This window comes from Salmo trutta, chromosome 12 (assembly GCF_901001165.1).
Source record: "Salmo trutta chromosome 12, fSalTru1.1, whole genome shotgun sequence".
NCBI lineage: Eukaryota > Metazoa > Chordata > Actinopteri > Salmoniformes > Salmonidae > Salmo > Salmo trutta.
The window spans coordinates 26,002,274-26,125,105 of NC_042968.1; the positions used below are offsets into that span (position 1 = coordinate 26,002,274).

At 43.4% G+C, this 122,832-nt stretch overlaps 4 protein-coding genes and 1 long non-coding RNA gene across 11 annotated transcripts in view; 4 read left to right on the forward strand and 1 right to left on the reverse strand.

The window, feature by feature from the left end:
- The window catches only part of LOC115203257 (switch-associated protein 70), a 33,564-nt gene extending 22,322 nt beyond the window's left edge, over positions 1–11,242 (forward strand). For both annotated transcript variants that reach the window (XM_029767793.1, XM_029767794.1), the window contains 5 exons: positions 5,224–5,331; positions 5,680–5,846; positions 9,344–9,542; positions 10,012–10,108; positions 10,286–11,242. In XM_029767793.1, the coding sequence (XP_029623653.1) occupies positions 5,224–5,331; positions 5,680–5,846; positions 9,344–9,542; positions 10,012–10,108; positions 10,286–10,404 (690 nt within the window). In that variant the 3' untranslated portion in view covers positions 10,405–11,242. The remainder of the gene's footprint in view (positions 1–5,223; positions 5,332–5,679; positions 5,847–9,343; positions 9,543–10,011; positions 10,109–10,285) is intronic.
- Positions 11,243–23,935: 12,693 nt separating this feature from the next.
- On the forward strand, positions 23,936–37,297 carry LOC115203258 (collagen and calcium-binding EGF domain-containing protein 1). Its single transcript, XM_029767795.1, has 11 exons — positions 23,936–24,284; positions 25,442–25,522; positions 34,290–34,342; positions 34,692–34,823; positions 35,035–35,172; positions 35,432–35,565; positions 35,774–35,894; positions 36,056–36,195; positions 36,370–36,405; positions 36,632–36,667; positions 36,876–37,297. Exons 1-11 carry the CDS (start codon positions 24,169–24,171, stop codon positions 37,062–37,064), a joined length of 1,176 nt encoding a protein of 391 aa, XP_029623655.1. The 5' UTR covers positions 23,936–24,168; the 3' UTR covers positions 37,065–37,297.
- A 30,197-nt stretch (positions 37,298–67,494) lies between these two features.
- LOC115203259 (uncharacterized) lies at positions 67,495–84,540 on the reverse strand. 5 transcript variants are annotated; one of them, XR_003880133.1, is made up of 7 exons: positions 84,399–84,535; positions 82,291–82,413; positions 78,441–78,512; positions 78,238–78,303; positions 77,071–77,189; positions 69,329–69,348; positions 67,495–67,533 (listed from the first exon to the last, which is right to left on the reverse strand). It is a non-coding gene; the product is annotated as an uncharacterized LOC115203259 (long non-coding RNA). The 5 variants fall into 5 exon arrangements; XR_003880136.1 differs by lacking the exon at positions 67,495–67,533 and adding an exon at positions 78,739–78,825 and having other exon boundaries at positions 68,486–69,348; positions 84,399–84,540; XR_003880135.1 differs by lacking the exon at positions 67,495–67,533 and adding an exon at positions 78,739–78,796 and having other exon boundaries at positions 68,486–69,348; positions 84,399–84,539.
- A 1,910-nt stretch (positions 84,541–86,450) lies between these two features.
- LOC115203260 (cytochrome P450 1A1) lies at positions 86,451–90,497 on the forward strand. Its single transcript, XM_029767796.1, has 7 exons — positions 86,451–86,592; positions 87,099–87,971; positions 88,063–88,189; positions 88,305–88,394; positions 88,590–88,713; positions 88,915–89,001; positions 89,148–90,497. Exons 2-7 carry the CDS (start codon positions 87,132–87,134, stop codon positions 89,446–89,448), a joined length of 1,569 nt encoding a protein of 522 aa, XP_029623656.1. The 5' UTR covers positions 86,451–86,592; positions 87,099–87,131; the 3' UTR covers positions 89,449–90,497.
- A 398-nt stretch (positions 90,498–90,895) lies between these two features.
- LOC115203261 (enhancer of mRNA-decapping protein 3) lies at positions 90,896–118,213 on the forward strand. Of its 2 annotated transcripts, XM_029767798.1 has the most exons (7): positions 90,896–91,030; positions 91,570–91,744; positions 91,992–92,185; positions 99,749–100,111; positions 108,562–108,715; positions 116,305–116,522; positions 117,770–118,213. In XM_029767798.1, exons 2-7 carry the CDS (start codon positions 91,581–91,583, stop codon positions 118,102–118,104), a joined length of 1,428 nt encoding a protein of 475 aa, XP_029623658.1. In that variant the 5' UTR covers positions 90,896–91,030; positions 91,570–91,580; the 3' UTR covers positions 118,105–118,213. The 2 variants fall into 2 exon arrangements, with proteins under 2 accessions (XP_029623658.1, XP_029623659.1); XM_029767799.1 differs by lacking the exons at positions 90,896–91,030; positions 91,992–92,185 and having other exon boundaries at positions 91,579–91,744.
- The last annotated feature ends 4,619 nt before the right edge of the window (positions 118,214–122,832 follow it).

Sequence of the window (122,832 nt, forward strand, 5' to 3'; positions counted from 1 at the left end):
CTTTGACCTCAGAATGTTTTTGCAGAGGTCAAAGCAGAGGTGGACAAAGGCGTGATCTGAATGTGCTATGGGTTCCGATTGTACACGTGGCTGAATTTATTAAACTCTTTGGGATAAAAATGTTATCTATACGGGAGTAGGTGTTATGGACATTAGACTAGTATGTATAGGCCATAGATGAGCTATTAGTCTCTCTCCAGATATCTATCAGTCCCATCTCTTTAGTAAGAGAGTTCAACATCTTTGCAGATCTAGGATTTGTAGTGGGGACTTGAGATGATTTGTCTAAGGTTGGGATGAGGGTACAATTAAAATCTCCAGCCACCACGCCAAAGGAAACACAATGCTCATTGAACAGGGTTATCATTTTTGACATGAAAGCAGGAGTATCTGTGTTAGGGGCGTATATGTTTAAGATGGTAATTGGTTGCCCATACAGTGACCCAGATATCAAAATAAATCTCCCGTCTGGATCAGATACGTTTTTGTCAATTATGAATGGAACATTGTTATGGATAAGTATGGCTGTACCTCTACTGTTTGATTTGAAAGATGAGAAATACACCTGTCCCACCCAAGCTCTGCGGAGTTGAGCATGTTCAGCATCACAGAGGTGTGTCTCTTGTAATAGCGCAATGTCTGCTTTTTCCTTTTTTAGAGCACATAGTATCTTTTTCCGTTTTATTGCATGACCTAGACCCTGGCAGTTCCATGTCAATAGATTTAAGGTACTAGTCATCGTCATCGAACAGTAATCGAACTTTAGTGCAAGTCATCTCTGGGTAAAGGTGGATAATAGTTACAGCTGCGTTCACATAAAAGGAAAATAAATGGTGTACATAAAATAACAATCTCTGAACATCCCAGCCGAGTTCCCAAACAACTGGACATATCCCGTTGGATCTATTACACCCACCCCCGCTCAGTCTCAATTCTGTGTTCCGAAAAAACAACAAACCGGGAACCGTTAGCAATGCACAACGTCTCCCCAGCAAAGAAACCCTCATCCTGTCCGCCCCGCGTTGAGTAAATGACAACGTAGCCCCCGTCCAGGCTACATTAAAAGAGGGAGAAAATAAAATCAATAGCCCAGCCTACATTTACCTCCCCCAAGGGACATAGGGAACCACAAGTAATAATAGCACAAAAAAAGGGAAATAAAAGTAGGCTGAAACGTTAGTAGGCCTAGGTTAGGCTATATAGCCTATCCCTCTCAGCTAAAGGAAAATAGATATAGATTAGACGGCTATAATGACATTTAGCGGGGCGGGTGGGTCTTTGGATGGCGGCTATATGTTGTCTTACCTCCTTTAGTAATAACAGTATTCGCATTTAGTCATTGGTCCATTTCTCATTGACCAGGATTGTCTTTCAAAAAACGTTTTGCCTCTTCGGGAGTATTGAAGTGTCGCAGGGCTCCTTGGTGAAGAATCCTGAGCTCGTTTGGGTATTTGAATCCTCTAAAGATGCCTCGGTCAATGGAGTATTTCTTCACCTTGTCAAACTCTCGCCACTTTCGGCGTATTCCAGTTGACAGGTCCTGGTGTAAAGTGAGTTTGGCATTTCCCACTGTGATGGTGTTGATTTTCACCGCCTGTAGGACTCGTTCCTTGTCGGTGCATCTCAGGAAGCGTATGGTGATTGGACACGGTGGTTGTCTGGCTGCTGGTGGGGGCCTCAGTGCTCGGTGAGCTCTCTCGAGTTCTATGGGCCTGTCGGTGGACAGGTGGAGCCACTCGGGAAGTTTGTCTTGCAGGAAGCGGATCAGTGGCATGTTTCCCTCTTCTTTTTCACCCAGATTTAATAGAACACAATTATTCCTTCGCCCCCTGTTTTCCAGGTCCTCTGTTTTCTCTTCCAGATGCTCCATTTTCTTTTTAGCATATGCTGTTGTTTCCATGGCGTCTCAGTAAGTTTTCCATGGATAGTATTCGCCCCTCTGCCTCGTCCAGGCGCCCAGCGTTGATGCTTATCTTGTTGTTGATGTCAGGCAAAGCATTTTCCAGGATTGTCACCTTGCCCCCTATCGCACTGAGCTGAGAGTTAATGGCATCTAATTTAATGTTGAGTTCTGTACTTTGGGATCTCAGCTCAGAAAGGATGTCTTCGACAGAGTGCGAGGTTGGCATTCGTTGGGCTTTGGGGGGGAACAGGTCCTCTTGCTCCTGGCTAATGGCGCTTGCTTTTTCTGAATTGGATTTTCCCTATCAGTTTCCCTAAAGTAACCTTTAGTTGAGAGTGTAATGTCTGAATTAACACCAAGTTGTTGGCCCCCCCCCCCCCCCTTAAAAGATTTAGATGCACTATTGTAAAGTGGTTGTTCCACTGGATATCATAAGGTGAATGCACCAATTTGTAAGTCGCTCTGGATAAGAGCGTCTGCTAAATGACTTTATTTATTTATTTTTTATTTCACCTTTATTTAACCAGGTAGGCAAGTTGAGAACAAGTTCTAATTTACAATTGCGACCTGGCCAAGATAAATCAAAGCAGTTCGACAACATACAACAACACAGAGTTACACATGGAGTAAACAACATACAGTCAATAATACAGTAGAAAAAAATAAGACTATATACAATGTGAGCAAATGATGTGAGATAAGGGAGGTAAAGGCAAAAAAATGCCATGGTGGCAAAGTAAATAAAGTATAGCAAGAAAAACACTGGAATGGTAGATTTGTAGTTTGAAGAAAGTTCAAAGTTCAAATATAAATAATATGGTGTTAAATATAAATAATATGGTGTTAAAGCTTAAATGTAATGTAAATCAAGTTGACATCAAGCGAATGTACTTTTTTAATTGCCGTTTGTAAAGCCATGTCCCCCGTCCTTGATTTTTCCTAAATAAGTATATATAACACACTGTTGTTGTTAGAATCTTAATATCACAAACACAATTTGTGTTATAAGCAATTTTAAGAGGACATTCCCCCCTGTCCCTCATTCACCGCCAGTCATTCACTGGCAGTCAGCCTACGCGGCAGATGATGGCCCCTCGAAACTACACCTAAACTATATACAAATTCATTTCACACATATAATAATAATAATAATCGAGTTAGCCTAAAGACAAGATTGACAATAGATTAAGAACCTTTTATTCATCAAATGTACACAAGGTCCAACTGCAATGTGACTTCTGCTTTATCCCAACCCCTCCGAAAGACACATACATATACAGGGGGCTGCCACACTGGGCGCCCATGGAGCAGCTGATGGGTGAGAATATTATCTATTGATAAATTGTATATTGAGAATCTGATTAACAGCGCAGCATGGAATTCAAAGTTTGGCGTTTTGTCACATGCACAAGTACAGTGAAATGCATAACTTTCAATCCCTGACCAACAGTGCAGTATTACATATAAAAATAGTATAATAAAAAAAACAAGCGAAACAAGAGAGGAAGCTATATACAGAGTCAGTGCCAGTACCAAATGTACAATGTGCAGGGATACTGGAGTATTTGAGGTTGATATGAACATGTAGGCAGGTATGGCAGCTGCATAAATGATGTGTTGGTGAGTGCGAGTGTGTGTGTGTGTGGGTGTTGGTTTGAGTGTGTGCAAGAGTGTCAATGTAGGCGTAAAAGGCAGATGGATATACAAGTTGTTGTTTTTTTAACCTTTCTTTAACTAGGCAAGTCAGTTAAGAACAAATTCTTATTTACAATGACGGCCAAACCCGGACGACGCTGGGCCAATTGTGCGCCACCCTATGGGACTCCCAATCACGGTCAGATGTGATACAGCTGGATTCGAACCAGGGACTGTAGTGATGCCTCTTGCACTGAGATGCAGTGCCTTAGACCGCTGCGCCACTCGGGAGCAGTATGGCAGGGCTGAAAAGTGCTGAAAAGTGACTGGTAGCAGGAATATATAAATACTTATGGTAATATACTGTCACGTTGGTATAAAGGGATCAGGAGACAGGCGGAGAAATAGGTAACAGGGGTTTTTATTTACCCAAATTACAGCATGCCATGTCAAGGCACGGGGACAAAGCCCAAACAAACACCTATACAAAACACAGGGTTGAGACCCAAACGAAAGAGCGAGGAGTACCTCGAATAAATACACAATCGACAAGACCATGGTGAACACTTATACAATTACTAATCAAGGAAATGGGGACCAGGTGTGCGTAATGACACAGTTCCGGAGGGATCCGTGACATATACTAATGGTAATATATTAATGTAAACAGGAGTAATAATGACCAGTAGCAGCATAAATGGATAAATACTTATGGTAATGGAAACCAATCATCAATGAACAGCAGCGTAGTGGTAGTAATACATCTTGACACAGAGGCAGGGGAAGGAATGCCAAAAAGTGACTTATTCAAATTCTCCTACAGAGTCACAAGCAGGTATGACGTTTTGATGTCTATATATGTATTATAGTATTAGAAAGAGCAGATTCTAAATCACATATCCTCGTTAAACAACTCTTAAAAATTACCCCTTGAGCTCGATTTCAAAATATAAAATTTTGGCTGATTTACTGCGATTCCATGGCAACACTCAAACCACAGTAATATATTTAAACTCAAAATATGCCATTCTGTTCTTTTGAAATGCATTTTCTTAAATTCATAATGTTCCTTAAAGCCCCCATGCAGTCTTTTTAATGTTCTTTTTTAATTAATGTCAATTAAATCACTATCTGTGTTCAAATACCCATACTAACATACTGTATGTGTACTTAATGAGTATATACTACATACTATTAGTTCATTTTAGTATACTCTAAACAAACGGTATCGTTTCAGTTGAGTACTAGTGCTTCTCCTGTCTACCGGAAGTTGGTGCTGTTGCTAGGCAACCTCTTGCTAGCTTGTTAGCATAACAAATGACTAGCGAGACATTTTACGATTTTGGGTGTGTTCGTAAATTCAATCTGGAGTGCCAGAGTGCACTCTGGGCGTTTGTAAATCCAGAGCATTGTCAGATTGTCTGTTCGTAAATTCAGAGCGCACACTGGACATTCTGGCCAAGGAGTAGGGTTGATCCAAGCGTTCAACTCCAATGGCAGTCAAGCACCGAAGCTAACGTTGGCTAGCTACTTCCAGACATGAGAGAACACCTCACTCTGACCTCACTACTTGCCCTAGCAGAGCTGGTTAGGCTGTTTTTATGTTATCCAGAGTGTTGGTGACTCGTTCCCTCGAGGCCAGGCTTTTGTAGTGTTAAGGCTTCCTCTCCCTTGGCTCCTAACAGAAACTGGAGGAGGCAGTGGCCACAGCGACTCTGGAGGAGCAGAGGAGAAAACAGACCCAGACTGACCTGCAGGACCGCTACAGAACGGACCTGGAGAGAGAGAAAATGGTAACCAACCACAAAGCTACACTCTAGCTCTGTTCCAGGAAGTGCATACTCACAATCACTGCAACAACGTATTGCTCAGCAAGACTTATCTCATGACTTTGAATCATTGCGTTTGATGAATAACAAAGTATTATTACTATTAGTATTACTATTACTCACAGTATGAGTAACAGTATTATTTATGGAGTTATCTGGGAAAATCTACACTAAACAGAATTGATTGTCATATGCACACCACATGCTACTTTGTACTGTGGTGGTGTGTGTGCACGTGTGTGTGTGTGCGTGCATTCATGTCTGTGTGTCCAGATTATCATATCAAACTGTGTGTCCATTGTCCCCTGTCAGGTTCGTCAGCAGATGGAGGAGCAGGTGGCCCAGAAGTCCAGTGAGTTGGAGCAGTACTTGCAACGTGTCAGGGAGCTGGAGGACATGTACCACCGCCTGGAGGATGCACTAGAGGACGAGAGACAGGCCAGGCAGGATGAGGAGACCATGCGCAAACTACAGACCAGGTTAGACGCAACACATACTTGACACACACTTGACACACTCATAGCCTTACACTGAGTGTACAAAACATTAGGAACACCTTTCTAATATTGAGTTGCTTCCCCTTTTGCCCTCATTTATCTAATTAACTAACTATGTTTAATTGTTATACAATTAAATTAATAATGTAACAATTAACTCATTAGGATCTGGGGCACCACGAGAGCGGTTCTTTAAAGAGTTACCATCTCCCGAATTAAACTCTAAAAGGTATTTACCTATCACATCTATAAACAGTCAACTTATTAATCATAACCTTGTATCATATCATCATTCTGAACAGTTGTAACCTCCTTGCATCTGCAAAAACCTAAGCCTTAATTATGATTCAGTACTACACAAATTGGTTTAATTATTTAATGACTAGCTAATTAAATGGGAACAGGATAAACACACACACACTCTGCACCGGTTATTGACTGGAGACGTAATACTCTGAAAACAGGTCTCTAGCGGAATGACAACAACATGGATGCTTGTTAAAGAAGAGATGGAGAGGGGGAGAGAGAGGGACAGAGACACTTAACATTGCCACATTCAGAAACTACTGTCACTTACAATAACCATATACTTTGCACAAGAACCGCTGCCCGCTTTCAGCAAGACATCATGAATGTATGTGAAATGCCTGGGTTCGCCGGGGATCTCTCGGTGAACGGTGCAGCCTTGGAAAGGGTGTTGTGCCTTTTCGCGGTACGCTTGTAAGGCTCTGATTGTCCGAAATAGTTTCAACAACTCTTCTACTGTTGTCCTTCTTCATAGTTGTCCGGTATCTGGTGACTTGTCGTGTACTCCTGAACAGAACTACAGAGTTGATTTTCCTTCCATTCACTCTTGAAGATAGGCTAGCCAGCCGTATCAATGGTTTCCCAGTGGGGTGATGAAAGTAGCGTAATACGATGGTTTGAGCAGAGTAATAGGATGGTCATACTTAAATTCGCTTTCGAAGATACTTTACTTAGGACAGCCAATCAGCCGTACCAGTGATTGTCCTGGAGGTGAGTTTATCGTCTCCACCTCCTGTTGAGATTCAAAGTTCAAACCATTTTAAACATGTAGTTGCCGCTTCACGTCTTTTCTGGTTCAATGTGTTTTTTTCTTAACCCATCATTTATACCTTTTGCCCGAAAGGGCTGGTTCCGGCTGGCTGGCACGCTCCCTGACCTCACTCTGGGGCGGTGATTACTCACTGTGCAAAGGTTTGGAAAACAATGATCTCTTATAACTTCTCAAATCACATCCCTCTCTATTCAAAAACACTTTAACCTGTTAGGGCTAGGGGGCAGTATTTACACGGCCGGATAAAAAACGTACCCGATTTAATCTGGTTGTTACTACTGCCCAGAAACTAGAATATGCATATAATTATTGGCTTTGGATAGAAAACACCCTAAAGTTTCTAACTGTTTGAATGGTGTCTGTGAGTATAACAGAACTCATATGGCAGGCAAAAACCTGAGAAGATTCTGTACAGGAAGTGCCCTCTCTGACCATTCCTTGGGCTTCTTGGCTCTGTTTATTGAAAACTTAGGATCTTTGCTGTAACGTGACACTGCCTACGGCTCCCATAGGCTCTCAGAACCCGGGAAAAAGCTGAATGATGTAATTCCAGCCCCTGGCTGAAAAACATTAGCGCCTTTGGTAAGTGGTCTATCAGAGGACAATCAGACTGAGGCGCGTGCACGAGGCGACCCCATGTTTTTATTTTCTCTCTCTTTGTACTAAAACACAGATTCCCGGTCAAAATATTAGCGCTTTTTTATGAGAAAAATGGCATAAAAATTGATTTTAAACAGCAGTTGACATGCTTCGAAGTACGGTAATGGAATATTTAGAATTTTTTTGTCACGAAATGCGTCGGGCGCGTCACCCTTATTTACCCTTCGGATAGTGTCTTGAACGCACGAACAAAACAGAGGATATTTGAACATAACTATGGATTATTTTGAACCAAACCAACATTTGTTATTGAAGTAGAAGTCCTGGGAGTGCATTCTGACGAAGAACAGCAAAGGTAATAACATTTTTCTTATAGTAAATCTGACTTTGGTGAGGGCTAAACTTGGTGGGTGTCTAAATAGCTAGCCCTGTGATGCCGGGCTATCTACTTAGAATATTGCAAAATGGGCTTTCACCGAAAAGCTATTTTAGAATCGGACATTGCGAGTGCATAGAGGAGTTCTGTATCTATAATTCTTAAAATAATTGTTATGTTTTTTGTGAACGTTTATCGTGAGTAATTTAGTAAATTCACCGGAAGTTTGCGGTGGGTATGCTAGTTCTGAACGTCACATGCTAATGTAAAAAGCTGGTTTTTGTTATAAATATGAACTTGATTGAACAAAACATGCATGTATTGTATAACATAATGTCCTAGGGGTGTCATCTAATGAAGATCATCAAAGGTTAGTGCTGCATTTAGCTGTGGTTTTGTTTTTGTGATATTATATGCTAGCTTGAAAAATGGGTGTCTGATTATTTCTGGCTGGGTACTCTGCTGACATAATCTAATGTTTTGCTTTCGTTGTAAAGCCTTTTTGAAATCGGACAGTGTGGTTAGATTAACGAGAGTCTTGTCTTTAAAATGGTGTAAAATAGTCATATGTTTGAGAAATTGAAGTAATAGCATTTCTAAGGTATTTGAATAACGCGCCACAGGATTCCACTGGCTGTTACGTAGGGGGGACGATTTCGTCCCACATATCCTAGAGAGGTTAATCATTTTCCATATTACATGCACAACCTATAGTATGGAAACTTTATCCATGTAGTGTGTATACTTTCCAAGTTACAGTATTTCCTTCATAACATTTTTAATGACATCACAAAATAATAAACAACATGACATTAGTGTTCTATAGATTGCCTCTGACAATTCCACACGTTCTACATTAGAAATATTGTTCCATTATTCACTTTTTAACGTGTTAGAGTTTCAGCCGTAAAAGGTCTGTTAAGACAAAGCACATTCCTTTGGTGAATTTGGAGAGTGCAAGCCTGGATCTTCTCCCTTGATTTACAACAGGACGTGAGTGTCAATCACCACTAGTTCTTTCCTCCCCCCTCTACGGGTGAAATGGGGTCTGATTGAAGTTATTCATTGCAAACCTGATCTGACCTGTTTGGATTCTTCTGGTCAGTCATGACAAAGAGATCCTAGCTTTCACCTGGATTCACCTGGTCAGTCTATGTCATGGAAAGAGCAGGTGTTCCTAATGTTTTGTACACTCAGTGTATGTGCACTGATTAAAGGTAGTACACTATATAGGGAAACGGGTGCCATGTGGTACACAACTTCACACAACACACACAGATGGAGTGTACATTATCGCGCAAAAACAGTTGTGTATCAGAAGCCTGTGTATAGATGTTAACATTCTCAGGCATCTGCACTCAACATTTCTTTGAGTGTCTGTCTGTGATTGGTTCATGTGGTGTGTCTGTTTCTGCATGTACCCAGGCTTCTGGAGGAGGAGTCAGCCAAGCGAGCAGAGCTGGAGCAGATCCACCTGCAGCAGCAGAGGGCCATCTCCCAGACCCAGGCTGAGAAGCAGGAGCTGGAGAGCGACCGGCTGGCCAAGGAGATGGCCCTGCAGGCAGCCATGCTGCAGCTGGAGAGTCTTGAGAGAGAGAGGCATGGAGCGCTGGAGCAGTACGAGGTCAGAGAACAACACCCTGTCTGTGTTTCAATATGGCTTTTAGTAGGAACCATGTCCCCTATTAACACTTCACTTAAAGTAAGGTGTTGCTGGGCCATTTCATAAACAAGATAAAAACAAATTTGTCAGGAAGAACTTCCTTTAGATCTATATGTCTGTGAGCAACTACTGGTCTTTATTCAGCTGAATATAGTGTTGAGTCAGTGGAAGGCTGCCTGACGTTTGAACCAGAAACAGTCCCTGGCCCCAAACTTGGCTTCTTCTCGAATTACTCCTCTGTCAACTGTTGACGCAACACAAAACCATCATACAGGTCTCTCCTTGCACTCTGCTGCCATCTAGTGGCGATATCACTGAGAACGGTCTCTACTTCAAGAACAACAGCATAACTTATTTATTACTTAAAGGGACTTGTACTTGCCATCATTGAGATATATGGATAAACTATGTGTGTGTGTTTGTGTTACAGGAGGTGAGAATGAAACTGGAGCAGGCAGCTAATAAGACCAAGAGCTGGAAGGACAAGGTGGCCAAGCATGAGGGACTGGTCCGTCTCATCCAGCCAGGTAAGTAATAATGAGAGAGGCCAACATCACCATAGTAGAATGTCCTCCACTGCATATTCATATACTGTTCTGTTCTCTTCTCCATACTCATATTACAATGCTATTGATGACTTTGTTCTATTGTTCTATTGTTTCAATACAGTCTGTGATGTTTTCTTTCTCCTTCTGTCTGTGAAGGCGATAAAGGACCACAGAGGATGACTAACTGGGGCCCAGCAGCCTTCACAGACACTGAGCTGGACCTGAGGAAGAAGTCCTGGCAGGAGAGGAAGAACCACAACCAGTCAGCCCAGTAGACTAGAGATGGTGCTTCTTACCTGATGGTCCAGACATCTTACTGTGATCGTGTAGCATCAGGATACTGTTGTCTTTAGTTGTTGAGAATTAACTAATGTGTACGGTTGCAAAATTCCTGAAACTTTCCAAAAATGTCCAGGATTTCCAAAAATCCTTATTGCTGGATTCTCGATTTCCAGCTTATTTTCTCCTAATTCTGGGAATCTTCTAACTGGGATATCTGGAATTTTGAAACCCTACTAATGTGCCAATGCTTTGACATTCCAAGTGTTTTGCCATTCTGTGGTCTGATAAGTCTTTAACCAGGAAAAAGAGCTGAAAATATTCAGTGAATAATATGTAAAACTTTTTTTTAAATAGAGTGTCATGCGAAAGTAATAAGATTAAAGTAATAAGATTAAAGTAATAAGATAAAAGTAATAAGATGTTTTATATTTAAAATGCGAACGCATAAGTAGCGCATCTTATAAAATATATTTAAAGACATTTCTTTATACTGTTTCTGTCTGTTTTAATGGATGAGGGATGTGAGAGTTATGTGTTAGAATAGGTGAGTAGTGAACGGGGGTAGGTTAGATATACTATATCCCCCCAAAAATGGCATGTATATATTGCTCTGGGTTGCATATGCTCAGCCTTGATTTATATATTTGATACATTTCATTCAAGTTTTTTTTTTTTTCCAATCTAACCATTTAAAATGTAATTTCCTGGTTTGCCTGTGGGAACTGTGGAAGCTTGAGTAATATTCCTATGAAATACTTGGCCGATGTCCTCTTGTGGTTTCATGAGTAAAAGTATCTGTTTACGGCTCTGCCGTAACTCACAGTAATGTTATACTGTGGTGGGCTGGGAGTTATTGTAGATACCTTTAACTGCTTGAGTCCATAGCTATAGTTCCCCTTGTGTTGTTGTAGTCAGGTGAAGTTAAATTTAACCAAAAATAGGCGAGTGTGAGCTGAGCTCTGTGCTTGTGTGTAATAATTAATATTGGTGCAGTGAGAACTCATGAGATCTGACTGCAGCGATGGAACTGCTGGGCTCTAGTGTTTCTCTGCGGACTCTGAGCTGGGTTCTATTCTCTCTGGGGGAACCAGGACCCTGGACTGGGATCCATTCTCTCTCTTGGGGCCCTAGGTCCTGCTTAACTCCACTCTCGCTCTGCACCACATCTCAGCCAAGTACTGCAGATTGCTGTAATGGATGTTCTGCAGGGCTTCAAAGAGCTGGCCTGGCCATCTGTCTGTCTGTCTGAATCTGTCCTGGCAGGCTGATGTCCATCTCTCTCTCTCTCTCTCTCTCTCTCTCTTTCTCTCTCTCTCTCTCTCTCTCTCTCTCTCTCTCTCTCTCTCTCTCTCTTTCTCTTTCTCTCTCTTTCTCTCTCTCTTTCTCTCTCTTTCTCTGAGCCAGCCTGACCAAACCACCCCAACCATGTGAGACTGATAGTGACATCCCCCCTCATTCATAAACCTGTGGTTTTCATTACAGTAACGTCCTACTTTGTGTCATGTTGAAACAAATACAATCTTATTTTCTTTTTTTGGGAGGCCAAATCCTGCTTTTGATTTGCTAAGTCGTGTGTGTGTGCGAGTATGTTCTCTTCGCATCTGGAGCTCACTACTGTAGGTCTAGGTCTTTTAGACCTTGTAGAAGAACAGTCAGTCGGTACTAAGTCTGTGCAGACTGCTACCAGCCCTTTTCCTTTATGAGAGCTCGGACAAACAATTATGATGATTAATAAATGCTACAGCACGGACAGACCCGCTTTCACACCACCTCACACCCGGACCAGCGCTCTCGTCCACCCTGCTCGGGTTGCACAGTGCGCTGACTTCACAGAGCAGTCCGGTCAGAGGGCTCGGCCTGGGAGGCTGCAGATCAAAGCCATGTCGATAGGAGGAGACAGGAGGTCCCGTGTGGCTCAGTTTGTAGAGCATGGTGTTTGCAATGCCAGGGTTGTGGGTTCCATTCCCATGGGGGACCAGTACGGGGAAGAAAAAAAATGATGAAATGTATGCATTCACTACTGTAAGTCGCTCTGGATAAGAGCGTCTGCTAAATGACTAAAATGTAAATGTAAGGAGACCTGGCTGCTTGGAGTGTGGAACCACAGGCCTGTCTGTCGGGATGGAGAAACACGCCAAGTAAACATCACAACAACCCCATCACACTGTCACAACAGCCATGCTGCAGCATGATACACAAAGTAAATCATTTTCATAAAACATGATTTCTCCCTTTAGGAGTATTTTTCTCTTCAGGAAAGACTCAAGGATTAAACATCTTAGTATAGTATAACTAAGCCCTTTGAATAACAGAAATACAAGTAAGCATAGCTGAAGCAACACAATCCATCAAAGACTCCCAGACAGAATTGTTCCAGACCAACCCAGTTCAGAGTGCCTCTCTCCATGTAAACAAAGAGCTGGGTAGGCTTAAACAAAAACACATGAGACATATGTGATTCTATTGTAGTTATCTCTCTTGTTGCTCCAGTAATTGGGCATTCCAGCCTTTTTTCTGTGCTGAATATATATTTTTCCGTTCAACTGTTTTATTTAATCGTGGAGAAATCTGCTGTTTTGCAGGGATGTGAAGTGACTTCCATCCTCACTAACAGACCTAAGACTCTGAGACCTGAGAACACCAGGCTCCACACCTCACCTACAGTCTACCAGTAGAAGGTTGGTTGAGGTTTGAAAATAACCACTTTGACTCATACTGCATTTACATTTTAGACATTTAGCAGACGCTCTTATCCAAAGCCACGTACAGTTAGGCGTTACTCTCTGTCAAATGAAATACATGTTTTGCCTTTGACGAGGAGAATTATATGAGTTGAGAATGAGGCTTTTGAGAACTGTTAAAGGAGGAATTTTAACAGGAATGACTTCAAATCCTGGAAGGTTGTTTCTTGGTGTCCTGGATTGTCCTGAGTAACACTGTCAATAAGGGTGTCTGCCAACTCTTAAGCCACAACCCTCAACACTGAGCATTCTATCCACCACTTCCTGTTTACCAGCTCTGACAAATGGCCCAGTGCCACTCCTCCTCCCTCTCTTCTACTTCCCTTTCTCTCCTCCTCTTCTTTTTTCCTCTCCTCCTCCCCAATAACTTAGTCTCTCTCCTCTGCCACCCATTGTCCTCCTCCTTCTCCTCCCCTCTCACACTGCCTCCTCATCCCCCCTTCCCTCTTTCCCTTCTCTCCTCCTCCACCACAAGAAGTTCATTAGTCTCTCTATCTCCAGTTCTCTCCTTCCTCTCCATTTTCCTCAATGAAAGAACCACAAATAAGGTGGTTGAGGGTTTTCAATCTGCATCTTGCCCTGAGACAATTACCCCTGTGTGAAAAGTCACTAATTGACTCAGATCATTCTTGTGACATAACAGGAAGGGGAGTGAAGACCGGTGATGAGCAGGTACACGAGGTGTGGGAACGGTTGAATTAAACTGTTAATTACATTTATGCTGCATCAACTTTAAAGGAAACTGTTTGTAAAGAGTGTGACTTACATACACGTGGCCACCCATATGGGCTAGCCAGGGCCAGCCCTAGCCTTTTGGGGGCCTTAAGCAAGATTTGGTTTGCTCCCCCCCACCCCACACACCTTGCAGGCAACACATTTTGGTGGCGGAGAGAAATTTGCAGTTTAAAGTACATTTCCTGCAACTCCTCACATTTTTCCATGGGGTGTAGAGAAAATGTTGCTGTTTTAAAGCACATTTTCTACACATTTTGCCATGACTTATGCCATGTTCATATAATATCTGAGTGAAAGTCAGTAATACAATCAATTGGGGCTCCCTGGAAGTCAGGACTGTGTCTCTCAGATGGCTGGGGGGGATTCCGTCCGGAAGTTGAAGATTTTTGTGTTTTTCAAACACCGAAACTGTCACACCCTGATCTGTTTCACCTGTCTTGTGCTTATCTCCACCCCCTCCAGGTGTCGCCCATTTCCCCATTATTACCTGTGCATTTATACCTGTGTTTTCTGTTGCCTGTTCGTCTTGTCTCATCAAGCCTACCAATGTGTTTCTCCCTATACCTTGGTTTTGTAGTTTTGACTGCTCTTCCTGCCCTGAGCCTGCCTGCCCTGAGCCTGCCTGCCTGCCTGCCTGCCTGCCTGCCTGCCTTTCTGTACCTTTCTGACTCTGCCCTGGATTACTGATCTCTGCCTGCTTTTCAAGCCTACCAGTGTGTTTCTCCCTAGCCCCTGTTTTTGTAGTTTTGACCACTCTGCCTGTCCTGACCCTGAGCCTGCCTGCCGTTTTGTACCTTTCTGACTCTGCCCTGGATTACCGATCTCTGCCTGCTCTTGACCTGTTGTCTGCCTGCCCCCTGTTTTGTTAAACATCTGTGATTCGAACTGTCTGCATCTGGGTCTTATCCTGAATTCTGATAGAAACAGCTTTTTCCTGCAATCTAGAGCCATAATCATTACGCTTAATTATATGTAAATGTGTATATTTTCTGCAAATCTGAACATCTTGAGCTTTTTGTGTTCTCCTGACTGGTGGTTGATTTTTAAAAACAAAATATGCTTCTCTGCATTGCTGCTAAAATCTAGGTAAAAGATTGAAAAGGAGTCTTGTTCAGTAAATGTAGTAATTGCTTGCTTTTCGAAAGTCTACCAACCTTGCAAGCAGGCTTGTCAGCTAAGATAGTTAGACATTAAACAAGCTAGCTACCCTAACTTGATTGAAATCCTGAAATTGCTTCTTGGTCCAGGTAGCTGAGGTTGGGAGCCTATCTGGGATAGCTAAAGCAAACTTAATAAAATTGCTGGCTAGCTAGTAGTATTACAGAGAAACAACAAATTAAACATTTTTTTAACAGGACAAGTATGAGGGCACATGTGCTCACTATGGGCATGATGCCTCTGCTGGTTCTCATCACTCTTCATCAGTGTCATCACCCTGCCTTCTGGCTGATAAGAGCCAGACCAGGTTCTGTGCTTCTGCTGTGGTTCTCCTCTCCCAGCATGTTGCTGTGTCCTGCACATGTACCAGATGTAGTATCACTAGCTGGTTAGCCAAGCGTACAAGTACTGTTGCCCTTGCTAAACCAAGACCATAGTTACCACACACAGGAATGATTGTATCCCATAACGACCATTATAGACTCTCAGTTCTGTGTGTCTCTGGCACTGACTCCTTTTGCAAGCACTCCAAAGCCTCTCTTCTGAGAAAAGCCTCTCTTCAACTCTCCCAGTGCGTCACTTCAGCTTTGTTCCCATGCCAGACAAAATAAATAAATGAGACCAAACACAGAGAGTAAACATATGAGAGTCATATTATGTGACAGTGATGTCGTTAGGGGGCAGAGATCCAGCCCAGAATGTGATGCACAGCCAGCCAGCAAAGGCTGGTTTAACAGGAAGAGAGCAATGACCATAGGAGGAGAGGGGAAGAGAGATTGTGAGCCTTGACGCTGGGGAGCTGCCATCAGAGCTTGTTCTGGTGTCCTAAGGGACACAGCTCATATCAAACCCTTGTCCCCTATCTCCTCCACACTCAGGGTGGTGTTCACTGTGTCTGGGACCTGCTCTGGGACCAGACCACACAGACTAGAGATTTCCACATGCACTGCCTGGAGGAGAGCAGAATACCACACAGCCGGCTGTCATAAGGGAAACTAAACATGGTTGTTTATGTGAGCCCAAGCTGCAGTACATTCTAACTCCAACTCCACATGTGGGAATGACATCTCTGACAGAGCCATGCCAGATCTTTTGTTTGTCTTCTCCCTGATCTTCGTTCCTGATTTTCGCAAAACATGTCATTTCAGACCAGAGGGTATTTGTTCTTAATCTGGATCTTTCAAAGCGGTACTGTGATCAGTCATACACTGGAGTGGACTGTGATCAGTCATACACTGGAGTGGACTGTAATCAGTCATACACTGGAGTGGACTTTGATCAGTCATACACTGGAGTGGACTGTGATCAGTCATACACTGGAGTGGACTGTGATCAGTCATACACTGGAGTGGACTGTGATCAGTCATACACTGGAGTGGACTGTGATCAGTCATACACTGGAGTGGACTGTGATCAGTCATACACTGGAGTGGAGAAAGACGAACCTGTCATGTCTCAGGTAATGTCCTTCTACATCAACAGTTCTCACTGCTGAGACTTGAATGCTTCAGCACGCCCTACAACTCAACCACACACACAGAACCCACAGTCATTGAGAAAACCATATTGTGGAATCCCAAGTAATTTGGTCCCATGCTAATGTGGTTTAATGCTTAAAGTGCAGGACTATTAGCCAGATAGTTCAAAACTAACGACAACCCCCATTGTGATATAGCTTCTTATACACTGCCACTGCTTCCACAATCAAGACCTACTCAAATTCCAAATGGGTATTTTACAAGAATGAAATAATAAAACCAAACATTTACACAGAGGGATTTTAGGCCTCCTTTCTGAGGGGGTTTCGCTCACTGTCACCATCTGCTTCTGCTTACCAGTACATTTACAGTTTAAAACAAACGCTTCTCACCCATTTCAAGATTACCTCCTCGTCCTATATAATACGTCTGCTGTTAAAGACTGTAGGATTTATTTGTAGCCTGCGGTCCAATTTGTTTGGTATCACTGAGCACATAACTAAGTCAAGGCCTCTACGCCCCTTTCAGACCTTCAACACATGACTTGTAGGCCACTGAGGCCCTTAGTAGCTACATAAATGAACTTTATTGACCACAGATTTCTCTGGTTCAACAACGTTAGGAGCACAGAGGGTATATCTGATAGGCTGAGCTGGTATCGCAGAGGGAAAGGTAGCTGCAGGGCTTGTTTGATTAAGGTATTTTGATAATGTCAACATTGATCACAGAGCTAGAGTGGTTGATTGTCTGTATATGTGCTTCCTGTTGCAACAAGAGAGAAAGAGAGAGGGGGAGCAGAGATTGTATGATATATCTGATTAGGCTATGGTCATGTGGAGAAGGACGCTCCCTGCTCCTCTCCTTCATTGAATTAAAGCGGAACGAGCAGGACTTGGCTTCAGGCCAGCCGCTAAACTGCCTCTGTCTCAGGGAGAGAAATTGCACCACACACACTTCCATTCCCTCTGGGACTATGTCACCTCCAAACTGAACTACTTGCTTTAATGCAAATGACATGATGAATTCTCTCCTTCTCTGTCATAGTGTGTGTTCCACTACTTCAAGTCCTGCTCCGCCACCACCACCACCCCTGTGACTATGGGAATGTTTGTCCCAGCTCAGCTGCAGTAGGTACAGCACATCACACTGAGGTCTGATTAATTGACAAGAGGTTCACATGATCTTTTCAGAGGTACTTAATTCACAGCTCCACCAGGGACATAGGCCAGAAGTAGTTTGAAGGGAGGGGGGGTTTCAGTATTGCCTCCCTGCCTTTTGTCTGCTCTCGCTTTGCTCTTTAAACTCGGGGAAATAATTTTTCAGATCTGGTTTAAATTACTTGCTGTTTTTTTCTGTCTTATCTATAGTGTCTGAGCAATGTGTCCCATCATACTGCACGTCTCAATATCCACACGACCACACTACTTAGAAGGAATGCCCAATACATTCTAAGTGGTTTGCTAGTGTGGACATAAGAACGTAGTTTACTCCATCCCCATACTCCTGGTTTAGTGCTCCACAGCCGCTCTCTATAGTAACCAGTGAGTTACTGTAAGTGTGTGAAGTCAGTGGCTGGTCCATCTCCAATTCTGAGGCTCTCTCTCCCACTCTGAGGTAGGAACCAGAGGAGAAGTAGAGAACAGTAATCTCCTGGTCCGTCCCTGGGGGTCACGGCCGTGTCGAGAGGCATTCCAGACATAGCCGCCTCACTGCTCGATTAAACCCCACTGATCACTGCACACATACAAAGTGAAACCTCAGCACCAACCAGCCAACCGGCCAGGCAGTCAGCCAGGTCACAGTGCTACTGTACTGTAGGTTCAGCACCAGTCCCTCTCCCAGTCTCCCTCTCAAGTCTCCCTACTCTTCTCTGAGTCGCTTGTTTTAATCACCTCATTTAATTTGATGTGTAGTCCACTCCCAGCTCTTAACCACTTCCAGTCTATTACAGTATGTGTATTCTCTACATCCTGCTGCCTGGGCCTGAGTGTAGGATCGACCATGATCCACACCAGCAGATGGCCAGGCAGGGTGCTTGGGTTCCAGATGAGGTCTTAATCGTGTCAAAGCTCTTCCACCGCCTGCTGGGAGGCTCGGCTCTGTTCTATTCTGTCTCTGGGCTGGCTGCTGGCTGCACCTGTGGGAGCAGGGGAACTGTCCTCTCCAGCCTCCTCAAAAGTTGAAAGCCTCCAACATCTAATAAATCAGAGGAACATGGAGGTACATGGCGTGCACACACAAACACACACACACAAACACACAGAGGGAGAGAGCTGGTGGACCCAGTCGTACCAAAGTGGTGGTATGGTGTGGGTAATCTAAGTGAACCATTAGACCCTCTCTCTTTTATTATAGCCTGGACATTTCTGGATGATAACCACATCCAGATCACAGTGTACCCAAAACCGTAACAGGGACCAACAGCAGAGTGACTTAGTGTCATCCCTCTTCTAGTACGCCAAGAACAACATGCATTTCATCACATGAACAGGTTTTTGGCTGCATGGAAATGAGCTTAGGACCCCTATCAAACTCCATACACGTGCAGAGGAGACGTGTCAATAAATCACTGTTAGGAGCAAAGGCCTGGAGACACAGCTGGGAGTCATGGGGCTGAAAAACAGCACGACGAGGGAGGAAAAGTCTGTAAATCGGTAAATTGTACTAAAGAAATCAGTTCCACTGACATTATTAGAAACAGAAAATCAACACGATTAGGAATCCGAGTTTTTGCAGTTTTTTGAATTTCATTAAACAACTGGAGTTGATGCCTCTGATCTTTTCCCAGTGCTGTAAAGCAGGGTTTCCCAAACTCAGTCTGGGGCCACCCCATGGTGCACGTTTTGGTTTTTGCCCTAGTATTACACAGCTGATTCAAATAATCAAAGCTTGAGGATGAGTTGGTTATTTGAATCAGCTGTGTAGTGCTATGACAAAAAATCTAAATGTGCACCGAAGGGGTCCCTTACGACTGAGTTTGGAAAACCCTGCTGTAAAGGACGCATGTGAAATAAAGAACGTATGGTCCCTCAACCTCAGGTCATAAATGTAACAATGAGGCCCAATAAAGGACAATGTAAAAATCTGATGTCAGCTCAGTTTGAGAGGTTGGGACATTCTTACTGCTTCTGTACAGTGCAGACAGACAGTCTTATAAAATACACATTTCTCTGAAAACAAAAGAAAAACGTTTGTCCGAAGTTTGACCAGTTAATTTTTTTTTTTGCCAATGCCTACAACTAATCGGCCATTAGTTTACATAAGGAACTCTTAATATGTGAGAAAGCATATTTCAATGATTTATTTATAACATCCAGATGTGATAAATCACCTCTGATATTGTGTCGGATCTGTCAGGCGTTTACTGCTGTAATGGAGGCATGAGAAAACTATCTTCCAAGGTTTCTAAGGTGACACTGACACAATACAAATAGACAAGCAGACTGCTATGTGTTACTGCAACCAATAGAAGACAAACGGGGGGACCAGCCTCCAGCCCAGGCCCTGCTTGCTTCACACATCTCAACTGCTGTTTTTCCTCCCATGACAATTCTGGATGGAGCTGTTGCTACAGCTGTGTATAAATGGCAGAAACAAGTATACATCAAATATATGAGTGAAATAGCTGTCTAAAGTGAATGTGGAAAGAGGTTTCCTTTTTTTCCATGGCCATCTCAATAATATGATGTATTTCCCCACTTGATCCAGAGAGGGTGTTTGTCAGTGTTCTTTTTCTGGTGATGTGGAACCATGGACTAGAGGACCAGGGAAGACATACATTCCTTACAACAGTCAGAGAACCATTACTAAAGAAACAGAGGGTCTAGCTGGGATATTGTCAAAGTATTAACTCTTACTGCCAACAGTTGTCACGGTTGTCGTAAGGACGGGACCAAGGTGCAGCGTGTGTAGAGTTCCACATCTTTATTCTGAAGTGAAACTTAAAGCAAAAACAAATAAATCAAATAAGCGAACAACTAAACGTGACAACGTGGTGCACAGGCACAAAACAATATCCCACAAACACAGGTGGGAAAAATAGCTACTTAAATATGATCCCCAATTAGAGACAACGATTACCAGCTGCCTCTAATTGGGAATCATACAAAACACCAACATAGAAAATATAAATTAGAACACAACATAGAAATATTAAACTAGACTACCCCCTAGTCACACCCTGACCTACTACACCATAGAGAAACAAGGGCTCTCTATGGTCAGACAAGACCCCCCCCCCCCAAAGGTGTGGACTCTAGCCGCAAAACCTGAAACCAAATGGGGGGGTTAGGGGGGACTAGTGTCGGTGGCGACTCCGGTGCGGGTCGTAGCCCCCCCCCCCCAGACCCCGGATCCGACCATGGCACCGGGCTGAACGCCATGCCTGGACTAGGCACCGGCACAGAAGAAGGCTCCGGCCATGGAGCGGGACTGGACGCCGTGCCTGGACTGACCACCGGCACAGAAGAAGACTCTGGCCTTGGAGCTGGACTGGACACCGTGCTTGAACTGGGCATCGGTGCAGGGAAAGGCTCCGGCCATGGAGCTGTAGGTTCCGGACCGTTGACCGTTGCAGGAGGCTCCGGACCGGGGACCGTCGCAGGAGGCTCCGGACCGGGGAGGCGCACTGGAGGCCTGATGCGTGGATCCGGCACAGGTGGTACCAGACTGGGGCCACGCACTTCAGGGCGAGTGCGGGGAGCAGGCACAGGACGTACCGGACTGGGGAGCCGCACTGGAAGCCTGATGCGTGGGGTCGGCACAGGTTGCACCGGACTGGTGACATGCTCTTCAGGGCGAGTGCGAGGAGCGGGCACAAGACGTACCGGACTGGGGAGGCGCACTGGAGGCCTGATGCGTGGGTCCGGCACAGGTTCCACCGGATTGGTGACCGGATCCTCTGGTCGGATGTTGAGCAGAACACACTTGCACAACATCTCTCTCATCTCTCCCCATGTGGTCCCTGGCTCTTCCTTCTGCTCAGCCGCCAGCTCCATGTGCCTCCCCCCAAAAAATTATTGGGGTTTCTGTGGCTGTGGTCTGACGACACGCTCCTCCAGAGTTTGCCATTCGGGCTCTGGCACTCTCCTCAGCTCGACCGGCCACCCCTTGTGCCCCCCCAAAAAAATTATTGGGGTTGTCCTTGGGCTTTCTGTGGCCGTGAATCCCAGCGTTGTCACCTTCCACCATCATTACCTTCCGTCTGCCACCAAGGAAGGGTCTCGCATCCACCCATCACTTCTTCCCATGTCCAAAACTCCTTCACCTGGTGAACACGCTGCTTGATCCTGTTTTGGTGGGATATTCTGTCACGGTTGTTGTAAGAACGGGACCAAGGCGCAGCGTGTGTAGAGTTCCACATCTTTATTCCAAAGTGAAACTTCAAGCAAAAACAAATAAATCAAGTAAACAAACAACTAAACGTGACTATGTGGTGCACAGGCACAAACACAAAACAATATCCCACAAACACAGGTGGGAAAAATAGCTACTTAAATATGATCCCCAATTAGAGACAACGATTACCTCTAATTGGGAATCATACAAAACACCAACATAGAAAATATAAACTAGAACACAACATAGAAATATTAAACTAGACTACCCCCTAGTCACACCCTGACCTACTACACCATAGAGAAACAAGGGCTCTCTATGGTCAGGGCGTGACAACAGTACATTTCAGGACTGAACTGTTTCACCTAGAAAATATGACAGTAACTAAAAACACTGCTGTGTGCAGTATGTGGCCCCAGCCTGCAATGGAAAACACATTTATACTGGTTTCAATATATGCAGATAGGCAAACACCAAATAAAACCCAAAACCAAAGTAAACCAAGAGAGGAGCTCCATTCCGTGGGAACATGAGTAAGCATGGGCTCTGTGGTCGTTATAATGAACTAGAAACTGGAGTTTCTACCATCACTTTCTCTGCGGTTCTTTAATAATGCTTTTTATATATTTTATACATTTATTTGATTCTAGTGGGAACGTAACAAAAGGAGACTAGAGAAGCAGTTTCATTCAGTGCGTTAGGCAAGTGGGAGTGGAGTCTGAAGGACAGATTCGTTTATGTTGAATAAAACCATCTGTTGCAATTGACTGGTGGCCAACAAATCCACTAGAGGAAAAGATACAGAGAGGCTGGACAGAAGTCAACTGAACACAGCATTACATAACATCGCCACTGACACTGACTGACCATTGGCACTTTAGGCTGACCACTGGGGTGACTGGTGGTCTGCTTTGCCCTGTCAGTGTGGTAAGCATAACCCTTACCCTCTTTAGAGATAGAGCTCAACTGTGCAAGTCACTCTCCTTGCAAACTGTCCAGATTCCAGAACAATCCTAGCACTGCAGCACAAAAAAATGAAGAAGCACAAAATGTTTAATTTTCCCTCATGCAGACAAATACGGTAATATTGCATTGCATCACCTAAATTATTTGTCAAGGGAATATCAACAGTTGATGATTTACTTAATGAGCAATCAAATTTGTCTACTAGTCATTTAAATGTGTGATTATATCATATTCTGCTCACTGAATCTGAAAATAATAAAGTAGCTTGTGTTGTGTAAACATATTAAAGATGTCCCCTACACGGTTCCGTCAGTGACAACAGCTTCTGGTTTTAGGAAGATAGAATTTAAAGCAATAAAATCTAATTAGTGAAACAGTGGCAGCTTTAGGGACTGAGCAACTGAAGAGTTATCCTGTTCATTCAGCTTTGATTTAGAATTACAAAAATATTTTACAAATACAGGCTTGTATTTTTCACAATTATGATTCAAAAAATATGTTTTTAAGACTTTATTGGACTTCATATTACTTCAGTATGCCAATAGTGCATATGACATGCACATGAACATTAGTAGAAAGACAAAACAATAATCTTCTCGACATTGATTAAAGAGTGGGCCTATATTAACAATTTATGGCGTGAATTTAAACGGAAAAGTTCATTTCAGCAATCAGTAAATGTGTTATGCTACAGCTTGTCCTTGATGAAAGAGAGGGTGAGAGGAGAATAGGAAATAATCAGTCAAACGATTTCCTCTAAATTGGTTCGGCTCTTTACATTGAAAATTGACCTCTTCCCCCACATATGTATTTCCTAAATCAAATGAAATGAATACACTAATGTGTAGGGAGGAGAGGATGAGAGAAAGACGCATGTGGAATTAGAGAAATTATTCTGGTTGAGAGTTCGCTCGTCAAGAGGACGACAGAGGTATTTTCTACTGTGTCTTAAATGTTTCCTTTTCGTCAAAGTCAGTTTCTTAAAAACAGGAATACAGGAATGTTATTCCGCTGGGGATTAGTGAGAGGAATCGCGCTCATAACGGCGCATGTCTATAAACCCGTCCAGAATCGCTCTAGGGGGGTCTGATTCAGAGCGCAACAGTTGCGACAGGACTCCGACGCACTACAGTACCGCGATGAAGTTTTGAGTGCAGGAATTAATGTGCAGCGTCTCACGTGTTTGACCTCTGAGTATAATTATAATTTATGTTAGCTTTAAATCAGTACATGTGCGACATTGATAAATTAAAACATATAGCTGTTTTGCAGAAGTGCAGCGTCTTTGTTCTCGAGGCATCAAGAAAATATAAACAAGGCTGTCACGGACCTCGCCAGGGACATGGGCCAGCTTTGCGCTGCAACACTCTTACCATTTGGTGCCATCTGCGTTGTTTTTATTTGGGATTGTGGTGCCAGTTCTTTAATAAAAACAAGATTTGCAGTGCTCACTTCAGGGTAAGTTGATAGTCCGCGCATTTGTGAGGGAACGTTGTAGATATCAGTCTGTTATTTCCTATCAGAAAAAGAAATAAAATATACACTTCATCAAAGTTTAAGAGAATGAAGGATTGGTAGGGAATTAATAAAACTGTCCGGTAACTTGCTATCCGGTTGGACATGGTGATGAATGTGCGATTTACACTGAAAAGTAGCTGAATTTAATATTTATGTGTGATGTGTGAGAGACAATAAAAACAATACTTTTCGACAATCAGTCAAAGAAAGACCACCACGTTGCTCCAATCATCAAGCCCACCTACCCAATGATCCGTGCGTCCGCAAGTAAAAGGCGGTTGTGATGTGATTGGAATAGTGAATGAGATCACCTAAATACAGAGGAGTAGTTATCGGAATCACTCAGTTGCATGCCAACTGTAAATTCTGCCCATAACGTGACATAGGTTATTAAGGTGCGCATAGAGAGGTCTGGACCAGGGAGAGGGAGTTCATAGCCTACATACAATAGTTTGAATGAAGTGGGCAAAGTATAGACCAGAAGAATTTTGAAGCATCTAATTTTACTCAGAAATTATCATTGAATTCCGTGCTATTACCTCTTAGTTCAGCATTCCAGTTGTAAACGATTTCATGATATTATTATTTCAGTTTCTTTTTCCAAGAAAATGATAGACATCTGTATTTTCAAACGAGTTATTGTGTTTCTTAATCCTGGTCCTGGCGACCCAGGGGGGGTGCACATTTTTGTTTTTGCATTAGCACTGCACACCTGCTTTAAATCATGCAAAGCATGATGATAAATGCACCTCTTTGCAGGGTTATTAAACAAACGTTTTTCTTACAAAGACTGCAATCATGTGCTGGCCACTGCATGGCACAATCAGTTTTCTTTATTACTTTCATTTTGAAATATTCTTACTGCTTCACATACAATAGTTGCTGCCATAGAATTGTGATTATGTATTGTAGCATGATGTACTACAGTAGCCATAATTCTTGGGAACTCTGGCTGCTTTGAAAGGGAATTTCCACTATGAAATAACTTCCCATTTAATTGAGTGACTTTCTCTTTAATACCACTCCTATTACTATAGTAACACCATTGTTCCCATTACACTTATCTCTCTTGTCTCCTTTCTCGTGGCTTTGTAAAGGGAGGAGTGTCCGGAAAACAAGGTAGTGACAGTGGAGTACCCCTGTATTACAGCAAGGGGCACGGATGGCACCTGTCTCAGGTAAGTGTCCCATCCTTTAAAAAGAAAAGGAGAGCCGCACACTTCAGGACAGGCTTTCCCAAACTCAGTCCTCTGGACCCCCCTGGATGCACATTTTGGTTTTTGGCTCAGCACTACACAGCTGATTCAAATAATCAACTAATCATCCAGCTTTGCTAATTTGAATCAGCTGTGTAGTGTTATGGCAAAAACCAAAACGTGCACCCCTTGGGGTCCCGAGGACCACGTTTGGGGAACGCTGCTCTAGGAGCTCAGATGCAATAATTTAATAGCAACATTTCGACAGCCAAGCTGTCTTATCAGGGTTTAATGATGAACACTGCGGGTCACTAATTGATATAGTTTCAAAGGACACACACAGGTGTCTGTAATCATGGCTGGGTGTGGCATGATTTCATTCAAAAGCATGAATGGATAACATACGATCATAGATACAATTAGGCTACATCATATAGGCCTACAAATACTTTATTTACAATGGATAACAAAAACACAATCACAGGAATGGCTTCAGATCAAACTCTATGTTGAGACTGAAGGGAGCTAGGGCCTTTAAATCAAAGATCCAGACGGCCCCTCGTTTTAACAATAAATTGTCAAGGTCACCCCCTCTCCTAGGGAGGGTGATGTGTTCGATGTCGATATAGCGAAGGGACGAAAAAGGGTGGTTCGTTTGGAAAAATGTCCCATCCATCATCTTCACAACCATCCACCATACGGAATGTCCTTAGAATCGCACCACTCTACCAATATCCTCTGTGTCAATATCACACACACACACACACACACACACACACACACACACACACACACACACACACACACACACACACACACACACACACACACACACACACACACACACACACACACACACATACACATACACACACACACACACACGAGAAACCCCCAGTCTGCAGGTCTGGTTTAAGTCAGAAGCATATGATCTGTGTTCTGTCAAGGTTATAGCACAGCAATAGAAGTTGTCTCATTTGATTCTTGGCTCCAGACGAGATGGTGGAGTTTTAGCTAGTTTTCTAGTTTTTCCTGCCATGTCTCCCAGGGAAGTATGGTAAGGACTGCCCCAGGCTGTGAAATATCCTTTAGATGATAGCCATGCATGAAAATGATTCTGTCTGGTCTGCCTAACCGTGCAAGCAGAGTGAGTCAACCATATAGCTCAGTGAGTCCTGGCAGTCTGCAGGCTTTCCCATGTCTCCACCTCTGTGGTTGGGGTTAGCACAATTACACTGGGTTGTTATGGTGTCGGGCAGCAAACCCACACAGCCACTGAGACGCATTTTTCCTCCTGTCCACGGTGGTTGGTTCTCTCTCTCTCTCTCTCTCTCTCTCTCTCTCTCTCTCTCTCTCTCTCTCTCTCTCTCTCTCTCTCTCTCTCTCTCTCTCTCTCTCTCTCTCTCTCTCTCTCTCTCTCTCTCTCTCTCTCTCTCTCTCTCTCTCTCTCTCTCTCTCTCTCTCTCTCTCTCTCTCTCTCTCTCTCTCTCTCTCTCTCTCTCTCTCTCTCTCTCTCTCTCTCTCTCTCTCTCTCTCTCTCTCTCTCTCTCTCTCTCCTCTCTCTCTCTCTCTCTCTCTCTCTCTCTCTCTCTCTCTCTCTCTCTATCTCTTCTCTCTATCTCTCTCTCTATTCTCTCTCTCTCTCTCCTCTCTCTCTCTCTCATCTCTCTCTCTCTCTCAACACCGTTGTAGTACATGTGGCTTCCTGCTGTAAGGTCTGGAAACCATCCTATCCCACGGCCCCTGAGCTCACCGTGGAAGAATAAAGAGGGAGGCAGCACAGGAGCGAGGGGGGGATCAGAACATACTGAACCAAGCTCTCACAGTCCTGTCTCTCTTTTGTACTCTGGTTTTATCATTAAAGCAGGTGGGAGGAAGCAGGCCTGCAATGTCCTCAAAGTGTGTGTGTGTGTGTCCAGTCAGGTCTGAACCCCACACTGTGCTCCACTAAGGTTCTGACAGGGTTACTATCTTCAGCCAAGGCCTCAACAGACTCACTACACCACAGCAACCAGCACGTTAGCCACGAAATGAGGAGTGAAATATCTCACCACTTCCACCCAATGGTACAAGCTTAGGTTATAAAAGGTTCACAGAGACATGTCTTCTCTTGCCAAGAGTACATCAGGACAGCTCATTCACCCTAAAACACATAGTGAAACTGGGATCTATCACACATTGTTTACATTACATCTAGGAACTCCATGGGGTGTCCTATTCTAACTAGTATACTTTTTATATTTGGCATTCTTCCTCAGTGTGTTTTGAATGGCAATCAAGCTGTGGGAAAATGAAACTGTTTAATTTGTCTCACACTTGTAGTTGACATAAGTGTCTCTCTTAGCAATGCAATACTGTTCTGAGTACTGCCGTAATACTGTTTCATTACAGGGGAAATATTATCCATTTCTCTTTCTCACAAAACGCTTTTTTACAAGGCCTGAGGTTCACTTCCTGTCTTTAATGGTAAAGTCTAATAAGTCTAATCATTTGCGTAGATCGGTATTATTGTTGGACCCCAGTAAATATCAAGTAATCATTGTACATCTTTTTCTAATTAACATTCACCTGAACAGCGCTCTGTACAAACACAATGCCTGTTATTCATTACTGTTCCACAGAGCAGGGGTAAGCACATTTCAGCACGGCTATGATGTCAACACTAATATGTCAGCAATACAAATCACCCACTAGGTGATTAAAGTCTGTAATGGCATCGTCAGCATGTTGTTTGAAGTACAGCACAGAGAAGCAGCTGTGTACTGTATAGACAGTAAATGTTTTTATATCACAGAATTGGAAGGGGGGGTGAAGGAATGAAAAGGGAGAGATGAAATTAAGGAACTTTGCAGTGGTAAAGATGAGGAGTCACAGTCGGACACAACAAACATAATCTCTCCATGCAGTGGGGCTATTTCAACCCTCCCACCTCCAGGCCGTCTCCCTCGGAGTCCTGGAAGGTTCTGGAAGACTTTCGTGTTTTATCAGTCCATTACCTTCAGCCCTGGTTATCAGTCCATTACCTTCAGCCCTGGTTATCAGTCCATTACCTTCAGCCCTGGTTATCAGTCCATTACCTTCAGCCCTGGTTAAGGACTTTGGTGTGATCTCAGTGTAGAATCCTTAAAAAAGACCAGTCTGTAGCCTGGTTTCCTTTCCTGGCAGTAGAGCACTCACAGACACGTCATTAAGACAGATCCATCATTATTGGCTTTAGACTCCTTTCTCAGTTACTGGCTGCTCTCACTACATTACCTGTAATCTGGACCTCATCTCTCTCTTAGGCCCTTTATTGTCCTCATAGAGGGAGAAAGAATGGACCCTATCTCCCTTTACCTCTCTCTCTCTCCCCCACCCCTCTCTCTCTCTCTCTCTCTCTCTCCCCCTCTCTCTCCCCCTCTCCCCATCCCCCCTCTTTCCTTCCAATCTCTCTCTCTGTCGTCAGGTAAGGCTCCAAGGCCAGGTCACATGTCTGTCGTTGAGAGGTTGTGAAGCTCAGAAGGGTCAGAGATGGCACATTCCTGGGGTGACACACGGCCCTGGGTTGACCCCAGGGTCACATAGGCCAGCGGCCCTTCATATTGCCTTGGGGGAACCGAGGGTAGGCACTGGCACTGGGAATAGACCTGGGAGCTTTAGGGCCTGTAATGAGAGGGGTCATAAAAGAGAGGGAGAGTGACAGAGAGGAATAAGGGGCGAGAGAGGGGAGGATTTGTGTCACTCTCTGGCCCAACATTAACTGGCTATGGCTTTGAGTGGTGTTATACCCTTTTCACACTACCGTGCAGACCCGAACCATACTGTGCTGGGTTGGCTCTGATATATTATTTTCACATTGTCCTTCCTAGCACGGTTCCAGCCATTATGGTTGATGTGTCACCAGGTCAGCCGTGGGAATAGAGATAGGTTGTTAGAATTTTAGAACAGGCATTGGTGATGGAGTGAGGACCTGTGAAGACAGAAGCAGTAAGCGGTGGGTTAGAGGTGACGGAGGAGTGTTGGTGCTGTTTGGGAACTGTAGCGTGGCTGTGCGTGTGGAAGTGGTGCAGACCTCCTGTCCTCTCAGTGAAAGCATCCACTGTCTGACTAACAGCCTTCCCCACTCTGATGTGTCCCCAGAGAGACCGCAGGCTGGAAGTGTGCTGACAGAATAAATAAACAGAGAGAGGACACGCTCACATCTCAGCACACTAACACCTTCACGTGTATACTCACACGGCACAAGAACAAGACGCTTATACACTAACACCCTTACATACCCACACACACCTTTACATAACAGCCCAACACCCTGCTGTATGAGGAAACACAGAGAAAACAACAGACCCTCTTAAAACTAACACCCTAATCGATTATACACACAGGACTGACGCTTTTACTTTTCTCTGTCTTTTCACAAAGACAGAGACAGACGAAGAGGGCACAACAAAACCTATTCCACCTCAGGAGACTGAACAGATTTGGCATGGGTCCTCAGATCCTCAAAAGGTTCTACAGCTGCACCATCGAGTTCATCCTGACTGGTTGCATCACTGCCTGGTATGGCAACTGCTCGGCCTCCGACCGCAAGGCACTACAGAGGGTAGTGCGAACGGCCCAGTACATCACTGGGGCCAAGCTTCCTGCCATCCAGGACCTCTATACCAGGCGGTGTCAGAGGAAGGCCTAAAAATTGTCAAAGACTCCAGCTACCCTAGTCATAGACTGTTCTCTCTGCTACCGCACGGCAAGCGGTACCGGTGCGCCAAGTCTAGGTCCAAGAGGCTTATAAACAGCTTCTACCCCCAAGCCATAAGACTCCTGAACATCTAATCAAATGGCTACCCAGACTATTATCATTGCCCCCGCCTTTTACAACGCTGCTACTCTTTGTTGTTATCATCTATGCATAGTCACTTTAATAACTCTACCTACATGTACATATTACCTCAATTACCTCGATTAACCGGTGCCCCCGCACATTGACTCTGTAACGGTACCGGGCCCCCGTATATTGTCTCACTATTGTTATTTTACTGCTGCTCTTTAATTACTTGTTACTTTTTATTTCTTATTCTTATTCATATTTTTGTATTCATTTTTTTAACTGCATTGTTGGTTAGGCGCTCGTAAGTAAGCATTTCACTGTAAGGTCTACTACACCTGTTGTATTCGGCACGTGTGACTAATACAATTTGATTTGATTTGAGACTATCATCCATACACAGAGAGGCAGACTTATAAACAGGATACCATTAATTCAAAAACTGCAAAGCACACAGCACACACACGCCCACACAAAGACATCAACATGACAGATATGTAAGAGCAGAAACACACACAGACACTGTCTCTCCTGTCCTGAAGTGCCGAGGGGTCCGTGACCTCCTCCGAGGTCCACATCCTGTGTTTCTGACTCACCGAGGTCCACATCCTGTGTTACTGACTCACCGAGGTCCACATCCTGTGTTTCTGACTCACCGAGGTCCACATCCTGTGTTTCTGACTCACCGAGGTCCACATCCTGTGTTTCTGACTCACCGAGGTCCACATCTTGCGTTTCTGACTCACAGAGCACCACATGAAGGACCATCAAGCACAACTGACACAAAAACTACATCTCTCTTTCTTTCTCTCCTTCTCTCTCCCTCCATCCTCCTCCTCTCCTTGACGTGCCAACATCTCCCTCTCATTTCCTCCTCACTGCGTTTCCTCCTCCATCACCATAACAACCCTCTTAAGTCATCTTCCCTGTCTCTCTGATGAGTCTGGGAGTTAACAGAGTAAATATGAGACATAACGTTGCGTCACAAGACACCTAATGATACTGTTGTCCCTCTTCGCTATCTCCCCCATATCTAGAAACAGAAACACTATCTGAGGTCCAGGGAGCAATCCTGTACTGAGTGAGTGGAACTGTTAATACATTGTGACTTCAGTCTGGTTTATGGAAAGCATCATTCCAGATTGGTCTCTGCTCTGCTGTCTCTGTGTAACCTCAGTGCTGTCTGTCCAGGCTGCAGATGGTTGGGGGGGGTCTATAATGAATATCCAGTCTTTGTAGTGCATTCCTGGGGGAGTCTATAATGAATATCCAGTCTTTGTAGCGCATTCCTGCCACGAACGCACAAATAAATCACGCCAGCCTGGATGGAAAACAATAACATTGAGCTCTCCTCCCTGGAGGGAGACCCTTGCTAAAGTACATAATCTGGAGTGTAAAGTGATCCTGCTCTGGCCTGTACTCTGGATCCTGTCTTGCTATTCCTCCAGCGTCTCTGTGCTGTTTTTGGCAGCAGCATTGTAGTGTAGAGCCTGTGTGGGCCCTTGGACAGGGATGCCCAGGCATGGTTCTCCTAAGACGGACTCGTAGCTGGGTGACTTGCATGGTCAGACAGACCTGGTGGGTCTGTAGGCACTATGTTAGAGTGTGGAGCGTCAAGAGAAGCAGTGTCTAACAGCAGGAATACCCTCAGGGTGACACAGGGACTCATCTTCTGAAGAAACTTAATCAGACAATATGCTTGTTGATGCAGAATGTAGAAACACAGAAGAATCGAACGGGCAAAAATACCATAGAATCCGACCATCAGTGTTGATAACCTGGGAGTAGAGAAAGATACACTCTTCGAAAAAAGGGTTCCAAAAGGGTTATTCAGCAGTCCCCATATGATAACCCTTTTTGGTTCCGGGTAGAACCCTCTGTAGAAAGGGTTCAACATGGAACCAAAAAGGGTTCTTCAAAGGGTTCTCCTATGGGGACAGCCGAAAACTCTGTAAGGTTCTAGATAGCACCTTTTTGAAGAGTGTACTCTCCTAACCTACTTAGTCCTCTGACCTTGATGTTTGTCTGTATTGTGAAGAGAGCAGAGAACTGAAGGAAGAGCCTGGTCTGGGAGCTCTCCTCCTCAAGGCTATGTTTAACAGTCCTGTCAGTGTCACACATCACTCTCACTAATAACCCCTGCCCTTGTTTCCTGATATTAACAAGATGCACCCAATTACTGACTGCTCTGGGCCCCAGACACACACACACAGACACACACACACACACGCACACACACACACGCACGCGGGGGAGCATGTCCTCACTGTGGAGGACAGTGATGTAGCTTTAGTGGTTTGGTCTTTTCCCTTTAAGATCCGAGAACAGTGTTAATCAACAGAGACCCCTACATTCCCAAACATCAACAGACAGGCCATCACACTGTGTAACTAATAACCTGAGCAGTTTATACAGACCACTGAAGAGCATGTATCATCAGAGACACCTCTAGCATTTCATTTGACATTTTTGTCATTTAACAGATGCCCTTATCCAGAGCGACTTACAGTTAGTACATTCATCTTAAGATGGCTGTGGGACAACCACATATCTCAGTCATAGTAAGAACATTTTTCCTCAATAAAGTAGCTATCAGCAAAGAGAGCTAGGAAGGGGGGGAAAGTAAAGTTAGCTCACAAAAGGCTTTCTTTCCCTTTTTTTTGCAGGTCCCAGATCAGATCAGGGGCAGTGTGGGGTCAGGTCTCTGTGTGACTGACAGGCTGTCTGTTGATGTTTTGAGTAGAGCAGTGGACAGTGAACATTGAGAGCAGAGGTTGTGTGTTGATGTTATGAGTGGACACTCAGAGAGACCAGAGGCTGCCAGCCATAGTCTCCCCTTGCTAGCTGTACATCTCCAACCCAGACAGACAGACAGACAGGACCCACATCTGCTGTCCATTAGCCCAGCCTGGCCCTCTCCTCTCTGGGCACACTGACTGGAGGGACAGGAGGTGGCAGGCCTGAAGAGAGATGTCCTTCGGGCCCCTGGCCAGAGCCCCCTAACAGCCCCCCAGTACTGTCCCATTTCATCCCCAGCTCAACACAGCTCAACACAGCTCAACACAGCTCAACACAGCACAACACAGCACAACACAGCTCAACACAGCTCAACACAGCACAACACAGCACAACACAGCACAACACAGCACAACACAGCTCAACACAGCTCAACACAGCTCAACACAGCACAACACAGCTATGAGCCCCAGAGTAAAGCTCCAGTCCGTCATGTGGCTTTAATCAGGCCCTGGCCAGGCCCATAGTTCTGTAAGTTATTTATCATTCAGAAGAGGGAGTGGGGGAGGGTCTTAGAGGAGTGATGTAGGTTTATGTTGCATGGAGGTTGGAGAAGAATAAAAGCAAGTTGTCTTCTTGAGGGACCTTCAGTGAGGTACCATGCTAAATTCCCTCCATCAAGAGCGTGCAGTTTTCGGGGCAGGAGTTGTGTTCCCCCCTCCTCGTCTAGGGTCTGTGTTATTTGGGTTCTGTGATTCTAGGAGTGTTCCAATATCCCTTTCCATCGTTTCCTATTCCGCAGTTCCATCCCTAATGCCTGTAACATGTGGTGTTTTGGTTTGCTGTGTGTGAGGATGATGCTCTTTGTTCAGCTGTCTCTTGACCATCTAGGCTGGTGCTGCTGGGATGTGGGGAGGGAGGTAAGGGATCTGGTGCCAGTGAGGAGCTTTGGTCCTAAAGACAATTGACAGGCTGGGTGTTACCAGAGAGGAAGAGGCGAAGCGAGAGGGTTTACTCCTGTCAAAATCTGTCCACAATTAGCAGACTGATAAGCAGAGAGATAAGCAGACTGTCTGCCTTCCCGCCTTTGGGACAACGACTCCCATTTAGTGGCTGTGTAGAGCTGTTCAGTATGTGAAGGGAAGGAAACAGCAGCTGGGAAATGAATTATTGGCTCATGCTACTGTCCGTCTGTGTGTTTATCCACAGGAGGAAATGCTGTGAGGGCTTCAGGTTCGTGATGGGCCAGTGTATACCTGAAAGTAGGTTAAAAAATACAGCATTTCTACTCACCCCAAGTCAGATACTTTACTCAGTGCCTGTAATTACACCTGGGCACCTGTACACAGACTGTAATATATATTACAACGCCAAATTAACCCATTACTGAACTTTAAATTGTTTCAAAAGTAAAATAGCATCTCATTCCATAAATTGTCAATACTGTACAGTGACACACCATGACCAATAGAGGGCAACATTACACAGAAATACCCTTGAGGAAAATTATTGACCATCCAGGGTTATTATTAAGCTGTTAGCTTTGTATGTAAGATCCTATCTGTGCATATCCCTATTGAGGAACCAATCCCTCTCCTCTCTCTGCTCCAGATGTGGATGTGTGTTCTGGCTCCCCCTGTGAACAGCAGTGCACCGACAACTTTGGACGGGTTGTCTGCACCTGTTACCCCGGATACCGCTTTGATCGAGAGAGGCATCGCAACCACCAGACCTACTGTTTAGGTAAGTCCACTACCTGTTTATCTGCCAATCAGCTTTTTATCAGCCTGTTTATCTGCCAATCAGCCAATCAGCACTGTTTTCTTTTGTATAAATCTTAATTTAACATCCTGCAGAGCAAAAGCTCTCTCTCCCTCTCTCTTATTAGAGCAGCCTAAATGCAGCCTTAATCAGGTGTAAAGTAACAGCTGGTGTTGTGTCTCCCACACCACAGACATCGATGAGTGTGTGGAGTCCGACGGCAGTGTCTGTGATCACGACTGCGAGAACACCGTGGGCAGCTTCCTGTGTCGCTGTCGCAGGGGTTACATCCTGGCACCGGACAAGCAGTCCTGTATACCCAGTCACAACCGTGGGTGTTGAGTTTACTACTATACTTTACTCCTACTGTCTACATGAGGCTGGCTACTACAGCTACACTACCTCTGGGTTTAGCTCACTAGTACCTTCCTGTGTGTCATCAGCCTGAGGGTACAGTACTGTATATGTGTTTGAGAGGGTGAACATAGACTACTAGACTTTGTTTCTGTGTTACTTATTCTGTTGTGTTACTTACTCTGTGACAAGCCTGTCTCTCTGAGAGTCTCTTTGTCTCTGTGTCTTTCTGTCAGTGAGCTCGTCAGGGAAGTCTGACACCCTGATGAGTGCTGGCTCCTGCTCCCTCACCTGTCAGGACTTTGTCAACATGAGGAACAGCCTGCTGCAGCTCAAACTGAGGCTGGGCAGCACTCAGTCACCTAACCAGGTACATCTGCATCACAACACGAACTACTGCACATCCTGCTTACACTGGTGTTCCATACAAACACAGAGATACACTAACCAGAGATACACTAACCGTAAACTAGCCTCGCCAGACTTGATGTCTCACAATGGAAGTCTGACCAAATTCAGACTACAGTGAGACAGGTTGTTGTACTATACTACCTGTGTGTGTACCTGTGTGTGTGTAGGTGTTGTCTCCTGGCCTGGCTAACAGCAGTGATAAGCCATCTGCTGGGAGGTTGGGGAAAGGTCCTGACACCACCGCCCTCCCTGGTCCTCCAGGCTCTCCAGGATCACGTGGGGTCCCAGGTAAGAGTTGTCTGCTCTTTCTCTGAATCTTTCTAACTCAATCTTTCTCTCTCTTTCTGTATCTCTCTGTTTACTTACTGCCTATGTTAGCCGTTTGTTGGCTGACATTCCGCAGGTTATCTCCTTGGTTCCTCTTACATCCATTTATTCTTGGATCCCAGGCCACTCAGGAGTGCCGGGGGAGAAGGGAGAACCTGGAGAGAGAGGCCTGACTGGCCCCCAGGGGCCACGGGGAGACATGGGCCCTATGGGCCCCGAGCCTGACCTGGAGCACATCAAGAGGGGTCGCAGAGGAGCTGTGGTAATCTTATTATTGCTTCCCTGATAACATGTTGTTGGGCCTATTAGTCCAAGCAGACCTCAACACATCCATAGCTGCAGAGATACATCATTACAATAAATGTTGCATGAGAGGAGCTGTAGCTCCCGCTAAAAACGTTTAAAACCATATTTCTGTCTCTCCTTTTTCCAACAGGGACCTCCTGGCGCACCAGGCAGAGATGGACTGAAGGTCAGTATAACAGTCTATCCATGTGTCTGTGGGTGTTTAGTACATGCTTGTGTGTGTCCTGTATGTGTTAAAACTATCCTGTACATTTTTCAAAGCTGGAACACTAACAGCAACACTTTTCACCCCACACTGAGAGCTCTGAACTGCCGATGTGGGCTCTTATAGGAGTCTGTGTGAATGTTGGAAATATGTAACTGGATGTTTCTGGATGTTTTTTTCTCTTTAGGGTGACAGGGGAACTCCTGGTCCCAGAGGTCTACCAGTGAGTCTGCTTTCTATATTTGCCAGCTAGGCTTTGAAGTATTTTTAAATGCATTATCATCATTGTCATCTTGTTCATCTATTCTATGTAGTATCAGATTCCAAGCATGCAATAAGTCCACCCTAAAGCATGCAACATGCCTTACAGGTTGAAGTCTAATTTACTGATGTGTGGACAGAGATATTAAAGCCTCCGTATCTTTCCCCAGGGACCTCCCGGCTCCTTTGACTTCCTCCTGGTCATGATGGCCGACATTCGCATTGACATCATCGAGCTTCAGGAGCAAGTGTTTGGGAAGAGGCGGGGCCTCTCCTTAGACAACCCGCCCCACTCCAGCGGAGAGACAGGGTTCGGAGAGTGGGGCTCCGGACAAGGAGAGCTCATGCTCAATACCTGAACTCCATAACCCTGCCCACGGCAACTGTCACTCAAAACGATAAGCCAAAGGGAACTAATTAATCAACTGGCTCTTGTAAAGCAGAGACATTGAACTGACTGAACTGACTCCTTTCCTCCAGTGAAACCTTGTCTCTAAAACCCAAATAGGACTGTATGAGGTGAGGAGACCTCTGATCAGCTCTCTCTCCTGTCAGAGACATAGACTATAAACAAACGGAGAGAGAGAGAATGGCAAAGATGGAACCACTGACCGTCCAAACCAAACCACTGCAAGCTTTGCCTTGCCGCCTTGATGTTTCCTTCGTGCCTGGTCTGGTCTGACTGAGGAGAGGGGGTATGCCTTTGCTGCAAGGCACAGGGGGGTGATGGTTGTAGCCCTGTGTGACTGTGTCTTTTTGCGCTCTGAGCTGAACAGCTTCAAACACAGCAAGGGCTTTATCGTCTGCATCTCTTCCTGTTCCTGTCAAATCTGTACAGTCCGAGGAGAGGAGACGCCGGTCGGTCGCTGCCTGACACTGCTTACCTGCCCTGCAGGGCCTAGAACCAGACTCAGGCCCCAGACTGCACCTGTCCATGCAACAACCCAACTCAACAGCTTTTATACTGCTGCCACTACACTACAGACTCTCTGAAGCGTCTTTAGAGATACAGTACATATACTACATTAGCAAAAGTATGTGGATACCTGCTCATCCAACATCTCATTCCAAAATCATGGGCATTAATATGGGGTTAGTCCCCCCTTTGCTGCTATAACAGCCTCCATTCTTCTGGCAAGGCTTTCCACTACATGGTGGAACATTGCTGCGGGAACTTGCTTCCATTCAGCCACAAGAGCCTTAGTGATGTCGGGCGATTAGGCCTAGCTCGCAGTCGGCGTTCCAATTCATCCCAAAGATGTTCAATGGAGTTGAGGTCAGGGCTCTGTGCAGGCCAGTCAAGTTCTTCCACACCGATCTCGACAAACCATTTCTGTATGGACCTCACTTGCTGCACATGGGCATTGTCATGCTGAAACTGGAAAGGGCATTTCCTAAACTGTTGCCACAAAGTTGCAAGCACAGAATCATCTAGAATGTCATTGTATGCTCTAGAGATTTCCCTTCACTGGAACTATGTGGCGTAGCCCGAACCATGAAAAACAGCCCCAGACCATTATTCCTCCTCCACCAAACTTTATAGTTGGCACTATGCATTTGGGCAGGTGGCGTTCTCCTGGCATCCGCCAAACCCAGATTCGTCCTTCGGACTGCCTGATGGTGAAGTGTAATTCATCACTCCAGAGAACGTGTTTCCACTGGAAGTTTGGAACTTAGTAGTGAGTGTTACAACCGAAGACAGATGATTTTTACGCGCTAGGCGCTTCAGCACTCTGCAGTCCCATTCTGTGAGCTTGTGTGGCCTACCACTTCACAGCTGAGGCGTTGTTGCTCCTAGACGTTTCCACTTCACAATAACAGCACTTAAAGGTTGACCGGGGCAGTTCTAACAGGGCAGAAACTTGACAAACTGACTTGTTTGGAAAGGTGGCATCCTATGACGGTGCCATGTTGAAAGTCACTGAGCTCTTCAGTAAAGCCATTTTACTGCCAATGTTTGTCGATGGCGATTGCATCTGTCAGCAACGGGTATGGCTGAAATAGCAGAATCCACTAATTTGAAGGGGTGTCCACATACTTTTGTATATTTAGTGTAAATAAAAAAGGAACCATTTGAAAGTTTCAGAAAGTTCTTTGGATATGAGTGTTGGTAAACATACTCTTTTTTTGTTGTCGTTAGTGTTGAACTTCCCTAGTCAAGATAGGTACATATATGGTGTGGAGTGGACTCTCTTAATGCTAGCTATTGGTCTACACCTTAGATCACCTTCTAAAGCATTATGTGTGTCTCTGCTTGTGTGTAAGTATGTATATAGTACACACCAGCACTTTCCCTAATGAAGTCAAGATTTTAGAGCACTGCAGGTCTTGGAAACATCTGCTAATCACAAATGGTATGCACCATTAAATCACAAATACCGAGAGTGTGGACTGTAGACAATCAAAAATAGCAAAAATTACATAGAAAATGTAATGAATAAAAGGCCAGCTGCTTGGCCCTGGTTGAGGATGCAGGTTGCTATTCCTCAGGGTCTACACACTACAGCCAGTTACAATCACTCATGGGAACAACTCCAGACTATGTATTTGTCTGTCTGCTTTCCTGCCTTTCAGTCAGTCTATTAGCACTTGTTGTCTCTGCAGGTATTCTCTCTCCAGAGGTACTGTGTCATCTCCAGCAGAAGGAGCTAAGTCACAGATGGGGTTCAGCATCACCTAACGAGCTGTGTGTTACTAACACCACTATACGACACAGAGTAAACCATTTGTACATAATTCGTTACACATGATGTGTCTGGCTTGGCAGGTAAAGATGGTGAACCATAGTGAGGTTCAGTGTAATTATGAGTGGTGTAAGTACCAGAGGTCAGGGTTCAAATGCTTTGGCAAAGACAGCTGGATGGGTAATTACAGACCCTCTGTGTTGTCAAGTCTCAACTCGTTCCCTAACTTAGCCTGTGATGAGAGTCCACATGGATGAGTTAAAAGTATGTTCTGTTCAGCCTGGGAAAATCCCCTGCACATCATGTTTGTTCTGTGGTGAAGAACACCGACTCCTTTCTGGTCTCTTTGATTCAGACACGTTGTACACTTGTCAGCTCTCTGGTGGTGATAGCACAGGTGGAAGGCTATGTGTGTGAGTGTGTGCATGGTGGAAAGGTGTGTGTGCATGTGCGCGTGAGCATGTGCGCGTGCGTGACAAGCCTCCAAGCCTCTCATCTACCAGCTCCGCCGCCTGCCGTGCAGCCATGGCTCACAGTAAAGATGTCGCTAGGCAACCAAGATCAGGAAAAACAACATGAAACAATTTAAGAACTATGTCAGAGAGAAAAGAGAGAGGGAGTGAGAGATTATCTAATTTCCTTCACTGCTTGTCATGCAATTGTAATGTATTTTCCCCTTTTGTCCTGTAGATGACAGCAGTGAGGAGTTCAACTGAGTTTATAATGGGTCAACAAAGTGCACTTCAGATGTGCAGTGCATACCGTGCTAACCCTTATCTACCCTACTGCTGCCATATACAGGAGATGTTTAATGAACATTGTGTCTAGGCTTTAGAAGTTCTCTCTACTGTGCACAATGTCATTATACTGACGAGAAAGGAAAGATGTACCACAATCTGTACTTACCTCTCTCTCTCTATAGGTCTGCAGTAAATTAACTATACAATGATCTTTTCCTTCCTATACATTTCATCTTCAATGACTTTTAGAGAAATTGTATATTCCAAGTATTTAGAATGCTAACATTTCTATTTATTATATGTTGAAAGTTTTATTTCAATGCGGCACCTCCACCATTGTTGCACTACTAGGCGAGGTTGTTGCCACCCTAACTCAGCTATTCACTGGCAGCTGCAGTTGAGCACCAAGATGTGGCAGATAAAGCTGTTCCAGAAAGGCTCTCCAGTTAGCCTCAGATAGGAGAGTTATTCTCTCTCTGACACGCCATGCCCACCCAGACACACGTGTGTGTGTGTGTGTGTGTGTGTGTGTGTGTGTGTGTGTGTGTGTGTGTGTGTGTGTGTGTGTGTGTGTGTGTGTGTGTGTGACCAAAGGCACGTAGCGCATGCCTAGGCAGAGGGCTCTGACATCAGGCCAGGCAGTTAGGTCACTGATGCAGGTTTGGACATACCCAGATAGATAGAGATCTATGAAAGTGTTATATTTAATTCTATTCCCACAGTGGCCTTGTAGTCAGGAATAGACACGGCACCTGGCATTCCAACAGCATAGCTAACATCCTCTCTGTTCATTCCTCAAAAGAGAAACTCAAATATGCTGGTTATCTTGTTGTCATCTGTCATTTCTGCATTGACATCATCCAAGGGACTTTTATATTTACATTTAAGTCATTTAGCAGACGCTCTTATCCAGAGCGACTTACAAATTGGTGCATTCACCTTATGATATCCAGTGGAACAACCACTTTACAATAGTGCATCTAAATCTTTTAGGGGGGGGGGGGTTAGAAGAATTACTTGATCCTATCCCAGGTATTCCTTAAAGAGGTGGGGTTTCAGGTGTCTCCGGAAGGTGGTGATTGACTCCGCTGTCCTGGCGTCGTGGCAGGTGGGGCTGGCTACCTGAAAGGTCGGGATTTCTGACATTGTTTGATGTGCTCCACGGGTAAAGTAACTGTATTCAGCCAGGGAGAAGGGCTAACTGAATGCATGCCAGCTGCTTTTATGTCAGTGGTCATAACACTAAGCAGCCCAGTTCAACTCAACTCAGAGTCCAGAGTTTCCCTGTTCAGTTCATGCTGCCATAGTAAACATAAATCCGGAACATTGAAATGAGTATGATAAGATACATTTGATATGGTTAATGTAAAAACGAAAGGAGGTAAAAACAAAAGGAGTGTGGTTGTTCAGGGTGGATGGGTAGGCTTATTACGCGAACATCTAGGAACCCAAAGGTTGCGTGTTTGAATCTCATCACCGACAACTTTAGCATTTTAGCTAATTAGCAACTTTTCAACTACTTACTACTTTTTAGCTACTTTTCAACTACTTAGCACTTTAGCTAACCCTTCCCCTAACCCTAACCCTAAACTTTAACCCCTAGCCTAGCTAACATTAGCCAGCTAGCTGACATTAACATTGGCCACCTAGCTAACATTAGCCACAACAACGTAATTCATAACATATTATACAAATGGATGATGGACATTCACAAATTAATACATACCATGCAAAATGTAACATATCATACTAAATGGAGTGTCTCGGATTTACGTACACAATAATATTAAATGCTCTGAGACCAGGTTGGTTCATGTGGTCAGTACAAAACCCTGGCCCAGAGTATTGTGTTGTTGCCAATGTGAATGAAAACCGTAGCGGCAGAGAGCAAATATAACTACCGGCCATCTTTCATCTGTCCACAGATCTACCCCTTGCTAATGAGTGGTTAGAGATGAGGAAGGGAAATGTCCAAAGTCAAAATCTGTTATAATGACCTTAGTCTTGGTCTGTCTGCCCCATGTATCAACACTTCCCCTGTGTGTCTCAGCTAGGTAGGGGAGAGAGATGCTCTGATGATACTAAACACTAAACCTGCTCTTCCTCTCTGTGTTGTTTACATAACCAGCCCCAACCTGTGTGTAGAGGTATAGAGGAAGAAGAGAGCTCCTCAGCGCGGCTCAGCCACTGAGGTGCTGCATGATATTTAGGTGTTTCCAGGGCTGCACAGCCATTGGAGGCATTACAGATGTTGGATCTTAATTTGAGCTAGTTTGCTACAGCAGGAAATGGGAATTATTATGTGCATTATAATTAATGGAATTATTTTTAGAGGTTGGTACATTTTTCCTAGAATATTACAAACTTCAGATGCCTTTTTGAACCTAACATTCACTACAAGTTTTATATTTCCTACATTGCAGGAAAGTTCTCCTGCAACAAGGTGATCAAATTAAGATCCTACATCTGTAAGTAAATCACAGGTGTCCATAACTGCTTGGGTATGCAGCTGCGTGCAGCAAATGAGAGAGAGAGTACACACAAGCACACACAGACAGACATGCCCTCTCTCACGCACACACAGTACACACAAGAGTTCCCGCACGAAACATAGGCATGCCACTGAACACCTGACAGGTGCAGGCGTGGTCTGTAGCGAGACACGCTATCTTGACACGCTAACTCATTCTTAAATCTGAGATACATGCCTCCGGCTGAAAACAGCACAGCTCGCTCTCTGAAGCTGAATCCCTCCTCCTCCTCCACACCCCTTCCAATAGTACTACTGTCACTCTATTGAAGGGACTGTAAGCCTGAGACCTACCTGTACAGGTTTAGTGAATGAGTCAAGGGTCTGTTATACCTGTACACACTACATGTAAGTCTATGTCACCTTGGTCATCTGTCATCATTCGCTCTCTGTGAATGGCTACACAACGGTTGACTTGACAATGACCTAGGAAGTAAAATGTAAAGTTTGAATAAGGACAATGTTTCATGATAATTAGGTTGTGTTGGATGGAGACAAATGTTGAAGTTGGTTAATGTATCGGCCTTGTCTGCCTATATGTCTGCCTTTTTATAACACAGTAGGCTACTTATTACTTCATTAAATAAACTGCTGTATGACCCCAAACTGAGGACATTGTGGGCCTATGTCTATACCCATGCAGCAGGCCTTACAAATTGACAGCAGAGGTAATCAGAATTAATCAGAAATAATTATTATAGGGATAAGAATAATTAATATAGGGTAACAAAAACATGATTGCAGGCCTATATGCATTATATACAATGTATGCTAAATTATGCATTTGCAATCCAATCTTTAATTCTGCACGCCAGTTACTGTTGTCAAAAGCACAATAGCAGCAACAGAATATATCTAATCTGTCAAGGGTGTAGGCTATGTGAAAAAGGGATCAGGGCCAAGAACCTTTGAATATTTTCTCAGGAAGGTTGCGCTTTATTGCCATCGTTATGTTAGGTCGGATAGAAAAATCAGAGAGGGCGGATAAATGTTAAGGCGTTGTGTAAACTCCCCTTGCCCCGGGCCCTTCTTCTCTACACCTCGGCTTCCTCTGTCATTTACAAGCTGTTCGCATGCACATTTGCAGCCAAGAACCAGGAACCGGCTGGACAGGTCTGGGGCATCTCAGTTTTTAGGAAAAGTGTGTTGCCTCTGGTTCCGAAATTGCTTGGCTTGCGTGAGGACGACTGCTTTATCTTTTCATTCCCTATGACCTCTCAACCTGGCCTTTGGCGGCGGCATTTTTACGACTTTCTTTTTTCTACCCACCTTCTCATGGGCCCACAAATAACCTATTGATCGTGACAGGTAATAATAGGCTGTCCTTCACTGCGCTGTTGTTGCTCTTTGTGCAGTCACCATGTTGAACACATGCTGCTGTGGTCCATATGCCTCTGGCCTAGATTCTGAAGCACAGGCATAGGCCTACTTGTGATATATTTTTTAATAAATTCATTTTTCAGGAATAGCCTAGCCCAGGTTATGTAACACTAAACACATGAAGTAGACAGGTTATGCCTAATTGTGAAAAACAAACACACAGTATCAGTGAAAGAATTAGCCTTGACATATAAAACAAGTAGCCTCCACGAACAAAAGGTTGACATCACACAAGTTGTCCAATTCATATTGTATTACACAGCCGTTGCTGATCTGCAGTAGCCTAGGCCTCTACACTTCGTCCTTTACATGAATGCACTAATTTGACTTTTGCCAAGTTTAGAAATTGAAGCTTAGTGTTCTCACACTAAGCTTTAAAATCATCCATCTGCACAATGGCTCTGTCTACTGAGTCAAGTGTTATCCTGTGTCGGCTAAATAAGAGGACAACTTCCATGGGTTAAATAGTGGTACTGTAGTCTAATATAAATAAGCACTTTGATGAGTATCCCCTTACTGTCCAGACATTCAATATAACAAACACAAGTTGTAACATCTAGGGGAGAGAGGGATAAGTTGGAAGTCGACCCACCCGGGAAGTCAACCCACCCTTGTTTCTAGGAAACGTTTGACCAAATATTTAGGAAGAGGTTATCATTTCATGGAGTCTGTGAAGGAAGAAACCACATGGAAAAAGTGGTAAGAAAGTTAGGTCCAAAAAACAGATTGTCACCAAGTCAAATAAATGTATCGTGTTAGAGGTTTCACAATGCTTGTATTTCAACCAAAGTAGATCATTTAATATTGTTCTATGCATCAACTTGGCTCTCTATCCGCTTCTATATGAGGTCCTAAAATTAGCATGAAAGTGCATCCTTGTAGCTGAATGGGCAAATAAAGTAAAAAACTTTGACTTGGGGTAAGTTGAGCTGATGGTCATGGGGCTAATGGTTGAGCTAATGGTTGAGCCAATGGCAGGTTGAGTAAATTTAAGTGTTTTCTTCCCAGTCATAATGCAAGGCATTATCACTGGGATATGAGACAACAACAGGGCCTGGCCTATGTTAAAAGTGTTTAACCATGGTTTTAAAAAGGTAGCAGTAATATTTCATTCAGTACAGAAATTTGTAGGCGTCTTAACTTACCCTGTCCCGCATTGTGCAAAGAGACAACTTTTTTGGACAAGCTATGTTTTCAAAATTGTAATGTTTACATGAATTCTGATTACTTCCGGGGATACACAACATCCTGAAATATATGTAGATATCTTTGTTAGTATCGCTGCATTTACACAGGCAAGCCAATTCTGATATTTTTTCACTTTTGACCAATCAGATAAGCCCTGAAAAAGATTTAATGTGATTGGTCAAAAGACCAATTAGTGGAAAAAATATCAGAATTCGGCTGTCTGTGTATAAGCAGCCAAATAATACTATATTTCCTTTGACAGAGTGATGCTGAATGTAAAAAATTACTCAACTTACCCCACTCTCCCATACTGTCAATAGAGCTCACACAATTCCAGCACCTGTCATATAAAATGGAAGTTATTTTTGGGCCAAGCCACAGTCAGGTGAATGACATGCAGTGGTGACATGACTGAGAACCACTATCTATGCCACTAAATGAGGTTAGCCAAGTTCATGGTGTTTCCAGGCTCTTGATGCAGTCATAGCGTCACAGGGCCCCTCATTATACTGAATACATTTTATAATGCAACTGGTACCATTCCTAGTTGCCCCTGTTCTCTGTGTGTGTGCGTGCACGTGGGTCTGTGTGTTTGTGTGTGTTCATGCTCCAGCAGGCTGGGTCATCATGAGTCGTGCAGGCTAGGGCTGTTTAAGTGGAGCTGGATGTGTGTATTATCCCCTTGGCTCCCACTGCCGGGCCCCGCTCAGTGTAATTGAATTATGGCCGAGGGCTGAGCGGCAGGCATTTTGAGTTTCTCTCCGTTCGGTCGCCCTGTTCAAACAACACAGCAGCCCAGGCCAGCTAGCAGATAAACTCAGGCAGTCAAAACACATGTCAACCGCTGGCCTTCCTAACACAGATATACACTGAACAAAAATATAAACGCATCGTGTAAAGTGTTCCTCCCATGTTTCATGAGATGAACTAAGATATCCCAGTAATTTTCTATTTGCACAAAAAGCTTATTTCTCTAAAATGTTGTGCACTAATTTGTTAAATCCCTGTTAGCATTTCTCCTTTGCCAAGATAATCCATCCACCTGATAGGTGTGGCATATCAAGAAGCTGACTAAACAGCGTGATCATTACACAGGTCCACCTTGTGCCGGGGACAATTAAAGGCCACTCTAAAATGTGCAGTTTTGTCACATAATACAATGCCACAGATGTCTGAAGTTTAGAGGGAGCGTGCAATTGGCATGCTGACTGCAAGAATGTCCACTGTTGCCAGAGAATGTTATGTTAATGTATCTACCATCAGCCGACTCCAACATTGTTTTCGAGAATTTGGCAGTACATCCAACTGGCCTCACAACCGCAGACCACCTGTAACTATGCCAGCCCAGGACCTCCACATCCTGCTTCTTCACCTGTGGGATCCAAGATGGCATAGCAGTAGGACATGTGCATTTGTCTTTGTCTTATCCCGTGTCTTATCCCATGTAAATAGACAGTATTTTTCGTATATATCTTAATCTGACTTTCTATCTACGAACTAAATATACTTTCCTGCAACCCGCCTCACCCAATGTGGTACAGATCTGCTATTTTTATTCCTTATAACTGGAACTTCCATCAGGAGCTAGCCAGCTAACTAGCTACTAGTCTTTGTTAGCCACGGCTAGCGGTCTTCACCTTTTTCTCTGTCATCAGCCAGCCTTAGCTTGGACAACACCTTCCAGTCTGCACAGCGTGATATCAACCCAGAGCATATCGGACTGCTTCTCTCTACCATATCACCGGATTCCTGCTGCTCTGGATCATTACACCGTATCATCACAGCTAGCTAGCTGCAAACGAGTGGCCACTGTTAGCTAACGCCTCTATCCCGAAGCAAGCACCAGCTAGCCTTGAGCTAGCCTCGAGCTAGGCCCATATGCCAGCTAATTCTTGGGCTACAATACCTCCTTTGCCAATTGGCCTGGACCATTTATTGTCGACACAGAGCCCCGCCGATCCATCACAACTGGACTGCTGACGTGATCGCCCGATGTGGTCTCAACAGGCTATTCTGTTACGATGTCGCCGAAGAACCATCTACTAGCCCCGGCCCGCTAGCTTTTCTGAACGCTGTGTCCCCTGCTCGTCTAGCGTAGTAGTGACTACCGAACGGCACCCTGACTCACCTATTGCTGCTCTTTTGACCCTATGATCACTCGGCTACACAGCTGATGCCCCCTGGACTGTTTCAATAACACGGTACATCATTTTGTTTACCTGTCGGCCCCAGCCTCGAACTCAGGTACTGTATGTACCTAACTGACCCACTCTGCCCATTCATCGCCATTTATCCATTGTTGTCTTAGCTCTCCTGATCAACACCTGTGATTGCTTTATGCCTCTCTCTAATGTCAATATGCCTTGTCTACTGCTGTCTTGGGCTAGTTCTAATTGTTTTATTTCACTGTAGAGCCCTCAGTCCCGCTCAAAATGCCTTAGATAGCTCTTTTGTCACACCCCACACACATGCTGAGACCTCACTTGGCTTAACTGGTGCCTGCAGAGACGAAACCTCTCTCATTGTCACTCAACGCCTAGGTGTACCTCCACTGTACTCACATCCTACCATACCCTTGTCTGTACATTATGCCTTGAATCTATTCTATCACGCCAAGAAATCTGCTCCTTTTATTCTCTGTCCCCAACGTACTAGACAAACAGTTCTTATAGCCTTTAGCCATACCCTTATCCTACTCATCCTCTGTTCCTCTGGTGATGTAGAGGTTAACCCAGGCCCTGTAGCCCCCAGTTCCACTCCTATTCCCCAAGCGCTATCATTTGTTGACTTTTGAAACCATAAAAGCCTTGATTTCATGCATCAGATCACTGCCTCATTGCCTGCGTCCGTAATGGGTCCACGGTCAAACGACCACCCCTCATCACTGTCCATCGCTCCCTAAAACACTTCAGTGAACAGGCCTTTCTAATCGACCTGAAGTGTTTTAGGGAGCGTTTGACAGTGATGAGGGGTGGTCGTTTGACCGCGGACCCATTACGGACGCAGGCAATGAGGCAGTGATCGCTGAGATCCTGGTTGAAGACAGCAGAGGTGTATTTACATTTACATTTACATTTAAGTCATTTAGCAGACGCTCTTATCCAGAGCGACTTACAAATTTAGAGGGCAGGTTGGTCAGGATGCTATCTATGAGGGTGCCCGTGTTTATGGATTCAGGGTTGTACCTGGTAGGTTCCATGATAATTTGTGTGAGATTGAGGGCATCTAGCTTAGATTGTAGGATGACCGGGGTTTGTACCTAACAGTACAAACTCTGAAGCTAAATGGGGGTAATTAATTCACAGACCTGGAAGGATATTGACCTCATTCCCTCAGTAGAGGATGCCTGGTTATTCTTTAAAAGTGTTTCCTCACCATCTTAAAAAAGCATGCCCCATTCAAAAAATGCAGAACTAAGAACAGATATAGCCCTTGGTTCACTCCAGACTTGACTGCCCTTGACCAGCACAAAAACATCCTGTGGCGTACTGCATTAGCATCGAATAGCCCCCACGATATGCAACTTTTCAGGGAAGTTAGGAACCAATATACACAGGCAGTTAGGAAAGCAAAGGCTAGCTTTTTCAAACAGAAATTTACATCCTGTAACACAAACTTCAAAAAGTTCTGATACACTGTAAAGTCTATGGAGAATAAGAGCGCCTCCTCCCAGCTGCCCACTGCACTGAGGCTAGGAAACACTATCACCACCGATAAATCTATGATAATCGAGAATTTCAATAAACATTTTTCTACGGCTGGCCATGCTTTTCACCTGGCTACCCCTACCCCGGTTGCCAGCTCTGCACCCCCCACAGTAACTTGAGAAAAGCCTCCCCCATTTCTCCTTCATCCAAATCCAGATAGCTGATGTTCTGAAAGAGCTGCAAAATCTGGACCCCTACAAATCAGCTGGGCTAGACAATCTGGACCCTCTCTTTCTAAAATGATCCGCCTCCATTGTTGCAACCCCTATTACTAGCCTGTTCAAACTCTCTTTCATATCGTCTGAGATCCCTAAAGATTGGAAAGCTGCCGCGGTCATCCCCCTCTTCAAACGGGGAGACATTCTAGACCCAAACTGTTATAGACCTATATCTATCCTACCCTGCCTTTCTAAAGTCTTTGAAAGCCAAGTTAACAAACAGATCACCAACCATTTAGAATCCCACCGTACCTTCTCCCCTATGCAATCCGGTTTCCGAGCTGCTCATGGGTGCACCTCAGCCACGCTCAAGGTCCTAAACGATATCATAACCGCCATCGATAAAAGACAATACTGTGCAGCCGTCTTCATCGACCTGGCCAAGGCTTTCGACTCAGTCAATCACTCCATTCTTATCGGCAGATTCAACAGCCTTGGTTTCTCAAATGATTGCCTCGCCTGGTTCACCAACTACTTCTCAGATACAATCGGCTTCCTATTTCGCAACAAAGCCTCCTTCACTCATGCTGCCAAACATACCCTCGTAAAACTGACTATCCTACCGATCCTCGACTTCGGCGATGTCATTTACAAAATAGCCTCCAACACTCTACTCAGCAAATTGGATGCAGTCTATCACAGTGCCATCCGTTTTGTCACCAAAGCCCCCCACTACGACCTGTATGCTCTCGTTGGCTGACCCTCACTTCATATTCGTCGCCAAACCCACTGGCTCCAGGTCATCTATAAGTCTTTGCTAGGTAAAGCCCGGTCTTATCTCAGCTCACTGGTCACCATAGCAGCACCCACCCGTAGCATGCGCTCCAGCAGGTATATTTCACTGGTCATCCCCAAAGCCAACACCTCCTTTGGCCGCCTTTCCTTCCAGTTCTCTGCTGCCAATGACTGGAACGAATTGTAAAAATCACTGAAGCTGGAATCTTATATCTCCCTCATTAACTTTAAACATCAGCTGTCAGAGTAGCTTACCAATCATTGCACCTGTACACAGACCATCTGTAAATAGCCTCATCCCCATATTGTTTTTTTTCTTCTCCTTTGCACCCCAGTATATCTACTTGCACATTCATCTTCTGCACATCTATCAGACCAGTGTTTAATTGCTAAATTGTAATTATGTCGCCACTATGGCCTATTTATTGCCTTACCTCCCTAATCCTACTACATTTGCACACGCTGTATATATATTTTTCTATTGTGTTATTGACTGTACGTTTGTTTATGCCATGTGTAACTCTGTGTTGTTTGTGTCGCACTGCTTTGCTTTATCTTGGCCAGGTCACAGTTGTAAATGACAACTTGTTCTCATCTGGCCTACCTGGTTAAATGAAGGTGAAATAAAATAAATAAATAAAATATTTGAGACCAGCCACCCGGACAGCTGATGAAAATGTGGGTTTGTACAACCAAAGAATTTGAGAACCGCCTCAGGGATGCTCATCTGCGTCCTCTTATGGGTCTTGACCTGACTGCAGTTCGGCGTCGTAACCAACTTCAGTGGGCAAATGCTCACCTTTGATGATCACTGGCACACTGGACAAGTGTGCTCTTCATGGATGAATCCCAGTTTCAACTGTACCAGGAAGAAGGTAAACAGCGTCTATAACGTTGTGTGGGCGAGCGGTTTGCTGATGTCAATGTTGTGAACCGAGTGCCCCATGGTGGCTGTGGGGTTATCGTATGGGTAGACATAAACTACGGACAATGAACATAATTTCATTTTATTGATGGCAATTTGAATGCAGAGTTACCGTGACGAGGTCCTGAGGGCCATTGTTGTCCCGTTCCTCCGCCGCCATCACCTCATGTTTCAGCATGATAATGCACGGCCCCATGTCGCAAGGATCTGTACACAATTCCTGAAAACTGAAAATGTCCCAGTTCTTCCAATGCCTGCATACTCACCAGACATGTCAGCCATTGAGCATGTTTCGGATGCTCTGGATCGACGTGTATGACAGCGTGTTCCAGTTCCCACCAATATCCAGAAACTTCGCACAGCCTTTGAAGAGGAGTGGGACAACATTCCACAGGCCACAATCAACAGCTTGATCAACTCTATGCGAAGGAGATATGTCGCGCTGCATGAGGAAAATGGTGGTCACACCAGATACTAACTGGTTTCTGATCCTTTTTTTTTAAAGTGAGGGCCTAAGGAATTTATTTCAATTGACTAATTTCCTTATATGAACTGTAACTCAGTTAAATCTTTGAAATTGTTGCATGTTGTGTTTATATTTTTGTTCGGTGTATGTAGATATCTTTGGTAGTATGACTAAGTTCACACAGGCAGGCCAATTCTCATATTTTTTTCCCTCATTTGTATTTTTCCCAATCAGATAAGCTCTGAAAAAGAGCTGATGAGAAAATATATAATGTGGAAAAGATCATAATTGGGCTACCTGTGTAAAAGCATCCAAAGAATACAATATTTCCTTTGACAGAGTGATGCTGAATGTAAAAAATGTCTCAACTTACCCCACTCTCCCGTACTGTCAATAGAGCTCACACAATTCCAGCACCTGTCCTATAAAATGGAAGATATTTTTGGGTCAAGCCACAGTCAGGAGAATGGCAGGCAGTGGTGACATGTCTGAGAACCACTATCTAACCAATCTTTATCCAACCAATCAGACAGAAGTGGAGAGAAGGGCTGTTTGAGGGTATAGTGCAGAGTTGATATGAGTTGATGCCTCTAAAGGAGGTTAGTCAAATTCATTGTGTGTCCAGGCTCTTGATCTGATGATATAATTGAGAGAGGAAAGCTCTATCACACAGCAGACACTGCAGACACTATTGGTGTCCACATCCCCAACCAACTATCATGGTCCAAACACACCAAGACAGTCGTGAAGAGGGCACGACAACGCCTATTCCCCCTCAGGAGACTGAAAAGATTTGGCATGGGTCCTCAGATCCTCAAAAAGTTATACAGCTGCACCATCGAGAACTCTGGGTCTTCCTTTCATGTGGCGGTCCTCATGAGAGCCAGTTTCATCATAGCGCTTGATGATTTTTGCGACTCCCGTTGAAGAAACTTTCCGTTCTTGAAGTGGTCCGGATTGACTGACCTTCATGTCTTAAAGTAATGATGGACTGTTGTTTCTTTTTGCTTATTTGAGCTGTTCTTGACATAATATGCACTTGGTCTTTTACCAAATAGGGCTATCTTTACCATCCCTACCTTGTCACAACACAACTGATTGGCTCAAACGTATTACAGTTTTTTTTACAATTGCTAGGACCCAATACTTAGGTCACATTTTCAAAACTCATCACACAGTTTGTCACTCATAAAACAATGACCTAAAAAACACTAACAACAGGTAGCATTACACAATGTTTTATTTTGTAAAATGTCTTTTCAAAACAAGAATGACACCTCTCTACTGTTTAGAATTCACTGCAGTATATGTTACAGGAATGAATCAGACATGATGCAATATGCTTCAATATGTTTAATGTCATTTTTTGGCATTGAGTGATTCCAAAATACAATAATTAGTATTTTCACCATCTACTGATATAGATACAGTAGCAATACTAGTCAACCCTGTCTTCTGCATTTGGCCACAGGTTCTCATCCACATCACATCTTATGTCATCTTGGGCAATACACAAAGGAAAGAATCTTTTGGCATGCCTGGTCCATCCCTGGCAATCTTCTGCAGATATGTCCAGGCATCCAGCATTCATTGCATCCAGGAGAAACATTTGAGTATGTGGATGGTGGTCATAAACCTTCCACCTCCATGAGGAAAATAATTCCTCTATGGGGTTGAGGAATGGAGAGTAAGGTGGGAGGAAAAGTGACACCATCCTGGGATGGGCTGCATACCGCTCTGTGACTGTACCCGAGAGGTGAAATGCCACGTTGTCCCATACAATTTCGAAGGTTGTCCGATTTGGCCTCACTGCAACCGTTTCCTCACCTGGCACAACCTTTCCATAGAGGTCACCCAGGAATGAAGTGAGACGCTCGGTGTTGTATGGCCCAATTAGTGGTTTGTGTAACAGCAATCCATCAGAGGATATTGCTGCACACATTGTGATGTTGGCACCCCTCTGGCCCAGGACATCCACTGTGGCTCTTTTCCCAATCACATTCCTTCCTCACCGCTGTGTTTTGGCCAAGTTGAAACCAGCCTCATCCACAAAGATGAATATGTGGGGTGTTTGCCTGGCTTCAATCTCCATGACTCTCTAAAATAAATTCACAAGGCAACGTAAGAGTTAGGCTATTACGGTAGTTTACATTATACCTAAAAACATGCCATTGTGTGCCTTTGCCCTGTTTAGTTTTGTTCAAACCAGTTCTGTATTTTGTAGTCATCTTACCTGGACATATTGGTTCCTGAGTTGCTTGACTCGTTCAGAGTTCCTCTCAAAGGGGACAGTGTACAACTGCTTCATCCTGACTTGATGTTGTTTCAGGACTCCAGAAATAGTTGTTATGCTTACATTGTGAATATTTCCAAATGTAATATTGTCTGCCAACACTCTGTCCCGAATCTCTGTCAGTTTTATGCCTTTGTTTCTGATGACCATATCAACGATTGCAGTTTCCTGCACAGCAGTGAAAATCCTACCTCTCCTGCCTTTGGGAGGTAACCGTTGGGTCCTAAGCAGAAAAACAAAAACAATTACACACAAGTGGGTTTGGAGGCTTTGCTCAATTTACTTCTGTAATGTGCAGTTCAGACAGATGCCCTTGCAGAATGCACATCTTACCTGTTGTTTTGCCGGAAATTTCTCACAATAGACGCCACTGTTGAGCGTTGCAGATTTGGCTGCGCTCTCAGACCAGCCTCTCTCATTGATAGACCATGATTTATTACATGATCAATTATAGTAGCCCTAATCTCATCTCAGACTACAGCTCTTGATCTTCCTCTCAGTCTTCTTCCACCATGCGTACCTACTCCTCTCCCTCTCCCAGCCACTCTTCTTCTTCCTCTGTCAGCCACTTCTCTATCTCTGTCTGGGTCCATGTTTACATTACAGTACAGCATTATTCCTAAGATGTCCCCTTTTGTATAGATGGTAATGTAATTGAAAGACTAACACCTGGGTAGGTGTTCAACTGCAATGGGAATCAGCTGTGGTTGGTCTAATTGTTTTGATAGTATTTCATTTTTTAGATTTGGAATATACACTGCTCAAAAAATAAAGGGAACACTTAAACAACACATCCTATATCTGAATGAAAGAAATAATCTTATTAAATACTTTTTTCTTTACATAGTTGAATGTGCTGACAACAAAATCACACAAAAATAATCAATGGAAATCCAATTTATCAACTCATGGAGGTCTGGATTTGGAGTCACACTCAAAATGAAAGTGGAAAACCACACTACAGGCTGATCCAACTTTGATGTAATGTCCTTAAAACAAGTCAAAATGAGGCTCAGTAGTGTGTGTGGCCTCCACGTGCCTGTATGACCTCCCTACAACGCCTGGGCATGCTCCTGATGAGGTAGCAGATGGTCTCCTGTGGGATCTCCTCCCAGACCTGGACTAAAGCATCCGCCAACTCCTGGACAGTCTGTGGTGCAACGTGGCGTTGGTGGATGGAGCGAGACATGATGTCCCAGATGTGCTCAATTGGATTCAGGTCTGGGGAACGGGCGGGCCAGTCCATAGCATCAATGCCTTCCTCTTGCAGGAACTGCTGACACACTCCAGCCACATGAGGTCTAGCATTGTCTTGCATTAGGAGGAACCCAGGGCCAACCGCACCAGCATATGGTCTCACAATGGGTCTGAGGATCTCATCTCGGTACCTAATGGCAGTCAGGCTACCTCTGGCGAGCACATGGAGGGCTGTGCGGCCCCCCAAAGAAATGCCACCCCACACCATGACTGACCCACCGCCAGACCGGTCATGCTGGAGGATGTTGCAGGCAGCAGAACGTTCTCCACGGCATCTCCAGACTCTGTCACGTCTGTCACATGTGCTCAGTGTGAACCTGCTTTCATCTTTGAAGAGCACAGGGCGCCAGTGGTGAATTTGCCAATCTTGGTGTTCTCTGGCAAATGCCAAATGTCCTGCACAGTGTTGGGCTGTAAGCACAACCCCCACCTGTGGACGTTGGGCCCTCATACCACCCTCATGGAGTCTGTTTCTGACCGTTTGAGCAGACACATGCACATTTGTGGCCTGCTGGAGGTCCTTTTGCAGGGCTCTGGCAGTGCTCCTCCTGCTCCTCCTTGCACAAAGGCGGAGGTAGCGGTCCTGCTGCTGGGTTGTTGCCCTCCTACGGCCTCCTCCACGTCTCCTGATGTACTGGCCTGTCTCCTGGTAGCGCCTCCATGCTCTGGACACTACGCTCACAGACACAGCAAACCTTCTTGCCACAGCTCGCATTGATGTGCCTTCCTGGATGAGCTGCACTACCTGAGCCACTTGTGTGGGTTGTAGACTCCGTCTCATGCTACCACTAGAGTGAAAGCACCGCCAGCATTCAAAAGTGACCAAAACATCAGCCAGGAAGCATAGGAACTGAGAAGTGGTCTGTGGTCACCACCTGCAGAACCACTCCTTTATTGGGGGTGTCTTGCTAATTGCCTATAATTTCCACCTGTTGTCTATTCCATTTGCACAACAGCATGTGAAATGTATTGTCAATCAGTGTTGCTTCCTAAGTGGACAGTTTGATTTCACAGAAGTGTGATTGACTTGGAGTTACATTGTGTTGTTTAAGTGTTCCCTTTATTTTTTTGAGCAGTATATTTCATTACGGTATTACTGTAGAAATGTAGCAAATTGCTGTCTTATTGAATTTTGTGTTGTATTAGGTTTTGAACTTAAGTTTAACAGTTTTGAAAATAGTTTATAAACATGTGCAAATTGGCCTGTAGGTACATAGAGTTTTGGTGGTGGTTGCGTCTGAGTGAGAAAAGAATTCATGAAATTTGAAAGATGTAGTCATTGAATGCATTTTGTGCCAAAGCAATGAAAAATTATCCACAGTTTAGCCCACATAGACTGCTGTTGTGCTCATTGTGTGAAGAGTTTTGAAAAAGTGACCTAAGTATTGAGAAATGGGTCCTAGCGATTGTAAAAAACTCTAAGAAGGCAAGAAATTCCACAAATTAACTTTTAACAAGGCACACCTGTTAATTGAAATACATTCCAGGTGACTACCTCATGAAGCTGGTTGAGAGAAAAGAGTGTGCAAAGCTGTCATCAAGGCAACGGGTGGCTACTTTGAAGAATCTCCAGACTGTGTAACACAGAGACTCTGTCACACACTGCAGACGATGTCACACCAGAAGCCTGTTGTGCCCCTGACTGGTATGCCACTGTGCCAGCCAGGGAGGCTTGTATTAGCTAATGTCATGCTCACAAGTTTCAAGGGCTTGGTATGCCAATCTGACCAACATGACAAATAGGGCCTGTTAACCAACAGGTTGATAGGAGAGCAGTGGGGTTATTAATGACTCCCACCAAAACAAACGTCTGGCTTTGACAGGACAGGAGTAGGCCAGAGAGAGAGAGGGACCGCCCAGGGCCTAGAGCGTCTCAACCATATGCCCCTGTTCGGGTACTGCCCTTGATTGTGTGCAGTCATACTGTCACAGGGCCCCTCTTTATACTGTATAAGCTTTATGATGCAACTGGTGCCATTCATAGTTGCCCCTGTTCTCTCTCTCTCTCTCTCTCTCTCTCTCTCTCTCTCTCTCTCTCTCTCTCTCTCTCTCTCTCTCTCTCGGTGTGTGCGTGTGTGTGTGTGTGTGCGTGCGTGAGTGCGTGCGGGCGGGCGGGCGCGGGCGTCTGTGTGTTTGTTGTGTTCACGCTCCAGCAGACTGGGTCATCATGAGTCGTACAGACCAGGGGTGTTTAAGTGGAGCTGGATGTGTGTATTATCCCCTTGGCTCCCACTGCCGGGCCCCGCTCAGTGTAATTGAATTATGGCCGAGGTCTGAGCGGGAGGCATTTTGAGTGTCTCTCCATTCAGTCGCCCTGTTCAAACAACACAGCAGCCCAGGCTGACATTTTGATCTGGCAAAACAGGGCCTCCAACAAGGTGACATTTTGATCTGGCAAAACAGGGCCTCCAACAAAGGGACATTTTGATCTGGGGAAAACAGGGCCTCCAACAAGGTGACATTTTGATCTGGGGAAAACAGGGCCTCCAACAAGGTGACATTTTGATCTGGGGAAAACAGGGCCTCCAACAAGGTGACATTTTGATCTGGGGAAAACAGGGCCTCCAACAAGGTGACATTTTGATCTGGGGAAAACAGGGCCTCCAACAAGGTGACATTTTGAGCTGGGGAAAACAGGGCCTCCAACAACAATGAGTGTATTCGGTCCTCTATTGAAGCTCGTTGGTAAATCTGTTTTCCTTTCTGTGTGTTTGGAGTGTGACGCCTATCAGCAGGTGTATGGAGACCGGAGGTACAGAGCTCTGTGAGGTGGGGATCAGGCCCAGGGAGGATAGCAAAGCTCACATAAAAATAATTGAGAGACAGTTGAAAGGCATTTTGATTTATTATCCATCATGGAAATGTTGGCAGGAGAACAGCCCCTGGTGGCGTTTCGTCTAGTCTCTCTTTGATATAACTAAACCCCCTGGGGACATTGGGACATTTCCTCACCATTTTGATCTGAAATGAGAACTTGTTCTCAACTAGCCTACCTGGTTAAATAAAGGTGAAATAAATAAAAAATAATTAAAAAAAAAAAATCTGCGAACTTCATTTCCCTACTGACAAAAAAAGTCAATAAACACACACTCATCAAACTGAAGCTCTGTCAAATGTTTAATGGTTTTGCAACAGAGAAACGTTTTGTTTCAAGATGTTGGTGTGATCTGTGGCATTTGGCTTTTTCATAGAGGAGTTGACATGATGATTGACAGAGGTCAGTGGAGGCTGCTGAAGGGAGGACGGCTCAAAATAATGACTGGAACGGAGTGAATGGAATGGCATCAAATACATGGAAACCATGTGTTTGATGTTGTTGATACCTTTCCACCCATTCCGATCCAGCCATTACCACGTGCCCATCCTCCCCAATTAAGATGCTACCAACCTCCTGTGAAAGAGTGGGGGAAGGAGGGAAGGAGGAGTAGGGCGTCTAAGAAGATACAGTACACTCATCAAGAAGAAACTAAACCACTCCATCCTGAATAATAATAGCAGTAGTGACAACACAAACCTGCTGTGCTCATAAAAGGCCCAGTGACAAAGACACTAGAGGATGTAATTAAAGCCTGTGAGTGCTGCTGCGGCGTTCACAAATATTTTCACTGAGTCTTCCTCTCTCAGTACACATAGCTAGGTTACATAACTGTGTGCAGTGGATCACACGCACACCTGGGACTCAGGTGAATGGGGGTTTCACAAGCACCTGCAAACACAGCCAGAAAATCTGTTAAGATGCCACGAAACAACCAGCCATAATGTAGGTCCAATCAAACATCAAGGTGTCATCCACTATGCCAATTATAAATGGGCGAGCATGGGCAATAAATATCAACTTTCTAAAATATATACAGTATATTATTCAGAGCTGCTCGTTAAGCAGAGATGCTGAAATGTTAGAGACTATGGCAATAGACCGATGGCAATAGACCGATGGCAACAGACCGATGGCAATAGACCGATGGCAACAGACCAACCAAAGAACAAGCCTCCCAATGGGAACAGACAGTTCAACATCTAGTTTTGATTAACATTTGGGTGAGTTGTCAACTTCACTTTGAGTTGTCAAATTCACGAGGTCATTGGATTTAAGTTAAAAGTTGGCTGAAAAAAAGATGAAATTCCCTTAAGTTGCTGACTTTTTTCAAATTCAATCAGTTTTCCCCAATAATTCAACATCATCAGATAGATTTTTTTGGGTTGAAATGACGTGGAAACAACATTGATTCAACCAGTGGGCTGTGGTCTTAAAAAATGTCAGACGCTTCTATGTGAGTGACTGTAATCCTTTCATGTTGACTTTCATCTGAGATACATTTCCAGAATTCACCGAGCACTTCCACTTCATCCTGATGTGGAGGCTATTTCAGGTTGCATTGAGATCAATGAAGCGTCACACAATATAGGAGGTCTTTATCTGATATTTCTTGGAAACACACACACATTCTCTCCCCCTGAACATGCACCCTTCTTCCCTCTCTTTCTGTCTCTCTCTCCCTCGCATGCACTCTCCTGCCCTCTGAGGTACGTGTAATGATGGATAGGTGATACAGTGGCGTAAGAAGCAGCTCCAAGATGCTTGCTCAAGACAGCACGTTCCTGGGTTGCAGGCAAGCTTTAAGCAGGCAATGGTGTGTGTGAGTTTGTACGTGTGTGTGTGTGTGTGTGTGTGTGTGTGTGTGTGTGTGTGTGTGTGTGTGCGTGCGTGCGTGTGTGCGAGCGAGCGAGTGAGAGAGAGAGTGCCTCTTCCCTCTCTCTTCTCTCCTATCTGCCGGACATGAACATGAAATTGTCGCTTCACACAATTCCCTGTCCCTGAGATGAACCCACCACTGTAGTACTTCTCAACCTGACTTACACCTGGGTTAAGGTGCTTTGAGGGAGGAAAGAGAGAGTGAAAAAGAGACGCCATTGTCATTCACAGAAGAGTTTGCCTCTTCAGTGAATGGGAGTCTCCCTGAGGTTGTTTAGTCAGTACTGACTTTGAAGCACTTGTAAATTGGAACACAGACCACACACATTCCAAGTCTGAGTAACTACATTGACAAAAGAGCATAAAGTACACTGGCAAAATGGTGCATATCAGGAGCATTTCTGTACTATGTGTCAGGTATGATTTACAAGCCTGAAGGCATGAAACATCATTGAGTTTCTGCAGAGAACAGTGAGACAGTAAGAAACACACGTTTAATGGGGATTGTGTTCCATTACATCCTGTAAAACCATTTAGGGTGATTCCATGCCAGCGGGAGCAAAAAATATTTTTTGCTTCTTCTCAGATTGCTCTGGCAATTCTCACATAAAAACTTATTTGGGAGGAAGGATGTTTGAAATGCTTTTAACATTTGTATCACAAACCATTTTTAGAAAATCATGATGAAAGTGGCCATTTCAGGCCCTTTTTAGACCTATACATGCCTCCTGTAAGACCCTATGATCTGTGAACTGTACATGATACAGACAACATCCTGGTCTTGAGCTTAGAGGGCCTAAAATTGCCAATTTCATTATGATTTTCAAAAAATGTGTTTGTGATACAAATGTAGAAAGCATGTTTAACATCCGTCCTCAAAATAAAGTTACTATGCCAAAACAATCTGAGATACCAAAAATATTTTCAGAATCGCCCATTACTCTTACACCTGATGGTGTAATATTCAAAGTGGAGACAAATAACAAGAAGGCGGTGTCAGCTGAAATACTGCTCGCCTCTTGTACCTCTCCTCCTAACCTGGAAATCCATAAGTCCTGTATCACATCGGAATCGCTTGATTGTTATTATTATCATCATAATCACTATAATTCAACTCACTTCCATTTCTTTTATGGGCTACCGTATACCACAGCTTAGCATTAGTCACAACTAAGAATTATTTTGTGGACTGTTCAATGGCAGTGTTAGTCATGGTCCTGGCTATTACTCATGCTAGAGGAATCATCATGTAATGTAGCATACCTGTCCATTTACTCACCTCTCTCTCGCTCTCTCTCTCTCTCTCTCTCTCTCTCTCTCTCTCCCCCTCCCTCCCTCCCTGTATACACTAAACAAGCTGGTCCACATGAAGTTAACAAGGGGAGAGATGGATATTGTCAGTTCCCCACCCATGCATGTGTTTCATCTTCTTATCTTTTTTCCTCCTGTCTCTTCTCCTTTCACCACTCTCCTCTCCTTTCACCACTCTCCTCTCCTCTCCCTCCACCACTCTCCTCTCCCTTGACCACTCTCCTCTCCCTTGACCACTCTCCTCTCCCTTGACAACTCTCCTCTCCCTTGACCACTCTCCTCTCCCTCCACCACTCTCCTCTCCCGCCACCACTCTCCTCTCCCGCCACCACTCCCCTCTCCCTTGACCACTCTCCTCTCCCTCCACCACTCTCCTCTCCCTCCACCACTCTCCTCTCCCTTGACCACTCTCCTCTCCCTCCACCACTCTCCTCTCCCTTGACCACTCTCCTCTCCCTCCACCACTCCCCTCTCCCTTGACCACTCTCCTCTCCCTCCACCACTCTCCTCTCCCTTGACCACTCTCCTCTCCCTTGACCACTCTCCTCTCTCTCCACCACTCTCCTCTCCCTTGACCACTCTCCTCTCCCTTGACCACTCTCCTCTCCCTCCACCACTCTCCTCTCCCTCCACCACTCTCCTCTCCCTTGACCACTCTCCTCCCCTTCCATCCCTCTCCTCTCCCCCACCACTCTTCTCTCCCTCCACTACACTTCACACCCTCCACACCTCTCCTCTCCTCCACCCCTCTCCTCCCCTCTATCACTCTCCTCTCTCCTTCCACCACTCTCCTCTCCCCCTACTATTCTCCTCTCCCTCACCACTCTCCTCTCCCCCTACTATTCTCCTCTCCCACCACTCTCCTCTCCCTCCACCACTCTCCTCTCCTCTCCTTCCATCACTCTCCTCTCTCCTTCCACCACTATCCCCTCCTCTACTACTCTCCTCTCCCTCCACCACTCTTCTCACCCTCCACCCCTCTCCTCTCCTTCCACCACTCTCCTCTCCTTCCACCACTCTCCTCTCTCCTTCCACCACTCTCCTCTCCCTCCACCACTCTTCTCACCCTCCACCACTCTCCTCTCCTTCCACCACTCTCCTCTCCTTCCACCACTCTCCTCTCCTTCCACCACTCTCCTCTCTCCTTCCACCACTCTCCTCTCCCTCCACCACTCTCCTCTCTCCTTCCACCACTCTCCTCTCCCTCCACCACTCTACTTCTTCCCAGTTCAACACAATCTCACACTTGATTTGTGCAAATATGTACAAAAAGTTGTCGTGCCTTTGTCATCATTAAAGGTGAAGACTGTTATTTTCTCCTATCAATTCTCTGTCATTATTATTACGTGATTAAACTAATTGTGTAAATGTAATTAACTTGGAAGTCGGGGCACCACAGAAAATCTTCAGATTACAAAGTTAGAATTTTCAGAGTATAACTCTTCAGATATTTTAATATTTGATCAATTAGTCTTCTATTAATGAATTATTCTTTACCTCACATCAGTCTCATCTGAATGTCGTAAATTGTTGGTTATCTGCACAAACCCAGCCTTTACTATAAATCATCCATACACCAATTGGCCTAATCATTTATTAACTAACTAACTAAATAATCACAGAAATGCATAAACAAACAAACAGTAGATATTGGTTACTAACAATGATAGGGAATATTCCCTAGTGGGCTAAACCAATATGGCGGCTTGGAGGGCAAAGGGAAGGGGGTGTGGACTGAGAAAGAGTGGGAAAGACAAAATGGATTGATTGTGGACACAGTCTATAATTATATACATTGAAATGCTAATCCTTCGCACATGAATGGCCGCTTATTCGAGAATAATTGAAGTACATATTTACGGTGTATGTCATTGTTGTCTTCTCTGTTGGAATCCTGTCCGTCTGCTGGAGAGTTCATCCGAGTCTCTCTCTCTTTTTGTTTCCCTGAAGATCAAAGTCTTTCATGGTTAGAAAGGATACTTCAGAGTACCATTCAGAAAAGTTCTCACAGAATAGATGTTTAGGCGGTTGTCGGTATTCGCATCCCAGGTTTACAGAATTTCTAGCTGCAGACTAGTAATTAGTATCCAAGATTTGCTCTTAATCTGTAGGGATCAATAGTCTCAGAGTTTAACCATTTCCAGCCATGTAGCCAAGGCTCCACGTGGTATGGTTAGGAATTCAACAACCATTGCAACCTTAGCTTACACTGAGGTTTTTGTGGTCTTAATTATTCGCAATCACAGCTCACGCTGTGGGTTTGCTGTCTTGGTACGCAAACCTGTGCCACCTCAGCTTACACCGAGGTATGCATGGTCTTAACTATTCGCAATCACAGCTCACATTGTGGGTTTGCTTAGTCTGAAGAGGATTTTCTTAGGAGGGGCTTTTATTCGTAACAGTAGAAGAGGGCTGTTCCATGATGCCTGATCATGTCTGTGCTCACTGGGATGGGCCAATGACTTAGTTAAACTTTAAAGGGAATACAATTCTCTCACATTAAAGGTTTAATGTCACATTACATAATTTCACAAATTGTTTAATCTTTATTCATTCATTTTATACAAGAATTAGATGCAAACACCATAATTGAGAAATGTACACATTCAGAGATATAGTTTTGTGTGTTTCCTGTCCTTCGTGAGGTCACCAAATAAAACACACTCAACATAACTGTCCCTTAAGTGTCCACGGACCCTTCCCACATACTCACAAGTGGACATATAGTTTAATTTTCCCATTTGGGGGATTTGGGAGTTTGGCCACGTGAAATCCTTTGTTCACTCTGTGGTCTTTCTCTCTGCATGAAAAGGGGGAGAGAGTCTCCGCAAAGGAATTTATGACCTGAGATAATAGAACCTGGGTGTAGGAGAGAGTGAGAGAGAGGGAAGCCACGATCTACACCCATAAAAAAGGGCCACGTCATGACCAAGTATTTCAGCAGATTTTGTGTTTTTGTGTGGCTTAATTTGTGTGAAAAGACAAAAAAATGTGTAAGACTTAATTCGTAGGAAAATACACACATTTTTGTGTGACTTCATTCATAGGGACATTTTTTTGGGGGGGGGTAAACTTCGGAACAATCTTTTGAAAACTGTTAGAGCAATGCATGATGGGCAATGGTGTCCCACATTTATTTATATATATATATATACATATAAAAAACATGTTAACAACCCAAAATTGTTAATCAACCAGGTTGTCAACGTAATAATCATAATATAATAGTAGCTATACATTGTTTTTTTGTTTTATTAATGCCAATGCTATTTTATATTCTTGTTTTCGCTTAATACTTTTGGATACTGGTGCACTAGTAGTCAGAGAGGCCCTTTTTTCGTGTTGGCAACAGTAGGCCTACACGATTTTCTTCATAATGCATTTCAAATTTTGTGGAGCCTACATTAGCCAATTTTCTTTCATAATGCATTTTATACAAGGCTATTTCTAATTTTATGAGGGTTGCCAGTTTTTTTTTTTTGTGGTAAAATGAAGGTATTTTATTAGGGAACAGGGATACGTTTTTATGATGGGAAATTATAATACACACCATAATATACACACACACACACACACACACACACACACACACACACACTTACACACATATACACACACTCACTTTGTTTGTACTGATGTTATAGCCAACTCTTGACTTTTGTATTAATTATTTTTAATAACATATTTGTTGTCACGTCCTGACCAGTATAAGGGGTTATTGGTTATTGTAGTTTGGTCAGGACGTGGCAAGGGGTATTTGTTTTATATGGTTCGGGGTGTGTGTGTATGTAGAGGGGTGTTGGATTTATGTGTTCCGAGGTTTTTGGTTTATGTTCTTGTTTTGTATTCTAGGGTTTCTATGTTGTGTATTTCTGTGTTGGCCTGGTGTGGCTCTCAATCAGGAACAGCTGTATATCGTTGTTGCTGATTGAGAGTCATACTTAGGTCGCCTGTTTTCACCTGTTAGTTTGTGGGAGATTGTGCTGTGTATAGCTTTGTGCCTTATCGGCCTGTTATTCGTCGTTGTGTTTTGTATACGTGTTTGTTTTGGGTTTTTCCTTCTTTGTCCGTAATAAAGAAGATGAGTGTACATATTCCCACTGCGTCTTGGTCCTCTCCCTACGACACCCGTGACAGAATCTCCCACCAACCCTCATTAAAATGCAAATCAATTTATAACATTTTGACATGTGTTTTTCTGGATTCTTTTGTTGTTATTCTGTCTCTCACTGTTCAAATAAACCTACCATTAAAATTATAGACTGATCATTTCTTTGTCAGTGGGCAAACGTACAAAATCAGCAGGGGATCAAATGCTTTTTTTCCTCACTGTAGTTGTCATGTATTTTTTATTTTTTTTATAACCTTTATTTAACTAGGCAAGTCAGTTAAGAACAAATTATTATTTATAATGACGGCCTACCCCGGCCAATCCTGGACGACGCTGGGCCAATTGTGAGGCACCCTATGGGACTCCCAATCACAGCCGGATGGGATTCAGCCTGTATTCATTATCTTTAACTGGTTAAATGTTTGTAGTTTGCATGTTTCAGTAATGATTAATATGATTAAATAGTCATAAATCTCTGCTTGATTTAGCTTTTGGTATATTTTGAATTTTATACATATTCTGTATTTCCACTGAAGAAAGCAATAATTAATCAACACACTACTACTGTAAATAAATGGACAGGGCTGTTCAATGTCAGCAGTAATTTCCAGTGAAAAATGGTCAGTCTGAAGCCATTCGGCTATAGCCCTATACAGTGGCTTGCGAAAGTATTCACCCCCCTTGGCATTTTTCCAATTTTGTCGCATAACAACCTGGAATTAAAATAGATTTTTTTGGGGGGGTTGTATCATTTGGTTTACACAACATACCTACCACTTTGAAGATGCAAAATATGTTTTATTGTGAAACAAACAAGAAATACGACAAAAACAGAAAACTTTTGCGTGCATAACTATTCAACCCCCCCCCCCCTCCCCCTCCCCCCCCAAAGTCAATACTTTGTAGAGCCACCTTTTGCAGCAATTACAGCTGCAAGTCTCTCGGGGTATGTCTTTATAAGCTTGGCACATCTAACCTCTGGGATTTTTGCCCATTCTTCAAGGCAAACTGCTCCAGCTCCTTCAAGTTGGATGGGTTCTGCTGGTGTACAGCAATCTTTAAGTCATACCACAGATTCTCAATTGGATTGAGGTCTGAGCTTTGGCCATTCCAAGACATTTAAATGTTTCCCCTTAAACCATTAGACTGTTGCTTTAGCAGTATGCTTAGGGTCATTGTCCTGCTGGAAGGTGAACCTCTGTCCCAATCTCCAATCTTTGGAAGACTGAAACAGGTTTCCCCTCAAGAATTTCCCTGTATTTAGTGCCATCCATCATTCCCTCAATTCTGACTAGTTTCCCATTCCCTGCTGATGAAAAACATCCCCACAGCATGATGCTGCCACCACCATGCCTCCCTGTGGGGATGGTGTTCTAGGGGTGATGAGAGGTGTTGGGTTTGGGCCAGAAATATAATTATCCTTGATGGCCAAAAGGCTCAATTTTAGTCTCATCTGACCAGAGTACCTTGTTCCATATGTTTGGGGAGTCTCCCACATGCCTTTGGTGAACACCAAACGTGTTTGCTTATTTAAGGCACTGTAATAATGATACAAGTCATATCACCTTAAAAATTGTTTATTTACAACCTATGGGGTATAAGATGTGAGGAATAGCGGCATAGGAGAGTCTGAAATTAATTAAATCTCCTAACCCTAAGCTATGTTCAATGTCAGCAGCAATTTCCAGTGAGAAATGGTCAGTCTGAAGCCATTCGGCTATGGGTTTCACAGCCCTACAATAATGGTACAAGTTATATCATGTTAAAAAGGGTTTATCTACAACTTATGGGTTAGAAGATGTTAGGAATAATGGCATAGGAGAGTCTGAAATTAATTAAATACCCTAACCCTAAGCTATGTTCAATGTCAGCAGCAATTTCCAGTGAGAAATGTCAGTCTGAATTTTTTTTAAAGTTATATCACTTTTTAAAGGGTATATTTACAACCTCTGCTGTATAACATGTTGGGCAAAGTGGTATAAGAGAGTCTGACATATAACGCCTAACTCAGTCATGTAAAGATACTTTAAAGTACGACTTAAGTCGTTTTTTGGGGTATCTGTACTTTACTATTTATATTTTTGACTTTCACTTTAACTTTACTACATTCCTAAAGAAAATTATGTACCTTTTACTCCATACATTTTCTCTGACACCCAAAAGTACTCCTTATATTTTTAATGCTTAGCAAGACAGGAAAATTGTCCAATTCACGCACTAATCAAGATAACATCCTTAGTCATCCCTATCGCCTCTTATCTGGTGGACTCACAAAACACAAATGCTTAGTTTGTAAATTATGTCTGAGTGTTGGAGTATGCCCCTGGCTATCCGTAAATGTAAAATAAAAAATTGTGCTGTCTGGTTAGCTTAATTGTAATGAACACGATGGGAGACAGAGAGCTGGTTTCAAGTGCAGGGCGCAGTAGGTGTTTATTTGTAAAGGACCACAGGAGGAGGCAGGTAGCTGGGTCCAGGGGCAGGCAGAAGGTCATACACAGGGGGTCCAAAAAGGCAACAGTACAGGCAGGGAAAAGGCTAGTAACGTCGTCCGGGTGATCAGGCAATAGATAACAGGAAATCCGATAGGCTAAGGTACAGGCAGGGAATAGGCAAAAGGCATCATTAGTGAGGCAGGCAAAAACTATCATACATGGGAGGATTAAATTATGGGAAAAACAGATCTCTGAATAGAAGTGTGTCACAAAACAAACAATACCTCACAATGATGGGGTGCAAAGAACTGAACTAAATAGTGTGTGATAATGACATACAGGTGTGTGAACAGGTGATCAGAATTCAGGTGATTGGGATCTGGAGAGTGAGCTGCGTTCAGGGGATCTATGTGTTTGAGAGTGAGCTGGAAAGTGGGCTGGAAAGTGAGCTGCGTTCAGGGGATCTACGTGTTTAAGAGTGTGAGTTGGAAGCAGACGTTACATTAATATAAGGAATTTGAAATAATTTATACTTTTACTCAAGTATATTTTAGCAATTGCATTTACTTTTGATACTTAGGTATATTTAAAACCAAATACTTTTAGACTTTTACTCAAGTAGTATTTCACTGGGTGACTTTCACTTTTACTTGAGTCATTTTCTATGAAGGTATCTTTACTTTTTCTCAAGTATGACAAATGGGTACTTTTTCCACCACTGCCCTAACTTGACTTCAGTCTTCGCCAATGAGAACCAAGAGGGGCCTAGCTTTTTCCTTCATGACTGGAAAAGGTCTCGATTCTAGACCTAGAAAGTCCTCCATCCATCTCATTAGATCAGAACAGGATGGATCAAGAGTGATTCATATTATTGGTTTGCATCCTAAAAAAAGGACAACACACTTACATTATTTGTCTACCCATATGATGTGGGTCATTGTCAGGTTATTAGATGAATATGCTTCAGTAACAACAGAACACCATGGTTGTAATAACACTTTAAACAGGTCCTTTGTAAATGTGTAGAATGTGTTTGTTTTGGGTCCACACTGTTAAATTCGACAGTTGCAGAGGATTTTCTTCTGAATAACTGGTCAGGGCATAGCATTTTCCATTCCGCTTCAGGCAGCTTGGCTGTAAGGCTTGATCACACCTGTAGTGATTACTTCTATCCGTCACGCCCATTGTTGCTTATTCATTGTTCACTAGATATATCAATGTAATTATACTCAACACAATGTTGAAAAACAGAATTCTTCCCACCGCTAGATCACATAACTAGATGAGAGCTGGATGTGATCCCAAAGCTGCCACCAACACAGCGGAATAGAGTGAAATCTGTAACAGGCTCTAACCAGCGCTCAATACGTGGCAAAGTGAGTTCTAACAGTCGTTGCCATGAAAGTAGGCCTCTGGGCAGAGGCAGTAGGCCTACAACGCTGGCATATGTCGTGTTACAATAGCCTAAGTATATAACATGATTGACACAACCATAATAATCCTCATGAAACGGCCTTGGAAGTGCCATAAGTGTAAGGCATTATTTTACATTAACCTGTTTAACTGCATTAATATGGGTTAATTGATCATAGTCCAGACTCGTTATATTTGAAAATACCATACAGTTGCACCAGGGAAATTTAAACCAAACAGATTGTTTTTGCAGGTCTTCTGTTTCCCCAAGTGTATTAATTCATTCATTTCCCATCATGAAAATGTATCCCCATTCCCCAAACAAATACCTTCATCAATACCACAAAAAAAAACTGCCTAATGAGCTTTTAACTCCAATCTGGCAAAGCTCATAAAATCTGACAAAAGTGAAAACAAGCAGAGAACACTGAGAACAGAGAGGTATGTCTGTGCATGCCACTCTGATATTTCCTGCCCATATCTCCTGTACCATCTTGTCCTGTATGCAGGATTTAACACTACTACGTGCCTACGTACCATGCATGCCCCTCCTGTGGCTGGAGAGAGAGGGGGGGGGGGGTTAAAGGGAGAGAGGGTGGGAAGAGAGAGAGAGAGAAGAAAGAAAAAACAAATGTCACAATATCCCCAGGCAAGCTGAGGCTGAACAGTAGCACATGGGCATTTTTTTTTGCAAGTGTTATAATTACAGCTGCTTTTAATTGGTAGGTGGCGGTTGGGAGCTGGCTGGCTGAGAATCAAATGGGAATAAACTGTTCACACCTGACAGACAAAGTAATAGGGCTGTTGGCAGATTGATTTGTAGCCCAGTTTGATGGGACACTGGAAGGCAACATCTGAGAACTGAGAGTCCAGGGGCTTTCTACTCCATCACAATAGATACCTAGTCCTATCTCTATACCGTAAATTCCGGACTATAAGCCGCAACTTTTTTCCCAACTTTGAACCTCGCGGCTTAAACAATGACGCGGCTAATATATGGATTTTTCCCGCTTTCAATTAAAAAAAAAAAAAAACATTCTGTGACGTGCTCAGTTTTTTGGCGGCATGAAGCTTTCATTAGACCAATGAAATTGCCGAACGGGTTAAGGTCAAACAACTTTTCTGTTTACTGTTTAGATTAAATCGAGCGCGCTCAAACTTCCCATCATTCTGATTACGGTAGTCATTTTGTCACCCTCATCATGGCAAAGACACGGAGAAATGCATATGATGCAGCTTTCAAATTGAAGGCGATTGATCTGGCTGTTGGAAAAGGAAATAGAGCTGCTGCACGGGAGCTTGGTCTTAATGAGTCAACGAATAGACGGTGGAAACAGCAGCGTGAGGAATTGACTCAGTGCAAAAAGACAACTAAAGCTTACTGCAAATGTTTTATTTTTTGTTACAAGCCATGTTTCGTTAAAGCCTATTTATTTTTGTTACAAACCGTGTTTCGTTAAAGCCTATTTATTTGTGTTACAAGCCGTGTTTCGTTAAAGCCTGTGTAAAGTTCATTTGTTTCAATTAACCGGTAGGCACCTGCGGCTTATAGACATGTGCGGCTTATTTATGTTCAAAATAAATAAATAAATTAAATTCAGTGGGTGCGGCTTATATTCAGGTGCGCTTAATAGTCCGGAAATTACGGTACTACAGTGTAGTTAAAGGGGGTATACTCTGCCCTGTAACCATTATAAAGGGGGAATACTCTGCCCTGTAACCATTATAAAGGGGGTATACTCTGCCCTGTAACCATTATAAAGGGGTATACTCTTCCCTGTAACCATTATAAAGGGGTATACTCTGCCCTGTAACCATTATAAAGGGTGTATACTCTGCCCTGTAACCATTATAAAGGGTGTATACTCTGCCCTGTAACCATTATAAAGGGGGTATACTCTGCCCTGTAACCATTATAAAGGGGGTATACTCTGCCCTGTAACCATTATAAAGGGGGTATACTCTGCCCTGTAACCATTATAAAGGGGGTATACTCTGCCCTGTAACCATTATAAAGGGGGTATACTCTGCCCTGTAACCATTATAAAGGGGAATACTCTGCCCTGTAACCATTTTAAAGGGTGTATACTCGCCCTGTAACCATTATAAAGGGTGTATACTCGCCCTGTAACCATTATAAAGGGTGTATACTCTGCCCTGTAACCATTATAAAGGGGGTATACTCTGCCCTGTAACCATTATAAAGGGTGTATACTCTTCCCTGTAACCATTATAAAGGGTGTATACTCTTCCCTGTAACCATTATAAAGGGTGTATACTCTTCCCTGTAACCATTATAAAGGGGTATACTCTGCCCTGTAACCATTATAAAGGGGGTATACTCTGCCCTGTAACCATTATAAAGGGGGTATACTCTGCCCTGTAACCATTATAAAGGGGGTATACTCTGCCCTGTAACCATTATAAAGGGGTATACTCTGCCCTGTAACCATTATAAAGGGGGTATACTCTTCCCTGTAACCATTATAAAGGGGGTATACTCTGCCCTGTAACCATTATAAAGGGGGTATACTCTGCCCTGTAACCATTATAAAGGGGGTATACTCTGCCCTGTAACCATTATAAAGGGGGTATACTCTGCCCTGTAACCATTATAAAGGGGTATACTCTGTCCTGTAACCATTATAAAGGGTGTATACTCTGCCCTGTAACCATTATAAAGGGTGTATACTGTGCCCTGTAACCATTATAAAGGGGGTATACTCTGCCCTGTAACCATTATAAAGGGGGTATACTCTGCCCTGTAACCATTATAAAGGGGGTATACTCTGCCCTGTAACCATTATAAAGGGGGTATACTCTGCCCTGTAACCATTATAAAGGGGGTATACTCTGCCCAGTAACCATTATAAAGGGGGTATACTCTGCCCTGTAACCATTATAAAGGGGGTATACTCTGCCCTGTAACCATTATAAAGGGGGTATACTCTGCCCTGTAACCATTATAAAGGGGGTATACTCTGCCCTGTAACCATTATAAAGGGGAATACTCTGCCCTGTAACCATTATAAAGGGGGTATACTCTGCCCTGTAACCATTATAAAGGGTGTATACTCTGCCCTGTAACCATTATAAAGGGGGCATACTCTTCCCTGTAACCATTATAAAGGGGGTATACTCTTCCCTGTAACCATTATAAAGGGGGCATACTCTTCCCTGTAACCATTATAAAGGGGGTATACTCTTCCCTGTAACCATTATAAAGGGGGTATACTCTGCCCTGTAACCATTATAAAGGGGGTATACTCTGCCCTGTAACCATTATAAAGGGTGTATACTCTGCCCTGTAACCATTATAAAGGGGGTATACTCTGCCCTGTAACCATTATAAAGGGTGTATACTCTGCCCTGTAACCATTATAAAGGGGGCATACTCTTCCCTGTAACCATTATAAAGGGGGTATACTCTGCCCTGTAACCATTATAAAGGGGGTATACTCTTCCCTGTAACCATTATAAAGGGGTGTACTCTGCCCTGTAACCATTATAAAGGGGGTATACTCTGCCCTGTAACTATTATAAAGGGGGTATACTCTTCCCTGTAACCATTATAAAGGGGTATACTCTGCCCTGTAACCATTATAAAGGGGGTATACTCTGCCCTGTAACTATTATAAAGGGGTATACTCTTCCCTGTAACCATTATAAAGGGGTATACTCTGCCCTGTAACCATTATAAAGGGGGTATACTCTGCCCTGTAACCATTATAAAGGGGAATACTCTGCCCTGTAACCATTATAAAGGGGGTATACTCTGCCCTGTAACCATTATAAAGGGTGTATACTCTGCCCTGTAACCATTATAAAGGGGGCATACTCTTCCCTGTAACCATTATAAAGGGGGTATAGTCTTCCCTGTAACCATTATAAAGGGGGCATACTCTTCCCTGTAACCATTATAAAGGGGGTATACTCTTCCCTGTAACCATTATAAAGGGGGTATACTCTGCCCTGTAACCATTATAAAGGGGGTATACTCTGCCCTGTAACCATTATAAAGGGTGTATACTCTGCCCTGTAACCATTATAAAGGGGGTATACTCTGCCCTGTAACCATTATAAAGGGTGTATACTCTGCCCTGTAACCATTATAAAGGGGGCATACTCTTCCCTGTAACCATTATAAAGGGGGTATACTCTGCCCTGTAACCATTATAAAGGGGGTATACTCTTCCCTGTAAACATTATAAAGGGGTGTACTCTGCCCTGTAACCATTATAAAGGGGGTATACTCTGCCCTGTAACTATTATAAAGGGGGTATACTCTTCCCTGTAACCATTATAAAGGGGTATACTCTGCCCTGTAACCATTATAAAGGGGGTATACTCTGCCCTGTAACTATTATAAAGGGGTATACTCTTCCCTGTAACCATTATAAAGGGGTATACTCTGCCCTGTAACCATTATAAAGGGGGTATACTCTGCCCTGTAACCATTATAAAGGGGAATACTCTGCCCTGTAACCATTATAAAGGGGGTATACTCTGCCCTGTAACCATTATAAAGGGTGTATACTCTGCCCTGTAACCATTATAAAGGGGGTATACTCTGCCCTGTAACCATTATAAAGGGGGCATACTCTTCCCTGTAACCATTATAAAGGGGGTATACTCTTCCCTGTAACCATTATAAAGGGGGCATACTCTTCCCTGTAACCATTATAAAGGGGGTATACTCTTCCCTGTAACCATTATAAAGGGGGTATACTCTGCCCTGTAACCATTATAAAGGGGGTATACTCTGCCCTGTAACCATTATAAAGGGTGTATACTCTGCCCTGTAACCATTATAAAGGGGGTATACTCTGCCCTGTAACCATTATAAAGGGTGTATACTCTGCCCTGTAACCATTATAAAGGGGGCATACTCTTCCCTGTAACCATTATAAAGGGGGTATACTCTGCCCTGTAACCATTATAAAGGGGGTATACTCTTCCCTGTAACCATTATAAAGGGGTGTACTCTGCCCTGTAACCATTATAAAGGGGGTATACTCTGCCCTGTAACTATTATAAAGGGGGTATACTCTTCCCTGTAACCATTATAAAGAGGGTATACTCTGCCCTGTAACCATTATAAAGGGGGTATACTCTGCCCTGTAACTATTATAAAGGGGTATACTCTTCCCTGTAACCATTATAAAGGGGTATACTCTGCCCTGTAACCATTATAAAGGGGGTATACTCTGCCCTGTAACTATTATAAAGGGGTATACTCTTCCCTGTAACCATTATAAAGGGGTATACTCTGCCCTGTAACCATTATAAAGGGGTATACTCTTCCCTGTAACCATTATAAAGGGGGTATACTCTTCCCTGTAACCATTATAAAGGGTGTATACTCTGCCCTGTAACCATTATAAAGGGGGTATACTCTGCCCTGTAACCATTATAAAGGGTGTATACTCTGCCCTGTAACCATTATAAAGGGGGTATACTCTGCCCTGTAACCATTATAAAGGGGGTATACTCTGCCCTGTAACCATTATAAAGGGGTATACTCTTCCCTGTAACCATTATAAAGGGGGTATACTATGCCCTGTAACTATTATAAAGGGTGTATACTCTTCCCTGTAACCATTATAAAGGGGGTATACTCTGCCCTTATAAAGGGGGTATACTCTGCCCTGTAACCATTATAAAGGGGGCATACTCTTCCCTGTAACCATTATAAAGGGGGTATACTCTGCCCTGTAACCATTATAAAGGGTGTATACTCTGCCCTGTAACCATTATAAAGGGGGTATACTCTGCCCTGTAACCATTATAAAGGGGGTATACTCTGCCCTGTAACCATTATAAAGGGTGTATACTCTGCCCTGTAACCATTATAAAGGTGGTATACTCTGCCCTGTAACCATTATAAAGGGGGTATACTCTTCCCTGTAACCATTATAAAGGGGGTATACTCTGCCCTGTAACCATTATAAAGGGGGTATACTCTTCCCTGTAACCATTATAAAGGGGGTATACTCTGCCCTGTAACCATTATAAAGGGGAATACTCTTCCCTGTAACCATTATAAAGGGGGTATACTCTGCCCTGTAACCATTATAAAGGTGGTATACTCTGCCCTGTAACCATTATAAAGAGGGTATACTCTGCCCTGTAACCATTATAAAGGGTGTATACTCTGCCCTGTAACCATTATAAAGGGGTATACTCTTCCCTGTAACCATTATAAAGGGGGTATACTCTGCCCTGTAACCATTATAAAGGGTGTATACTCTGCCCTGTAACCATTATAAAGGGGGTATACTCTGCCCTGTAACCATTATAAAGGGGGTATACTCTGCCCTTATAAAGGGGGTATACTCTGCCCTGTAACCATTATAAAGGGGTATACTCTGCCCTGTAACCATTATAAAGGGGGTATACTCTTCCCTGTAACCATTATAAAGGGGGTATACTCTGCCCTTATAAAGGGGGTATACTCTGCCCTGTAACCATTATAAAGGGGTTATACTCTGCCCTGTAACCATTATAAAGGGGGCATACTCTTCCCTGTAACCATTATAAAGGGGGTATACTCTGCCCTGTAACCATTATAAAGGGGGTATACTCTTCCCTGTAACCATTATAAAGGGGGTATACTCTGCCCTGTAACCATTATAAAGGGGGTATACTCTGCCCTGTAACCATTATAAAGGGTGTATACTCTGCCCTGTAACCATTATAAAGGGGAATACTCTTCCCTGTAACCATTATAAAGGGGGTATACTCTGCCCTGTAACCATTATAAAGGGGGTATACTCTGCCCTGTAACCATTTTAAAGGGGGTATACTCTGCCCTGTAACCATTATAAAGGGGGTATACTCTGCCCTGTAACCATTATAAAGGGTGTATACTCTGCCCTGTAACCATTATAAAGGGGGTATACTCTGCCCTGTAACCATTATAAAGGGGAATACTCTGCCCTGTAACCATTATAAAGGGTGTATACTCTGCCCTGTAACCATTATAAAGGGGGTATACTCTGCCCTGTAACCATTATAAAGGGGGTATACTCTGCCCTGTAACCATTATAAAGGGGAATACTCTACCCTGTAACCATTATAAAGGGGGTATACTCTGCCCTGTAACCATTATAAAGGGGGTATACTCTGCCCTGTAACCATTATAAAGGGGTATACTCTGCCCTGTAACCATTATAAAGGGGGTATACTCTTCCCTGTAACCATTATAAAGGGGGTATACTCTGCCCTGTAACCATTATAAAGGGGGTATACTCTGCCCTGTAACCATTATAAAGGGTGTATACTCTGCCCTGTAACCATTATAAAAGGGGTATACTCTGCCCTGTAACCATTATAAAGGGGGTATACTCTGCCCTGTAACCATTATAAAGGGGTATACACTGCCCTGTAACCATTATAAAGGGGGTATACTCTGCCCTGTAACCATTATAAAGGGGGTATACTCTGCCCTGTAACCATTATAAAGGGGGTATACTCTGCCCTGTAACCATTATAAAGGGGGTATACTCTGCCCTGTAACCATTATAAAGGGGGTATACTCTGCCCTGTAACCATTATAAAGGGGGTATACTCTGCCCTGTAACCATTATAAAGGGGGTATACTCTGCCCTGTAACCATTATAAAGCGGGTATACTCTGCCCTGTAACCATTATAAAGGGTGTATACTCTTCCCTGTAACCATTATAAAGGGGGTATACTCTGCCCTGTAACCATTATAAAGGGTGTATACTCTGCCCTGTAACCATTATAAAGGGGGTATACTCTGCCCTGTAACCATTATAAAGGGGGTATACTCTGCCCTGTAACCATTATAAAGGTGGTATACTCTGCCCTGTAACCATTATAAAGGGGGTATACTCTGCCCTGTAACCATTATAAAGGGGGTATACTCTGCCCTGTAACCATTATAAAGGGTGTATACTCTGCCCTGTAACCATTATAAAGGGTGTATACTCTGCCTTGTAACCATTATAAAGGGTGTATACTCTGCCCTGTAACCATTATAAAGGGTGTATACTCTGCCCTGTAACCATTATAAAGGGTGTATACTGTGCCCTGTAACCATTATAAAGGGGGTATACTCTGCCCTGTAACCATTATAAAGGGTGTATACTCTGCCCTGTAACCATTATAAAGGGGGTATACTCTGCCCTGTAACCATTATAAAGGGTGTATACTCTGCCCTGCACCTATCATGTTCCTCCATACGGCCCATCCCTCAGTCACGGCCCATCCCTCAGTCAGTCGTTAACTAACTAAACATAACAACAATACTTACTTTTACTTTACATAATCAAACTACTGATTTGCTGCCATTCTTCAGCGGGTTGATACAGGGCCAGGACAGAGAGCACTGGTTTGATTGAGTGTATTCATCTCCTCTCAGGAGCAGGAGGCCTGCAGGGGGTAAAGTGAGGGGATGGTGCCAAGCAGTTAGTTAGACAGACAAACATAACGTTGCCTCCCCGTATATGTTACTGTATAAGCTACTGGAGGAGGAGGAGGTGGAGGTTGTTTTTCCGTTTGGGATGCTTGCCTTGTAGCCCCTGAGTCAGAGAGCTGAGGTGGGGTGGGTGGATGGGGAACACCAGGGCCCTGCAGGGACGGTTGTTTATTCAGGACAGGTAACACCCATGGGCATATACAAGCACACCACAGCAGGGAGAGTCTATATGTTTATCACTTCCTGACTGTCACTCCCTCCCTCTCACACGCATACACATACCTACATCAGCTACCATACATAAACACACTCACAGGAACACACACACACAAACACTCAGTAAAAGCTGGGTATTGCTCCATCGCCATGTGTACCATTGGCCTTGTGGCATGGTGCCCTCAGAGGTCGTGACCCGCGGTGCTGTGTCTCCTTAGTGGTTCCTTATCACAGCCAGCATCTTTAATCTCCTGCTGTGTGGGGCGGTAGAGGCTCACAGGCCACCGGATTATAGCTTCCCCTTCACACAGCACAGGCAGGACAGCGACTGCACTGCAGTCAACATCACTCTCTCTCACACACGCTCTCTGTCTTTATCTCTCTCTCTGTCTCTCTCCCAATCTTTTTTTCTCCCACACAATTATGCAAAAAAAAAAGAATTCTGAGCATACACAGAAAGAAATAAAGAAAGTGTCAACCCAACATGCACGTGATCAGTTGAGATCAGGAATATTGTCAAAGAAAACCCTTCTCAAGTAAACCACATGATTGTCCGGACCTGTGTAGTTTTGAAGTGATCACACACAGCATTAGCACCTATCAGGTCATCAAGCTTCTATTTTCCCTCTGCGTGCAATGAATCCAATCTTGGCATGCACAAATGATTAACTGGTGGTGCACACAACTGATTAAAAGATAAAGCCTTGGCACACAATGACTTTCAGCATAACGTATGGTGTGTAGTACCTGAGAGACCAGGCCTCCTCACGCAAAGAAGATATTTACCTTTTCAGTTCATTTCCCTCTTGCATCCTCACACACAGATATCCCATGTTGCACCTCCTACAAGGGCTAAATGTGGAAATGAAAATGTAATGTCATGGTGTGTGGGTGTCACAATTACATGGGTTACAATGGTACATTTAAATGTAATTTAAGTTCAATGAATGGTAAAGCTGAACCTAGAAACGTATTGTGTGATGTTATACCTTGTTTGTTCACAACAACTTCAATGGAGTAAGGCAGGCGAAGGACCACAAACCACAGCGGTTATGAGGAAACTTTGGATCCGAAACGTATGAAACCGAGAGGTGTGAGTGAGGGGAAAAATGAGTGTTGAATTTCACAAGCGGTAACTGGAAAGCAGTAAAAAACTATCACAAAATGCTTGTGTGAGGTGAGAAAATAATTAGCAAAACAATAAACTCATATTGCTGATGATAACAGTCAGGACTATTGTCAGGACTCCTCCTATATCTAACGTTACTGCAATCTATAGCTGCTCACCCTGGGGTCACATCCTCAGAGCTGGTGTTGGGGGACCCATAGAGGAAAGCTGCAGCCCCTGCCACAGTATAACGGATGTCAGGGGTTCTGACACAATACACAATACTATTAGACCACATGCAATGACTCAGAAGACTGACTGCGTGATGATGGCCTTCATGATGGACTAAGTCACTTTGCTACCGCTGACTCTTGCTATAGGAAATGTTCCATAGCACACATCATTACTGATTGATCCCTTTGACAAGTAGAGCTAGACCTAGTCTCTCGTGACTTATTTGGTTGTGGGTGCAGAGATTAATCTACAACAACATTGCAAGTCAAACCCCCAAACAGTCATAGTAGTGATAACACATGTGTGTGAGTGTGTAGGCTGCTCACTGCTCGCACACATCCACCCACTCAGTAGCCAGTGGTGTCACACATTCTGTCTCAGTAGGGTGAAAGGTATTGTTATGCTTGAACCGGGTTCAGTCCATTACTCAACAGGGCCCTGGGGATAAGTCTTCTGTGCTGTCCAAGAAAACACTGCATGGTGCAGATAGATGCCTGGCGACAACACCACACTCTCTCTTCCACACACTGTCCCACAGACTGACAGAATGCACACAAGATGAAACAACTCAGACAAGAGATTGTTTTGACCTGTAGTATCACTCTTTTGGCAAAGCAAGAATGTTGAAATTATTCTAGGTAATTTAGTAAAAAAAATTGTGAGAGTAATCTGCACATGGCACAGACCTTGACAAATATTAACACTTAAAGTGTAGGCATAATACTACAAATATTAGGCATTTTGAGCATTTGTGCTTCTAACATTAGTTAATCTATTTGTTTAGAAATATGCCTTTTTTATTTGCTATTTATACAAAAAAACAATTAAACACAATTGAAGAATGTAGGGAGATCTTTCTGTAGGCCTACTTAAATATCTTACGATTTTTTGGTAATATTTCATGTCAAGTTTATTTTATGGCCAAACACTGATGAAAATATGCATTATAATGCACTAGTTTCTATAGAGGAAATCCACATTTGAGTCTGGCCAATCTCTGCAAACTGTTCTATTTACACAACAGTAGCGTGCTTCCCAAAAAACGGTCGGTGATTGTTTTGATAAAAGGGGTGACCCGCGAGGCTGGCTGATGCCTCTCCTGCTCTCTCTGTACACAACCTCGCGACCCTTGGCACAGCCAGAGCAAACACAGTCTGCACGCAATGCCGGGTCTGTGGCACAATGATTAACCCGTAAATGTGCTGTTAACCCGCTCCGTAGCCTGCAAAGCCCGCTGAGAGAATTGGAGGGGGGCAGGCAAGGTTAATTTGTTTCACGCATGGCTCGTGTTGCGTGTCAAGCATATCCATATCTTCTTTCACTATGTGGTTGTATGTCTGTCTTTGTACACGCGTTTCATATTTCCCTTTCTTTATGATATGTCCTATTTCTCTTTTTCGCTCCCACAGTTTGAGTCAGCGTAAAAAAGCGCATGGCAGCTTCGTGCGTGACAGAAAGATGAATGACCGAGATATTTCCGCACGCAACTATTGTTTTTCCCGGTGAGTATTTTGAACTTTGGCTTGCATAAGGACAGAGAGAGACCAGGACTGTTAGCTCAGTTACTAATGTGGTATTCACTCCAATCCGTGAGAGGAAGGCGATACAATATGGGGACCTGCCCCCTCCTCTCCCTGTTCCGAACCCCAGCATGCCTGTTTGTGCACTTCGAGCCGGCCGCGGGAGCGAGCGAGGCAGAATGTTGCTCAATTACAGTTTGTGTATAGTGTAAGTGATTGCGTGTTGATTTACTCAAGCCAGAGGGGGTTTGTATGAGGTCACAGTCACAAATTCATGAGTAGTGTCATGACCTACATTCTTAGAAAAAAAGGTTCCAAATGGGTTCTTTGTAGATGGATAGGGTTCTACCAAGAACCTTTTACATCTGAAGAATGAACCCTTTTTGGAAGACAAGGGTTCTTTGTTAGGCAAAGAGTTAAACCTAGAACCTTTTTCATCCTAAGAGCCGATTTTTGAAGAAAGGGTTCTTTGATGATTCTTTGGAAGGCAAGAAGCATTCTACATAGAACCCTTCTGAATCTGTATAAGCTATTTTATTGTATTTTTTCAAATTGTGCCTGAGCAATAATGTTTGGAGTAACGTAAACCAGTTTTTAATCTTCAACACCAGGAGTTTGAGTAATCAGCCAAGTTTAAAAAGATATCTGTGAGAATTGTTTTAACTATATATGAGAATATTTATGCATGTACTGTATCTGTAATCTGTAATCATTTTACATATACAGTACTGACATAGTTGATATCTTTGCCATGATTTCTGTTTTTCAAATGAGTATTTTCTGTGAATTTATTTAGCAGAAAGTAAGAGAATAGAAGGGAGTATGAGTGAACCAGCAATGTATAGTATGGTACACAATAAATTGGCAAGTTTTACCTAGTGTTGATTTTTCAGTGTAGAATGTCTAGTGTTGATTCAAGAGTTACATTCAACACTCAGTAGTGTAAAATAACCCTGTGTTGGTATTAATAAACAGAGTTGAGTGTGATTGTCATTTTTATCTGTGTGTAGGAAAACACTCAAAAACACACCCATCATTATCATATTTCCCAGCATGCTCTATTGCAAGTTGATTTTCAGAATTGTTTGTTTCAATGTCTGTGTTTTGGCATGCACATTGATTGGTTGATTAATCTTATGCTACACAAAGATAAATAACATCAATTTTATAAATTAATCCAATCTGTTAGTATTTGTACTTACTGCACCTGTTACTGAGATGGTTGTCCTAGTTTATCCAGAGTGACTTACAGTAGTGAGTGCGTATATTTTTTGTACTTGTTTTTCATTTTTGATGTTGGTCCCCATGGGAATCGAACCCACAACCCTTGCATTGCAAGTGCCGTGCTCTACCAACTCAGCCACACAGCTGATTTCCCAGTGATTGATGCATCGCTCCCTGCATTTAAAAATAACTACACATTCTTCCTTCCTAGAGTTTGGGCCATCTTCAAGTCAGATGATCATCCCTAAAACCTAAAACATCTGCGTAGTAGGAGGTGTCATTAGCTTTTTCAGGGTAACAAGTACTGCCCTAAGGGTTTACGTTACTCCATAGAATTGGTAATAACACAGTAATAACATGATAATAAAACACAGTAATAACATAGTATAAACAGAAATAACATGTTAATAAATAAGTGTTGTGTGCTTTGGCATTGCGTGTATGAACAATGGTGATATTGTCTCTCCCCTCCTGACTCTGTTCATGCATGTTTTATTTTCCTGGGAGTTCAAAGAAGACACTTCCAAACCTCTGGTAGCACAGACTGTTCTGTCTAGTGTTTACAGACTAGAATAAAAGACTGAGACATGAGTGCACCAATCTGACCTGTTACCTGAGTGGTTAATTGCTCTAACTACCAGTCTGTGTACAGGGGTTAGTTGACCTCCTCCATAACATGCACACACAACAACACGCCCTCACACATATACAAACCCACTCACGAAAAATTCCCTCACACTCACACACACATACCTGGTTTGAAGGTGTGTGACAGGTGTTTGGTTGTTGCGTGCCAAAGGACTGAAGACTTCAGCTGCCTTTACAGTCATTACTCAGAAAGGGAGATTCTTCAAGGGAATTTCAATTTGCTGTGGGCTAAACAGTGTTTTGGTTATGATGTGAGCTCTGTAAATGGACATCCTGGATGTATGTGTGTGACCCTAACGTGACTAAATAACAGACTACTTGAACATTCCCTATTGATATTTGTCACGTTATTGTCCTCAATTGTTGCCCTATATACATAGACTAGGAATCACTGGCCACTTCAATAATGTTTAAATAATGTTTACATACTGCTTTACTCATCTCATATGTACAGGATATACTGTATTATATTCTACTGTATTTTAGTCAATGCCACTCCGACATTGCTTGATCTAATATTTATATATTTCTTAATTCCATTATTTTACTTTTAGATTTGTGTGTATTGTTGTGAATTGTTAGATACTACTGCACTGTTGGAGCTAGGAACACAAGCATTTCGCTACAACCGCAATAGCATAAATGTGTATGTGACCAATAAAATTTGATTTAATTTTTATTTAATTCCATGTATTTGCAACGGTGATTGTTAGATAATCAAACCTGCGTTGCAATAAGAGGTCATACAAATTGTTGGAGGTCATTGAGCAAGTCACTAACGATGAGCAGGGAGTGGCGTGTTAGCCATAGCCATATGAACAGAGAAGCCTATTTCAAACGGGTGTGATCCTGATGATGTTTACGTTGAATGCTGGACTTGTATGGAATGTCCGTCCCATGGCCTCTCACGCTATCGTCTCCCTGTCCTCTCACAAAGCTGTGCGTAATGCTTAGTGTGATTATATGCTTCATGTGTATGCTTAATAAATCAGCCTTTGACTGTGTCATGCTGTACCAGTGAACGAACAGTCTCATTTGGAGAACTTGACTGTGTTTTTAAACAGCTCTTTGAAATGGCATAAAATGTTTTCCAAGTTCATACGCGAAGGTTATGCAGGTCAATTGGTATTTGGTGGATTTAAGCAGTTGACTTCAGCCAGCCAGTTACATGCCTGGTGAAGCCTGAGTGGTAGATCGCATGACTCCAAAGGCCAAGATCCTCGCATTATCCATCATATTGAGCGTGACAATAATACGGTGTGTAGGCCTATCTCGGAGAAAAAAATAAGCGATTTATAGCGTCTCTCAATAATGTTCATATGCCTCAAACAGTGGGAAATGTGTCTATTGTTTTTCAGAATTTAAATTACACGTTGGCGTCTTTTATCTTGGCTTTGGAGGTACACTTCACTTTCCACAAAATCCTGCGCATTTTGGGTTGCCTACTAGTTGTAATCCAGGATTCCAGGAATGATCATCCAAATGTTTAACTAATTAGCCACACATTCATACACTGAAATCTGCACTTAAATGTCTTGAGGCATCTTCAAGTTGAATTATGCTAATTATTTAAATTGAACAATAAAGTTAACCCATTGTGAATGATTCAGTCCTACCGTTAACCCCAAACCGAATGTATAACACAGTAGGTCTTGGAAGTTGAAATACAGGCATACCGCAAGACAAAAAAATTGAGGCATATTGTCAAGTAGACAAAAGCCAATTAATATAAATCCATTTACATGATGAACATTATGATATAGAGAACAACTTAAATAAAACAACAGAGGTAAGCGAATACTTAAAATATAGCCTAATTAACCATAACTGTCTTCAATAAAAACGTAATAAAACATCCATGCCTTTTCTATGGCCTATGCCTACAAACCAATAGTAAACCATTTCAGCGTGTTTATTTGTATATGGGCAGGCCATTGTGGCCCGAATGATAGAGATATGCGTGAATAAAAACGCATGTCTGCGCGTAAATCCTGCATTGATAGGAGATTTGGTTAAATGTCTAATTACGCATGTGGATATTAAGTTAGGAATTTGTCGAGTGAGATTTCTCAGCAACAAGTTATGTTTATCAATCAAAGCGTATAGGTTAACAGCCAGCATAATATGATGCTGGTTAACAGGAAAAGCTTATATGCATCCAAAATACGTTGTTGAAATAATATAATTTAATTCTGAGTCGATAGGCTCATTACCGCTGTTTCAGTCCATGGTCCAACTATGTTGGAAATCCCTCGTATTGCTGTGCAGAGTCGATATATATTCACTGTCAGTAGGCTATCTGGAATAGGATGTACATTTCCTAAAAGAAGAGAGACTGTAAGGGTAATGAACTCATTTACCCTTTCACCCCTGCAGTGCTGACAGATACTCCCCCACCCCCACCCCCCAGCATCCTTAACCAAGGGCAGGGGGAGGCGAGGGCTTGGCCAAAACGCTCTCACGCAACTTGGCCAATCTTTAACTTGACTGCTAACAGGTACACGCACGCGATGGCATTTGCCAGTTTTTATCACGACTTGTTTCAAAACAGACTCCGCTCAGAATGGTGTGTTGTAGATGCTGAGTTCTAGAAGACTCTATTCTATGTCTTAATACATATAACTTACCTTTGAGTAAATTCCAATTGGGATATTGATTAACACAACAGGGATCCTAAGTCAAACACTTTGGATAGCTTACAGAAGCAAACAAGACAATATAGTCTCTTATCGCAATCGAATGTTTTATCCTCCATGACACACTTGATAGGTAGGCTACATTTGTGTCCTATAAGATAATAAGACGCACACGTCTTCCCATTGTCCTTATATGCACCACCGTTATACTGTTGACAGGTTGAGTGAGATTTATCAAACTGTCAAAGATGAGTCTTGATTAAAAGTACTTCGGGGCTGTAAGTTCTCCCGCTTGGGATAGGCTACACCTTTGCACGCTATCGAAATCTGTTGCAATGAGTAGGCCTAAAGGAAAGACTGCCAAAGGGTTTATGACTTAATAACTAATGCGTAACAGTTTCCTGTTAATTCATTTATGGAACAAGTATTTAAAGAAGAAATGTTGATGTTTGCTAATAATAAAATATAAAAATGAATACCACTGGAATCAGATTAGACACTGATGGTAAATTTACTTTTGAAAATATTGTGGGCCCAAAGTGATTAAACTTGTGTCCTTAAATTAGTTGTGGAAGAGTTCATGTTCAATAGATCATTGAGAATAAATATTTGGATCAGGCCCAAAGTACTGTCATCCTTATACAATGTGCTTTATATAACTGTTTTCATGAATATGTTCCATATACTTTAAGATAAATAGTTCATAACATGATAAGGAGTGGATGAATTGCCTTTTTTCAATATGGCTTATTAGCCTACTGCCTACCATAGCCTGCAATATTAGGCCCAATACCATAACATTCATGGTAATAAATTAATAATAAAATAGATATAAATATTTCGGCCTAAACAAATAAATACAACAAATAATACAAATATAATTACCACATCTATAACATTATGAGTAAGATGTGTAGTATGATGAATAGGTATGATAGTGATTATAGGTCTACATCTACATGGTTGTGCTTATGAGTATGATGATATATTATGATTAAAAGTTAGGCTGATTGTATTATTGTATTGTTATTACACAATAACACATTTAACATGCTCTACTTCAATTGCAAATATCATCGGTGATCATTCCACAAATCAATGTATTCCTCTTACCTGACTGACTTATTCTGTATAGTCTGTTTTATAACTCCCTCCAACAGGCTAATGAATATCTGAAAAGCGACTCATCCAATCATTTTGATATAAACCTAAAATCATATCTAAAAATGTTTAAAAATTAAAAATGTTTAAAAAAAATCATTTGAACGTCGAATAGCCTACTGAGAATGACTTGTTCGAAAATTAAACATGTAGTCTATTGAATTTCTCTACGGTTAGACATTCTAAAATATTTTTATAACAAACTATATGAAATTGTATGTATATATTTTTCAATAGGGCCCATCACTGATATATCAGAGAAAGTCTGCACTCATAGAAAAAATGATCTTACTCCTTAGACGTTTCTTTTTATAATAAAGGCAAGCTTACATTATATATACACTACTCATTGATGTTTCCGCTTGATATTTTATTATACCTCTCCTTCAGAGACTGCCGCTGCTGCTGGCAAGCCAAGACAGGTTACGTCACTCAGACATCAGCCAATGGAGCTGAGAAGCGCTCTATAAAAGAAGTTCCCATTCTTACTTTTAAGTACAGAGAAACGGAGTTCTCTTATAGCAAGAGAAAAAACTTTGTATAAATATAACATCACCTGCAAACTTCTTCGATCTCCCTGCAAGACGGCTCATTTGGCTCTTAACGGAAGGTAATAAAAATGACTAATACTGCATGTAATATATTTATATTTAACTTAAGAACAAGGAAACATATGTTGGAATAGCAGGTGTCTTACTGTGGTGAATGAAGTGTCGAAATAACATTTATTAATTCGTTTGCACATAATATTAGTACAGTTTAAAACAATAAATAATATAACAAGCTCCAACACGCATTATATACTGTTATCTTGTACCGTTTATTCTTGAGTCTTCTTTTTAGTATAATCTATTCGAAAAAATGTACTACGTGTAGGCAATATAACAGTTAAGGTCTTCAAAACAATATTTTTTACACTTTTTGCCTTTTATGTAGCCTATGTTTAATGGTATGAGACTTGTAGAGTAGGGTGGTTTGCAAAAGCGTGAAAGGTGAGTGCACCATGCCTAAAGTTCATGCAATTTTCGAACAATGTTTTCGAGCAAGGTTTATTACTCAGCTGGAGTATCTTTCTCGCTCACTATTAATCACTAAAACATCTACCTCTCCTTATAGATTGTGCAGAAGCCACACAAAAAAAACATAGAAATGGTTCTCATGATACTACCCATTATCGGCTCAGTCTCTGTGTCTGAGGGGCTGGTGGCCATGGTAACACTATGCCTGGTGTACATGATCATGAAGTACATGCACACAGAGATCCCAGAGGGACTGAAACGGCTCCCAGGACCAAAGCCCCTGCCCATCATCGGGAATGTGCTGGAGGTGCACAACAACCCTCACCTCAGCCTGACTGCCATGAGTGAACGCTATGGCTCAGTCTTCCAGATCCAGATAGGGATGCGGCCTGTGGTTGTTCTGAGTGGCAGCGAGACAGTCCGCCAGGCTCTTATCAAGCAAGGGGAAGACTTCGCCGGGAGGCCCGATCTATACAGCTTCAAATTCATCAATGACGGCAAGAGCTTGGCCTTTAGCACCGACAAGGCTGGGGTGTGGCGCGCCCGCCGCAAGCTAGCTATGAGCGCCCTCCGCTCTTTCGCTACGCTGGAGGGATCGACCCCAGAGTACTCCTGTGCCCTGGAGGAGCACGTCTGCAAGGAGGGAGAGTACCTGGTAAAACAGCTGACCTCCGTCATGGATGTCAGTGGCAGCTTTGACCCCTTCCGCCATATTGTTGTATCGGTGGCCAACGTCATCTGTGGAATGTGCTTCGGCCGGCGCTACAGCCATGATGACCAGGAGCTGTTGGGCTTGGTGAACTTGAGTGATGAGTTTGGGCAGGTGGTGGGCAGCGGCAACCCTGCAGACTTCATTCCCATCCTTCGTTACCTGCCCAACCGCACCATGAAGAGGTTTATGGATATCAATGACCGTTTCAACACCTTTGTGCAGAAGATTGTCAGTGAGCACTATGAAAGCTATGACAAGGTAAATAAAACATTGCATCATGTTTAAAAAAATGTTTGATCTATTGCTGTTTGTTGTCTGTGATACTGATTGTCCATTGTTCTGTTTTCAGGACAACATCCGTGACATCACTGACTCCCTCATTGACCACTGTGAGGACAGGAAACTAGATGAGAACGCCAACGTCCAGGTGTCTGATGAGAAGATTGTGGGCATTGTCAATGATCTGTTTGGGGCAGGTGAGTTGAGTTAAAATAACGCAACAGTTATACTGAGTCACTCCATATCATTGAACATTTTTTACATTTGTAGGATGTTTTAATTATGCAATGCGGCTTCTGTCTCCCTCTCAAGGTTTTGACACCATCAGCACAGCTCTGTCTTGGGCTGTTGTGTACCTTGTGGCTTACCCAGAGATCCAGGAAAGACTGCATCAGGAACTGAGTAAGTTGAAACTTGCTAGTTTTAACAGATAGTTCTGTTCCCTAAATTAAATGAGTCATTCACAGAGAGATCCTATAAATCAGTTCTATATGTAATTCTATGGGGTCATGATTCAAAATATTGTGGCTTACTGACCTGTCACTACGCGTCCCATTCTTTTTTGATAACCGATGTTCTCTATTGTCCTCCCAACAGAGGAAAAGGTGGGAATGATTCGTACTCCCCGTCTCTCAGACAAAACCAACTTACCACTGCTGGAAGCCTTCATCCTGGAGATCTTCCGGCACTCTTCCTTCCTGCCGTTCACCATCCCACACTGGTGAGTTGCACTTGCACCTGCTAAAAACTCCAATTTACAATATCAGCCAAACAGACATTTACAATATCAGCCAAACACACATTTGCAATGTTAGCCAAACAGACGTTTACAATATCAGTTGCACATTATAGACACACAAAAAAAACAACATTTAAAATCATATGGCATGGTCTGACCCTGGTATTGCCAATATTTTTTCAGCACAGTCAAGGATACATCCCTCAATGGCTACTTCATTCCCAAGGACACCTGTGTCTTCATCAACCAGTGGCAGGTCAACCATGACCCGTGAGTAGGATTTTTAAACTAAAACTTCTCAACTCTATTACTATGCAACTACTGTGCAACAACAGTGTTGTTACTGTAGTAATTACAGTGTCACTACACAGGTATAACACGAACCTAATGTAAATTGTTACCTCTGTGCTCTTCAGGGAGCTGTGGAAGGAGCCTTCTTTATTCAACCCTGACCGTTTCCTGAGTGCTGATGGCACAGAACTCAACAAGCTGGAGGGGGAGAAGGTGCTCGTATTCGGCATGGGCAAGCGCCGCTGCATCGGTGAGGCCATCGGACGCAATGAGGTCTACCTCTTCTTGGCCATCCTGCTCCAAAGGCTGTGCTTCCAGGAGAAACCTGGGCACCCGCTGGACATGACCCCAGAGTACGGCCTCACTATGAAGCACAAGCGCTGTCAGCTGAAGGCTAGCCTGCGGCCATGGGGGCAGGAGGAGTGAGCGACATGGTCACATTTATGATTCTCAACATCGCTATAACTGATTTATAGTTAGCCCTACATACTTGATGGCATGAGCTGAGTTCAGATATAAAAGCCAGAGGGTACATTTTCTCTCGAGGAAAGACTGGGCTTGACACCTCTCTTGATTCATAGCAGAATTAACAGTGAGGGAAAACTGAGTCAAATTGTAGACAATTTGAAATCAATAAAATTACAATCTGAAACACGATTTGTAGCGGGATTCCAAACAAGTGTTGTATTGGATAAAGGACCTTCACAAACTCATAGAGTTGATTCGTTTCTATGACCAGCATACTACAGGCCCTTCTAGAGTTTGTCAGGTGTTTCTTCTTTCTTCAGGAGATATCAGGAGAGACTATAGCTGTTTAGCTGCCTTTTTGTCAACATCATTGTGTTTTACTTTTCCTCTTGCCTTGATCATATCTCATATACTGTATCAGATCACTTTAAAGAGGAGAAATCTATAAAACATACACATAAACCCATGGTGGGGTGTTAAAGAGCATTGTTTTTTAGTTCCATGTTTGGGTAGAATTTTTTACTACATATTTTTTTGCGGCAAAAATGTTACAACCTACATGATAAAGTGCCTGTTCTCGTACTTTTGAGTTATTGTTCAGGTGGTCATAGATCACAGACAGTTGAATGGATGTATCCTCCCATTTCTAAGCTAGATATTTTTTCCACTGAATAAATCAGTCAAACGTGGACACAACACACTGAAGATATGTTTGTATGCCACCAACATGTGTACATATTTAAGCCTAGATGTATTTTGGAAAGTCGTTTTTTGAAATGTGCCTAAAATGTGTATATATTGTGGTGACTTATTATGGTGGCTTTGTATGAGTTTATCAGGATACTAAAATACGTATGTATTACTGACTGTGTTATAAATGTCAACATTTTATAATGTAACGAAGGACTCTTGTAAACTAAAGCCCAAACTGTATACACTATGCATTGTGTTGTTGGTAGCTATCTAGGTAGCTACTGAAATAAAGGCTGAAAATGAAAGAAAATCAATTAACTTGTGCTCTCTTTTCTTGAGTGTGTTGGCCTATCTCATTGGCAACCCATGCAACCATTCACAAGCTAATATACACAGGCCAACCATTAGGAGAGGACGTCGGTATTTGGCTGACCAAAGAGTAAATCTGTGACACTACTAGCTAGATAAGATAGGGTTGGATATCATCACTTATCTGTGTACAAGACTTGGACTTCTACTATAAAAACAATCAGCACACACACTGAGCACGTTATATGAGTAAATAAGCTATAAACTTGCCATTGGTGCAATGATTTAAAACAACCTTTGTTGGCATTATACATAATTCCTTAATTGTTTATAATAATTGCAGTTACCTTAATACACCTTTGCAGCAACATGTGCCCTCATTGGTGCCCCCCCGCATAAACAATCAATGAACGCTGGTGGGGAAAGCTAAGGAAGTGACGTTGCGAACAGGAAACAACACGGATTCTTCGAGTTCAGAAAGTATTGTTAGCAAACTAGCAAATTCATCACAAAAAACTCTATCATACACAAAAACAAGGTATATCCTTTTCAATTTTACCTGACAGCGTTTAATGAATAACAAAATGGTAGAGAGGATGGCTATATTAATAACCGACGTTAGCCATGATCTCTGATTTAGCTACGCTAACGTTATTTAGTTAACGTTAGCAGCAATTTGGCAGTAGCTAGCTATTTAGTTAGCTAGGTAGTGTTAGCTAGCCATCTTTTCGAATGGAACAGCTAGCCAATTACGTTATTTGGTTAGTTAGCTAGATACCGATTTAACACAGTGATAGCTAACTAGGGTATTTGACAGCTACATTGCCAGTTTGTTTCCTACCTAGCTAGCTAACGACGTAATTGCCAGAGTAGGTAAGTGATGATAGCTAACGTTAGTAGTAAGGGCTGTGGTTACCCCCTGCTGTTAGCCCATTGTATAGCCAATGTAACTGGGATGGAACTCATATTTTAGACCTGTAACTAAGTCCTTAGACTGTGTTCCACCATTCATTTCCCATTGGTCAGAAAGCTGTAATATATTTGTGAAGTTGTTGTCTGTCTTCCATATATGGCTAGATCCAGAGAGAATGGCTGCAGACTGGCTGGGCAGTCTGGTGTCAATAAACTGTGGACCAACCCTGGGCATGTACCAGGGAGAAGTGTCATCTGTGGACCAGACTAGTCAGACCATCTCTCTCAGACAACCTTTCCACAATGGGGTCAGGTGCCCTGTCCCTGAGGTCACCTTCAGGTAAGGCTTTCACATGGTGAAGTACAGAAAGATTAGCCTGCTTCACAGATTTCAGGAAATAATTTGCGGTAACAATGACATAGGAGTTGGCATTTGTCAAGACGGCACAAACAGATCTGAGATTCAGGCTACAGACATACTAGTTACATTCTGTGCATTGATCTAGTTATTTCACAAAGACATAGGGGCCTACTTATTTGTTTTAAGCAATCTGCTGTTAACATGCCAATGTTTACATTCTCTGCAGTGCTATGGATATCAGAGAGCTCAAGTTCCTGGATATCCAAACACAAAGTGGTGTCAGCAGAGCCAGTGCTGTACAGGGGGTCTTGTCTGATCCAGGTGTCATATCTTCAGGGCAGAGTGGTCAGAATAGCAGAGGTGGTTACCCTGCCAACAACACCCATTCCACAACCGCTCCTATTACCATTTTACGCAAAGGTGAGATGAGAAGACTAGTTTGGGAGTTTTATTTTTCAAACTGGTTGCAAGGCCCTGACGCAACATCCCCTCAGATAACAACAATTGGGCTGGGAGACTTTTTATACACTGGTAGTGGAACACCACCTATCAGCAGTTCTCCAGAAGCCACAGAGAGTTCTGTCTGACTGAGTGCATTTGAATAGGCCACAGCCTTTCTTCTTATGTACAGTGCAATTGGAAAGTATTCAGACCCCTTGACTTTTTCCACATTTTGTTACGTTACAGCCTTATTATAAAATAGATTAAAAAAAAAAAATCCTCATCAAACTACACACAATACCACATAATGTCAAAGCAAAAACAGGTATTTAGACATTTTTGCAAATGCATTAAAAATCAGAAATACCTTATTTAAGTATTCAGACCCTTTGCTATGAGACTCAAAATTAAGCTTCGGTGCATCCTGTTTCCATAGCCAAGACAACGCTGGAGTGGCTTCGGGTCAAGTCTGTGAATGTCCTTGAGTGGCCCAGCCAGAGCCTGGACTTGAACCCTATCAAATATCTCTGGAGAGACCTTAAAATAGTTGTGTAGCAATGCTCCCCATCCAACCTGACAGAGCTTGAGAGGATCTGAAGAGAAGAATGGAAGAAACTTCCCAAATACAGGTGTGCCAAGCTTGTAGCGTCATACCTAAGAAGACTTGAGGCTGTAATCGCTGCCAAAGGTGCTTCAAAAAAGTACTGAGTAAAGGGTCTGAATACTTCTGTAAATGGTTTATTTCTGTATGACATAACCATTCACGTGATGGGAGAAGGGCACAACGGCCACTGGCCGCAAAAGGCATGGATTTTTTTAGGGTGCATTACAGCCACAAAGGGGATGCTGCCGTGAAATTTGGGGCGTCAAGTGCTGTCAAATTGTGAATGAGAGACAAATGAAGTGTACAGCCTGCGAAAAAACAAAGGAGAGCTCATGCCTTTCAAGCGACTTTTTTTCAAATCATCATTAGTCGCATCATGCAGCCTTACAATGTATTAAAAATCAAAACATATAGCCCAATGTTTGTAGAACAACTAAAGTTACATTAATAACTCTAAATTAAGCATATAGGAGTAGCTATTTCTTTATTAACCGCTCAACACAGAATAGCCACATGTGCGCACTCCATCAAATCATTTGGAGAAAATATTTATATTTTATTCAGCTATGTTCAATTGTATTCTTCATACTATAAAATAATGCTACAGAATTCTACGCAAATCTTGTTTCTAAATGAACTAGTGTAGCCCACAGCTATTTGGCATTGCCAGATCAGGGCCTAACATAAGGATAACTCAGAGTATGCTATTCTGTTCTTCTGAAATAGACTACTTTTTATTCATATCATGCTTCTTTAGACCTGTCTAAAATAAATAATTGATTTATTGTGATGGTGTATGCTATATTACATGGATTTATTATACTTTTCTAATATAGATGTTCCAAAGGTCTGCATCAGTGGCTTGTAGGCTATGTGTGGAAGCCAGGAGATGCTAAATGTGTTTGTTAGTTAACGGTCAATTACCGTGAGACCGACCAGTTATTTGCTTGACAATCACCGGCTGATTCAATTTCGTGACCGCCACAGTCCTAGTAATGTAACAAAATGTGGAAAAAGTCAAGGGGTCTGAATACTTTCTGAATGCACTATATATTGCACCAGACTCTTACACCATTTATTTAACCCTTTTTATTTAACCATCACACTCAATGACTACATCACTTTTTATCTCTGCCTCTGTTGCTTATGTGTGCTAGATGTAGGCTAATACATTTGACCTGCACTCTATTTTGCCACTTCATGTGTTTACTCATTGAATTTGGTGCCAACTGTAACAGTTAATCCCATTTAGAAAGTACACTCAACACATTATCACATTGGGAACGAGGCTATTTCTCAATTATGACATGTTTACATAAGACAGTTTAAGCACAGTCATGAACATATTTCTCACAATCTGACTGTGATTATAGAGCAGAAAGTTGTCATTGTTGATCTTTTCCTTATTCAGTGACAGGAGGAAATGTGAAACTACAAGTATCAGTGTCACATGTAAATCCACTCCCTAATCTCTAGGCTCTGCACAGTTTGTCAGCAGTCATTGAAGCCGAGCCAACACATTGCTTCACCTGGCATTCTTTTTCTCTTTTTGATTATAGTAACATTTATGCGCTTGTCTTTTCTGAGAGACACCTAGGCTCTGTGGGTAGGAAGGGAAAGGTTACACTGTTTTACCTGACCGGCACATTCATACATTAAGGGCTTCTGTTTCTTTTGTTTGGTCCCTGCTCTGTTATTTCTGTTTATCAGACACAGAAATCCCTGCAGTGTTTTGGCACAAATGTTTTAGTACATCTGAGGTTAATAATTTACTATGAGAATACTTTTCTGTAATTTCTGCCAGGTAAAATAACCACAACCCATAATCAAATCAAATTTTATTAGTCACATGCGCCGAATACAACAGGTGTAGACCTAACAGTGAAATGCTTACTTACGAGCCCTTAACCAACAATGCAGTTAAAAAAAATATGGATAAGAAATAAAGTATCAAGTAATTAAAGAGCAGCAGTAAAATAACAATAGCGAGACCATATATAGGGGGGTACTGGTACAGAGTCAATGCGCGGGGGCACTGGTTAGTTGAGGTAATATGTACATGTAGGTAGAGTTATTAAAGTGACTATGCATACATGATAACAACAGAGAGTAGCAGTGGTGTAAGGGGGGGGCAATGCAAATAGTCTGGGTTGCCATTTGGTTAGATGTTCAGGAGTCTTATGGCTTGGGGGTAGAAGCTGTTGAGAAGCCTCTTAGACCTAGACTTGGCGCTCCGGTACCGCTTGCTGTGCGGTAGCAGGGAGAACAGTCTATGACTAGGGTGGCTGGAGTCTTGGACAATTTTTAGGGCCTTCCTTTGACACCGCCTGGTATAGAGGTCCTGGGTGGCAGGAAGCTTGGCCCCAGTGATGTACTGGGCCGTTCGCACTACCCTCTGTAGTGCCTTGCGGTCGGATGCCGAGCAGTTGCCATACCAGGCAGTGATGCGACCAGTCAGGATGCTCTCGATGGTGCAGCTGTAGAATCGTTTGAGGATCTGAGGACCCATGCCAAATCTTTTCAGTCTCTTGAGGGGGAATAGGTGTTGTTGTGCCCACTTCACGACTGTCTTGGTGTGCTTGGACCATGTTAGTTTGTTGGTGATGTGGACGCCAAGGAACTTGAAGCTCTCAATCTGCTCCACTGCAGCCCCGTCGATGAGAATGAGGGCATGCTCGGTCCTCTTTTTCCTTTAGTCCACAATCATCTCCTTTGTCTTGATCACGTTGAGGGAGAGGGTGTTGTCCTGGCACCACACGGCCAGGTCTCTGACCTCCTCCCCATATGCTGTCTCGTTGTTGTCGATGTTGTGTCATCGGCAAACTTAATGATGGTGTTGGAGTCGTGCTTGGCCGTGCAGTCATGAGTGAACAGGGAGTGCAGGAGTGGACTGAGCATGCACCCCTGAGGGGCCCCTGTGTTGAGGATCAGCGTGACCGGATGTGTTGTTACCTACCCTTACCACCTGGGGGAGGCCCATCAGGATGTCTAGGATCCAGTTGCAGAGAGAGGTGTTTAGTCCCAGGGTCCTTAGCTTATTGATGAGCTGTGAGGGCACTATGGTGTTGAACGTTGAGCTGTAGTCAATGAATAGCATTCTCACATAGATGTTAATTTTGTCCAGGTGGGAAAGGGCAGTGTGGAGTGCAATTGAGATTGCATCATCTGTGGATCTGTTGGGGTACTATGGAAATTGGAGTGGATCTAAGGTTTCTGGGATAATGGTGTTGATGACCAGCTTTTCAAAGCACTTCATGGCTACAGATGTGAGTGCTATGGGTCGGTAGTCATTTAGGCAGGTTACCTTAGTGTTCTTGGGCACAGAGACTATGGTGGTCTGCTTAAAACATGTAGGTTTTACAGACTTGGACAGGGAGAGGTTGAAAATGTCAGTGAAGACACTTGCCAGTTGGTCAGCGCATGCTCACAGTACACGTCCTGGTAATCCATCTGGCACTGCGGCCTTGTGAATGTTGACCTGTTTAAAGGTATTACTCACATTGGCTGCGGAAAGCATGATCACACAGTGTTCCGGAACAGCTGGGACTCGCATGCATGTTTCACTGTTATTTGCTTCGAAGCGAGCATAGAAGTGATTTAGCTCGTCTGGTAGGCTCGTGTCACTGGGCAGCTCTCGGCTGTGCTTCCCTTTGTTGTCTGTAATGGTTTACAAGCCCTGCCACATCCGACGAGCATCAGAGCCGGTGTAGTACGGTTCGATCTTAGTCCTCGATCTTAGTCCTGTATTGATGCTCTGCCTGTTTGATGGTTCGTCGGAGGGCATGGCGGGATTTCTTATAAGCTTCCAGGTTGGAGTCCCGCTCCTTGAAAGCGGCAGCTCTAGCCTTTAGCTCAGTGGGGATGTTGCCTGTAATCCATGGCTTCTGGTTGAGGTATGTACTACGGTCACTGTGGGGACGATGTCATCAATGCACTTATTGATGAAGCCAGTGACTGATGTGGTGTACTCCTCAATGCCATCGGAGGAATCCCAGAACATATTCCAATCTGTGCTAGCAAAGCAGTCCTGTAGTTTAGCATCTGCTTCATCTGACCACTTTTTTACTTATCTAGTCACAGGCGCTTCCTGCTTTAATTTTTGCTTGTAAGCAGGAATCAGAGGATGGAGGGCGAGGGAGAGCTTTGTATGCGTCTCTGTGTGTGGAGTAAAGGTGGTCCAGAGTTTTTTTCCCTCTGGTTGCACATTTAACATGCTGATAGAAATTTGGTAAAACGGATTTAAGTTTCCCTGCATTAAAGTCCCCAGCCACTAGGAGTGCCGCCTCTGGGTGAGCGTTTTCTTGTTTGCTTATGGCGGAATATAGCTCCTTCAATGCTGTCTTAGTGCCAGCCTCAGTCTGTGGTGGTATTTAAACAGATGAAAACTCTCTAAGTAGATAGTGTAGTTTACAGCTTATCATGATATACTCTACCTCAGGTGAGCAATAGCTCGAGTCTTCCTTAGATATCGTGCACCAGCAGTTATTTACAAAAATACATAGTCCGCCGCCCCTTGTCTTACCAGACGCCGCTGTTCTGTCCTGCCGGTACAGTTTATAACCAGCCAGCTGTATGTTGATAGCGTCGTCATTCAGCCACGACTCCGTTGAGCATAAGATATTAAAATTTTTAAATGTCCCGTTTGTAGTTTCATCTTCCGCGTTGGTCATCGATTTTATTCTACAAAGATTGCATGTTTGCTAGCAGAGTGGAAGCAAGTGGGGGTTTATTCGATCACCTACGAATTCTCAGGAGGCAGCCTGCCCTCTGGCCACTTTGTCTCAGCCACCTCTTTGCACAAATCACGGGTATCTGGGCTTGTTCTCTAGAAAGCAGACAATCATTCGCGTCGGGCTCCTCAGACTCGTTAAAGGAAAAAAAGGATTCTGGTGAGTAATCCAGTCCTGATGTCCAGAAGTTATTTTCGGTCATAAGAGATGGTAGCAGCAACATTATGTACAAAATAAGTTCTAAACGAACAAAAAAAACAATCGGTTGGGGACACGTATAACGTCAGCCTTCTTCTCCGGCTCCATTGTTACATAAAGCAGCGACCCTTTTAAAATAGCTACTTAATAGTTATCTGCTTAATCAGTCTAGTTTATTTCTGTCTGTCTGTCTGAACCGGTGTCCTTTCCTCTAGTCTATGGGGTCACTAGGTTACTGTTAACAAGCCTGTGCGTGGAAGCAGCCAGGCACTGTTTGCAATGCTGTGACTTCCCCAGATTCCCATAGCGTGCAAAAGGCTTGTACAAAAGTTCCTCTTTACAATACGTGTGTGACTAAGATCAATAAACATTCCCCCCTCGCTGTGTCTGCTCCTAAAGAGGAGGTTATGCAAGGCCTGGCTTACGTGCCCTTATGTTCTCCGTCTCCTCTCCCTCCCTCTCTCCTGCTCAGGACAGGACCCCCCCCACAGGAAGCCATGTTGTCCCAGTGGCAGTGCGCTTGGAAGGGGCCAGGCCATATCAATTGTGGAAGCACTGTTTACCTTTGGATTTTTTATTTTAATCTCCGGATTCTTGGGCCAGCAGCCAAGGGAGCTAATGCACAAATTGCATGAGCCTGAAGTGCTGAGTGGCAGGGGTTGGGCTGACCCTTTCACATTTTTGCTTTAAAAAAAAAAGAAATCCATATAAACATGTTCCTATACATGCTATTAGTCCTTTGTTTTTCCTGTGCCCCTGGTACATACCATTAAGTGTACAGTAAAGCTCATCCTTCCTGTTCTTGATTGGACTGTCTCACACACACACACACACACACACACACACACAGAGGGAGTTGTTGCGGCTGACTGACATTGTTTTCCTTCTGTCAGTCTTACCTTGCATGTGAAGACATTTCCCTCCACACAACACAGCAACATGTTGACAAGCCTCACACGCTGTCACAGCACGCTGTCACTCACTTCAGTTTAACTCCTGTGTGTTTATCTCACCGGTGTCATCGTGATTCATTTTTCTGTAAGAGTATTGGCCAACATTTGCTTGTAACATGTGTAACTTAAATATGGTTCATGTTTAATCATTCTGTGAAATGTAGTTCACCGTGTAGTTTCAGTCAATTATTTTTCACATGGCTCAAATTCATGTTTTGTTCAAGTATTTCAGCTGTCATTGAACCTAAGATTCTTACAGCTCACATTTTCACATTGCTTCTATCAGACACTAGTACTAACTTGGTGTTCATTGTTCTCTGCTTGACTTGGAGCGTTGCCCAGTGCATTCAGGCATCTGATTCACAGAGATTTACAATAGACCTGTAGGTAATTATACTCTATGTGGTCTCATTGTAAAATGTTTGCCTATGTTGAAAAGCTAATGCACACAAATGAACAGATTTTTCGAAAATACATTGATATAGTAGCAGGTCTCAGATCAGTTGGTGTGATTGGGTGACAACGCCATTGTGACAACAGTAGTGTGTACGTGACTTGACTGAGAGTCTTGGTGTGTATCTTGCGTGAGAGCCTAAAGTACCTAGCTGTCAGAGTGACACTTGCGTGCCTCTCTCTCTCTCTCTCTAGGTTAGCGTGAGACCTCATCACGGTTAGGGTTGAACACCCGGTTTTTCCAGTAATTTTTTTTCCAGTTGGTTCTTTTTGATTTGTTAGTGCGCCATGCATGTATCTAAACTTTGTGTGTTGAGGATTGTGTGTTGATAGAAAATTACTAGCCTGTGTTATTAATGTGCTATTGATGTTGCTTGTTATATAACTGTAGCTCCTGATACAGCCATAGGATAAGATCAGTATTGGGGACACATTAGAGAGCAGACTGGAGTCCAGACAGAGATTTATGGACTCCAGTCTGAAATATTACCCTCTTAACTGGGATTAATGTGCACCATAATTGCTAGTCAGGCTATAGGCATATGTATTGTAAAAATAATTTGGGGTTAATCATCCTCCTAATGTCTTGATTCATGTTCTTCAGGACCTCCAGCATCATCTAGTAACCGAGGGCCAAACCAGGCCACGCCGAAGAAGAACGGAGTGAAGAACGGAGGAGGAGGAGGGCAGATGAGGCTCAGGGACGATGAGTGTTTTGGTGCTGACATGGACGAGGGTCTGGACACAGACTTTGACTTTGAGGCAAACCTGGCACTGTTCGACAAGGCAGCCGTGTTCTCGCAGATTGACGGCACAGATTGCAATGGGGCACGTTCCCGTGGTACGCCCGGTGGTGAACGCGGTACACCCACACGTTACCGTCACGACGAGAACATCCTGGAGGTCAAACCAGTCGTCTACCAGCAGATCACGGTCCCACAACACGGGGGCAAGGAGTACTGCACTGGTAAGAGAAAGACAACACAACACCCTCCATTGGCTCCATTCACATTCACCATGGGAGAGAGCACCCTCCTCCATTCACATATATATCACACATCCACATCTAGAAACCTGCTGCCCTCAGGGTTAGACAGATAGAGCACTCTCCATTCACATCTTTCATCACACATTCACTTCCAGAGGCCTGCCTGCCAGTGCCCTTAGGCCCTGAGTGTGTCTCAACCCAGGCGCTGGATCTATTGAGGCTACAGTAGACCCATGGGTTTGGCTAAGCGAGCCAGACTAGTGGAGAGACAGGACATTGTGTACAGCTCTAAAATAGGCCTTAAACTAATAGGCAATAAGAAAATTGCCCCAGTAATTGGACGCAACCGTGAGGAATTACAATGGTGTCGGTATTCTCAGTGAAGCCCATCGGGTTGGAGATGTGATGGGGGAGAGATATAGGTTCCGGTCACAGCCAAGCCCGTGTTCAGCGTGTGGTGAAGAGGCTGAGCCTCTCCCTCTCAGTAATCACTGCTGGCTTCTCCCTAAGGAGTGACACACCCACCGTGTACACACACCCACCGTGCACACACACACACCTAATGATCTAGTCTTCTCTGTCCATACAGATACTAGAATGTTTTTCGTGTAGCTCAGAGATGGGAAAATCACTGTAGATTGGTGACCCATTCAACCAAAGAATGGGGATTTACCATTAAAAATATATATTTTTTGTCCCTCTGTAAAATTAAAAGAATTGATGACCGACACAAGTTCTACCCTCAGGATGTTTTCTGTTGCATGCGTGTCTTGCGGACTGATGATAATGAGTGTCATGTTTCCTTTGGAAACTAGTTGAATTCCCCCTCCATGTCAGTGTTGTTGACTTTAGACAGAAATAGTGTACGTTCTCCGAGTGACAGTGTGGGTCTAATGTAGGCCTACCTCTTGTGCTTCTGTGATGCAACACTGAAGCTCTTTGCTGGGTGTGGGTTTGACTGTCTCCTATAGGCCAGAGAGGGCCGCCTCCCACTTCCGCAATGTGCTGGGCTGGCTGGGATCCAACTCTGGTTACTCTTTTGATTGAAGCAGCAGGGGACTTTTGAGCTCACTGCCCCACCACACCATGCAGTCCCAGTCCGTCTCTGGGAAGAGGAGCCGCTCTCCCACACCTCAACAACACTCTTTATAAGTGTGTTACATAAATGGTTTCATACAGGAGATAAGTGCTAGGCCCCTGGCCTGGATTCCAGGGTGTGACAAGAAGAGCAACACCTGTCACTCTGCCTCTGCTGGACCAATCACTACGCTGTAGGGATAGGGGATCAGTACCAGTCAAATCTGGTTTCTGGTGTTGGCATAAAGTGATATAGGTCTAAGTGGAACACAAGCTCACACACACACACACACACACACACACACACACACACACACACACACACAGACACATGCTCGCTCTCTCATTAGGGAAAAGAGGATAGCTATGCCAGTACCATCGCTATTAGTCATAGAATGCATTCTGTGCCCCCATGGAGATCGGAGTGTTATGCTTCTGTTGCCAGCTGACGAAATACTCCCAGACAAAGATACTACACAGATACACCTCGCTGGATAACTTAAATCACTACATGAAATGACTCACTACATGCATGTGAGCCCTAGCCTCAAATAGTACATACTGTACCGACATACAGGTATGTGCAAAGTGCAACAGTTCTTAGAAAGGGTTATGACATTGGCACTTTTTTCTAAGTAGCCTAACATGGCCGCTAGCCAGCGTTATCATGGCGACAGCAGTGCGGTGACTATGAAGACAACAATGCGGGCCAGGTGGCCATTAAAAGCCTTGCCCCTGGTGCTGAGAACTAAGAGCTGAATGTGGATGCTTTTCTCTTTTTACCAAACGGGCTGGGCAGGTCTGCTACCTCTGCCTCTTTCTGCCTGAACGCTGTCATGCTAAGCCCCATCCTCTGTACCTTGTAATTATCAGACCGCTCTGAGCTTTACATAAACAGCACCTCTCATAGTCACACACAGGTTACCACTCAAATGGCACCCTATTCCCTATATAGTGCACTACTTTTGCTAAGGGCCCATAGGGAATGATGCAACCACACTACAAGTTGAACAAACCCTTACTCTACTCTAGGCTACTCTCACCTTAATCCATTCCTATCCACTGTAAACATTTAAATCAACAACATGAGACAACAGAAAAGGGGCTAGGAAAACAAATGTTTGGCGTTGGCATAACATATTGTCTGTCTGCACGTAGACAAGTCTAAAGACTATGTGTGTGGTGCATCATTGGCCTTATTCCGTTTCGATGGAAACTTTGCTAATTCCTATGCGTGTTAAACCACTCCTCATCTACACGTTGGCACCTTAATTGGGGAGGACGGGCTCGTGGTAATGGCTGGAATGGAAAAAGTGGAAAGGTATCAACAACATAAAACACATTCAGTTTGCTCTGTTCCAGACATTATTATGAGCCTTCCTCCCCTCAGCAGCATCCACTGCTACACATGTACTCAAATCTCTTCACTGCAAACACACTAAAGCTACAGAACAAATCAAATCACTGCCCTGCAAACTATCTTTGATTGAGAGAGTGACAGGAGAGAGAGCGAGAGCTGAGGACAAGTGTTATTCACAACTATTGATTCCCCTGGTCCGGTGGCATGAGAGCAAATGGAACTTATATTTACATTTTTGAACCTTTTTCTCCCCAATTTCGATCTTGTCTCATCGCTACAGAGCGCGATGAGCCAAGTAAAGCCCCCCGGGCCAAACCCTCCCCTAACCCGGACGACGCGGGGCCAATTTTGTGCCGCCCTATGGGACTCTCGGTTGTGACAACCTGGGATGCAGTGCCTTAGACCGCTGCGCCACACAGGAGGCCCTCAAATGGAACTTTCTAATCAATTGACCTGCATTAATCTTAGTTATGAGGGCTGAGGTTATGGAGTGTTAGAGGCTCGCAGCCCCTTGGTACTGCAGCAGTAACAGGCCTGTAGTCTGGAGGAGCCTTGTGAAACTGGAACCGCACTCCTTGTTCTCTCTCGCTCTCTCACTCTCTCAGCGCCAGCCCTAATCACCCATGGCTCGCTTCTACCCTGCGTGTGTGTATTGATTTCAGCTTCAATGTTCTCATTGTCATGCTTGAAGAATTGCTTCCAGCTCAGTTTTTTTTACTGCCGCTGTGTGCTCCTGGCTACCCGGTTGAGGATTGCGTGTAGTGGAGTGTTTGTGTGTGTGAGAGAGAGACAGAGAGAGTACACAGGATCGGGGTGGGGTGCTGTAGCAGGGGAATTCCTTACAAACACATCTAGCTGGGGGGGTGGGGGGGGTGGTCAAAAAGCAATTAGATCATAGTGCCACTCCCACCTCTCCCTTTCCCTCTCCTCAGCAGCAGGTTGCATGACAAGGAGCAGTTAACTTTGCTGTGTGCTTATCGCTCACGTGATTGTCTGAGGAACGGCGCAGCAGAGTAGACTGGGTTTCTCCCACACCACTGTAACATATTACCTGTCCTTGTACTGGAACAGTGGGAGGGATGTGGAGATACGAACAGGGAAGAGATAAGGTTAATTTCACCCAGGCACGACATCCGTCTATCTGCTGTTTGCAGGTGTGTGTTTGCTTGCATGTCACACTGCGTGTGTTCTGACTTGAGTGATATGCCTGTGTGTTTCTGATAACTGCATGCGTGCCTGCATGCACACAATACATGAGGAGTGAGGCCACGCTGAGCACTCAATAGCCAGGCCAACGCTTTGGAACAGGCCATTAAGGTCTTACCTGCTTCACTATCAAAGGGATATTGAGCCGTGCAGCCCCTCCAGCTAGTCTTTGTTCCTCTCTAGACTAATGTGCCATGGGCTATAGGTAGAGATTAACACAGGGCTCTGTAAAGGGCTCCGTGAGCAGCTACCAGAATAATGACATGGTTGTGGCAGTACCTAGGAACCATGTTCCCTGGGCTGGTCTTTCCTGTTGTTGACAAACAGACCTGACCAGAGCAGTAGAGATATAGATAGATATCTATATAAAACACACACACACACACACACACACACACACACACACACACACACACACACACAGTGTATTCGGAAAGTATTCACACCCCTTGAGTTTTTCCACATTTTGTTACATTACAGCCTTATTCTAAAATTGATTCAATATTTTTTTCCTCAATCTACACACAATACCCCACAATGACAAAGCAAAAACAGGTTTTTAGAAATGTTTGCTAATTTATAAAAAATTGAAATATTACATTTACGTAAGTATTCAGACCCTTTACTCAGTACTTTGTTGAAGCACCTTTGGCAGCGATTACAGCGTTGAGTCTTCTTGGGTATGACGCTACAAGCTTGACACACCTGTATTTGGTGAGTTTCTCCCATTTTTCTCTGGGCTTTGGCTGGACCACTCAAGGACATTCAGAGACTTGTCCCGAACCATTCCTGCATTCTCTTGGCTGTGTGCTTAGGGTCGTTGCCCTGTTGGAAGGTGAACCTTCAACCCCAGTCTGAGGTCCTGAGTACTCTGGAGCAGGTTTTCATCAAGAATCTCTCTGTACTTTGCTCCGTTCATCTTTGCCTCGATCCTGACTAGTCCCCCAGTCCCTGCTGCTGAAAAACATCTGCACAACATGATGCTGCCACCACCATGCTTCACTGTAGGGATGGTGCCAGGTTTCCTCCAGACGTGACGCTCGGCATTCAGGCCAAAGAGTTGTTGGTCATCTCCCTGACCAAGGGCCTTCTCCCCCAATTGGTCAGTTTGGCCATCGACATAACCTGAAAGGCCTCTCAGCAAGGAAGAAGCCACTGCTCCAAAACCGCCATAAATAAGCCAGACTACGATTTGCAACTGCACATGGGGACAAAGATCATACTTTTTGGAGAAATGTCCTCTGGTCTGATGAAACAAAAATAGAACTGTTTGGCCCTAATGACCATCGTTATGTTTGGAGGAAAAGGGGGGAGGCTTGCAAGCCGAAGAAAATAGATGGCATCATGAGGTGGGAAAATGATGCGGATATATTGAAGCAACGTCTCAAGACATCAGTCAGGAAGTTAAAGCTTGGTTGCAAATGGGTCTTCCAAATGGACAATGACCCCAAGCATACTTCCAAAGTTGTGGCAAAATGGCTTAAGGACAACAAAGTCAAGGTATTGGAGTGGCCATCACAAAGCCCTGACCTCAATCCAATAGAAAATTTGTGGGCAGAACTGAAAAAGCGTGTGCGAGCAAGGAGGCCTACAAACCTGACTCAGTTACACCAGCTCTGTCAGGAGGAATGGGCCAAATTTCACCCAACTTATTGTGGGAAGCTTGTGGAAGGCTACCCGGAACGTTTGACCCAAGTTAAACAATTTAAAGGCAATGCTACCAAAGAACACCAAGATTGGCAAATTCGCCACTGGCGCCCTGTGCTCTTCACAGAGGAAAGCAGGTTCACACTGAGCACGTGACAGATGTGACAGAGTCTGGAGACGCCGTGGAGAACGTTCTGCTGCCTGCAACATCCTCCAGCATGACCGGTTTGGCGGTGGGTCAGTCATGGTGTGGGGTGGCATTTCTTTGGGGGGCCGCACAGCCCTCCATGTGCTCGCCAGAGGTAGCCTGACTGCCATTAGGTACCGAGATGAGATCCTCAGACCCCTTGTGAGACCATATGCTGGTGCGGTTGGCCCTGGGTTCCTCCTAATGCAAGACAATGCTAGACCTCATGTGGCTGGAGTGTGTCAGCAGTTCCTGCAAGAGGAAGGCATTGATGCTATGGACTGGCCCGCCCGTTCCCCAGACCTGAATCCAATTGAGCACATCTGGGACATCCTGTCTCGCTCCATCCACCAACGCCAAGTTGCACCACAGACTGTCCAGGAGTTGGCGGATGCTTTAGTCCAGGTCTGGGAGGAGATCCCTCAGGAGACCATCCGCCACCTCATCAGGAGCATGCCCAGGCGTTGTAGGGAGGTCATACAGGCACGTGGAGGCCACACACACTACTGAGCCTTATTTTGACTTGTTTTAACCACTCTAGGGTAGGTGGGACGAAATCGTCCCACCTACGTAACAGCCAGTGGAATCCTGTGGCGCGTTATTCAAATACCTTAGAAATGCTATTACTTCAATTTCTCAAACATATGACTATTTTACAGCATTTTAAAGACAAGACTCTCGTTAATCTAACCACACTGTCCGATTTCAAAAAGGCTTTACAACGAAAGCAAAACATTAGATTGTCAGCAGAGTACCCAGCCAGAAATAATCAGACACCCATTTTTCAAGCTAGCATATAATGTCACATAAACCCAAACCACAGCTAAATGCAGCACTAACCTTTGATGATCTTCATCAGATGACACACCTAGGACATTATGTTATACAATACATGCATGTTTTGTTCAATCAAGTTCATATTTATATCAAAAACCAGCTTTTTACATTAGCATGTGACGTTCAGAACTAGCATACCCCCCGCAAACTTCCGTTGAATTTACTAAATTACTCACGATAAACGTTCACAAAAAACACAATTATTTTAAGAATTATAGATACAGAACTCCTCTATGCACTCGCTATGTCCGATTTTAAAATAGCTTTTTGGTGAAAGCACATTTTGCAATATTCTAAGTAGTTAGCCCGGCATTACAGGGCTAGCTATTTAGACACCCACCAAGTTTAGCCCTCACCAAAGTCAGATTTACTATAAGAAAAATGTTATTACCTTTGCTGTTCTTCGTCAGAATGCACTCCCAGGACTTCTACTTCAATAACAAATGTTGGTTTGGTTCAAAATAATCCATAGTTATGTTCAAATATCCTCTGTTTTGTTTGTGCGTTCAAGACACTATCCGAAGTGTAAAGAAGGGTGATGCGCCCGACCCGTTTCGTGACAAAAAAATTCTAAATATTCCATTACCGTACTTCGAAGCATGTCAACCGCTGTTTAAAATCAATTTTTATGCAATTTTTCTCGTAAAAAAGCGATAATATTCCGACCGGGAATCTGTGTTTTATTTCAAAGAGAGAGAAAATAAAAACATGGGGTAGCCTCGTGCACGCGCCTCAGTCTGATTGTCCTTTGATAGACCACTTACCAAAGGCGCTAATGTTTTTCAGCCAGGGGCTGGAATTACATCATTCAGCTTTTTCCCGGGTTCTGAGAGCCTATGGGAGCCGTAGGAAGTGTCACGTTACAGCAAAGATCCTCAGTTTTCAATAAAGAGAGCCAAGAAGCCCAAGGAATGGTCAGAGAGGGCACTTCCTGTACAGAATCTTCTCAGGTTTTTGCCTGCCATATGAGTTCTGTTATACTCACAGACACCATTCAAACAGTTTTAGAAACTTTAGGGTGTTTTCTATCCAAAGCCAACAATTATATGCATATTCTAGTTTCTATTTTTGTGATTTTGTTGTCAGCACATTCAACTATGTAAAGAAAAAAGTATTTAATAAGATTATTTATTTCATTCAGATCTAGGATGTGTTGTTTAAGTGTTCCCTTTATTTTTTTGAGCAGTGTGTGTGTGTGTGTGTGTGTGTGTGTGTGTGTGTATGGTCTTGGAACTGAGTATTCACTTAACAAGTCAAGCTGCAACTCTCCCACACACGCTAGCCATCATCATTGCACACAGGTGTACCAACCAGTACACTTTAACCACCTGTTTTCAAGTTTCCCCTTTGTCATGGTACCCTTATGTTTTGGTGGAGTCCTCTGCGAGGTGTGGCGGAAATGTGTGTGGGCCCGGGGTGCTGCTGCCGGTGTCTTTCTCAGCCAAAAGCTCTGGTTATGGGGATGCTGAGGGAGCTCAGCAGGGATGAGCTGGAGCGTGTGAACCCAGCCCCTCCAGAAGGCCGTGGGGTATAGCTAGGAGAGGCAGTTCAGTTTGCATCTTCATGTTTGTCATATTTTGTAAAGGGCTGCCAATCTGTTCGTTGTTGCGTCGGACAACAGTGACAAATGAGAGGGGAAGAAAGGAATCCTCCCTCTGTGATGGGAAAGAGATCAGGTCAAGGGAAGAGGCTTTCCCAAGGGATCTGTCTCCTCGCATGAGGGGATGTGCTGCTTTTACATAAACTCCTACTCCTTGAAGAGTTCCTGTGTGTGTGTGTGTGTGTGTGTGTGTGTGTGTGTGTGTGTGTGTGTGTGTGTGTGTGTGTGTGTGTGTGTGTGTGTGTGTGTGTTTGTCTGTCCTCATTGTGAAAGTTCATGCTGTTGGTGAATTATGCCTTGTCGTTCCTTTTGATAATGTCCAGTCACACTGATTATGAGGATTCTATACCGTTCTATTTTTAGTACCATTTCCATATATTTGGGGGGAAAATCTGGAACTTTTTTAAAACTTCCAGCCTCTCTCTTCTCATAGCAACATATATTATAATCTGGCTCAATAACAACTAATGCATGTTTATTTTCCCCTGTTGTCTCTCTCGCTCCTCTGACTGTAGACTCTGGCCTGGTTGTCCCCAGTGTGTCCTACGAGCTTCACAAGTGTCTTCTGGCCTCAGCGGAGCGGCATGGCCTGTCTCTGGAGCGGAGGCTGGAGATGACTGGTGTGTGTGCCAGCCAGATGGCCCTCACTCTACTGGGGGGCCCCAACCGGTGAGTGGCTAGGTGGGCTCCCTCTACGGTGGTGACATCACATGCAACAGGCTTCATTGACATCAGAGTCGTGTTCAATAGGCACGAAACTAAAGAAAATGGTTTGAAATGGGGAGGTACTACAATATCTGAACTTGCCCAATAAGAAATGCTAGTTTTTGCTTTCAGTTCCAAGGCATTTTGCTACGGTGTGCCCTAATGAACACGACCCAGGTTTATACAAACATGCCTTTGTCCTACTATTTTTTTTTCATTGTTTCTTGTATTGTTGCCGTGGTGACAAACTGTAGTGAGGTGTTTTAAACAGGCATACAACCTTGGGGTGCTCCCTGTAAAACACTGATCAATGAAACTCTGGATGTATTGGCCAATTAGAGGTTTTGAAGCCACCGGTCGGACATATTGGTAGTCCTCAGAAGAAGCAGTCCTCCATAGGAATGAATGGAATTATATGTATTTTGGGAACGGGCAGAAAGCCAAATAATGCTTCGATTTTTTTTTATGTTCAAAAGCTTGAATAAGTAGCTACTGGTCATCCAATGTGATGCAACTGTAACAATATTTTAGCTGAGAACCCGTCTATTCATTGATTTTAATTTTACTGTCGGGTCAGATTTTGTGCTGCTCGTAATGAGGGACTTGTTTTCATCTGTGAGGAGGCGGTGCACAGCTCAGGGATATTCTAACGGGTAGTGGTATGATAGCTAGCTGAGCCCATGTTCACACTTGGCTAGCAGAGATATCTAGCTTACAGACCTGAGGGACAAACAACCTGACCCAGCAGCAGCTACTCTTCCTCCATCTAAGCCAAAGAAACTGAGAAATTTGGAGAGCTGACAGGCGAAAAGGGAAAACGATAAAGCCCGGGCCAAGACTAGAGGAAACCTTGGATTTGCGTTCACACAGTGGAGAGAACAATGAGAGTTGAAGGGATTCAAAACCGACAGTTTGTATTTTTTTCTACTGAAAATGTAAGACATTGTTAGGTAGATAATACATCTTTTTAGATATAAAGTGAAATTATGGTTTTGCTATTTAGTTATAAATATGTATGCAAGTGTTTATTTTGGATTACTTATTTTGATTGTTGTTTTCAAGCCACGCATCCAATAGTTTGTAAACTCAGCAAAAAAAGAAACATCCCTTTTTCAGGACCCTGTCTTTCAAAGATAATTCGTAAAAATCCAAATAACTTCACAGATCTTCATTATAAAGGGTTTAAACACTGTTTCCCATGCTTGTTCAATGAACCATAAACAATTAATGAACATGCGCCTGCGGAACGGTTGTTAAGACACTAACAGCTTACAGATGGTAGGCAATTAAGGTCCTAAGTTATGAAAATTTAGGACACTAAAGAGCCTTTCTACTGACTCTGAAAAACACCAAAAGAAAGATGCCCAGGGTCCCTGCTCATCTGTGTGAACGTGCCTTAGGCATGCTGCAAGGAGGCATGAGGACTGCAGATGTTGCCAGGGTAATAAATTGCAATGTCCATACTGTGAGATGCCTAAGACGGCGCTACAGGGAGACAGGACGGACAGCTGATCGTCCTCGCAGTGGCAGACCACGTGTAACAACACCTGCACAGGATCGGTACATCCGAACATCACACCTGCGGGACAGGTACAGGACGGCAACAACAACTGCCCGAGTTACACCAGGAATGCACAATCCCTCCATCAGTGCTCAGACTGTCCGCAATAGGCTGAGAGAGGCTGAACTGAGGGTTTGTAGGTCTGTTGTAAGGCAGGTCCTCACCAGACATCACCAGCATCAACGTCGCCTACGGGCTCAAACCCACCGTCGCTGGACCAGACAGGACTGGAAAAAAGTGCTCTTCACTGACGAGTCACGGTTTTGTCTCACCAGGGGTGATGGTTGGATTCACGTTTATCGTCAAAGGAATGAGCGTTACACCGAAGCCTGTACTCTGGAGCGGGATCGAGGTGGAGGGTCCGTCGTGGTCTGGGGTGGTGTGTCACAGCATCATCGGACTGAGTTTGTTGTCATTGCAGGCAATCTCAATGCTGTGCATTACAGGGAAGACATCCTCCTCCCTCATGTGGTACCCTTCCTGCAGGCTCATCCTGACATGACCCTCCAGCATGACAATGCCACCATCCATACTGCTCGTTCTGTGCATGATATCCTGCAAGACAGGAATGTCAGTGTTCTGCCATGGCTAGCGAAGAGCCATGATCTCAATCCCATTGAGCAAGTCTGGGACCTGTTGGATCGGAGGGGGAGGGCTAGGGCCATTCCCCCCAGAAATGTCCGGGAACTTGCAGGTGCCTTGGTGGAAGAGTGGGGTAACATCTCACAGCAAGAACTGGCAAATCTGGTGTAGTCCATGAAGAGGAGATGCACTGCAGTACTTAATGCAGCTGGTGACCACACCAGATACTGACTATTACTTTTGATTTAAACCCCCCCCCTTTTTTTCAGGGACACATTATTCAATTTCTGTTAATCACATGTCTGTGGAACTTGTTCAGTTTATGTTTCAGCTGTTGAATCTTATGTTCATACAAATATTTACACATGTTAAGTTTGCTGAAGATAAACGGAGTTGACAGTGAGAGGAAGTGACTTTTTTTGCTGAGTTTATTAGCTTGTGCAGCTTATTAGCTGACTTTGACATTGTTATTTTTTTTCATTTGAATATAACATTTAGCTTCACTAGTTAGTCCTAACTAGCTACCTAATTTATGTGTGTAACGTTGCTTGACCTAGTGTTATATTTCTGTGGTCTGAAAGTCACGCTGTGATATTACCTAGCTAGCTATTTCACACACTACTCTACTGGCACGGAGTAGCCATGATCATAAAGTTCATTTCAGATACACAAAATGAGACACAATGCAACGGTTTGTTTGATTGGAAGGGTCTAGTTTTAGAACCTGTCATTTCGTCGGCTGGATTTTCCAAGATTCATTGGCGAAACGGTGTCAACTTCACGTCTCTTCTTCTTGATCTGAATGCCCTGGCTTTAGTCAGCTGTTGTACAACATAACATTCTAAAACTAGCTCGTTTTGTATCCTGTTGGCTGTTGTATCTGAACTGGACTTCATTGCTTGACGTCAAAGCTCTTGAAAATATTTTTGAACCTGAAATATTATTTTTCAGTCATGAAAGGAATACATTTCCATCAACACCTAGCAAGCCTGTTTCCAGCCAGTATCCAGTATTGAAGCAGAATCAGATCGGTAAGCACAGGCTTTAGCAAATTTTTTGGGATTATGTTGTCTGTTCCATCATTTTATTTCCCCTAGCTAGCTAAGAACAATAAGTAGCATCTTTTAATGCTATGCTTCTATCTAGCTAGGCTGTTTAGGAAAATGAACTGCACAGGATTTACTTTGATTATTGATGACATTCTAGCCCAACATGATCCTACTGCATAGAGATGTTACTATGTTATTCCCCGTTTGAGCTGTCTGGCTGAGATGTAAACAGACAGCCCAAAATATATACATGCATTGAGTGTAAGACTGTAACATGACATTACATGAAATGACTGGAAACATTAAGTCCTCGTTCTGTCTAATAGCCTACTTCTCCCATTAATGTATTTACTCTGAATATCTAAGACTGATGGTTATCAAAGGCAAATATTTCATAGTTGTCAAATGGTAAAATCGTATTCCAAATTGGGATTGATGGGGAATGTTTTATTTGATGTCTGTCTAGGTCAGGGATGGGCAACTCCAGTCCTCTGGGACTTGATTGGTGACACACTTTTGCCCCAATCCCAGCTGACACACCTCACTCAAATAATCATGGTCCTTAGTTTAGAATGCAATTTGTTGAATCAGGTGTGATTATTATAGGGCTGGGGGAAGGTGTGAAACCAATCAGGCCCCCCGAGGATGGGAGTTGCCGTCTTACCTCATTTCTACCAGCCACGTGTAACTGGAGGCGGAAAACTCTAGATCACCTTTCCTCCAGACACCGAGACACATACAAAGCTCTTCCTCGCCTTCCATTTGTCAAATCTGATCATAACTATATCCTCCTGATTCCTGCTTACAAGCAAAAACTCAAACACGAAGTACCAGTGACATGCTCAATACAAAAGTGCACCGATGAAGCGGATGCTAAGCTACAGGACTGTTTTGTTAGCACAGACTGGAATAGGTTACGGGACTCATCCGATGGCATTGAGGAGTTTACCACATCAGTCACCGGCTTCATTAAGTGCGTTGATTATGTCGTCCCCACAGTGACTGTACGTACATATCCCAGCTAGAAGCCATGGATTACAGGCAACATCCGCATCCGCACTGAGCTAAAGGCTAGAGCTGCCGCTTTCCAGGAGCGGTACACTAACCCTGAAGTTTATAAGAAATCCGCTACGCCCTCTGGCGAATCATCAAACAGGCAAATTGTCAATACAGGACTAAGATCGAATCCTGCTACACCGGCTCTGATGCTCGTTGGATGTGGCAGGGCTTACAAAACAGATCTGCGTTCTTACAAACATGAATGCATATCTTTAAAGCAGGAAGCAGGAGAATGGAGTTATGGTCTGATTTGCCCAAGGGAGGCCATTGTATGTGTTTTTGTATGTGGAGTAAAGGTGATCTAGAGTTTTGTTGCACGCTACAGCTCTGCACTGATGGTAATGAAAATCTATAGACAAATTACTCACCAAATATTATTCTGTCTTTCAGCTAAAGGAGACTACAATAAGTTTTGAAGGTGGAGTGTCTACGCATTGAAAACTGCACAGGACTACACCTACATCCCTGAACTTCAGGGAGCAGTGTTGAGAAGACTGGGCTCTCAATTGTGGCTACCAAGGGGAATGATATTCCCTGAAGTGCCACCACCAACAACGGATGACCCGCTACAACTTCAAGGAGACGTCGACATGCGACACAGGATGCAGTTAGCACACCTTTGAGCGGGGAAGGATCTGAGCTATGGGCCTACAACCAAACATGTATAAGGGATGTTAGTGTGGGCGACAAACTTGTGTGAGAAACCAAATTTGTGCATTCTTTATCTTGCAAATTGGTGTCATTATTGTATTTTTGGAATGGTTTTAGAATTATTTACTTAACTGTTCTGTTTTCCTGGCTATCTATGCTCTTGTCGGTTTTCACTTCAAATTAGCAGACCCACAGGTGGGTAGATATCCAGAAAGACGGCTGGACCACCGTGGTGTAAATACAGTACAAAACAAGTCGATCTGATTACACAGATCAGGTCAAATAAAATGTTATTAGGGAGATGAACAAAAATACAAGGTAGTATCTTTAAACTTCTTGAAATAACAAAAGCACTGTGTCATGAAAACATTCTGATAAAGTACTGAACTGATGTCACCCAGACCAAGGACAAAATAAAAAAATGACTTCTAAAAATGTCACCAAATTGAGTATTTTCCTTAATTGTGATCGAAATGAAGAATAAAGTAAAGTGTTGCTGTGGAAAGTGTTCAACTGTTATGTAAACATACTTGGTAATAAATAACTGAAATAGTGCAGTTGTGAAATGGCAGCAGTTGTGTTGTACGGTGCAGGAGTCTCCCTGCAATTCAGGCAGGTGCACCAGCGAGATTGTCTGCGATGTGGGATGTCTGGAGATACTAGGATAGCTCTCCGGTACTCCATGATATCAAAAATAATTCCAGTTAGACTGGAAGCATGAACTTAATTACAGCATGATGCCAAATGTTGTGTGATATGATTTGAATGTTGTGAAACGGGTAAACGGTACCACAGGTGAAAGGTTTTTACTGACCTTCATCTCGGCCAGCCTCTCTTCTTGCAGTCGGGCAGATCTTTTCAAGTTCTTTCTGTCCAATTCTTTCTGCAGCCCTGGACAGGCTGCGGCTCTTCAAAACTGGAATCCTACAGAAAAAAAACATTTACACAACACTATTAGGATTGTATTGTAATGTTCACTACATGGTATTTTTTATGAGTAACCAATATTGATTTTCATGCAGAAGGGTCAAGTATCACACTTCTGCAATCACTGCACAACATCTTCATATGTAGCAATAGCTCTCGAGAATCAAGGGGCCATCCCAATAATGTTATTAGCTAGCTAGTATAGGAGTCCTAAGGGCAAAGGACTGAATGCATACAAAGCCAAGATTATTTTACATTAATGCAGGTCTATGAAGTCAAAAACAAAAACATTTTACACTGCTTTTTGTAAGTTAGCTTGCTAGCTATCATCAGATTGCTATTTAATATTGTACCAGGCAGGGAAATTTACACTAACTATTCTCAACCTGCTAGTTACCTTGACATTGCTAACATTAGCTGCCTTTCTGGCTGAAACAACGAGAATATTTTTTATTCGAATATAAAAATGAGGATTATAGTTGGCGTATAAAAAGCCCAGGACAGAGTTTGGGAAACCCTGCACTAGATAACACAGGAGGTTGGCGGCACCTTAATTGGGGAGAACGGGCTCGTGGTAACGACTGGAGCAGAATCAGTGGAATGGTATCCAATACATCAATCACATGGTTTCCAGGTCTTTGATGCCAGTCCATTTTCTTCGTTCCGGCCATTATTATGAGCCGTTCTCCCCTCAGCAGCCTCCCCTGCTTGATAACACAACAACAGCGGATGTTGATGCTAAGTCATCCCATCGGTGACTACCGATGAGAACAGGGGTTTCTGGGAAATCCGGTTGAAATCTTGAAAGAATACAGCATTCTTGCCAGAAGGGTCTCCAAAAACATCTGTACATACAGTTACGCAGTGAAGATATAAGTATTTTTTTTTGTAGTGGGGACAATAACATTGTTACTTTCTAAAAATGATACTTTACAGAAATGTTTCTATATATATTATTTGTGTGTGTTTGTGTTTAGCTGACAAAATATAATTAAAAAAATAATAGAATAAACATTGTAAAAACAAATGTAGACATTAATTTAAAAAAAAAAAAAATTACAATGGTGGGGGAGCACCAAAATGGAAGCGTGGCTTCAAAACAGCGCCCCCCCTGTTCGTCGTCTAGTGTATCTAACAATTCATTCTCACTGTTAAGTCAAGAATGTCTGACAGGCTGTGAATCTTCCATTTCCCCTCTGCTTTAGGCTTTTTTCTTTGTGCGTGTGAAGGAGTCAATGCAAATACCATATTTATGATGAATAGACAGTAGCTTTAGCAATTAATCATGACAGAAAGCCAATACTTTGCATGGAAGGTGTAGCAGCCTATTGAAAGCGTGAGGGGTTTATGATCGACATAGGACACAATGCTCCACTGACCTTGATTACAATGACTGCAGATAAAGGCTTCCTCTGGTGTTTATGCTGTAGTTGAAGAGTTGTGTTTTATAAGAAAGGGAAACCCTTGCACAACAACCAGTTTATTACCCATGCAGTCCTGAGGTGATGATAATGCTCCTTTGTTTGCAGTGTGTGGAAACGGCAAATCATGATGTTCAGATCAGTTATGATTGTATTCTGCACAATTAATTATCTCAATGAAGACAAAGTTTGTTTAATCCACCAGTAATCACATATCCCAGGCCTTGGCTTGTACTATTTGTATTGATAAGAAATCAAAATAAGACAACAACCAAATCACCTTTGTCTCTTGGATGTCCCCAGGCTGACACCTAAGAATAATCACCAGCGTCCCACGGTGGCCCTGCTGTGTGGCCCCCATGTCCAGGGGGCCCAGGGCATCAGCTGTGGACGGCACCTGGCCAACCACGAGGTGGAGGTCATCCTCTTCCTTCCCAACTTCGTCAAGATGCAGGAGTCCATCACCAACGAACTCGCCCTCTACAGCAAGACCAGCGGCAAGCAGGTGGCCAGCATCAAAGGTACCGACTTATCCTGACTAACAAATTTGTTCTCTGTTCACAGATATTATCAGCTTTTGAAATCATTAGATGTGATGAGACTGTAAATGGAAAGGTAAATGGACTGTAGATATTGAAGATGGTGAATCCACTTCCTTGTTGTGTGTTTTTTTTTTGCATGAGCTGTATAAAAAGTACATCGTTTTCTAATCTAGAGTAGACACTTCCCTCTGTTATATACTGAACAAAAAAATATAAACACAACATGCAACAATTTAAAAGATTTTACTGTTTATATAAGTAAATAAGTTCATTGAAATAAATAAATTAGGCCCAAATCTATGGATTTCACATGACTGGTCCAGAGCATCCCAAACATGGGTGACCTGTCTGAGTGTGCAGGCCATGGAAGAACTGGGACATTTTCAGATTCCAGGAAGTGTGTACAGATCCTTGGGACATGGGACTGCATTATCATGCTGAAACATGAGGTGATGGCGGCGGATGAATGGCACGACAATGGGACTCGTCACGGTAACTCTGGACATTCCAATTGCCATAGATAAAATGCTGTTGTGTTCGTTGTCCGTAGCTTATGCCTGCCCATATCATAACCCCACCGCCACCATGAGGCACTCTGTTCACGACGTTGACATCAGCAAACCACTCGTCCACACACCAAATTCTCTAAAAAACGTTTGAGGCAGTTTATGGTAGAGAGATTAATATTACATTCTCTGGCAACAGCTCTGGTGGACATTCCTGCAGTCAGCATGCCAATTGCACGTTCCCTCAACTTGACATCTGTGGCATTGTGTTGCGTGACAACACTGCACATTTTAGAGTGGCTTTTTGTCCCCAGCACAAGGTCTAGCTGAGTAATGATCATGCTGTTTAATAAGCTTCTTGATATGCCACACCTGTCAGGTGGGTGGATTTTCTTGGCAAAGGAGAAATGCTCACTAACAGGGATGTAAACATGTGTGCCCAAAATTTGAGATAAATCCGATTTTCTTTTGCGTACGGAACATTTCTGGGATCTTTTATTTCAGCTCATGAAACATGGGACCAACACTTTACATGTTGCATTTATATTTCCGTTCAGTATAGTTAGACACAAGGCAAAATTAGCTAGACACTGTAAAATCTGTGCTGCTTTTCTGCTTTTAACAGCGGTACACTGAAACAATGTTGCCCTCTGCTGGAGGTGTAGCTACACAGAAGCTTTCAGTTGAAACCCTGATCTATGTCCCTCTCTCTCCTCCCAGACCTGCCGGTCAGCCCGGTGGACCTGGTCATCAACTGTCTGGACAGCCATGAGAACGGCTTCCTAAGGGATCAGGCCTGGTACCTGGCGGCTGCGGACTGGGCCAACCAGAACAGGGCTCCGGTACTCAGCATTGACCCTCCAGTGAGTGGCCAGAAGCAGGCCGTGGAGGCCAAGTGGACCCTGTCTTTGGGCCTGCCCCTGCCTATAGATGTTGGGGAGGCTAGGGTCTACCTGTGTGACATCGGGGTGCCCAAGCAGGTGTTCCAGGAAGTGGGCATCAACTACCATTCGCCCTTCGGCTGCAAATTTGTTATTCCTTTACACGCTGCATAGCAGGACCTGCTACAACATATCAGCCCTGGCTGTGAACAGGATTGTGTTGTCATTCTAGTGAAATACAAAAGGCCTTCTTAGAGGGTGATGTGTACAGTTACTGAAAAAAGGTTATGGGGGGATTTCAGAATGTGCACTTTATTGTATTGCTGGTTGGTACAGTGGGGGAAAAAAGTATTTAGTCAGCCACCAATTGTGCAAGTTCTCCCACTTAAAAAGATGAGAGAGGCCTGTAATTTTCATCATAGGTACACATCAGCTATGACAGACAAAATGAGAAAAAAAATCCAGAAAATCACATTGTATGATTTTTTATGAATTTATTTGCAAATTATGGTGGAAAATTTGTATTTGGTCACCTACAAACAAGCAAGATTTCTGGCTCTCACAGACCTGTAACTTCTTCTTTAAGAGGCTCCTCTGTCCTCCACTCGTTACCTGTATTAATGGCACCTGTTTGAACTTGTTATCAGTATAAAAGACACCTGTCCACAACCTCAAACAGTCACACTCCAAACTCCACTATGGCCAAGACCAAAGAGCTGTCAAAGGACACCAGAAACAAAATTGTAGACCTGCACCAGGCTGGGAAGACTGAATCTGCAATAGGTAAGCAGCTTGGTTTGAAGAAATCAACTGTGGGAGCAATTATTGGGAAATGGAAGACATACAAGACCACTGATAATCTCCCTCGATCTGGGGCTCCACGCAAGATCTCACCCCGTGGGGTCAAAATTATCACAAGAACGGTGAGCAAAAATCCCAGAACCACACGGGGGGACCTAGTGAATGACCTGCAGAGAGCTGGGACCAAAGTAACAAAGCCTTCCATCAGTAACACACTACGCCGCCAGGGACTCAAATCCTGCAGTGCCAGACGTGTCCCCCTGCTTAAGCCAGTACATGTCCAGGCCCATCTGAAGTTTGCCAGAGAGCATTTGGATGATCCAGAAGAGGATTGGGAGAATGTCATATGGTCAGATGAAACCAAAATATAACTTTTTGGTAAAAACTCAACTCGTCGTGTTTGGAGGACAAAGAATGCTGAGTTGCATCCAAAGAACACCATACCTACTGTGAAGCATGGGGGTGGAAACATCATGCTTTGTGGCTGTTTTTCTGCGAAGGGACCAGGACGACTGATCCGTGTAAAGGAAAGAATGAATGGGGCCATGTATCGTGAGATTTTGAGTGAAAACCTCCTTCCATCAGCAAGGGCATTGAAGATGAAACATGGCTGGGTCTTTCAGCATGACAATGATCCCAAACACACCGCCCGGGCAACAAAGGAGTGGCTTCGTAAGAAGCATTTCAAGGTCCTGGAGTGGCCTAGCCAGTCTCCAGATCTCAACCCCATAGAAAATCTTTGGAGGGAGTTGAAAGTCAGTGTTGCCCAGCGACAGCCCCAAAACATCACTGCTCTAGAGGAGATCTGCATGGCGGAATGGGCCAAAATACCAGCAACAGTGTGTGAAAACCTTGTGAAGACTTACAGAAAACGTTTGACCTGTGTCATTGCCAACAAAGGGTATATAACAAAGTATTGAGATAGACTTTTGTTATTTACCAAATACTTATTTTCCACCATAATTTGCAAATAAATTCATAAAAAAATCCTACAATGTGATTTTCTGGATTTCTTTTCTCATTTTGTCTGTCATCGTTGAAGTGTACCTATGATGAAAATTACAGGCCTCTCTCATCTTTTTAAGTGGGAGAACTTGCACAATTGGTGGCTGACTAAATACTTTTTTCCCCCACTGTATATGTTTTTCCTTTGCTACCAGTGGACCCCTGGGAGTATATCGCGTGCCACGGGAGAAGGGTAAAGCTCCCAAGAGGAGGGCTTCCTGATAAGGGCTATGTGTGTGTATTGCCCTCCTCTAATAGCCAGTCTGAGTATGTTATGTTTACAGAGAGCTGACTAACCACTAGGAGTCAGTCTCTATCTATGACCCCTGACCCTGACGGTGTGACCAGCCCTGGGCCTGAGACATACTTCCTGTTTACTACTGTAGATTGTGTGGACTGGAGACCACAGGACCTGGCTGACCCAGTGCCCCACAGCAGAGCTCAATCTCTCTCGCCTCTCTGGGAAAAGCCCTATGATCTGAATTGGAGATTTTGGTTGAAATGCCATATTCTCACTACATTCAGTTGGTGTGTTTTTCTTAAATTACACTTTTTGGTCAACATCGATTGTAGCGATTTTCAATTGAAATGTGTAATTTAGCTAGCACTAGTATCAACTTGGAACAAACACATTTGTTTGTCCTCTTTTCTCTATCTAAGAAGAAAATGTTTAAGAATTTGTCTGTTTTTGATAAATAGGGAAGATGTTTTGGATTTGTTTGAGTGTATATATTTTCTAAGCTGCATCTGGGCTATATTTTTAACAACACTGCAATGAAAGATGTAAAGTGGTGCTCAACACTTTTGTTTCAGTGTATTTGTTACCGTACAAACAAATAGTTTCTCTGTCTTTTGCACTTCTCATATGAAATCATATCTTTGTTTGACACCTGTCAGATAAGGCCACATACAGTCTTATAATAGTTTACAAGGGTATGCATATGAATCTGTTAAGTAGCTATACACAGTAGAAAGGTACACATGCTCTACCTCTGCTGCCATGACTGTCTTCTTGCTTCAGGTTTTGTAAACATGTCATTTGCCAAGCAGTACCATTTAGTTTACACTGAGTATTACAGCATTTGTCAAGAAACAAAAAAATGTAAGTTACTTTTCCTAGTAGTAGCCATTGTACCATTTTTAATTCACTTTCAGATAGGCTTGGGTTTGTATTTAATTTGTGTTGGCAATATGCAATTTAAATTCTGAACACAAGCGTTAGATGTGAAGCTAAACAGAGGGGCCACAGTAGATAAGACTAGGATTTTTTTTTTGCAATCATTTTGAAAGCGGATCTTTAAATTCGCTTGAGCCCGACTTGGATTTGTGGGAGACGTACGGTGGTTGTGTAAACAGATCTGTGATTGCAGACCTGTTTGGTCACGTACTGGCCAGGATGTCTGAATTATGTTTGCAAACGATTAGCAATTTTTGCAAACACTCGGTGCATCTTAGTATGGAGTGCAGACATCGTGTTTTAGGGAGCTTTTGTGAATGTGTTAGATTTAGGTTTGGCTATGTTTCTCCCAGGGCAGTTTTCAATCACTGGGCAGTCATTGAGGCTGACTGCTTTCTTAAACTGTATGATACACTTTTTTATTCTAAATACAATTATTGGTGTGTTTGCACATGTTTATTTTCATGGGTAGCCGATGAGGATTGATCTGAATTGATCGGGTTACAACTTTGCAAACATTCATATGACTTGGAAGTACTGTCTTGTCTGTATATCTGCTCTACATTTCCAAATGACTAAATCAGACTATTGTTAATAGTGTATACAGCTCATGTAATACAGTGAATCAATGGCATCTGTTGCCAATTGTGTTCTAGCTGGTAGGGCTCTTTGAGTTTTCATTTATTTTTGTTTATCTCTGGTAATGTTGCTCAATAATGCTGTGTCGTGCAATGAGCTTTCTCACTTATTACAAGTGTATGTAGCCTATTTTTGTAAATGTATGCCATCTCACTTGCAGTATCTGTAGTTGGCACCGCAGTATTGACATAACATGTTATGATGTGAGAATAGAATAAAAAAATGTATCTTTATAAAGCATCCAAATCACGTATTTTAGCCTAGTTGTTGGGCTCCTTGAGGCTGCTGCTGTTGTCAGCTTTGAGAGGAATGCCATCAGATGGCCTGTTCCTGCATGTGATGCCAGAGAGCTATGGATGCTGAGGTGAGAAGTCTTACAGGAGATTTTTTGTCACCTTAAAGTGCTACTTTCAGAAATATTTCCCAGGGAAAATATGATCTTGTATTGTGACACTCCAGCCCAGACAGATTTATTTTAAAGTGATTTATGGTCATATTGTTACAAAAGATTTGCCAGAAAACAGGCCATGTTTTCACACAGCCAGTTAGTCATATTCTTAAGGACTCACAGTAATTGTTTTGGGGAAGTGTCCTCTTGGTAGCTAGCAATGGGACAGTGGCTAATCTCATATGATGTCATGATGGAGGAACTAAACCATTTTTGATCAAGTCATTACAGATTTCATCTTTAAGAAAAACATTTTTTTACTTATGTTTATTTTTTGAGGAATTGGTGTGTAAACTGGAATAATAAACGTTATCCTTTATCATAAAGGAATTTCAGCAAGGCAGATGAAGCATGTGACACCACAAGTATTTGCAACTGTGTATGCAGGTCTGGTCCAAGTTGACGCTGTTCTGTATACTGAGATCAAGCTTGAGAATGAATGACTGATAATCATTAAATGTGACACTGCATAGAAAACATTCAATTTTTTAAAGGGTCTCAATTTTTCAACACACTTCCATTTCAATTGCTGTTAACCTGTTTGTTGTAAAAAGACCACTTCATCCATTTTATATAGAAAATACAGGGGGGCAAAATGTGCCACATGCACTACTTTTGTAGGAATTGAATCTTGAGACCACATTTGATTTATTTTATTTGAGTTATAGCTAACCCACAGCTACAATTTTGTTTTGGGTGGAAAAACGTTTGTTACAAGATCATGCGTGGGAGTGTGTATAGTAATTGTTAAAGTTCTCCAAGCCACACTTTTTATTTAGCTGCAGCAAATGTAGTGTTTTTGTTTATTAAATGGACATGTGGCTACTCTGCA

Excerpts from the sequence above, each read along its gene's own strand:
- LOC115203258 (XM_029767795.1), top strand. The coding sequence starts at position 24,169 with ATGGGCCAGCTTTGCGCTGCAACACTCTTACCATTTGGTGCCATCTGC. Across the intron at positions 24,285-25,441 it reads TTTGCAGTGCTCACTTCAGG|GGAGGAGTGTCCGGAAAACA; the intron begins GTAAGTTGATAG and ends GGCTTTGTAAAG. Across the intron at positions 36,406-36,631 it reads CAGGCAGAGATGGACTGAAG|GGTGACAGGGGAACTCCTGG; the intron begins GTCAGTATAACA and ends TTTTCTCTTTAG.
- LOC115203260 (XM_029767796.1), top strand. The coding sequence starts at position 87,132 with ATGGTTCTCATGATACTACCCATTATCGGCTCAGTCTCTGTGTCTGAG. Across the intron at positions 88,714-88,914 it reads CCGTTCACCATCCCACACTG|CACAGTCAAGGATACATCCC; the intron begins GTGAGTTGCACT and ends ATATTTTTTCAG. Across the intron at positions 89,002-89,147 it reads TGGCAGGTCAACCATGACCC|GGAGCTGTGGAAGGAGCCTT; the intron begins GTGAGTAGGATT and ends TGTGCTCTTCAG.
- LOC115203261 (XM_029767798.1), top strand. The coding sequence starts at position 91,581 with ATGGCTGCAGACTGGCTGGGCAGTCTGGTGTCAATAAACTGTGGACCA. Across the intron at positions 91,745-91,991 it reads GTCCCTGAGGTCACCTTCAG|TGCTATGGATATCAGAGAGC; the intron begins GTAAGGCTTTCA and ends CATTCTCTGCAG. Across the intron at positions 116,523-117,769 it reads GCAGGTGGCCAGCATCAAAG|ACCTGCCGGTCAGCCCGGTG; the intron begins GTACCGACTTAT and ends CTCTCCTCCCAG.